The 144,179-nt window shown below is 38.8% G+C and overlaps 7 protein-coding genes across 7 annotated transcripts; 2 read left to right on the forward strand and 5 right to left on the reverse strand.

Annotated features, from left to right (window-relative positions):
* Nucleotides 1-26,634: 26,634 nt before the first annotated feature.
* Nucleotides 26,635-32,180, forward strand: LOC106349778 (glutathione S-transferase T3-like). The gene has a single exon (XM_048761674.1). It carries the CDS (start codon nucleotides 27,443-27,445, stop codon nucleotides 28,349-28,351), a length of 909 nt encoding a protein of 302 aa, XP_048617631.1. The 5' UTR covers nucleotides 26,635-27,442; the 3' UTR covers nucleotides 28,352-32,180.
* A 3,733-nt stretch (nucleotides 32,181-35,913) lies between these two features.
* LOC106346509 (LRR receptor-like serine/threonine-protein kinase IOS1) lies at nucleotides 35,914-40,157 on the forward strand. Its single transcript, XM_013785865.3, has 12 exons — nucleotides 35,914-36,361; nucleotides 36,442-36,595; nucleotides 36,687-37,067; nucleotides 37,137-37,615; nucleotides 37,690-37,831; nucleotides 37,932-38,003; nucleotides 38,106-38,177; nucleotides 38,275-38,355; nucleotides 38,457-38,877; nucleotides 38,991-39,117; nucleotides 39,199-39,454; nucleotides 39,543-40,157. The coding sequence occupies exons 1-12, from the start codon at nucleotides 36,274-36,276 to the stop codon at nucleotides 39,955-39,957; spliced, it is 2,688 nt and encodes an 895-aa protein (XP_013641319.1). The 5' UTR covers nucleotides 35,914-36,273; the 3' UTR covers nucleotides 39,958-40,157.
* Nucleotides 40,158-40,279: 122 nt separating this feature from the next.
* LOC106346510 (probable LRR receptor-like serine/threonine-protein kinase At1g51820) lies at nucleotides 40,280-44,837 on the reverse strand. The gene is made up of 13 exons (XM_013785866.3): nucleotides 44,014-44,837; nucleotides 43,391-43,934; nucleotides 42,710-43,191; nucleotides 42,472-42,616; nucleotides 42,327-42,398; nucleotides 42,171-42,242; nucleotides 41,993-42,064; nucleotides 41,735-41,919; nucleotides 41,423-41,643; nucleotides 41,199-41,325; nucleotides 41,055-41,120; nucleotides 40,780-40,969; nucleotides 40,280-40,688 (listed from the first exon to the last, which is right to left on the reverse strand). Exons 1-13 carry the CDS (start codon nucleotides 44,096-44,098, stop codon nucleotides 40,280-40,282), a joined length of 2,670 nt encoding a protein of 889 aa, XP_013641320.1. The 5' UTR covers nucleotides 44,099-44,837.
* Nucleotides 44,838-45,777: 940 nt separating this feature from the next.
* LOC106349779 lies at nucleotides 45,778-54,774 on the reverse strand. The gene is made up of 3 exons (XM_013789748.1): nucleotides 54,600-54,774; nucleotides 46,390-47,469; nucleotides 45,778-45,794 (listed from the first exon to the last, which is right to left on the reverse strand). Exons 1-3 carry the CDS (start codon nucleotides 54,772-54,774, stop codon nucleotides 45,778-45,780), a joined length of 1,272 nt encoding a protein of 423 aa, XP_013645202.1.
* A 17,706-nt stretch (nucleotides 54,775-72,480) lies between these two features.
* On the reverse strand, nucleotides 72,481-79,375 carry LOC125588812 (probable LRR receptor-like serine/threonine-protein kinase At1g51820). Its single transcript, XM_048760648.1, has 13 exons — nucleotides 78,148-79,375; nucleotides 77,519-78,044; nucleotides 76,658-77,136; nucleotides 76,428-76,572; nucleotides 76,277-76,348; nucleotides 76,106-76,177; nucleotides 75,934-76,005; nucleotides 75,672-75,853; nucleotides 75,339-75,577; nucleotides 75,117-75,243; nucleotides 74,969-75,034; nucleotides 74,683-74,872; nucleotides 72,481-74,602 (listed from the first exon to the last, which is right to left on the reverse strand). The coding sequence occupies exons 1-13, from the start codon at nucleotides 78,218-78,220 to the stop codon at nucleotides 74,194-74,196; spliced, it is 2,652 nt and encodes an 883-aa protein (XP_048616605.1). The 5' UTR covers nucleotides 78,221-79,375; the 3' UTR covers nucleotides 72,481-74,193.
* Nucleotides 79,376-93,512: 14,137 nt separating this feature from the next.
* LOC125588359 lies at nucleotides 93,513-93,971 on the reverse strand. Its single transcript, XM_048759671.1, has one exon. It carries the CDS (start codon nucleotides 93,969-93,971, stop codon nucleotides 93,513-93,515), a length of 459 nt encoding a protein of 152 aa, XP_048615628.1.
* Nucleotides 93,972-98,722: 4,751 nt separating this feature from the next.
* LOC106442613 lies at nucleotides 98,723-99,273 on the reverse strand. Its single transcript, XM_048759672.1, has 2 exons — nucleotides 99,088-99,273; nucleotides 98,723-98,998 (listed from the first exon to the last, which is right to left on the reverse strand). Exons 1-2 carry the CDS (start codon nucleotides 99,271-99,273, stop codon nucleotides 98,723-98,725), a joined length of 462 nt encoding a protein of 153 aa, XP_048615629.1.
* Nucleotides 99,274-144,179: the final 44,906 nt, after the last annotated feature.

Genomic DNA, 144,179 nt, shown 5'->3' on the forward strand with positions numbered 1-144,179 from the left:
TCTGCTCTTCAAGCATTGTACTACCTGTGGAATGTTGTCTCATGAGAAAGGATACTGCCCCTCCATCGGTGCTAGACGGGCCACTCTGGAACGAGCTGATGTGTTCACACGTATGCAGTTACCGGTGCGACACAACGGCCGTGACAATCAGAATAATGATTGCAGACATCACCAGCCTTCGCTGGAGATAAGAGAGCCCCACTCAAGCACCTATGCTGAGTATAAGCCACGGCGTGATTTCTGTATCAATCTCCGAGAGGGGAACGATCATCAGTCTCGATCATGGGATGATAATCGCCGGTTGGGGTCACAGGCAGATCGCCGCATGGGGACACATGCTGATAGAATCATCAGACGCAAAGATGACTATAAGCGGAGTGACTGATATGGTGGAGGACGCGCTCGTGCAGGTCCATATGATCGCAGAAAGGAGGTTTCATGGAGGCCAAAACAGAGGCTCCCCGAGGTAAATGGCAACGAGCAGATGGGTGATGGTTCAAATGTTTCGAAGAATGCAATTGTTCCCTATGAACACATCTCTGGGGCAGGGTCTCTTGACTCGCTAACTCATTCTAAGGATGCAGATGCTGGTACCTCTAGGAAGCTTGCAAGCGCCATTGTTACTCCATCGCGACTGGATCGTGTAATGGAGGATAACGTGACGGTACGGAGCAGGTCTGTGGGAAGCGGGGATGGAAAGGCTCTCACGTTCTCTCCCCATAAGGTTGAACATCATGATAAAGGTATACTGGATGCGGAGGATCATGATGATGATCTATTGGGAGCGGATCTAATGGAGATGGAAGGCAATGCTCGGCTTAGTGGTGAAACCATGAAGGACAAGGGGGTAAATGTTGAGAACAAACCCGTAAGACACAGGAAGCTAGGGGTCAAACGAGTTGCCTCATTGGGTAGCTCAAGTCGAAAGTTTGAGATCCTCCGTCGAGGTTCTCCAAGCAAGCGTAGTGCTCGTTCAGGATCACTTGCGCCGGAAAGAGCTGTGAAGTCGAGACGACATCAATCTGGACAGAAGAAAGATGCTGAATGTTACAAAGGTAATGGTTTGATGAGTTCCAAAAACTCATCACACCGTTATTAATGAAGACACTCAGTTGGAACTGTCGAGGGATTGGAAACGACCTCACAGTTCGACGCCTTACGGAGATGTGTCAGAAGCATCGCCCAGGACTTGTGTTTCTTTCTGAGACGAAGAATAGGCGGTGGTTGTTGCAAAACATTCAGGCCGACTTAGGATTTGATCATTTGTTTACCGTTGAGCCACTTGGTCTCAGCGGAGGTTTAGCTCTTTTGTTTATGGATGAATTTCAAGTTAATGTTTTATTTTCAAATAACAGAATGATTGACATTGAGGCAGTCATTGATGGAATAAAAGTCTTTATGACGTTTGTTTATGGGGACCCTGTTGTAGAACGTAGAGAACAGGTTTGGGAACGTCTTACGCGTTTCTCAACAACACGAAATGGACCTTGGTTCATGATTGGAGACTTTAATGAGATTACTGATCATAGCGAGAAAGAGGGAGGCAGAAAACGCCCTGATAGCTCTTTCTTGCCTTTCAAGCAGATGTTGAGTGATTGTGGAATGTTAGAATTTCCATTTACTGGGAACAAGCTGTCCTGGGTTGGAAAAAGATTGGGAGGAACAACTGTTAGATGCAGACTTGACAGAGCAGTGGGTAATGAAGATTGGCACGATAAATTCCCACATTCAGCTGTCAAGTATCTGAGGCTCTGGGGCTCGGATCATCGTCCGATCCTCGCAGATATACTCACAAAACCAACAAGGAGAAAAAAGAAATTTAAGTTTGATAAGCGTTGGTTGGATAACGAGGAGCTAAGGCAAGTTATTCTAGAGGGATGGAAGTCGAATGATCTCCCTCCTGATGCGAATATAATGGAACATATTGCTAGCTGCCGGAAAGTTTTGAGTCATTGGAGGAGGCAAAATAATGTGAACTCTGAATAGTTAGTAGAAGAGCTTAAGGAGAAGGTAGAAGGTCTTTACGAGGACGATAATGCTACTTCTGAGGAGATATCAGAGGCTCTAAAGGAATTATCCACTGCTCTTAAGGCAGAGGAACAGTTCTGGAGACAGAAAAGCAGGGTCCTATGGCTAAGGGAAGGAGATAGGAACTCGAAATTCTTTCATGCCCTAGTAAAGCAAAGAAGAGCACGTAATAGGATAACTCAGCTCCTCGATGAAAATGGAAACGTGGTGGAGGACGAGGAAGGATTAGTAGCCATTGCTACTAGCTATTTTAGGCAAATATTTGAGTCCTCTAACCCAGAGGACATAGCTGATGCGTTAACAGAGGTTTCGACGACGATTACTGGGGATGTAAATGACAAACTTACAGCCTAGGTAACTGAGTGGGAGGTCAAATTAGCTTTGTTCGCTATGCATCCAGAGAAAGCTCCAGGACCTGATGGGATGACAGCCCTCTTCTACCAAAAGTTTTGGGATATTGTCAAGGAGGATTTAACTCGTATGGTTAACCAATTTCTCTTCGAAGGGACTATGGCCCAGGGTCTGAATGACACGAATATCTGTCTGATCCCTAAGACATCAAAGCCGAATGAGATGACAAAGTTTAGACCTATTAGCCTATGCAATGTCAGCTACAAGATAATATCTAAGGTCTTATGCCAAAGATTGAAGAAGGTTCTGCCACAGAGGATATCTGAGACTCAGTCAGCTTTTGTTGCTGGTAGACATATCACAGATAATATCATGATTGCGCAAGAGATGTTTCATGCTCTGCGAACAAAACCAGGGGGAAGAGTTAAGAGAATGGCCATAAAAACAGATATGCGTAAGGCATACGATAGGATGGAATGGTCATTCATTGAAGCGGTCATGAGAAAGATGGGATTTTCGGAGATATGGATTGAATGGATTATGCGGTGTATCACTTCGGTCAAGTATAAAGTTCTCATGAATGGTGAACCTAGGGGAAACATTATCCCTGGGAGCGGTTTACGTCAAGGAGATCCTTTGTCTCCGTTCATATTTATTCTATGCACGGAAGCGCTCGTTAGCCTTCTTAATCACGCAGAGAATCAAGGGAAGATAACAGGGATGCGTGTTGCACGCGCTAGCCCCTCGGTATCTCACCTTTTCTTTGCTGATGATAGCCTTTTCTTCTGTAAGGCGGAGCCCCGTGAATGTGAAGAAGTTATGAAAGTGGTCAGGATATATGGGAAAGCATCAGGTCAATGCATCAATTTTGATAAATCCTCTTTACTCTTGGTAAAAGGATTCCAGCGAATGATCGACAGCAGATTAAAGATACACTTGGTATTCAAAACGAAGGAGGAATGGGCTCTTACTTAGGAATCCCAGAGGATATTAGTGGCTCAAAATGCCGGCTCTTCGCATTCTTAAAAGAAAAGCTACTGCACAGAGTTAATGGTTGGACTGGTAGATGGTTGTCAAAGGGAGGGAAAGAAGTCCTAATCAAGTCAATCCTACTAGCTCTTCCGACTTACGTCATGTCCAGCTTTCTGATCCCTTTGGAGATATGCGAAAATTTAGCGAGTGCCATTGCACAGTTCTGGTGGAGTTCGAATCCGCCAAAGAGAGGGATTCACTGGGCAAAATGGGAGAAAATGTGTGCGCCTAGGGAAGAGGGAGGAATTGGATTCCGTATGATCCATGAATTTAATCTAGCTCTCCTAGCCAAACAGCTCTGACGCCTTGTTCAATATCCAGATTCATTAGTGGCAAGAGTTCTTCGGGGGAAATATTACCGTCTAAGTTCGCCCTTGCGTTCTGGTGCTGTGGATTCCCCATCGTATATTTGGACGAGTATCATAGCGGCAAGGAAGCTACTACTCTTGGGCATCAGGAGTAAGGTGCACTCAGGATACGAAATTAATGTGTGGGAGGACCTCTGGATTCCTTCGACGCCGGCAACGCCAGCAAGATCAAGAGTCCCAGTTGTACATCCAAGCATGACCGTCAGCAGCCTTATTAATTTCGAGTCAAAAGAATGGGATGCCCGATTACTGGAACAATATGTGAACCAAGAAGACATTCCATTGATTAAGAGTATGGCCATAAGCCCTACTCACCGACGAGACACTTATTGTTGGAGCTATACTAAAAGTGGTCAATATACGGTAAAGTCTGGATATTGGGTTGTTATGAACGTGATGAGAACAGAGGAGGCTTTAGAAGTCCTACAACCCAATATAACTAAACTCCAAGCCTTTGCTTGGACAGTAAATGCGCCACAAAAAATATGTCATCTTATATGGCAATTAATCTCTGGACAGGTAGCAGTAACGAGGAATCTAATACGCCGAAATATGCGATGTGAGAACTACTGCCCAAGATGTTGTTGGGGTCAAAAACGGCTACGACAGAATTACCACCCGAAAATCCTCGGAGATCGTATTTCCGAAAGAGATAGTAAAAAGGAAGATGTAACTTTCGTAAAATATAACCAAACACGAAGTTTGGTTACGAAGAAGTATCCTTGAAGATTCAAACCAAACTAACCAAGCTCGACCGTTGCGTAATTACCACGCATACACGCTGTCCGGTCGCTGCGTAGCAACCAAGGCCGAGCCAAAGCTCGGTCGCTACAAAGCGACCGAGCTCGAGCCAAAGCTCGGTCACTACGTAGCGACCGAGCACTCGTCCCACTCGGTCGCTACGTAGCGACCGAGCGCTCGTCCCGCTACGTAGCGACCGAGCGCTCGTCCCGCTACGTAGCGACCGAACGCTCGTCCCGCTCGGTCGCTACGTAGCGACCGAGCGCTCGTCCCGTTCGGTCGCTACGTAGCGGCTGAGCGATCGTCCCGCTCAGTCGCTACGTAGCGACCGAGCGACCGAGCTCAAGCCAAAGCTCGGTCGCTGTGTAGCGATTGAACTTTTCCGAACATCGATACGACATCAATCCATGCATTCTCGTCAAACCTTCGAATGCTATCTCCCGAAGACCGTAGTAAGCTCAATCCATGTTTTCCGCTATTCAAATTCATTGATCAAACTTCGCGGATTAGAAACCGCGGAAAGTTCGTTCTTTATCAAAAATAATTCGTAGTAAACGTGTCGAGTCGGAAGACGGCCCAAAGGGATCTAAAACACGACTCGAGGCCCATCCTACGATTTATAAACCAAAAGCCCGTAAACCGCAGCACGTTTTACGCTTGGTCCACAAGGAAGGATAAATGTCAAATTTCCGCGGATAAATACGGAAGTTTTGAAGATAATTGGAAGATCGGGAAAAATGGAATATCTCCATTTTATGCTATGACGGCTTAAGGGCAGAAGAGTAAAAGCGTAAACCGACCTTGGAGCTAGTATATAAGGAGTCCTAGGCGAGGAGCATGGGGAGAGAACTTTTCTGAGAAAACTTAGCACTTAGAGCAATTTAGGCAATCTTCCGTTTTTTGTTATTTCGAGCTGCGACACAATTAGGTTTAGCCGTCTTAGGGTTGCTAGAACTAGGAATCTCGCCGACAGCTCTCGAGCCCAGGCTTATACCTTGTTGTAAACGCTCATACGCAGATTCGGAATAAGATCTACTTTGCTCTCTTTTTCAATTTCTTATTCTTATCGTTGTTGTTTTCGTGTTCTGATTGCTTGACGTGTGGTAATTAGCAGATATCCGGGTCCTCTGGGAAATTAGGGTTTTCCTAGTTTCCTTATTTAAACGGAAATCGACAGTGTGAATTTTGGGTCCCACAGTTTGGCGCTAGAAGGAGGGGGATACGGATCAATCTATCCCGCAAAAGCCACATCACTCTCGATCAGCGGATAACGTGCAAACTCCTCTTAACGGAGGCAGCGGCACCGATCTCCACACTCCAGTAGCGGACGTATCCGCGGCCAATGCACAAGCCAACGCCGCGACGCTCGAGGAGTTTAAAAAGATGTTCGCCACCTATGAGAAAAGGTTGGAAGAACAGGATAAGCTAGTGAATACCTTGACCCAACAGGTTGAAACCTTAACGGCAAGAACCCAAGCAATCCGCCCCCGCGGAACCACCAAAATCCGCGGGAAGAGGCTCGACTTCACTACCCCACTCGACAGATCAGGAGTCGCGCGGGAACGACCTTCAGGTCAAAACCCTAACGAGAAATCTCCCATAGAAAAGGGGAACCCTGAAAGTCTTCCGCCCCCTGCAAAGGACTCGGAGGATAACGAAGCCGAACACATTGACCTGGATCCTAGCGATGTTTCCAACGACACCGACGAGGACGCCGACAGACATCCGAGAAGGACCAGAAGCCGATCTGCTCAGGAAGGCTCCCCGTTTGAAAAACCAATGACGGAAGAGGAAAAAATCACCTATTGGAACGAACATGAGGAGCTGGCTGAAAGACAAATCGACCTCACTCGCAGTAAACGCCGACAGGCTCGGAAATCTACTGACGAGACATTGGATATCCGCGACCTTCGCGACTACATCACCAAGACTGCGGCAGAAGTGAGGGCCGTAAAGTCTCAAATCCATCATGCTACTAGTGCTGCCCCCAAAATCGATCGACTGTTGGAAGGAGCTCAGAAGACCCCTTTTACCAATCGCATTTCGGACATGAGGGTGTCCGATCCGGGAAAAATCAAAGTACCGAAGTACGATGGTACGGCCGATCCAAAAGCGCACCTTCAGGCTTTCCACATCGCGATGGGAAGAGCTAGACTGAAGGACGGCGAAAAGGATGCCGGCTACTGCCGCCTGTTCGTTGAAAACCTGGAAGGAGCAACACTTGAATGGTTTGCACGCCTTCGTCGTAACACCATCGGGAGTTTTCGACAGCTCGCATCGGAATTTCTCAAGCAATATTCTGTATTCATAGACAGAGAAACTTCTGATGTAGACCTCTGGAGTCTCTCCCAGAGGGAAGACGAAACCCTCCGCGAGTTTATCAGTCGGTTCAAGCTGATAATGTCAAGGGTCAGTGGGATAAGCGACAAAGTGGCCATCGACGCGCTGAGAAAGACGCTCTGGTACAAGTCAAAATTCAGAAAGTGGATAACTCTCGACAAACCACGAACGATCCAGGACGCCCTCCACAAAGCAACGGACTACATCATAGTAGAGGAGGAAACTAAAGTCTTATCGCAAAAACATAAGGCGGTAAGACCATCCTCGAAAGACGTGGACCCGAAAGGGAAAAAGAAGAACTCTCGTAACGGCAAGTACGTCCATCACGAGGGGGAAGATCTCCAGGGGGCGCATAACTATGCGATCAACTCGGATCAGGGTCGGACCACGGGCAACACATGGACTCGCAATCAAGGGTATGACGAAAACACCTTCTGCGAGTTCCACCAATCCCGAGGACATTCCACAACCAACTGCAAAGTCTTGGGAGCAAGACTGGCCGCGAAGCTACTCGCTGGAGAGCTCTCGGAAGTAACTAGCGTCAAGGATCTGATCCTCGATTCTGATCGCCCTCCAAAGACGGACAGAAATCCGTCCGCTGAAAAATCCCCTCAACAAAACCAGCCTGGGGATAAACGCGGCAGGAGGCCAGACGACAAAGGGAACGATAACAATCGCCGCAGAGTCAATATGATCATCGGAGGATCACAATACTGCGGCGACACTGTGTCGGCCATCAAGGCTTACCAACGGAAGGCGGAGTCGAGCGCAAATTGGTCTACATGGTCTCCTCCCCGAGATGGCCAAAATTGCTCGATCACCTTCACAAAGGAAGAGGCCGGCGGCATCGATCAACCTCACTGCGACCCGCTCGTCATAGATCTCGTTATACGAGACTTAGAAGTCGGAAGGGTACTCGTCGACACGGGAAGCACGGTCAACGTAATCTTCCGCGACACTCTCAAACGGATGAGCATCGAACTCGGAGAAGTAATTCCGACGCCAAAACCACTCACGGGTTTTTCAGGCGAAGTATCGATGACTCTTGGATCGATCCAATTGCCAGTCATGGCCAAGGAGATCACGAAAATCGTCGAGTTCGCGGTGGTCGATCATCCCGCTATCTACAACGTGATCATGGGAACCCCATGGCTCAACGCCATGCAGGCAGTTCCGTCAACCTTCCACTTGGGTCTCAAATTCCCAACCCAAGCGGAGTCGCGGCCATCTGGGGGTGCCAAAAACAGTCGCGGCTATGCTTCCTCGCAGAGCACAAGTTAAGGCAAATCACGACTTCTGCAGCTGTAAACGGCAAGCGCACGAAGATAGACCGATCTTCGGCCAAAAGCACCCCAGGAAAAGACGAATTAAAAATTCTACCAACGCAAACGCATCGGACGTCGAAGCTCGACACAAGTCTGAAGCCCACGCTACAACTCAACCGGAACATCCGGAAAATAGCGTTGACCCAGCCACGATCGACAAGGTCAAGGCGGACATCGCGACATCTACCGCCGAGTAAGAACACTCGCGGCATGAAACAGAACTACGAGATGGCTTGATCCTCGAAAGGGGTACGTAGGCAGCTCGTCAAAAGACGAGTTCAGCTATCCCCCTCTCTAAAAGGGGGGGGGGGGAGTGGGTGCGTATACTCGTATACTCCCACTTAAAAAATCGCCATTATTGTAATCGAGTTTTTAAGAAACTTCAAAAACTTTTACTACAATATACGTTGTCCTTTTTATCGGAAAAACGTTTACGCTTCAGTCAGACACAAAAAATTTTCAGGACACGGCTGGAAACATTAAGACTCTTGTCTGCAGCCTCATCCGGCACCAAAAATCGTAAAAAAAATCATCATCCTTCAAACGCACAAAGATACACGTATAATCCTCGAAACAACTGCGAGACGTCGCAAAATTAAAACTCGAAGATAATGCGAACAAATTGTCCGAACGCGACCACCAAAACCTTACACCCCGTTCGTCGATTGGCCCCGACGAACACGCCAGCCGTCTTAAACAAACGCAATTTGATCACTTTTTTGATCTTTAAAAACGTCCAGCACAAGGACAAAAGCGCGCTACAACAAAAATCCGAAATTTTGGTTTAGCACTTCCAGTTAATTCTGAGAAGATGCTCGATTCGTACCATACAAGTCATATAAGCCGAGAACATATCGCGGACTTTAAATCGGTGCGAATCAGGAAGAAATCGCAACAGGAAAAACGATAGCCGGCTAGTCACCGCATAAACCTTAACCGAAAGTAAACCTAGGTCTTGCCCTAAACCCAACGCTCTGGTCTCAAACATCTCAAGGCATGATATCTAAAAGATACGAGATCCTAAACCATGTCTCTCCGTTCGTATCTCAATGTTCTCGAAAATCGTAAAGATAAATAATTTTTACGAAAATCACGAACGAACCAACAGATTGAACGTCTCATCGGAATTAAATATGAGACGACAACTCATATTTACTTCAAACCTACTCAGGAAAACTCGAAAACGAAAACATTCATCATATAAATAACCGCGTAAAGCGGTAAGGGGATTCAAAGCCACCAACGGCCAATCCCGATAAACGATAAAAACGGCCAAAACAGGCCCGTACAAATCTCTCGGCCACAATCGGCCATAAACATGAAACAGAAAGACGAGCATCTCTCTTTCGATAACTATTCCACCTCTCATAATCCAAAGTCAAAGTCCCCGGACAACGAAGCACCGAACGCATCCGCGGGACGATCCACTTCCTCGCCATCATCGGGAAACCCAGTCGAAACCTCCTCGGTATCAGGGGAAACCGGGATGGAATCCCAGAACCCTTGAATCCGCTCGTCGATCGGAGGGATAAGCGCCTCAGCGTGGGCACGTTCATTCATCCCACTCTTCATCAAGCTCATTTCCTCCTCGAACGCATAGTCATCGGCTCGCGTCCTCCAAAGACTTCCGACCGAACCGCGGCACTCACGAAAGTCACCCACCAAGGTAAAGGCATTATTTAGGTTCCCATACTCAACCTGGAATTGAGAGGCACGAGTTTTCATCACCTTGACGATTTCCCTCTTGCCTTTCCTTTCCGCTTTGCGGATGGCCCGCGCATGATCACGAGTAAGTTGCGCCTCTCGCTCCAACATCTCGCCTTGCACACGAGCGAGATCCCGCTCCACTTTCTCCGCTTTGAAGCGGTAAACCATGGCTTCTCTATGACCCGCCTCAATGGCCGAGCCCAGCAAACTCAGGCCCTGCAAAATTGATTGACATGTTATAAATATATATATACATAGGACAATCACCAAAAAATTCTCAAAAAACTAACCCCATTAATGATGCGAGATCCTTCCGCAACGACTCTCGGCCTCGCCGATTCTTTCGTAGGAGGAGGAGCATCGAAACCCAGTGGCAGATCAGCAAAGAAATCATCGAAATCCGGAATAGGAACCTCGCTCGAACCACTCCCATCGCCGTAAACAAGGTTCGGATCCCATCCTGGAAGCATAGAGTCATCCATCGAAAATTCTATGTCGCCAAGATCGACATCTTTTCCCTTCCGAGAGCTCGACTCCGGCACAGCTGTTGGAGCTTCGACAGGATTTTGGTCATCAGATTCGGAGTCGCTTCCCGTGTCCGCAGCCAAAGCAGGACCGGGTTGCACGAATCTCAGTGCCTTCCGAACCCTCTTCGGCGTAAAAGAAGTCCAGAAGAAGGGACCGTTCCTAAGAAGATCCCTCACTGCAATGATGTCCTCAGGGAACGGAGCAAGAGGGTTGATGAAGGGACGATCATTCGGCAACCTCCGGATCAGTGGAATGCAACTCTCTTCAACGGACGCAGCGTCTATACGAACGAAGAAAAAGAACTTCTTCCACGAGTTGAAGTTCGAAATGAACTTCTTAACCACTGACATAAATTTTCGAGGGACCAACCTATGCTTATCCGTATCTGTGACAAGTTGAAGCCTCAAAAGCGCGTCGTAATGATCGACGGAAAGGGAAAGGCCATGCTCGTGGCTTAGGATCAGGATCCCAATAAGATGCTGAATGGCAAGGGGAGTCAGCTGGCTTATCGCAACTTCGAAACGGTCCAACACTCGGACGAGAATTTCGGGTATTGGGAACCATAGGCGACAATGCACTACGAACGCCTCGTAGCAAGTGAAGTAACCCTCTGGGGGGCTGTTAGCACATTCCCCACGGCGAGGAACCCGGAACTCCACAACATCCGGGATATGGTAGAACGATCGCATGATCGCAAGAAACTCGTCGGTACTCCTGCTTGCGCCCCCTTTCTCGACTCCACGATGGGTCAGGACCGGGAACGACTTCTCCTTGGGAGGGGTCAACGAGCCATAATGAGCAATCCACCATGCCTCGTTTTCGGCGGGATGTACCGAGTGAGGCACGAACTCCATCTTCGGAACAATGAGCTCTTCGTAAGCACTCGCAGATGAAGACCCTTTTTTCGCAATCTTTTTCTTGCTTGACATCTTTAAACTTCTTCTAAGAAAATAGATGAAAAGGGTGGAGAGAAAGAAAGGATATTTTTTTTAAGAAAGATCTTAGAGAAAGACAAGAAAGTGAAAAAATTATGAAACAAGTTACCTCCCTTCTTATAAGCATGAGGATTTACTATTCAAGCTCGGACTTTCGGATATTAATTCCATCCATCACGCCTAACTTGCCAAACATGCCTAACCGCACGCTAGGATCCTACGATGCATGATCCTAACGGGCTGGGGGGCTAACTGTTGGGGTCAAAAACGGTTATGACGGAATTACCACCCAAAAATCCTCGGAGATCGTATTTCCGAAAGAGATAGTAAAAAGGAAGATGTAACTTTCGTAAAATATAACCAATAACGAAGTTTTGTTACGAAGAAGTATCCTTCAAGATTCAAACCAAACTAACCACGATCGACCGTTGCGTAACTACCACGCATACACGCTCTCCGGTCGCTGCGTAGCAACCAAGTCCGAGCCAAAGCTCGGTCGCTACGTAGCGACCGAGCACTCGTCCCGCTCAGTCGCTACGTAGCGACCGAGCGCTCATCCCGCTCGGTCGCTACGTAGCGACCGAACGCTCGTCCCGCTCGGTCGCTACGTAGCGACCGAGCGCTCGTTCCGCTTGGTCGCTACGTAGCGACCGAGCTCGAGCCGAAGCTCGGTCGCTACGTAGCGAGCGAGCGAACGTCCGGCTCGGTCGCTACGTAGTGACCGAGCTCGTCCCGCTCGGTCGCTACGTAGCAACCGAGCTCGGCCAAGCTCGGTCGCTACATAGCGACCGAGCGATCGTCCCGCTCGGTCACTACGTAGCGACCGAGCTCGAGCCAAAGCTCGGTCGCTACGTAGCGACCGAGCTCAGCCAAGCTTGGTCGCTACGTAGCGACCGAGCGATCGTCCCGCTCGGTCGCTACGTAGCGACCAAGCTCAAGCCAAAGCTCGGTCGCTACGTAGCGACCGAGCGCTCGTCCTGCTCGGTCGCTACGTAGCGACCGAGCTCGAGCCAAAGCTCGGTCGCTACGTAGCGACCGAGCTCAGCCAAGCTTGGTCGCTACGTAGCGACCGAGCGATCGTCCCGCTCGGTCGCTACGTAGCGACCAAGCTCAAGCCAAAGCTCGGTCGCTACGTAGCGACCGAGCGCTCGTCCCGCTCGGTCGCTACGTAGGGACCGAGCTCGAGCCAAAGCTCGGTCCCTACGTAGCGACCGAGCTCGAGCCAAAGCTCGGTCCCTACGTAGCGACTGAGCTCAAGCCAAAGCTTGGTCGCTACGTAGCGACCGAGCGATCGTCCCGCTCGGTCGCTACGTAGCGACCGAGCTCAAGCCAAAGCTCGGTCGCTACGTAGCGACCGAGCGCTCGTCCTGCTCGGTCGCTACGTAGCGACCAAGCGATCGTCCCGCTCGGTCGCTACGTAGCGATCGTCCCGCTCGGTCGCTACGTAGCGACCGAGCTCAAGCCAAAGCTCGGTCGCTACGCAGCGACCGAGCGCTCGTCCCGCTCGGTCGCTACGTAGCGACCGAGCGATCGTCCCGCTCGGTCGCTACGTAGCGATCGTCCCGCTCGGTCGCTACGTAGCGACCGAGCTCAAGCCAAAGCTCGGTCGCTGTGTAGCGATTGAACCTTTCCGAACATCGATACGACATCAATCCATGCATTCTCGTCAAACCTTCGAATGCTATCTCCCGAAGACCGTAGTAAGCTCAATCCATGTTTTCCGCTATTCAAATTCATCGATCAAACTTCGCGGATTAGAAACCGCGGAAAGTTCGTTCTTTATCAAAAACAATTCGTAGTAAACGTGTCGAGTCGGAAGACGGCCCAAAGGGATCTAAAGCACGACTCGAGGCCCATCCTACGATTTCTTAACCAAAAGCCCGTAAATCGCAGCACGGTTTACGCTTGGTCCACAAGGAAGGATAAATGTCAAATTTCCACGGATAAATACGGAAGTTTTGAAGATAATTGGAAGATCGGGAAAAATGGAATATCTCCATTTTTATGCTATGACGGCTTAAGGGCAGAAGAGTAAAAGAGTAAACCGACCTTGGAGCTAGTTTATAAGGAGTCCTAGGCGAGGAACATGGGGAGAGAACTTTTCAGAGAAAACTTAGCACTTAGAGCAATTTAGGCAATCTTCCGTTTTTTGTTTTTTCGAGCTGCGACTCAATTAGGTTTAGCCGTCTTAGTGTTGCTAGAACTAGGAATCTCGCCGACAGCTCTCGAGCTCAGGCTTATACCTTGTTGTAAACGCTCATACGCAGATTCGGAATAAGATCTACTTTGCTCTCTTTTTCAATTTCTTATTCTTATCGTTGTTATTTTCGTGTTCTGATTGCTTGACGTGTGGTAATTAGCAGATATCCGGGTCCTCTGGGAAATTAGGGTTTTCCTAGTTTCCTTATTTAAACGGAAATCGACAGTGTGAATTTCGGTTCCCACAGATGTGGTGAGCCAGAGGAAACTGTTACTCATGCAATCTTTGAATGCCCTCCAGCATTACAAGCATGGGCCTTATCATCTACACCATCGAGCTCTCAAACCTTTCCGGTACCAAGTGTTTACGCTAATATGGATTATTTGTTCTGGAGGAAGAATAATATAATGGAGCCAGAAGATGATAGGGACCCTTATCCTTAGATAATTTGGTACATTTGGAAAGCCAGAAATGATAAGTTGTTTAGAGGCATCGATAGAGACCCATTGGAGCTCGTTAGGTATGCAGAAAGTGAGTGTCAAGCTTGGCATAATGCGAGGGAAACTATACCTGCTCCCATACTGGGACAGCCCGAAGTGGAAGAGCAAGCCGCAAGCTTGGGTGAGATATGTATGGTGGATGGCTCGTGGACCTCCACAGCTCAGTTTAGTGGAATGGGATGGGTCTGGAAGGATAGCACGGGAAAAATTCAACTTATGGGTTCCAGGAATCTAACGCGGCGCGAAACACCTTTACATTCAGAGTTGGAAGCGCTAAGATGGGCAATGGAGTGCATGATACAACATTCGACCTGCCAGAGATTTGGGACGGATTGCAAGGACCTGATCACAATGATGCAAGAACCACAAGCATGGCCCAACTTTGCAACGGAGCTGGAAATCATTCAAACCCTTCGGTTGTGTTTTTCGGAATTCAAGATCACCTACTTACCAAGGACGCAAAATGAGATTGCAGATTCACTAGCTAGGAATGCACGTTCTTTCCATAGATCTTTATGTTTTGTTGGTTGTTCTATTCCGGTCTGGCTTCCCAGACCACTTCAAGTTTGAGTAATAGAATAGCCGTTTGCTGTAAAAAAAAAATAAAAATAAAAATAAAATTCATATAATCCTCTTATCGTTTTATGATTCTTTGTCTGGCTAGTTTTCGCAAACGAAGAACATGATTCTGCTATGGCACGGATTCTGCTATGGCACGAGTCACGCCTTACTAACTGGGCCAGCATTTTTAACCAAAGGTGATGTGATGTAATTACGTGTAAATAGTTTGAGCTTTGTATAATGTAACACTAAGTGATTAACTAATTAATATTAGAAGAACTGGTCTATATAACAATCATCAGGTCTTCAAATTGCTCCTCCCAAAACTCCTCATCGAAGTTTTTGTGGGAGGGTTGTTAAAGGGTGAGGTTTTGTGTTCGAGGAACGCCAAGCGCACCAACAACCTAATTATGGAGTCAGAGACGGTGCCCTGTAAGGCTGTGAGCCTGGGGTCCTAGTGAGTGTGGGACGGGTTGTCACAGTTATATGTTTGAAAAAGGTTTTTACTTTGCGGACATGTTCTCCAAAAGCAAAGGCTATTCCTTTTATGAAAACTCCGTTTGCAAAGACGGTGTTCTACTCTTGTGCGAGATCCATTTATTTGATATCTGCGTAACTCTTAACTTATTTTCAGTAATTTAATTCCAATTGCTTTAAAAGCTCATTGTAATATATACATATAGGTAGCTTTAGGTGAAATGGTTGAACTTCAAAGAGCAGATCACTTTTATGCTAATACTAGTGGTATTCCGGCGCTACGTGCTGGGTTCGTATGTTTTGTCTCTAATGAGTTCAAAATAGTTTTTTTGATCCATTTGATATTGGTTAGTGATAGTAGTGTATTACTTTATTTTATAGTTGATTAGGTTAAATAGGAATATCATAAGTGGTTTTCATAGATTAGTGCAATATAAATAGAATAAATAGCCGATAGTTGCACCGGAATAAAAATAGTTGAATGTAAAACATAAAGTAAAGTCGATGAAAAAATGTTGAGTGATGCATGAGATATGTTTAAATCATTTATTGTTTGAATAAGTTGTTCCTACTTGTAAATAACTAATGGATAGTCAATTGATTGGCAACAATATGGTTTGACTATTGGCGTCTGTTCCCACTTTATGTTCTTTTTTTGTCTTGGAAACAGTTACGGCAGTTGTTTCTAATTGTTCTCACTGGTTCAAATAAAGCACTGTTGATTCTTCACGCCGTTCTGATCGGAGTTTCCTTGGGATTCCCCGTTAGTCAAAATGCTCTTCATCTTCTTAAACATGATTTTCCCCACCAAATGCTGCCATATGTTCTTGAGCTCCTCAATTCGAACTGATTTAAGGATATCGTTGCAGGAACCATGCTTGGCTCCTTCCATCACATACTTTGGATGTCTATGTGCAGATAACACTGCAAAAAAACAATTAAAAAGATAACAACTTTATAAAAAAAGATCAAAACATTCTCTCTAAGAAACATGAAAAGAATTAAACAGGAACATACGAATGATAGGTTAGTCCATTTCAAGACCAAGAAGCTCAAGCAGCTCGAAACCATCCATGTCTGGCATGTCAACATCGCTGATCCCAAGATTAAACTTGTTCTTGTTATCCCTCAACAACTCCAATGCGATCTGTGCCTTCTCTGTTGTTGTAACTGCACAAATAATTACCCAAAACTCTTCTTTATACAGATTACAGGGCAAGAGACTCATTCATATTAAGATGTTTTAGGTAGAACACACTTATAAATAAAATTATTTTTTATCTAAAAAATATTATTAAAACTATAAATTAAAAACTATTCAACCAATTACAAAATAGATTTATTAAATTTGATTGGTTACACAGATTTTGATAAAGTTAAAACTACTTAAAAATATGAAAACATCTTACATATTAGAACATAAAATTTCTTCTAAACATCTTACATTTCGGAACGAAAGAAGTACAAAGTAAAAGTAAGCAAGAACCAATGATTTTTTGTGATAGAGAAATTAAATCTGTAATAATAATTACCGAAAGACTGTTCTTTTTAAAACAAAGCAAGAACCAATAAGGTCAGTGGCACATGTGAAGCATATAAAAGCATGAAACATTGGATTTTTATAGGATGGAAATCTATAACTTAGTATGAAGAATCAAATTAAATCTTATTGATTCTTGAATCTCATGTTGTAAGAACATTATAAGTCTACAGAAGAAACGATTTGATGGTGAAAACAGCCAAATCCAAAAGCTAAATCAAAGTCTGGAAAATAATTTCTCAACAAATTGCAGGAAAAATCTATAGTGAAAACATGATGAAAGAGAGAGAGAGAGAGAGAGAGAGAGAGAGAGAGAGAGAGAGAGAGAGAGAGAGAGAGAGAGAGAGAGAGAGAGAGAGAGAGAGAGAGAGAGAGAGAGAGAGAGAGAGAGAGGCTTTCTTTTGGAAATCAACTTGTCGATATCTTAACTAAGCCACTTCACCCGGGTCTTTTTCTCTCCATGTTGCAGAGGCTTTCTTTATCAAGTCTTTTTTCTTCCGGTTCTGAAGCCAAAGACTTAAGGGGGGGGGGGTGTATTAGGATGGTTTAGTATATTGGTTAATTAAATTAGTTATGATTTAGACTGGTTAAGTTTTCTTTTGCTTAACCGGTTATAGATATAAAAGAACAGATTGTACAGTTGAGTTCTTTGAGCTGAATAACAAACTTTTCACCATTCTTATTCTTTGATTCCTCTCCCGCATTTCATCTTTCTCTTTCACTTCTTTTATTTCATCTTCAGCTCCAACCTTAAGCACAAGGTTTGATATGGTATTAGAGCACATACACGAATCTTCCGCTTCGATATGAGCTTTCCGGTATCTATGTTTTCGCGATTCCTGAATCTTTTGTATAACACGATTAGGGATTTCATTTTCCAGCTCGTCTTCTGTTACTTGGTGCTTCTTTTCTTGGGCTTTCATATCTGAAGTTTGATTTCTGAAGCTCGTTTGAGAATCAATTGATTCTTTCACTGGATTGTGGTTATGGCGTCTTTACCGTCGGAGCGATCATCAGTCGATCAGTACGATAATCTTTTCTTTCTTCATCATAACAATCATGCTGGACTTGTTCTTGTTTCGGATCGATTGAATACTGCATCGGAGTTTCATTCTTGGCGTCGATCGATTCGAATGGCGTTGAATGTCCGCAATAAACTCGGCTTCATCGATGGTACGGTTCCTCAACCTGCTTCTACGCACCGTGATTATGGTGCTTGGTCTCGCTGCAATGATATGGTGGCTACTTGGTTGATGAATTCTGTTTCCAAGAAGATTGGGCAGAGTTTGCTTTTCATAAACACTGCTGAAGGTATATGAACCAATCTCTTAGCTAGGTTTAAGCAAGATGATGCGCCTAGAGTCTTTGATATAGAGCAGAGAGTGAGTAAGATTGAGCAGGGTACAATGGATGTTTCAACTTATTATACTGAACTTGTGACGCTTTGGGAGGAACACAAGAATTACGTTGAACTTCCGGTTTGTACATGCGGTAAATGTGAGTGTGATGCTGCAGTTCTTTGGGAGAAGCTACATGAACGAAGTCGAGTCACCAAGTTTCTCATGGGACTTACAAAGTCTTATGAACAGACTCGTCGCCATATATTGATGCTGAAGCCTATTCCAACAATTGAGGAGGCATTCAATATTGTGGCACAAGATGAAAGACAACGTTTTATGAGACCAATGGCTCGGATTGACAATGTGGCATTTCAGAACACATCTCCAGTGCTGGCTCCTGAAGATACTCCTTATGCTGCAGCTTATAACACTACTCGTCAAGGTCAGAAACCAGTATGTACACATTGTGGGAAGATTGGTCACACGGTTCAGAAGTGTTTTAAATTGCATGGATATCCACCGGGCTATAAGACACATGGTTCTTTTAAGAATCAGACGCAGTCAAAGAATGCTCCTGTTCAACACCAAAAACAACAGATGCAGTTGACACCGGTGCATACAGCTAATGTGATTGCCAATGCTTACTCTAATGCAGGAGCCTCTGTATATTCGTCTGAACCGCTTCCTTATGTTACTACTGGTGGGACTAATGTGACATTGCAGAACTTCACACCACAACAAATTCAACATCTCATTGCTCAGTTCAATTCTCAAGTTCGGGTTTCAGAGAATCAAGTTCTTTCCTCATCGACTTTTCCAAAGGCAACAATTACAGATTATGGTATTATGGCTTCTACATCTACCTCTGGTAATATACAATTACATCAACCTTACCTTCTTTTCTACCTAGTGATGCTTGGATAATAAATAGTGGAGCTTCTAGTCATGTATGTTCGGACGTAGCTATGTTCACTGCTTTAACACCTGTTTCTAGTGTTTCAGTATCACTTCTGAATGGTACTAGGGTTCCTATCACACACACTGGTACAATACACATTAGTGATTCATTGATTTTATACAATGTCCTTATTGTTCCTGATTTTCAATTCAATTTGATTAGTGTGAGTTGTTTGGTTAATACTTTACGTTGTGCTGCTCATTTCTTTCCTCATGGTTGTTTCATTCAGGAACTTTCTCGGGGCTTGATGATTGGGAAGGGTAATTTGCATCACAATCTTTACATATTAGATACTACATCATCTCCACTCATCTCACGTTTATCATCATCATCTGTTGCTGCTTCCTTCTGTGTTTCTGTATTAGTTGACGAACATGTTTGGCATCAACGCTTAGGATATCCTTCATCAAAATCGTATTGCAGAAAATTACATCTCATCTACCATCTTTCAAGCCGTCTACATTGTCTAGTTCACATTCTTATGTTTGTCCATTGGCGAAACAGAAACGTTTAGCTTTTACTTCTAATAACAATTTGTCTACACATCCATTTGATCTTGTTCATTTGGATATGTGGGGTCCTTTTTAAGTTGAGTCTGTCGAGGGTTTCAAGTATTTTTTAACATTGGTTGATGATTGTACTTGGGTTACTTGGATTTACATGTTAAAGAATAAAAGTGATGTTTCAATTGTGTTTCCTGCATTTCTTAATCTTGTTTCTACACAATTTAATACCAAAGTTCAAGCCATTCGATCAGACAATGCTCCTGAACTTGCTTTTCCTGATATAATGGCACAAACGGGTGTGTTTCATTACTTTTCATGTCCTTATACTCCACAACAAAACTCGGTTGTTGAAAGAAAACATCAACACTTGCTTAATGTTGCTCGTTCTTTGCTTTTTCAGTCCAATGTGCCTTTTCCTTATTGGAGTGATTGTGTGCTTACTGCAGCTTTCTTGATAAATCGTCTGCCTTCTCAATTACTTGGCAATGTGTCTCCTTTGGAACATTTACAAGGTAAATGTCCTGACTATTCTCAGTTAAAGAGTTTTGGGTGTCTTTGTTATGCTTCTACGTTAGTGAAAGATAGAAATAAGTTTTCACCTAGAGCATCACCGTGTGTATTACTTGGTTATCCAATGGGTTTTAAAGGATATAAACTTTTAGACTTAGAATCTCATTCGATTTTCATTTCGTGTAATGTTATTTTCCATGAGAATGATTTTCTTTTTTAAACCACACATCTCTTATCTAATTCAGTGGATATGTTTCCAAATTCAATTTTGCCTATGCCAACTCCATTACACTTTGTTGATTCTTTGCCTTTACCTGATCTGCATCCTGACTGTAGTGTTCCTTCTCATTCTTCACATGATCATACACACACTAGTACTACAAATACATCAGATCATACTGAGACACAGACAATAGATGATACTGCAGTGAACATAGATAGGCCTAAACTTACTGCTAGAGCTCCTTCTAATCTGTCTGAGTATCATTGTTCTTTGGTTCCATTCATTACATCTTCTATACCATCCAAATCCACTGATCCTATTCCTATTTTTCCTACTCCCTATCCCATTTCCTCTGTTATCTCTTATGAGAGTTTAAGTCCATCTTATCGTTCATATGCTCTTTCTTATTCTTTGGAAAGAGAACCCAAAACCTTCAAGCAAGCTATGACTTCTGATATTTGGACTCAGTCGGTGAATGTGGAACCTTCAAGCAAGCTATGACTTCTGACATTGATCTTTGCTTGAATGCGTTTGCTGACGCTGATTGGGCGGCTTGCAAGGATACACGGCGTTCTGTTACCACTACAAGAAAACAACGGTATTCTGACGGACATTCCGACGGAAAATAAAATCCTCGGAATATCCCGAGGAATTTCCGAGGATATTCCGAGGAAACCCAAAATTTGGTTTCCTCGAAATTTCCTCGGAATATACCGACAGAATTCCGAGGAAATAACAATCCGTCGGAATATTCTTATGAAATACCGAGGAAATATGTGTTCCTCGGAAAAAACCGATGAATTCCGAGGAAATATTATAGCCGTTGGAGAGCCGTTGGGGAATTTTACAAAATTCCGAGGAAATTCCGACGATGATGACTCGGAAACAGACTACAATTGATTTTTTTTTTTAAAGAAATACCAAGAAAATTCTGAGGAACACTTGATATACTCGATCGATCAATGTGTTTTTGAACATATATCCATCGATCGATCCGTTTATAAAAAAACGTTCGAGATTTTGTTCATTCGATCTATTGGATATCCACATCGATCGATCGGATAATCTAATCGATCGATCACATTGTTACGCTTTGGTCCATCTTAGTGATCGATCGATCCATTTTGGGATCGATCGATCACTTTGTTACCCCAAACCCTGTTTCCTCGGAAAAGCCTCGGAATATTCCGAGGAAATTCCGAGGAACATTTGATATACTCGATCGATCGATGCGTTTTTGAACATATATCCATCGATCGATCCGTTTATAAAAAAAATGATGTTTTGATATACAGGAAGAAAAGGGTTTCCTCGGAATTTCCTCGGAATATTCCGAGGAAATTCCGAGGAAATAAGGTTTTTAAACCGAAAACAACGTTTTGCGGTTTGAATAACACCTCTATAACCCTTATTAAGTGTTTTACGTTCATTATGAAGTCAAAAATTTGTTCCTTACCCTATAATAAACACTTTTCCGATTGTATGAACGAAATCCCACAACATAAGAGAAACACTTATACACTTTAATGAACGGTAAAGGGAATACTTTCAATTCGTTTTGAAATTTGTTATTTCATGGTTTATGCTCATCTATACAAAGAATCCTCAATGGCATGCATTACAATTGTATAAGAAATGAAATACGGCAAAACAAATTGATGTTTTGAAACCCCAAACACTAGTTCCTCGGTATTTCCTCGGAATATTCCGAGGAAATAGGGTTTTTAAACCGAAAACAACGTTTTGCGGTTTGAATAACACCTATATAACCCTTATTAAGTGTCTTACGTTCATTATGAAGTCAAAAATTTGTTCCTTACCCTATAATAAACACTTTTCCGATTGTATGAACGAAATCCCACAACATAAGAGAAACACTTATACACTTTAATGAACGGTAAAGGGAATACTTTCAATTCGTTTTGAAATTTGTTATTTCATGGTATATGCTTATCTATACAAATAATCCTCAATGGTATGCATTACAATTGTATAAGAAATGAAATACGGCAAAAAAAATTGATGTTTTGAAACCCCAAACACTAGTTCCTCGGTATTTCCTCGGAATATTCCGAGGAAATTCCGGCGGATATTTTACTATCCGTCGGAATTTCCTCGGAATATTTTCATTTTACCGGGCAAATATTTCGCGAAAATTGAAATTAGAATTCCGACGGATAGCATCCGTCGGACCCTAGGTTTTATAACCACGAACCGCTTCTTCTTCCCCATTTCTCTCTTCTTCCTCTGCGCGACTCCTCTCTCCTCTCCGGCGATTTCCCCCTGAATTCCGACGATATCTCCGGCGATCTCCCCCTTCTCTTACACAAATCATGTAAGGACCCTATCCCACTCTCTTAGGTTCTATTTGTTAGGTTTTTTGTGTAGTTTTGATAGATTTTTGTTAGGGTGATTGGTTAGGATTGTGATTTGGTTGTATAATAGGTTTAGAATTGTAATTTGGTTGAATAATTTGTTTTGTTGAATTGATTTAGAATTTTTTTATTTTTTTTTATTTTTTTTTGTATTTATAAAATCGATTTTTGTATATAAAATCGATTTTTGTATTTTACAAAACGATTTTTGTATATAAATTCGATTTTTTGGATTTTACAAAATGTTTTTTGTATATAAATTAGATTTTTTGGATTTTACAAAACATTTTTAATATCTATAAAACTTTTTTTGTGATTAAAAATTATTATTTCGGATTTTTTTTAAAAAATATATATATATATATTTATATTATATAAATTTTTTATTTATTAAAACTATTTTTTGTTTATTAGAACTATTTTTATATATTTATTAAACATTTTTAATATCTATAAATCTTTTTAGAATGATTAAAAACTATTATTTGGGATTTTTTTATAAAAAAAAAATAATTTATATATTTCTATATTTATTAAATATATTTTTTTAATTTACAGGTCTCATGATGATCAGACCCGGCCTCGACAGCGTCGTGGTCGTGGTGGTACGGGGTCAAACATGGTAAGGATGATCGCATATCTTTGTTGGAGACCCAGATGGTGGCTCAACAGGCGGGCTATGAGGCACAGAGGAGGGCTGAACCAACAAATGATGGAGATGATGTACCCGAACGAGGTGTTCCCAGACGTGCCAGACCCGTAGTTTTTTTTTTTTTCCAAAAACTCGGAATGTTTTATTTTTATATGTGAAACTTTGAATATTAATTAATATGATTTCAATTTTAATTTTAATTTTATATTTTCGAATTTAAATTTCAAAAATTTTATTTTTTAAAAAAATTAATATTTTTTACATTCCGAGGAAATGAAATACCGAGGAAATTCCGAGGAACACTTGATATACTCGATCGATCGATGCGTTTTTGGACATATAACCATCGATCGATCCGTTTATACCGAGGGACATGTTCCTCGGAATATTCCGAACGTTTTTTTATAAACGGATCGATCGATGGATATATGTCCAAAAACGCATCGATCGACGAAGTTCCGAGGAAATATCTCGACGACGTTCTCCCTCGGTATATTCTGAGGAGCTTTCCGACGAACTAGTGGTCCTCGGAATGTCCTCGGAAATTTGTTTCCTCGGAATTCCGTCGGAAAATTCCGAGGGATTTCCGAGGAAAGAAGAAATTCCGAGGAGTTATTTCCGAGGACTTGTTTCGTCGGTATGTCGTCGGAATAACGTTATTCCGACGACATACCGACGATTTTTTCCCTCAGTATGTCGCTGTTTTCTTGTAGTGTACAGGATTTTGTGTGTATCTTGGTACTTCGTTGATCTCATGGAAGTCTAAGAAGCAAGCTGTTGTGAGTCGGAGTAGTACAGAAGCTGAGTATCGAAGTCTTGCTCTAGCTACAAGTGAACTCATTTGGTTACAGCAACTTCTCAAAGACTTTCACATCACCATGACGTCTACTCCGAAACTCTTTTGTGATACCAAGTCCGCTGTTCATATTGCTACAAATCCAGTCTTTCACGAGCGCACTAAGCACATAGAGATTGACTGTCATACAGTCCGGGATCAGATCAAAGCTGGCTATCTTATTGCGCTTCATGTTTCTTCTGGAAATTAACTAAGCCACTTCACCTGGGTTTTTTTCTCTCCATGTTGCAGAGACTTTCTTTATCAAGTCTTTTTCTTCCGGTTCTGAAGCCAAAGACTTGAGGGGGGTGTATTAGGATGGTTTAGTATATTGGTTAATTAAATTAGTTAAGTTTTAAACAGGTTAAGTTTCCTTTTGCTTAACCGGTTATAGATATAAAAGAACAGATTGTACAGTTGAGTTCTTTGAGCTGAATAACAAACTTTTCACCATTCTTCTTCTTCGATTCCTCTCTCGTATTTCATCTTTCTCTTTCACTTCTTCTATTTCATCTTCAGCTCCAACCTTAAGCTCAAGGTTTGATAAGAGAGAGAGAGAGAGAGAGAGAGAGAGAGAGAGAGAGAGAGAGAGAGAGAGAGAGAGAGAGAGAGAGAGAGGAGACCGTGGTAGTGGTAGTGGTGAAGTAAAGTCTCGAGAATACGGAGACAAGTTTGGTCATCGTCAACGGCAAGAACTTTCATCTTTACTGGCTGGAAACTGGTCCAGAGCTTCAAAATCTTGTTCAGTGTCATATTCACAGATTTTTTTTTGACAGAAACAAAACAAAAGTACGGAATTTTTTTTGCTCATTCGTGTTACTCAAATTGTTTAAAAATATATATAACATGGGTTCCTTGCTGGGGACGTAAAATGTAAAAAAGAGCCACAACTTCTTTAAAAAAAAAAAAGAAAGACAGAGCTCTACTGAGACTTATTCATCTTGAAGAAATTTTATAAAAAACATGATAGTTGAGTAGATCCGGGTGTCCAGAACATTTACTTGCAGTTTACTCAGTGCGTGCCTTCTTTTCATGTCGACATCTTGGGGCTCCTCAGATACCTCTGTTACTTCAGAGATATCACTCACTTATGTGCTGCTCATAGGAACACCACTCTTTCCACTTGCCGAGAGGAAACAGGTCCAGCTCCTGGCAGGACATAATCAGGTTTCTCATCACCACCCTACCAAGGAGTTATTGTAAACATCATGAAACCATGTAAAATGGATGAAGAGCGTTGTATTAAGTGATAGAACTTACCTAGACAACAAAATTAGGAAAGGGGTGGTCGCTGGTGAGGATAAAAAATCCGGGAGATGGTGGAAAATTGGTGCTTTTGTGTGAAGTTAAACTGAGAAAGGTTAAACTGAGAAAGCTTGAGTTGAAGATTAGAGGTGTAGATAATACTTGCAGTTATGGTAGATAAACGAAATTCTAGAAAAGTTAAAGATTAGAGGTATGAATAATGGTGAACGTAACATACCTGAAAAATATGTGTTTGTGTTAGCCAACAACATCAGTTGGTCGTCATTGTGAGACCTGAATACTTCCATCGGTATGATGTTTATGCTCTGTGCCAATTTTTGTAATTTTTCTCGGTCTGTGAAACGAATTGACATCAGCAAATCGAAAGCTTGGGTTACATAAAAAAAACAAATGGATGTTCATCTGTCCTCTCACAGATTCTGTATATGTACTCCATGAGATAGCTTGAAAACAAAGTTAAAATGCATTGAAGAGCATGTACTGGACGTCGTTGATTGAATGACATTATTGCATTATTGAATACGTTTCTGAAACCATAGATGATGTGAGTAGTGTAAACGTAACGGTGGATGCTTCGGATAAAACTATCCCAACAAATTAATGACCAAAGCACATCCAAACAAATAGCTGCAAATAAAACTTCGAACCCAATAATAGTTAAAACAATGAAGCAAACCTGTGAAGAGCATTTTTAGATGGTTCAGACCATCTCCAACGGTGGGTTAAAGGAGGGGCTCTTAAAGAAAAAATGGGAAAAATTAAATCAAAAATGGTATTAATGGACAGAACCGGTGTTTTAATAAGAGAGTTTAGAAGTGGTTAAAACCCCTTACGTGGCAGCAGGGTATTGGTTTGATCATTTTACACGAAAGGGAAAAAAACTCGTCTCTTCTCTCTCGTAGTCGGTTCGTCTCTCTCATCTTCGAAATCTCCGCTCTCTGTCTTCGTCGTCGATTGTGTCGAAATCTCCGAGGGAGATGATGTTTCATCCGTTTCGTCGTCGCCGATTATGTCTCTGTCTTGTTGGATTTTGTCCAAATCCCTTCGTCCGATCTCTCTCTTCGTCGTCGATTCTCTGGAAATCTCCAACGAAGATGATGTTTGATTCGTTTATTTCTTCGGCGATGTTCTCCTCCAGATCCGTGCATGCAAGCACCGTGAAGGTTCTGTTTCTTTTATATTTTTCTTCCCGTGAATTGAATTTGTTTAAACTCTGTCAAAAATTTTGTGTCGATGATGAGATTTGACTGTGTTTATCTCCTCTCTTTGTCTCTCTTATTACATCGATTTGCTTCGATCTTAATATTTGTATGTTCTTGTCCAGTTTACAAACCTCGTTGTAATTGAAAGAGCCGCGAGAGAAAGAGAGGTATGTATTTTTCCATGTCTCTGATTCACTATCTCGTTGATCCAATTAGTTTATTGAGTTTATGGGTTTTGTAGAAACTACATTGAGAGAGGAAGAACATAGGAGCTATGCCTCTGATACAGAAGCTTCGTTAAAGACATTCTAGCTACATTGGTTAGTCTTTTTCCTTTACTCTAATTTGGTTTCAGATAGAGATATAGCTATGGGGCGTTTGTGTTCAATGGTAGCTATTGTGTTCAATGGTAGAGATAAAGCTTCTCACATGAACTTAATCTAATTTAACAATCTTTTTAATTCTTCTTCAATTCGTATGATGATCTACTTAATCTTTGAAGGGAGTAGATATATAAATGGAGCAGCAAGAAACGGATCAAACTTCATCAAAGTGGATCAAACATCATCAAAGCATCTCTGTTTCATTTTCTTCTCTCAGAGGTTAGTAGACAATCCTTTTAATGCGTGTTAGACATAGATTAGATTGGAATTAAATGGACTTTAGTAACATGTACTTGCTAGTTGCGAGAAGGCTTTACAATAAATTTCTTGGTCGCTTTGATGAGTTTAGGTAGATTCATTGACTTTGTTGGTTGTTTTAGTTTTAGGTAGATATATTGAATGCCATTAACACATAACACCTACTAAACTCTCCTTAAATTTGGTTTTAAAACCGAGCAACTCTCTCTTTCTCATTTCATATCACCTTCTCCTTTGATATTTCCTTTCATAAAATAGAACAAGCTCTCCTTCTCCTTTTTTTAATTCCTTCTCCTGTGCTATGGATCCATTTAGTCATCCTTGTAGCTTTCAAAACCTCTTAAACAGTCAACAACCCAACACCTCCTTCTCTGTTGTCAGTCGTGAACCTTCAATAGAACTCTCTGCCTCCGATGCGTCTGTATTTGGTACACAATCGCCTGAAGATGCAAACAAAGATGCAACCTTTGTGTCTGACCGTAAAGAAAGACGGAAATGGTCACCAATTGAAGATGTTGTGCTTATAAGTGCTTGGCTTAACACGTCGAAAGATTCGGTGACAGGAAATGAGCAAAAAGCAATTGTGTTTTGGAAACGGATTACGGCTTATTTTGCATCAAGTCCTAAGCTTGCGGGTTTGCCAAAGAGAGAGCCAAGTCACTGTAAACAAAGGTGGGGGGAGATTAATGAGGGTGTATGTAAGTTTGTTGGCTGTTATGATGCGGCAATGAAACAGAAATCTAGTGGGCAGAGTGAGAATGATGTCTTGATAGTGGCTCATGAAATCTTCTTCAATGAATACAAGGTAAAATTTACACTCGAGCATGCATGGTTGGAGCTTCGCCATGATCAGAAGTGGTGTGGAGCTTCTTCAACTAGAGATAAGGTTAGCTCGAAAAGAATAAATTTAGATGATAGCTCGGCACAGTCATCAACGTTTGTGGCAGGAGAGGATAAAGCTATGGCTCGTCCTGTTGGTGTGAAAGCAGCAAATGCGAAAGGTAGAAGCAAGGCAACGGCTTTTGGAGAAGAAGTGAAGCCGCTAGTGGAGTTTCAGAGCATGTGGGAGATAAGGCAAAAGGACTTTGCCTTGAAGGAGCAGCTTAACAAGCAAAAATTGCTTGACAGCTTGATTGCCAAGACAGAGCCACTTAGTGAGCTTGAAATCGCCTTGAAAAATAAACTAATAACTGACATGTTGTCAAGTTAGAATGGCTAGTTTGGTTTGTGCTTAATGTCGAGTTGTTTGTTTGGCTTCTCGGGTCTTTATGCTTAATGTCGAGTCTAGTTTGGTTTGTGCTTAATGTCGAGTTGTTTGTTTGGCTTCTCGGGTCTTTATGCTTGTTCTTATCTTGGTCTCTTTGTTTTCTTTGTTGTCTTTGTTTCGGTTACGTTTAATGTAATGCTTAATGTAATTCTTAATGCTTAATGCTTAATGTCTTAATGTAATGCTTAATGCTTAATGTCTTGTTGCTGTTATGTGTTTCTCCTGTTGGTCTGTGGTGGTCTGATGTATCCTTTGTCTCTTTGTTTTTATTGCAGGTGGTCTGGTATGTCTTTCTCGTGATGGCCAACATGTGACAGAAGAAGACAGTATTTACAATGTAATAACTTGTTGTATTTTTTTGTTCAAGCTTTATGAGTTGTATCTCGTGTGTTGACAGTAACCTTGTGACATAAAAAGATAATATGTATCAGGTTTTATGTTTTATAGCTTGTGACATAAGAAGACAATATGTTTCATGTTTTATAGGTTCTTTATAAATTGTACCAACACGAGAGATAGCAACACTAAGCAATATCTTCTTTCTTATCAACCTCCAAATAAACAACAACAACAACTCGAGAGAGAGAGAGCAAGAGTTTCTTTCTTATTTTCCACAATCTCACATTGTTGCTTCTTTCTTATCAATCATACTTGTTTCTTATTTTTCTCCAAATAATCAAATCTTTCTTAACACTTTCTAAATGGCATCTTCTTCTTCTAATAATTTCGAGGAAATAGATGAAAAATTCGATCAAATTTTTGATCAACAATTCGAAAATCTCCTCATTCATATTGAAGATCGTCAAGAAGCATCAAGGTCAAAAAAGAAACGAGCCTACATTGAGAGACAACGAGAACAAGGACACATGCAGTTATGGAACTATTATTTTAGTGAAGATGCAACATATCCTTCTCACATGTTTCGACGCCGTTTTCGAATGAATAAGCCCTTGTTCATGCGTATTGTTGATCGAATCTCTGCTGAAATCCCATACTTTCAACAAAGAAGAGATGCTACTGGAAGGTTCGGTCACTCTGCGTTACAAAAGGCAACGGCATCAATTCGTATGATGGCATATGGTTGCCCAGCTGATGCGGTAGACGAATACCTCCGACTTGGTGAGACCACCGCACTTTTATGCTTGGAACATTTTGTTCAAGGAATCATAAATTTATTTGGAGATGAGTATCTAAGAAGACCCACGCCAGAAGATCTTCAACAACTACTCGATATTGGAGAGATACACGGATTTCCTGGGATGATAGAAAGCATTGATTATATGCATTGGGAGTGGAAGAATTATCCGACCGCATGGAAAGGTAAATATACACGTGGATCAGGAAAGCCAACCATTGTTTTAGAGGCTGTAACTTCACAAGATCTCTGGATATGGCATGCGTTTTTCGGACCTCCAGGTACATTAAACGATATCAATATTCTTGATCGATCACCGGTTTTTGATGATATATTACAAGGTCGAGCTCCAAAAGTTAATTACATTGTCAACGGACACGAGTACCATTTGGCTTACTATCTCACATATGGTATTTATCCAAAATAGGCTACTTTTGTCCAATCTATTCCACTTCCGCAAGGTCTGAAAGCATCCTTATTCGTTACACATCAAGAAGCTGTACGTAAAGATGTCGAGCGTTCTTTTGGGGTCTTGCAAGCTCGATTTGCCATAGTCAAAAATCCAGCTCTTTTGTGGGATAAAATAAAAATTGGAAATATAATGAGAGCATGTATCATTCTACATAATATGATCGTAGAAGACGAACGAGATGGGTACATTCAGTTTGATGTTTCAGTTTTCGCACAACCGGAATCAAACCAAAGTTCACAAGTGGATTTCACGTATTCTACAGATATGCCTTCAAATCTCGGCAATATGATGCGCATTCGGAATCGAGTTCGTGATAAAACAATACATCAACAATTGAAAGCTGATTTGGTTGAGAATATATAGCAAAAATTTGGAACAAATCAAGATTTCAACTAATCGGCTTTTTCTCGTTTATGATTTGTATTTGTATTTTTAATATGCTTTTATGTCATTTTTATTAAAAAAAATTGTATGCTTTTATTTTAAATCATTCTACTTAAAAAAATAAAAAAAAAATATTTAAGAACCCATACGAGGTTCTCCCATTGGAAGAGGAAAAAAATATTTGCACTAACAAAGGTTCTTAACTTCTCAAATCACCTTATTAACTACTAATTTAATCATAAGAGTCCATTGGAAGTTCTAATGGATGGACTTGCTCTAATGAGAAGTTGACAACTGTCACAAAATGATATTATCTTCTTGATGATGTGGCATGAAAAGAGAGATAACTCTCCTTTATTATTATAGACTAGGATCGGTCCGGACTACGCCGCTCTCCTTTATTATTATAGACTAGGATCGGTCCGGACTACGCCGGGGTTTTTGTTTAAATTTTAGTTTTGTATTATATATTTTATATGTTAATTTTGATATATAAATATTATAATCTATTATAAAAATATAAGTATTTAGACAATTATAAACAAGCAGGATTCAATTATTTTATATATTTTTATTTTCTTTATATTTTGTTCAATTTTGTTTCTCAAACTATTATTTTTGGAAATTTGTTTTGATCATCTATTAGCTTTTAGTTGTTGTTTTGCGTTAATACCTTGTTAATTTCACTTAACTGAAAATTATTTATTTAAAGAAAAAAAACCAATGGGATTCACTTCTTTGATATATAGTTTTTAATATTGGTTTGATAAAACATTTAAAATCAACTCAGCGATTCCGATATTTTTTGTTATTACGAATTTTCTCATGTTAATTATCTCTTTGAATTTTTTGAACAAAAAAAGCAGTGAGTAATTTTGTTATACGGCATTAGCTTCACGATTCTAATCAAATCACTGAAATTATAGATTACACACTTTATTACGAAAGAAACGGATGCATGGATAAAAATTAAGTGAATAACAAAGTTGATCTTATACGGCAATATATTGATCTCAACCATAGCACTGACACATTGAGATGCCATAGTTTCTTCTTTACCACTTTGTGTCATCCTTTTAAATCCCTGAACACAAAAAAAAACATCAACTTACAATAAGCTACATGAGCTGCAACGAAGCGCAAATAACACCATTAATTATTCCACTGAATCAAACTTAGAATTGACTCATCAAATACCAATAGAAAACTCAACTCTTTGTTTGAATCTATTGAAGAAAGTCAGAATCTTTTGGCAAAAGACGAACCTGTTATCAAGCTGGTCACCTATATCAAATTCAAGAGGAAAAAAAAAAGATTCTTTGACTACCCCTAGCTTGAGTGGAATCTAAACGAAGCTGACAAAGATGTGATCATCAATAAACTTTGAGAACGATACGTAGCTGCAAAATTCAGTGAAAGGCCAATATAGTGCTTTACTTTTCTGTGACTCGTTGATATTGTCCTAGAAAATGAACAGCAATCGAAGGGGAAGCATAAAGGAGATTATCAAAGGGAGAAGAATTAAAAAAAAACAATAAAAGAACAAACTGAAACAAAATCAACCACCAAAATCGAAATCTAAATCATCTCCCATAACGAAGCTTTTGAATTAAAAAAATTGATAATCAATACATGAATAAATTTAACAGAATCCACAAACAAAATCAAAAACGAAATCATCTCCCATAAACTAAAGCTTTTGAAAAAGTTTGATCATTATGAGTTTCAAAACCAATATATCAAGCGAAAAGAACTTATAAAATTCAGAGGATAAATTTAAACATGATGAGGTTCACCGGAAATTTTAATATCAGTGAACTTTGAGAACAATTTAGTATATGAAAGATGAGTAGTAGGAAGAAGAATAGATCGTGACTTACAGCGGAGTAATACCGAGATATTTATACCCAGAAATTACAGATCCCGCCGACGCGAAACACGCATTGAAGAACTCTTAGTGGGCGACTGTATTAATGGAATTAAACACATAGAATCCATAACACAATCCGTTTCGAGAAATCGAGGAAATTGATCGTTACCGTCGCCGCAGAACAAAGTGACACGAAGAACAAACATGTTTTTGACATTTACGGATTAGGGTTAGCGTGAAGAATGTGTGGCCGGGCCGACAGCAATTAAGCCCAACAGCATACACAAACACAATACGATCAAAAGCCTATGCGATAACAACATTTAATGAAACAGAGCGTTTTGCTCGGATGGACAGGTGTCGACTCCACAGCCTCCGAATTGATGACCTGGAATCCGACGTGGACGCACAGGAGTGAAGCAAACATGTTTATATATATATATATTGTTTCTTTGCCCTAGCTATACGTTTGTATTAATTTTTTTCGTTTATGCACAAACACTTGCAACAACAAAAAAAAACAATGCTCATATTAAGTCGAAGTTCGATATATCTATATGACATTTGAGACATTGTTATAAAATACTTTGGGATCTTTTTTATAATATTAATGCAGTACAGAGGGAATGGGAAGAAGATCACCGAACCCGAAAGAAGCTCGAACTCTGGAGGATAGTGTTGTTGTTCCACTTGGATGTCCCGTGGATCAGATGGATTATAAGGTTTTCTTTTGTTTGTTTTCATAATTATAATTCAGGTTTTGTTTTTACCTTTGCGCCAATAAAATCGTTTCATTTTGCTTACAGAGTCAATTATGGCACAACGAGTACATTCTTTATGATCTGGGACAGATTAGGATGCGTTATCTCGTCCATGTCAGAACACAACCTGGAAACTAAAAATCTCCTATCATCATCTTCTTCTCTTTTTTTTTTATCATATGATTATTCATTTACAGGAAAGACTACTATTATTAAGCAAAAAGAAAAAAAAAAGTATACTATTAATTAAAGTCAAATTGTTTTTTGGTGGTCATCATTTATAGGACAGCCATGATTATAGCTACGTATTAAAAGTTTAAAAATTAATAATGAAATTTCCTTTTATATTAGAGAATTGGTATTCCATCCGTTCCTAAATATACGACGTTTTAAGTAAAATACGGTTATTAAGAAAATTTATTTTTATCTAAAATGTATTATTAAAATTATAAATTAAAAACAATTCAATCAATTATAAAATAGAAATATTAAATTTGATTGGTTACACAGTTTTTGATAAAATTAAAGTTACCTAAAAATATAAAAATATTTTGTATATTGCAACATAAAAATTCTTCTAAACATCTTATATTTAGGAATGGGTTTAGTTGGATAAAGCTTTTTGTATAATGTCAGAATCGAAGCATGCAAATGCGCATTCTATAACCCCCTCCCAGAGTTTATTATGTTTACGTAGTTAATTAGCCTATTAAAGATAAGGAAACCGAATATAAAAATACATTTGAATAGTTAGTTTCAATTTTTTTACCAATAATATACAATCAATAGGTCTAAACAATAAATATTATTATATACTACATGCTAACCCTGAGCTAAAACTTATGTTTACGTGCCAAACTTTATACATAAATTTACAAAGATAAATATTTTGTAGTGTATTGGTTTAAATACAATTAAAAATTCATGCTTTATTCGGTCAAATATACTGGACCGGATTTGATTATTCAAATATAAAAAAATAGTTTTACCATATATATATACAAATATTACACACGAAATTAAATAGTATTATGAAAAAAAAATTTAGAGGTCTAAGTTATGAGTTATGCACAGCCTATTTATTCCGGAAAAGGAAAAAGAAAATGTCAACGGTCAAACCGTAAGAAGGTAAGGCCCCATGTCCATGTGCACTAATCGTTTTGTGTTCGTTTTCAAATCTTTGGAGAAGGATCGACATATATCAGCCGCCGATCACGTCCAAAATTATATTTTTGGCCACTTTGATTTTGGTTTTGATTCCCATTTTCTGTTCTCTAAGAAAATTGATTAACTTATAATCCGTTGTATTTTGGATTTCCATAACTATCTTGGAGTTCAGTATATTATATATCAATTTATTAATTTTTATTCCAAATTGAAAGATACGAAAAATCTGAAATTTTGATGATTTTCAAATCCGACTTCTTATAAAATATTTACTAGTTATCCCTGATTCCCTCTATACATATTATTTTATTAGACAGTAGAATGATGTCTTTACGACTTATATAAGTTATAAATGTTAAACAACTTATAAATGGAGTTCGGATACCCGTTCAGATCAGGTATTTCAGATTTTCGGGTATTTCGGCATAAGGGTATAGAAACGTTCGGGTATTTCTATAATTGGGATCGGATTCAGATATTTTTAGTTTGAATTCGGTTATTTCGGGTCGGGTTCAGATATTGAGATTTTGAAAGAAAAAAATTAAATTTTTCAGGTTTATTCTATTTAAAAGTATAGATTTTACTTAACTAATTTATTTTAATTTTTTAAAAGATTGAATGATTGATAGATTTAGAGATAACATTTCAAAAATAAATAAACATTAAATTGGCTATTGTTTTGAAATTTTGAATGTAACTTTTGTTAATACATGAAACAAAAAACTTGACATGTATTTTAGTTGAGTAACAAAACATTTTCTCCGTAATTATATGTATATTATATGATCTTAAAGTATGTGTAACACCAATATAATATTTTAAATAAAATGAGAGATGTAAACAAAAAATATAAGAGTAAATATACAAATGTTCGTTTATCTTCGGATATTCATTCGGTTCGGATATTATCCGTTCGGGTTCGGATATCCAATGTCTCCTAAATCAATATCCGTTTGGATATTTTGCTATTTTGGTTCAAATTTCGGTTCGAGTTTTTTGCGTCGGGTTCAGATACGGGTTCGGGTATCAGGTAAAATGTCCACCCCTAAATGTACATATCGCCCACTTGACTATATTGTTCGCAAATCTTGTAATAATACAGCCAAATTGATATTGACCAGATATTTTATTTTGAGTTTGTGCTCTTTTTGAAGTCGTGGTCGTATACACAGTTTTACTAGTTGATGTATTAACTCCTCACCAACCAATCTCGTTCTGACTTTCAAAATTTAATGTTTCTTTTAATTTTAGTTTTCAGAAAGAATTACAAAATTTAACATGAGAAGATAGTAAAATTTCATTAAATCAAACTATTAGTTAATTTAATTACAATTTATGTTCACTGAACTAAATATGGTTAGTCATTTAAAAAGAAAATAAAGATACTATTATTTTGTCAACATCCTCAAATTTTATTTAGATAAGTTGGAGCTTAATCACAAATTAAAAGACAACCAATCATATTTTATATAAATTCTGATATTTATTTTAGCGATAAGTTTTGAGAGATTGATTTCTTTTATATCATTTTATGTATTTTTCATTTTTCGGTGTTCATAATTCAATGGTTTTTTATTTTATGTTTTTGCTTTACAAAATATATATAATGTTTTAAAATTCTCTGGAGACAAGCTCTAAAAACTGCAATATATTCTCCATATTATTTATATATTGTAAAGATTTTCTCTAAAGATAATCTATGAGAAACTCTCACCTATTTAACTACATAAAAATCAAATCTATATGCATAAAACCAAAAGAATTGCAATTGGTTACCTCAAAAACTGATGGTGAGATTTACAAATTATCAAAAACTTCCTTCATATGTAATTATCAGCATATACGACTTTTTCATATACGTCAACGAATTAACGTAAAAAAATAGCAATTGGTTACCTCTACCAAAAGGTTTGACTTTGAGTTCTCAATAATAGTAACCAGTACCAAGTATCAACGCGGTTCAGACAAGAAAACAATCCCCACTTTCATTTCTTTAGTTGCACCCCATATATGTTCATTTGATTCCTAATTTTATAATCTGCATAATCAAAAGAAGAGAGAAACCTAAAGTGACGAATGCTAATGGCGTTTTCTGCTTGTCTTCTCTTAGTTCTTCTCCAAATCTTCTCCGCTTTTTTCCTTAGTCTTGCCCAAGATCAGTCAGGTAAAAACTAGTTATAAGTTATAACATCTTCATCAAACCGGGTACGGTTTACTAAACACTCTTCTTTTCTTCTTTTTTAGGGTTCATCAGTCTGGACTGTGGTTCGCCGAGGGGAACGACTTTTCGTGAGGGAGCAACAAACCTTACTTACATCTCAGATGCGAATTTCATCAGTACTGGTGTTGGTAGAAGCATCAAACAAGCATACCGGACCCAGTTTCAACAACAAGCCTGGTATAGATAATATTCTCAGTATCAATTAATTTTACTAGCTTGAAGCCCAAGCTATATATTCTTTACAAGTTATTTTTACTTGCTTCACAAGGAACCTAAGGAGTTTTCCACAAGGCATAAGAAACTGCTATACCCTAAACCTAACCATAGGCGATGAGTATCTGATCAGAACAAACTTCTTACACGGCGGATATGACGATAATCCCACCACGCAATTCGAGCTCCACCTCGGGCCTAACCTATGGACTACAGTTTCAACCACAAACGAGACCCAAGCATCAATCTTTGAGATGATTCATGTCTTGAAGACCGATCGTTTACAAATGTGTTTGGTCAAAACAGGAGACTCAACGCCTTTTATCTCCGCTTTAGAGCTTCGTAAACTCAAGAACACAACTTACTTGTCTCGACAAGGATCTTTGCAGCTCTTCATCAGAGCAGACGTTGGTGCAACTCTTAACCAAGGCTACAGGTATATAAGTTCATGTCAGGTCAGACAACTTAAAAAATGGTCCTAAATATGCCTTTTTTTTCGTTTTAGGTACGGAATCGATGTGTTTGATCGTGTCTGGACACCGTATAACTTTGGAAACTGGTCACAGATTAGTACCAACCAGACAGTGAATGTCAACAATGACTACCAACCACCAGAGATTGCTATGGTCACAGGCTCTGTTCCAACAGACCCGGACGCACCTATGAACATTTCCCTAGTTGGCGTGGACAGCACCGTGCAATTCTACGTTTTTATGCATTTTGCCGAGATTCAAGAGCTAAAGTCCAATGAAACAAGAGAGTTCAACATCATGTACAATGGCAAGCGTATCTACGGACCCTTCAGACCGCTTAACTTCACAACTTCTTCCATATTTACCTCTAACGAAGTTGGTGCCGATGAAAATGGAAAGTACACATTTTCGCTTCAAAGGACAGGAAACTCGACGTTGCCTCCTCTACTCAATGGCATGGAGGTTTATTTGGTTAACTTGCTTCCGGAGCAAGAAACCGATGGAAAAGAAGGTTGGTAACTAACTACTTTTGTGATCTATAGTTGATCAAGAACCAAAAATTTACATGAGAAGTTTATTTATCAGTTGAAGCAATGATGAACATCAAGTCGGGTTACGGTGCGAACAAGATTGACTGGGAAGGAGATACTTGCGCGCCACGGGCTTATAGGTGGTCTGGTATTAATTGCAGTTATATAGACAATGAGCAGCCTAAGATCATTTCTTTGTAAGTATTAATCTTGTTCTGTTTTCATAACAGAGTTTAATTATTTCTATATAATGCCTATTTTTACAAATTGTATGAAATATTTGACATATGAAAACAGAAACTTGTCTGCAAGTGGCTTGACTGGAGAGATATTGGAATTCATATCGGAGCTTACCAATTTAGAAGTTCTGTAAGTAGTTATACTCAAGTTTTGTTAGTAAATGCAGCCAAGTTGTGATTAAAAGTCATATGTTTTAATATGTGATTTCTTTTGGCTTTGATTTTCTTGCAGTGACTTGTCTAACAATACTTTAACTGGTTCGGTTCCAGAGTTTCTAGTGAGCATGGAAACCTTAAAAGTCATGTAAGTTTAAGCACAAGGTGGCTCAAATCTAAAACTTGGTCAATGAACAAAAGGAAACCAAACATGTTGTAACCTCTGTTCACTCTTTTCTGCGCAGAAACCTATCAAACAATGAGCTAAATGGTTCAATCCCTGCAACTCTCCTTGATAAAGCACGAAGAGGAACGATTTCACTAAGGTAATATATATCCCTTGCGTGTGAGCCAAGTAAAAATATCTAAATCCTTAGACCTTTCTAATCATTTTTTTTTCCTTTCAATCACATATATGAAACTCTAGTCTCGAAGGAAACACCGGGCTCTGTTCTATCATTTCATGCTCCACCACCAAGAAGAAGAAGAAAAACACGGTTATTGCACCTGTTGCAGCCTCACTTGTTTCAGTCTTCCTCATTGCAGCCGGAATCGTTACTTTCCTTGTCCTCAAGAGGAAGAAGAGAGTCAAGCTTGGTCTTAACCCCAATTCAGGCACCGGTACAACACCGTTACATTCGAGGTCTCATGGTTATGAATCTCCAGTGATAGCCAAGAACCGCAAATTGACTTACATTGATGTCGTTAAGATTACAAACAACTTTGAGAGGGTTCTTGGTAGGGGAGGTTTTGGTGTGGTTTATTACGGAGTATTGGATAACCAACCAGTTGCTGTTAAGATGCTCACTGAGTCTACTGCACTCGGTTACAAACAGTTTAAAGCAGAGGTAATAATAATTAACATACTGAATAATTATTGAACCAATCTTTCTCTAAAACATTTTTAAAAAGGTGTTTTGATTTAATTCTTGGATATGTTTCTGTTTTGTTTACTTGTTAGGTTGAGTTGCTTCTTAGAGTTCATCACAAAGATCTGACATGTCTTGTTGGATATTGCGAAGAAGGAGATAAATTGTCTCTCATCTATGAGTTCATGGCGAATGGGGACTTAAAAGAGCATTTATCAGGTCTGGTTTTGTCATACAAAATGTTCTTAACGTTTTGGGGTTTCAAGATTCTGATATTTTGTTTCAAAATATAATTTTCAGGGAAGCGTGGACCGTCGATACTAACTTGGGAAGGAAGGCTTCGTATAGCAGCCGAGTCAGCTCAAGGATTGGAGTATTTACACAATGGATGCAAACCACAAATAGTTCACCGTGACATTAAGACAACTAACATCTTATTAAACGAGAAGCTCCAAGCTAAGCTTGCTGATTTTGGGCTTTCGCGGTCTTTCCCACTTGGAACTGAGACTCATGTCTCCACCGTAGTCGCAGGAACTCCTGGATACCTTGATCCTGAGTAAGTTTTAATCTCTACTCTCAACAATGTTATTGAATTTTTTTATTTCTTGTTAAGTATTGTGTGTTTGTCTTTCTTTTATTTTCAGGTACTACAGAACAAATTGGTTGACAGAGAAAAGCGATGTGTTCAGCTTCGGTGTTGTTCTACTTGAGCTAGTAACAAACCGACCGGTGATAGACCAGAAAAGGGAAAGGTCACACATAGGTGAATGGGTTGGTTTGATGCTATCAAGAGGAGACATTAATAGCATTGTGGATCCTAAGCTTCAAGGAGACTTTGATCCGAACACGATATGGAAAGTGGTTGAGACCGCAATGACTTGTCTGAATCCGTCTTCTTCAAGGAGACCGACGATGACCCAAGTAGTTATGGAACTGAAAGAATGTCTGAACATGGAGATGGCCAGAAACATGGGAAGTCGTATGACGGATTCAACTAACGATTCTTCAATCGAGCTGTCCATGAATATCACAACAGAGCTTAATCCTGGAGCTAGATAACTCAAGTCTGTATAAACAAATCTATTGAGGCTGCAAGTTTCTTTGTACACACGTTTCTTTTGCTTTGTTTGTGATGAACAGAGTCGGCCTTAGTTGTACTCTGTTGCGCTTAATTGTTTATTTAAATATCATCGTTTTAAAAAATAAAAATGTCATCGTTTTTATATAAATGATGAAAGTAATTGTGAATTAGTTCTGACAACAAATACTGTTTTTTTTTCTTTGCAGTTGTAAGATCAAATTGGTTACTTCAGACAAACGTTTCTGAATTATTTTATCTAAACACAATGAAAATGCAGCAAAAGATGTTCTTTAAGCAAGCCTAGCGAGCCGTGGGGTTCACTTCAGTTCCAAATGTCATGGTCACTTCTCTTGAACCCCTGGATTCCATGTCACAACTCGTTCCGCCTCTTGAGTTTTCAAGTGTTAAACATTCAATTAGCTCAATAACAACTTGAGACATGGTCGGTCTACTCGCTGAAGAAAAATTGACACAAGCCATTGCTAGCTCAACAAATTTCCAAACAGAATCAGAGTGGTAATCGTCTTTAAGTCTTGGATCTATAATGCTTTTAATATCTCCTTTGGTGACCATTAATCCCACCCATTCTGCTATGTATGGTGTTTCACGACGCTGGTCAATCAATGGCAAATTTGTTATAATCTCCAATAAAACGACCCCAAAACTATATACATCACTTTTTTCAGTCAACCAATTTGTGTTGTAGTATCTGCAAGCCAGAAAGTAAAGACATTGTCAGGATTTTTAATGATTTGAAGTAAAAGTAGAACACACATGTTTTCAAAACGATAGTTAAGTACTCTGGATCAAGGTAACCAAGAGTTCCTGCAACGACTGTGGATACATGGCTTTCTCCATCGTTTGGGAATGATTTAGAAAGCCCAAAATCGGCAATTTTGGCTTGGAAGTGTTCGTCCAGCAATATATTTGCTGTTTTTACATCTCTATGAACAATTGGTGGTCTGCATCCTTTATACAAATACTCCAACCCTAGTGCAACAAATTCATTTTTGTTGAAGATTATCATATAAAACTAAAGTTATTGAGAGGAAAATGATCATTAGGCTTCACTAACCTTGTGCAGCATCTACCGCTATTTTTAGTCTGGTTCCCCACCTTAAAACAGAGGAGTGATGCTTTCCTATGTTTTTTTCACTAAGGCATTAGTTTATGTTCAAGAGGGACATGTTATCATTGGATCCGCATGTGATTGGCTTACCGGACAAAACCTCTTTCAAGTCTCCATTGGACATGTATTCGTATACGAGAACCAAGTCCTTCCCTTTTTCGCAATATCCAACCAGGCCTACCAAATTCTTGTGATGAACTCTCAGAAGAAGATCAACCTAATAAACCAACACGAAAGAAAAAAAATACAAATAACTGAAATAAGTGGTTCATATCCAACAAAACGTGGTAAAAAATTGTGTGTTTTACGAGTACCTCTGCCTTGAATTGTTTGTGCCCCTGATCTGATCCCTGAGAGACTACTTTAACAGCAACTTGTTCTGTACCATTAACATATCCATGATAAACCATGCCGAATCCTCCTCTCCCAAGAATCCTTTCAAAGTTATTTGTCATTTCAGTAACCTCTGCGTAACTAAATCTTTTCTTTTTCGTTATTTTCGGTGGCTCCGGTCTCGGTGTTCGTCTACCCTTTTCTGCAGCACAAAATATTAATATGATTTTTTTTTTGTTTGATATGTAGTGTTACACTGTATACATGAAAATTAATAAATTTGTTATGAATACCTCTATTGTTTGATGTTTTTTTCCTTTTGAGAACAAAGAATGTAACCAATGCACTTCCAATAATAACCATTGAAGCAACTGATGCAACAACTGGTACAATTATACTCTTTTTGGGATGCCCACTTTCTCTAGGTTTATTTACACATGAACTTTCTGTGCAATTAAGGTTAGGGTTGCCTTCAAAACTGAATTATAAATGCTATTCAGTATAAAGTGTATGGTATTCAACAAATGAAGATAATATGAGAAGTTTCCTACTTCAGCTTCAGTCCTTTCTTTTGTAGAAGCTTTTGAGGAACTTGGCCACTAAGATTGTTTCCACTTAAGTTTCTGTTATGGTAGAAAATAAAACATAAAAGAGAAGTAGGAAATTTATAAGATTGCTTCCTAAAAGACCATTTTTTGCTTCATCTATACAGTCTTATAAAGTACTTACATGATAAAAAGAGATTTCATGTCAGCTAGAAATTCAGGCACATCACCGTTCAAGCTGTTGTTTGATAAGTCTCTAGCATTTGATGAATACAAAATATCCATCACAGTAGAAAAACCAAAACATTGTGAATATTATTCATTTATGTTTGACACTTACAGTTCTTGTAGATTGGTTAGATTCTGAATGGCAGGCATAATTATATCGGTCAATCCACTTGAAGATAAGTTTCTAGTAATACATATATACTAAATTTAGAACAAAGAAATGACTTGACCATGATGCAAATATTGTAAGACCTTACAAGGAAGTGATTGTTGGTGGAGTGGAAGTATCTGTGTTGTTACAGTTTAGACCAGCCCACAAGAACTCTCTGGGGACACATGGATCTCCTTGCCAGCTAACTCTACTCAATCCGTAAGCACTTTGGATCTTATTGATAGCAACCACTGGAGGCATTACATAGTTCATGATATTTAAGAACTGAAAATATGTCAGATCTCCAATTCATGTGTATCACAAATGTAAAATTTTGTACACACCTTCATCTTGGTTTGTTTCTGGCTGAGGAAGTTCAACAACAGTAAAAATCTCCATAGCATTGAGGAGAGGAGGAAGAGTTGACTTTGTTGTTTTCACCAGCTGCAAAAGGCAAGCCCCACTTTCGCATCTCAATGTCGATTCGGGTTGAGTTATCATAGTTACAATGCCTAACATTTTAGGACTAAAAGGTTTAGAAAATTCATTTCCATTCAGCAAAACGCTGAATTCTCTGGTCTCATTGGCTAACAGAGTTTGAATCTCTGCAAAGTGAAGGTAAATGTGAAACCGTGTTGTAGAATCCTCCATGTTCCAAGGAATATCCCACGTCCCATTATCATTTACATAGGTTGCAGCTGAGGCCATTGCACCTTGAGGCGGATCAAAACCATTAGAAGTGTTTACATTGAGTGTTGTAGTTATTAAATTCCAATCCTTCTTCACCAATGGGAACCACCTACGGTCATAGACATCATCAGGGTACCTGCCACAAATCTTGCATTGAAGATATAACAAAACCTCATGTGGTACTAGTAATGTAAGTATCAAAAACAGATTCATTGTTTCGATTTTTCTTTTTCTTGTTTTATGACATTTCTCTATCTAGCTTTTTTTTTTTTAGAAAATAAACTGTATGAAAATCCAAGATAAAGAATCCTTGTCACAAATCAAAGCTTAATTACCGTAAAATGCTACCAGAACCTTTAAGATAAGTTCTTGATAAGAACTGCAAGGAGCTCCCAGTGTCACTAATGTAGATATCACTTCTCAGTGGCCGTAGCTCCAAGGTTGATATCATCGGCGTAGTTGTTCCAGTCTTAACAAGGCAGATCTGCAAAGAGCTTAACTTGGACATGTGAATAATCTCCCTATACTGACCACCTGGTACAGTAGCATTCAAATTCACAGTTGTCCACTTATTAGGGCCAAGAAACAGATCAAAGTTTGGGAGAGTTTGAAGACCGTCATAATTTCCATAAAAAAAAGAAGCTCTAATAAGATATTTCGTTCCTTGCGTGGTCTCCACGTTATAACAATTCCGTTGTCCTTCTGGAAAGTATCTCAGCGTTACAAAGGCCTTTTCGAAGTTTCTCTCAGAATCCTTATCAACTCGACCGTTCTTTCCACTCTCGACGAAACTAGCATCTGAGGTGAATGTTAATCCAGTAGATGGATCGGTGTACGGAGACCCATCAGGTGACAAGCCACAATCCAAAGTGATGAATCCTAACAAGATCAGAGGAAGGAATAGTCTTAATCAATCTGAGGCTTTGAAAGCAGAATACAAGATTTACAATACTTATACCTTTTTGATCCTGCGTTTGCACAAAATGTATAAGAGAAAATGTGATAATGAAGACATACAAAACTCCATGAAGATGCCTCTCCATTTTCTCAAATTCTTTGAGGAGTTTGATACCAACATCGTGTCAAGTTCCTGAAATATTAATATGTTTTCAGATAATCAAGTGGACGTTGAAAAGTATTCTTGCTTAGAATAAACTAAACTCACAAAGTGTCAACTGCTAAATTAAAATAACTGTTATAAAAAGAATCAGAATTTTATTGTATAGCAGAAATTTAAATAAGGGCAAAATTTTATACCCGTAGAAAGAAATAACACTCATATAGAGAGAGAATTTTTTATTAGAGAGAAGAGAAGTGTTTGAGGTGTGTATTATAAACGATCGAATCGATCGTTTATATAGAAGTTAAAAAGTAGGATTTCACTGTACAAATAGTGCAGCGGGCTCCACATCTTTTTATATTTTCAACGAAAGCGGCTGCTTTCATAACACTCCCCCTTGGGGACCGGTGTCACTATCCATTCTCGCTTAACGTCTTTGTTGCCTCGTTAAAAACCTTTCCAGGAAAACCCAATGGGAAAAACCATAGTAAGGTAAAAAGAGTACAACTACGTAAGCTCCCCCTCGAATGAGCAGTCATAGATTCTTTTGATGGCGCATTCCAATGTTGTGGACATGTTTTCTGAATACCGAGGTAGGTAGTGATTTTGTGAAGAGGTCAGCTGCATTGTCGCATGATCGAACATATCTTACTTCAATCTCCTTATTCTTCTCGAGCTCTTGCGTGTACGAGAAAAACTTCGGAGGTATATGTTTGGTTCTATCGCTTTTGATATATCCTTCCTTCGTTTGAGCAACACATGCCGCGTTATCTTCATATAGAATAGTTGGCTCCGTATTTTCGCCAATCCCGCTGCTTGAACAGATGTGTCGGCTCATTGATCTCAGCCATACACATTCTCTACTTGCTTCATGGAGTGCAATGATCTCAGCATGATTTGAAGAAGTAGCCACGAGCGTTTGTTTCTGGGAACGCCAAGATATAGCAGTGCCTCCGATCGTGAAAACGTATCCTGTTTGCGATCGGGCTTTGTGTGGATCTGAAAGATATCCTGCATCTGCAAAACCAACCATTTGACCTTTTGAACTTTTAGGATAAAACAAGCCTAAATCAATGGTCCCTTGGAGGTAACGAAAAACATGTTTAATCTCATTCCAATGTCTTCGAGTTGGAGATGAGCTGAATCTTGCCAAAAGATTCACAGCAAATGATACATCAGGCCGTGTACAATTTGCAAGGTACATCAGCGCTCCAATTGCACTTAGATATGGCACTTCCGGACCAAGTATCTCTTCTTTCTCCTCAGGTGGTCTAAATGGGTCACTTTCAATATTAAGTGACCTAACGACCATCGGGGTACTAAGAGGAGTTAATTTATCCATGTTAAATCGTTTCAACACTCTTTTAGTGTATGTGGATTGATGCACAAATATACCATTTTGTAAATGTTCTATTTGTAGGCCAAGACAATACTGTGTCTGTCCAAGATCTTTCATCTCAAATTCTCCTTTGAGATAGTCTGATGCCTTTTGTATTTCTTTTTGAGTTCCGATAATGTTAAGATCATCAACATATACCGCGATTATTACAAATCCGGATATTGTTTTCTTGATGAAAACACATGGGCATATAGGATCATTCACATATCCTTCTTTTATTAAATGATCACTGAGACGATTATACCACATACGTCCAGATTGCTTTAACCCCTATAGGGATCTGTGCAATTTTATTGCACATAACTCTTTAGGTTTGGAACTTAATGCTTCTGGCATTTTAAATCCATCAGGAACTTTCATGTAGATATCAGTATCTAATGATCCATATAGATAAGTTGTAACAACATCCATGAGACGCATCTCTAGATTTTTATCAGCTGCTAGACTCATCAGGAATCTAAATGTAATGGCATCCATAACTGGAGAATACGTTTCTTCATAATCGATTCCAGGTCTTTGAGAAAAACCTTGAGCTACTAGACGAGCTTTGTATCTCGTAACCTCATTTTTCTCATTTCGTTTTCGAACGAAAACCCATTTGTACCCAACTGGTCTCACATCTGCAGGTGTGAGCACAATAGATCCAAATACTTCTCGTTTATTAAGTGAATCAAATTCGGCTTGTATTGCATCTTTCCATTGTTCCCAATCATGTCTCTTTTGACATTCATAGACAGATTTTGGTTTTGGATCATCGACTTCTTCATTTATTTCACTTGACACAATATATGAGAAAGCATCATCAAGTTCATTTTGTTCATTTCTATTCCATATCCTTTTATTATGGATGTAGTTGATAGAAATTTCATGATTACTTTCCGACTCATGATGCTCAACTTTCTCAGTATCCTCATTATTTGTTTCTTCTAAAATACTTTCTGCTATTTTGGATGTGTCATTTATCTTGACATCTTTTTGTTTTCTAAGATTTTTATTCTTAGAACCAGCAGGTCTGCCACGCTGCAGGCGTGTTTTAGACTCTCGTGTATCGTCCGCTTTTTCTTTCCCTTTGACGGACTCCTTGTATAGAGCGCAAAGGTGTGCAGGGGTACGACATAAATGAGACCAGTGTCCCTTAGTACCGCATCTGAAACAAGCTTCTTCTCGCTTCTGGGAGGTATTTCCTTGGTGTTCTTTTCCCTTAGGGGTTTGTTCAGAGCGGACCCACTGGAATGACTTCCTATCTTTTGGATTGTACTTTCGTCGTCGTCCACGGTAGTTTTGACGACCGCGACCGCGAGCCCGAAAGGTATTATTTTCCTTTAGTGGTTTCTTCGCATCAAATGCGTTTGCTTCAGGAAACGGTTTAGAACCAGTTGGACGGGTCATGTGATTCTTGATCAGAAGCTCGTTGTTCTTTTCTGCTATGAGAAGAGCTACAATCAATTCCGAAAATTTGGTATATCCCCGCAACCTGTACTGTTGTTGCAGGGTGATGTGGCTCTTGTGGAATGTGGTGTATGTCTTCTCAAGCATTTGAGATTCGGTGATCGTTTCACCACAGTATCTCAATTTGGCCACAATTCCTAACACAGCAGAATTGTAATTCATCACTTTGTCGAAATCTTGGAATCTCAGACTCTGCCATTCATCCAGAGCAAGTGGAAGTGTTATGTCTTTCTGATGATCAAAACGATCTTTCAGAGACTTCCATAGCTCTTTAGGGTCTCTCATGTTGGCATAGTCATAAATAATACTTTCATCAAGGTGTCTTCTAAGGAAGATCACCGATTTAGCCTTTTCTTGAGGCGTCGAAGTATTATTCTCTTTAACGGTCTGGGATAGACCAAGAGATTCAAGATGAAGTTCAACATTTGTAACCCATGAAATGTAGTTGGTACTAGTGATGTCTAAAGCTGGAAATTGGAGCTTCTCCACGTTTTCTATTTGTATTTCTAAAACACAAAATAAAAATTATTAGAATATTATTAATATTAAAAAGAACCGTTTACATTAATCATGCAAGCAATTACAAGGAGAAGCAACACATAGAAAAGTAAACAGACATTAAGCATAAATTTTCCAGGAGCAAATTCTCCAACAAAAAGACCATACATAGAAGCAAAAATAAAAATTGCACATAAGACTAAAAATCCGCGAATCATCTTTCTTGAATTGAAAAAAATCGGAGGAAAGCGATTTGAAATATTTTGAGAGAAGATGAAATGTTTTGGATGATAAAATGGAGTGAAAATGAGTTGTATTTATAGATGAAAATCACTGTTCATGACCGTTTGAGAAAGGGAAAATTTTTGAAAAATTTTCTTTGTGACCGTTGGTGTTAAATCGAGTGCACCAAAAATCGGTCTGAAAATATTGTATTAAACTGTCAATCAAATCTATAAAATTTCATAAAAATTAATAAAAGTAAAGAATTATGGCAATGAAATATTTATGTTATGACAGTAAATCATGCGACGGCTCAGCCGGTCAATACAGAGTAATAAATAAATTATACGGCGGCTCGGCCGGCTCGGCCCACCAATTAATAATAAACAGAATATAAGGCGGCTCGGCCGACCAATAAATAATAAACAGAATATAAGGCGGCTCGGCCGACCAATAAATAATAAACAGAATATAAGGCGGCTCGGCCGACCAATAAATTAATTAAATTACTAATAAATAATATAGGCGGTATTCCGGCCATTATAACGTGATATAAATAATAGTAGAGGCGTTATACCGACCATTATAGCAGGGTATAAATGATACAAATAAATTTTACCAAATTGAAGAACGATCGTGCTGATAACGTGTTATAAAAAGAATCAGAATTTTATTGTATCGCAGAAATTTAAATAAGGGAAAAATTTTATACCCGTAGAAAGAAATAACACTCATACAGAGAGAGAATTTCTTATTAGAGAGAAGAGAAGTGTTTGAGGTGTGTATTATAAACGATCGAATCGATATTTATATAGAAGTTAAAAAAGTAGGATTTCAATGTTTAAATAGTGCAGCGGGTCCCACATCTTTTTATATTTTCAACGAAAGCGTCTGCTTTCATAACAATAATAAAATTTTAGATTTGTTTAAGTTTTTCTTAGTGGAGATGATTATATTATATAATCCGTATTAGCTTTGTATTTCTGATATGGTTATATAATACAATTATGTAAAAGCTTTTTTTTTTTGTAAAAAAGAAAAACTTGTTTAGTTTACATGAATGTAATTCCACATTTATGAAAATAAAAATATTTGAACCAATAAATTTAATATGTTTCATATCAAATACAAACATCTTCTATATATTAATAGAGAAACATTTAAAAAGTTATAATATGTAGTTTGTATTAATTAAAAAAGTGTCATGCTGAGTTGTCACGTAATTAAAATGATAATTTTGCTTACGTGGCGGCTTGAGAATCAATTGAGCATTTTATTAGTCTAAAATTAAATTACTAGGGAATTCTATATTATATAGTATGTCCTGGACCATTTATTTATCAAATTGAATTCTTTCCTTAAATAAAACCTACTGAATTACCTAATGTGATTAAGATATATCAATTAATGACTTTAAATAATAAAGATTTGCTAACAATCTGTATACTTTCTATTATTTTAGTTTAATTATTTATTATTAAAATAAATTACACAATTACATTAATCATATAATAAAAATTTAGATTTTTTTGTATATGTTGTATTTTGATTTATTCAAAACGAGTATAAATTATTAAAACTGTTAAAAGTCTCACATAAATTTTTGTGATCAAGGTTTAAATTGTTTTCTATAATTAGATACAATGATTATAAAATCATATGAATAAATAATTTTATTTTATGAGGTGTTTATGTTAATATATATATATATATATATTTCATATCGTTTAAATTAAACTATATACATCATATGAAAATACTTATATTTTGATATCTACGTTGAACATATATTGAAAAGTTAATATTTTAATTTTGAAATTTTTATTTTTTTAAATGATTATAAATTATTGAAACCACTAAACATTCAACATTAAAAAAAAATCGTTGGTGTAAAATTTTGTTACACAAATATGCAAATAATCATAAAATCATATGAGTAGAAACCTCATTTAATAAATATCCAGATTAAAAGTATACTATATATCTATGTTAATATCATTTAAATTTAATTATATATCATATACGATAGATAAGATTGATTTTTTAGATTTATTTACATTAAAATGATTGCGAATAAACAAGAGCGGTCGTTTGATTTATAGACGCACGTTAATTTATTACATAATAGTAACTGATTTTTTAGTTATTTAATATATAATTATTATTTTATCATTCCATAATATGCAGAAAAACATAAAATAAGTAATAAATATAAAATATTTATTCTGTTCAAAGCACGGATCTTAACCTAAGTATGTATCTCTTTAATAATTTTAAATCTTAAACATTTTCTAAATCTCAGGCCAAAACAAAATAACGAAATTAGAATAAACTCAAAATCAATATTTATATCGAGCAATAACCAAAATGAAAAAAAACACAAAATGAGAAAAATATGAAAGATATTTAGGATTGGCACGTGAACGTATACGTCTCATAACTATAATTAAATTTTAAATGGCTAAGTCATGATATAAAATCGAGCTCTCATAGTTTCATTGTAACCAAATAGTAGGTCTGAGATTTTCGGCCTAAACGTTAGGTTCTTATGCGATATATGCTTTTTTGACCGAAAATATTTTTAAAATGGGATCAGCTCATCAGTAAACAAATTATATAATTAACAAAAAAAATTTAAAAACATTATTTAAGGGCCAAAAATATTTTTTCGATCAAGAATATAAATTTTATTTTTCCATACGATATTTCTTAAATATTTTTCATATAAATTCGCCATGCGCAAGGCGCATGTCTTATTCTAGTTTTACAAATAAGAAGAAAAATTCTTTAGTTTTTCTTTCCTTTCCAATTCATGTTCCGAATATAGATCAACATGTTCTTAAATAAGACTTTTAAGAAATATCACTATTGTTAATGCAAAAGAATAAATAATATTTAAAGATATAAGAGTGTAGGAACCTTATTTTACTACTATAAGATAATTGGAATTTGTAAAAATAATAATAACACAAATTTAAAAAATAATACCGAAATAAACTGATAAAAAAGAATTGGAGAGTTGAGATGATAAATTTATTTTCTTAAATTTTTAAACGTCCCGTATTGTGACTAGCGTTCAGATTCCAAGGATAGAACTATATTTTCCAACACCAAAGATGAAATCTATTGAACCTTTTTACGTGTTATACTGTAAGATACAAAAAAACTAAAAGAATAATATAATATGGAAGATTTGGTAAGAGTTGATCCTTAGAATGAAAGGAGGGTGGCTCTTTTATAACCCACTAGGATAAAACATGCGTTTTGCGCAGGGTGAGCATATGATAAGTTCTTATGATAAATATTTTTAAAATATAGTATTGTAAAATTAAAATTTTATATTTGATTAATATATTTTGGCACCGATTCAAGTTTTTTTTAAGTATATTACTTTTTCCAATGGGCCGACCCAATTTAAAAATATTGTGGAACAACCCAAGCCATTATCTTGCTTTTAGTCTTACATATTAAAAGAAGACTCGTATTTTTATAGGATAGCTAATACAATATTTGCGACGTTATATATATATGGTCATATATAGGTTAAAGAAGATAATTGGAATATTTAGCAATATTATACATAGAAACCATATATTTTCATTGTAATACTTATTTATGTAAATTTTCAATAACTACCACAAACATATTTGGCAACTTCATTTCTATTGAAGAAATCATAAACTTGGTGCCAAGTAATTTATTGTCTTAAATTCAACTTACCATATCGATTATCCGAAAAAGTCAATAAATTTAGTGAAAAAGTTTCTAATTTATTTAAGCAGCCAGTGATATAAACTTACTACCATATGAGCATCTATATTACTAAAACTCAAGTACAAAATTGGAGTGTTTGGAGACTTGAATAGAACTATTAAAACAATTTGACGTGTTTGGAAACATGGATTGTATTCTTTTTAAAAAAAAATTAATTTTGTTTGGAAACAAGGATAGTAGTATTAAGAAAAAAAGTAATTGACATATGTTATTAAGAAAAATTGAAAGTCCATCATATTATAAGAAACTATCTATCTCGGTCAGTTTTAAAATATACGAAAATAGGTCAATCTAATTGCCTAAAACTTTTTTTTTCTAAACTAACCATGAAACAAAATTTAAACTTTATATACATATTTCAAATCAAAATAATAATTCAAAGTTGATTTATATCAAAAATTGATTCAAAAATATACATATATTCAAAAATGGATTTTTACTAAACTATTTTTCAATAACCATTATAAAAAAATATTGTCAATATATATAAGAAAAATACAATACAAAGCCCAATTTGAAATACCAACTCAAATTATGGTTTTTGTATTTCATATTAAGTTTTAAAAAATATAATATATGTAATTATTTATATGACGATACGTATAAAATGCTATTAATTATATGATTACTTATATGATGGTACATATAAAATACGATTAATTATATGATGACAATATACGATATATAATAATAACTAGGGATGGGCTTTCGGGTACCCATACGGGTTTGGTTCTGATCGGTTTGCGTTTCGGGTTTTCGGGGTCAAAGGTTTCAGCCCTATTAGGATGTTTCTAAATTTTGGTTTGAGTTTGATTCGGATCTTTGCGGGTTTGGTTCGGGTTTGGATAACCCATTTAAATTATTTTAAAAGTTTTAAATCATTATATATTTTAAATTTCTCAAAATCTATAAATAAAATAATATATTACCTATAAATTTGAATAACATATGTCAGAATACCTAAGCTTAACATATCAATTGGCTTGATTTAAAATTTTGGATACGAAATCAATAATTATTTTAAGTATTTTTGGTGATTTGAGTATACTTTAACTATTTCAGATATTTACTTTTGACTATCTATATATATTTTCAAGTATTTAAATTAATTTAAAAGTATCATTCTTGATGTTTTATATACGTTAAATCTAAAAATAATTAATATATATAAGTATACAAATCTGTTTTTAGATAAATTCGGGTACCCGAATACTTCGGTTCGGATCAGATTCGGTTCTCTAAATAACAAAATTTTGAATAATTTGAATATTTAATTAATTTATGTTCGGGTTTGGTACTATATTTTCGGATCGGTATCGGTTCTGTTCCTCGGATTTATTTTGCCAAACCCTAATAATTACATGAAAAAGAAATATCAACATATTTTTCAAATGCGCGGGTCAAAGTCTAGTGATTCTTAAATCGTATATCACGAAAGTTTTGTTAAAGTTTGATTATTCTTATTGTTTTATAACCGGTAGTAAAAAATTGATTCTCCTTCGGTTCAGCTGAAATTAAATACACTATTAACCGACTAGAAATGTAGACAAACGTTGGTAAGTGGTGGTATTATACTGATATAGTTAACACTATCGAGTAGGCCTGGGTGTTCGGGTCTTCAGGTCGGGTTCTGACCGGTTTCTTTCAGGTTTGGGTCTTACGGATTCTAAACATTTGGACCCAATAGGTACTTGTAAATTTTGGGTTCGGATTCGGGTCGGTTCTTCTCGGGTCTGGGTCGGTTCGGGTCTATAATTAAATTCCTATAAAATATCCGTAATTTTCGGATCCATATCGAGTCAGGATCCGATTCGGGTATTTAGCATCTGAAAAAGACACAACATACCCAAACTCCATCAAATTTAGTCGATAATTTTCATATATATCTAAAATTAAAAAATAACTTAAATGAAACTATTAATAATTAAAATAAAACATTTTTAAACTCTAAATTTTACATTTTTAAGTTTCATATTACTTAAAAATGTTACAAAATAATAACAAATATGGTTAACAAAAAATATTTCAACTAAATCATAAAATAATATCTATATATAATAGAACACAAAAAACCATAGTTTTGGATATGCATGTTTTTAAGTCAGGTACAATTCGGTTCTTATCGGGTCAGATCTATTCGGGTCGGTTCTTTCCGGGTCCAGGTCTATTCGGATTGGTTCCTTTCGGTTCTGGTTCTTTCGGGTAAAAGAAACTTGGACTCAGAAGGTACTTATAAATTTTCGGTTCAGTTTCAGGTCAGGTATTTTCGAATCGGTTTCGGTTCGTGTTTTTGGGTCCAGGTTAAAATGCCCAAGCCTACTATCGAGTATAGATTATAATAATAGGCTATGTATCTTCCAATAAAAACACCATTTTTTCACACTTGATAGTATCATAAGCACTTGATAGTATAATAGACTTGGCAATCATACTGTTGTCTGCAGCTATAGAGAATTACTATTACTCAAATGATTGCTCAATTGATAACTCGTATTATGTCATGAGCCTTAGTCGTGGAACTACTAACAATAAACAGTTGAAATGTTGTGGACCTACTAGCAATCATACACGGTGCAATGTTACTTTGTTTTTTTATGGCGATGAATATAGTACTAATTTCTGCGTTATGAGAAGTGCAATTTTTGTTTACTACTCGGTTTAGAGATGGCAATTGGGTTGTACCGACCCGCTTTGTCCCGCCCCGCCGCGGTACACTGTCAATGCGGGTCTTGGCGGTACATGCCCGCGCGGGATGCGGTTCCTAGAAGTGCTGCCCAATCCCGACCCGCGACAAGCCTTGGCGGTACAGGCCCGCGGGACTCTGATCTTCAGATGCGCTACTGATGGCTATCCTCTGCCAAGTCTTCACACGTCTCATCCACTATATGAACATTACTCTCCTTCTTTAAAGACATTGTGGCTCTTAAAGACACAACTGATTTCTTTGGTTGTTGAGCTTCAGATCCACCATTAGTCTTTTATCTATTCACAGTACTGCGACGAAGAGCCATGGCTGCTGTTTATGTAACAGACTTAAGCTTCAAAGCAGTGACACGCTTTTTATGCTAAACCATCTCCAACTCTCTTCTCCTTGACACACCAACCGTTTTGAAAGTGTGTGAAACGGTCTTCTTTGTCTTACCCGAACCAAGAGAAGGATTCAACGCCGATTTGGTTAATGCCTTCTTCTTCTTCCTCAATGGTGAATCATAGCTTAGAGTTCCAGAGAAGCTTCTGTTAACCCTTTTGAGAGGTGAAACTGTAGTAGGCTTGTCTTTAGGTTCATGTTTGCATGTCAGTTCACGTGAACATTGCATACCAAAGACCAACATAAAAATAATGCATATTAGTATATGGAATCAATGTTTTACAGAAGAGACAGAACATTATTTTCATGTTCTTTCTTCGGAGGCATAGTATGTTGGAACAAGAAATGCTCTGATACCACTTTCTTACGATTTTGTACTCTGTTCTTGTAAACAATGAATTCAGAAAAGAGATATATTGTATTTATTGATAAAACCGTTACACTTAGAGAATCAACATGATTCTCTCTCTCACGTGAACATGATTGACCCTCTGTTCTCACGATCGTGATCTTTATATACAAGCATTCACACTTCACACCTTTCCTACATGACCCCAACATTTCATATGTGTCATGTGTCTAATCGTACATGTTACATGAGTGAATGATGGCAAATCCAAATAATCAAATCCAAGTAATGTAAATGAACACCAAAACAATATCCAAGTAATGTAATGTGGCCTCGGTAAAAACCTTATCGGGAAAACCCATTGGGACAAAACCCGACAAGGGAAAAAGAGCGCCACGAAATCCATAATGTAAATAAAATAAAAACACCAGATCAAAACTTCTCTTTCATCGGTATCACCATAATATCAAACTTCTCTTTCATCGGTATCACCATAAGTTTTGATCTGGTGTTTGATATTATGGTGACTTCTTCCCAATACTTATCAAACTTCTCTTTCATCGGTATCACCATGTCTCGGATAATCTCATCATCGCTTTCCTCATTTATCTGCAGCCAATTATGGATCTTCCATACCTGATAGAAATACAAGTTCGATGTTGGGTATTTTGAACCTGACATCAAACTAGTAATCTTAGCAAAACACATATTTTCTCAGCTCTGCTCCATTCTGTAGCTGTAGGCAAAAACTTATAGTTTCTCCTATCATATATCTCCAACTTAACAAACGCTTCACGGTACGGAAGGGCTCTTTCAAGCATATAGAATGTCGAATTCCATCTTCTCTGCACATCCATTATCAAACCAGCATTCTCCTTTATACCAGCAGCATCCACACATTTTGCAAACGTCATCTCACACGTCTTTGACGCTGTTACATACTTAACACTCTCTCTAACTTTTTGCAAAGATTCTTTAATAACCTTCAAAACATCTTGCACAATGAGGTTAAGTATGTGAGCTGCACATCTGACGTGAAAAAACTCACCTCCACACAACAAATCATTGCTCAAAAGCACCTGAGTTTTCACTGTATCTTGCATCGAATCATTACTTGTAGCATTGTCTAATGTGAGAGAGAACATTTTTTTCTCTAGTCCCCACTCTTCCACAGATTCAAGAAGCTTCAGTGCAACATTCATACCTGTGTGAGGCGGTGGGAGAGCACAAAAAGTCAGTATTTTACTGTTCAGCCTCCAATTCCGGTCAATGTAATGTGCTTTCAGACACATATAACCCTCTCGTTTCAATGATGACCACAAATCAGAAGTGAAGCTTACTCTTCCAGGAAGACTAGCCAGCTCCCTCTTCAATGTCTCTCTCTCGTTTTCATAAAAACGATCGACCTCTGCTTTAGCTGTGTTCCGACAAATGAATTTGACATCAGGATTCAAGTGCTTCCAAGTTTCTCTGACTTGCTCATACTCAACATAAGAGTAAGGTAGGTCATGCTGAATTATAGTCTTGGTTACTAGCTGCTTGAACACAACATGATCATACTTGCCACTTACTAATTTGGCTTCAGCATCGAGCTTTTTGGTTCGGAGATTCCTTGGAAAAAGTTTGCATCTATCACGATGCCTTCTCAAACCACTTGTTCCATGCCCGTGGGAACTCCATGCACAGTCATTCTTGCAATAATTGCATTTAGCTTTCTCCTCACCATTGGATTTTCGAATCTTAGTAAAATGGGGCTATACATCAGACCATTGCCTACCCTCCTTCTCGTTCTCCATCTCGTTCTCCATCTCGTCCTCTTCAAATTCACCTTCCGAATCAAGCTGCTCCTCTTGAATCTTCTTCTTACCATTGTCTTTTTTCGGCCTGGAACTCTTTCTTCCACCACGGATGGTAAAATGAATAGATTTGGTTTTGGTTTCCCTTTTACTCGCCTTAGAAGATGATCCAATGCCACCGTCTAGAGTAGACTGTAACATTGGTTTTTTTTTATTTCAAGGCTTGCCCGGTTCCGCAGGTGGATTGTTTGGGCAAAGTAGTAGCTTGGGTTGGTGTAGGACTGATTTCAACATCATTATCATCTTCATCAGCAACTTCAATAAGCCTTCTTTTTTTTCTGTGCTTCTTTTTTGTTCCATCAGATGAACCATCATCAGCCTCCTCAGCTGCCAAAAGAACTCCAATGAGTCGCTGACTCTCTAAATCCATCGTATTCAACGGCGTAAAATTTGGATCGAAACTTGAACCATCATCTGTCATCTCTTTCTCTCTTCTTCGTTAGGTTTAGGTTTCTGTTCGTTTCTTTTTGGCTTAGGTCGTGAAAGCCGTAAAGCGTACGTTTAGGTAATATTGTTTTAGGGTTCTGTTTGTATTTTTATGTAATTTTAAAAATTATACCAATTATTTACTTATTTCCCATTGGTCTGAGACTCAAGCATTATAAGAAATTTTTATTATCTAATTATCAGACTAAAAGATCGACCTTGCGCTCATCTTGGCTAATCAAGGTACAAACCTCCATCGGTCTGTCAGATTCTATCTTATATTTTGTTGGTAAACGTTCTGAAATACTGAAATACATAATGTATGTTTTTTGCTCATCGTAGACATTGTTTGTTGCAGCCACACAAGGTTTGGTGACACCCACTCTTCTCCTTCTGTTTGTTGTTATCAGAATGCCTCCGAAAATAGCTCTCTTGAACTAGCTTCCATGAACAACAAAAGGTGGACGAAGAAGTCAAAAAGCTGGCTGAATATCAGAAGGTTTGGTGTCTTTCATCTTCTTATTCTCCCTTAACAAAGCCTTTTGTTGTTCATTAGTGCTTGTGTGATGACCTCTCAGACGCAAAAGGAGGAGCTCCATGAGAAAATCATGACTAGAAAGACAAAGAGATCAGAAACAAGCGATCGAGCTAGAGATCGAGCAGTTGAAAGGAGAGCTACCTGGACCTGTCACCTGCAAGAAGAAGAGACGAACATTAGTCATACTGTTAAACATAATGATGCTCAGACGCTCTTAGAACTGATCCTGAATCGATTTGGTTTAAGATGATCAGAATTTTAAAACATGAGTTATATAATAATTCATTATCTATTGCAATATTTCCAAGTAATGGAGGTAACTAATTTATAAAGAAAGATTATTTATCAGCTGAATAAGACACTAACTTTCAAATCCATCAAGTTACAAGCATTGGTCACGGTTGTTACAAGCATTGGTCACGTCTGTTACAAGCATTAGTTAATAGCATAAGACGTTTGTGTACATTATCAAGTTGGTCTCATCAGCATTCAAGTTACAAACATTAGTTGATCGAAAGTGTAGTTACCAATATTTAATGATTGGTATGTTTCAGTGACCGAATGATTGGAGGTACAACAGTGTGAAAACTTACAGCAAATGCAACAGAGAGGAACGAAGTATATACCTTTGCGAAGATGAAGACTCGTTGACGGAAACTCAAAAGCCAAGAAGAAGCTGTGCTGTGGTCGAAATGTTAAAGAAGAAGAGAAGTGGTGAAGAAGTTTCTGTGACTGTGAATATAAGAGATGAAGAGATCGAAAGAGAACCAGAAGAGACACGACCGAAGTGAATGAGTTCTGGTCACCGATCAGAGAAGATGAGAAGCATAGACAAGAAACCGCCATTGTTGGTGTCACCGAAGAAACGAAACGAGAAAAGTCAACCGGGCCACCCAATTATCCCGCATCCCGCTTAGGCCCAACCTGCTTCGGCCCAATACCGTCGCGGTCATGCCTGCGAGGCCCGCCAACGAACGGGCCGTAAAATCTGTGCCCAATCCCACCCCGCAATGGGTCTTTTCAGGCCAGGCCCGCGGGCAAGCCTCCACTTTGCCATCTCTAACTCGGTTTGTGAAATGTTTCTTTGTTTGCTCTTTACAATATTGTTATTTTTCCAACTAAGGTTCTTATGAAATGCTCTGTTATTGATGCTCTCGTTTTCTATTTGGTGCAGGTGATTTTTACTCAGATTAGCTTTAGTAGCTAACATATGTTCACGTGGCTGTTGTAATGGTTAAGAACCTTTGATTAACAGTCGGAAGCATAAAAAAAAACTGGTTTTTTGAATGTATGTCGGAGTACGTATGATACTCTAATCATAATGTACGTTATACTAACTTTATAACATTGTATCTACAATAACGTGTACGGTTTTAAAGTAACGTTAATGAAATGCTTTTGGGAAATAAAAATCTATATTATAATAGTTGAGTTTTTACTCACTCAGCGCGCCACATCAGTGTTTTGTGGGTCCTACTTTAAAAAGTGTGAAAAAGTGTCACGCCATGGCTCAAGCCCGGGTTATTGAGATATAAATACCAACATTTATACCACTAAGCTAAATGATATTTTGTATATTGTTGGCCGAACCTAATATATATTTATGAAGGTCGGAAGCTCTTGATTCTTCGGCTTCTTCTGAGCAGATCAGGCCTACAAGTGTATTATGGATTTCATTTTTAAATGAGATTCATCACGTTATATGAAAAAAACTCAAGTTTGCAATAATTATAGTTTTTCCATATTGTAAACTATTGTCGTTTAACATAAGTTTGAGTTCTTTTCATCATTGTCTCAAACAAGTTTGAGTTACAGAGTTGCGCTGTGTGTCTGTTCGTAATCTATTTTTTCATCGGTGAACTCTTCATGTCCCCATCTTAAATCGCTTGATCATAAATGTTCCTGATTTGTAGCCCCTCTGTAAACCATATATATATGATTCTCATCTTTCATGAACCCAATCTGCATCTCCACAAAACTCATTGATTCTTCTTAGCTTTAACCATCTTCTAGAAAATATTTCTCTCTGCCTCTCCAGTTCTTCAAACCGACGTCACGGCGTCCGTCACTCAACCTTCGAGTCTCTCCGTCTTGGTCGTAGTAGTCAGAGCATAGCCATTGGCTTCCTCCGCTTCTGGGATTCCCTGAACTTCAAGAAAAATAGGGAGTTTGTGGGAATCACGGTTCTTTTCCTTGATGAAAAGGTAAGTTAATCTTCGATCTATCACACTTATTTAACATAAATTTTTAATTGATTTCCTGATTCTTTGTTGAATAATATTAGTTGCAGATTCCGTGATTCATGGGTTTACTCCCGTCGGACGTGCTAATCATTACATGCCATCTTTGAAAGCAGATTCCATTGTGAAAGTCGATCGTTTTGAGGTTGCTAGGTGCTCAAGCATGTACAAGATAACTGATCATCCATTCCTCATTCGTTTCATCTCACTAACCATTATTGATGAAGTCATCACAGATGCTCCTGAGATCAATCTCCAGTCAAGATTAGACTGTTCGACAATCTCCAAGTGACTGCGAACACAAACCCATAACTCCCAGGTATATTATCACATTGCATCTGGGTTTATATTATGTTTCGATATCATAACTGATATTTAAACACGCAGATGTAGTTGGGAAAATCCGTATGTCCAAGGATCTGAACTCACCAAAGAAGCAACTCGAGTCGTTATCCGTCTCCTCATTGATCCGTAAGAAACAATCAACACATAATTCCCTTTATATTACTTACTGTCTATATTGTGCTAACATCAATAATCAAAAATATTTTCTACCCAAGATTTGTGGTCGTCTATTTATATCCCTTACTTATCAATCTAATTTTACACAAATCTTTATTTTACAGCTTAAAAGAAACCACAATAACCCAAACAATCAGAACACCAAAAACTAGAATCCCAAAAAAAGACCAATCATTAATGATCACCTCTCTTTTTGTCTAATCTTACAAATAAACTTTAAAATAAATATACCAAACCAATCAACTCAACTAAAACTCAACGACACATACATTGAGACATCTAAACAAATACAAACTATACGGCCAGCTATTTAACAATTTACAAACTTACTTTCGCAGATGCTTACGAAGAAGACGAAGACGACAACCAAGATCAGTGAAATTACCTAAACAAAAAAGCAGAGTAAGTTACAAACTCTGATAAATACAACTAACAATGATTTTGTTTACAAATAAAAGAGAAACAAACACAGCCATACCAGGAGATACAAGAGACAATCCCAACATACACAAAGGCGGAAACAACATCTCCACCTGCTCACTCCTCTTGTCTTATGAAAATAGTTTGCATGCTCAATGTCAACATGCCAATGCTATTGTCTTCTTATTAGAAATACATATATTCGTTTAAAACCCATTAAGGCTCAAATACTAATTGTCACTCATTTTTATAGTTATTTTTACAAGTCTTCATATATTTGTTTTAAAGATCCGGTAAAAGCAACAAGTCTAAAAATAAAAAAACATATAACCAACATAATAAGAATAAAAAAAATTATTACTTAATACACAAAACTAAACCGGAGAAAAAATATCCAGAAACAAAAGGTACTCTCAACAATCTTAACATAATTTATGTAATCTCAACAGTACAAGTAATAAATTAAAAAGATAAACAAACAATAAGTCTTAGTGACATAACAAACAACACCACAAACTATATCAATAACATTACTAACACAGTTTAGTCCTTCATGAGTGGAGAACAATGCATACACAGTTCATTATCACAACTCTAACCCTATAACAATAAAAACTTGAGAAACAATGATCAACCCAAAACGCACAATTCACAGCTACAATAACCCTAACAAATATTGAGATGAAACAAGAACTCTGTCCACAACCCTGCGCTTGCGTGGGGGCAATGCCCCTAATTAGACTAATGTTTGTCTAGACTCTTTCTAAGAGTGACACGTCAGCAGTAAGAAAAAGAGGGAGTGACACCTAAACAAGTTTATTTTGTAATTAATACAAAATTGAGATTACAACTTTTTAAGAGATCCTCAAATCTTTATATATAAAGTTGGCTTTTTCCATTCTTATGACATGTGGAAGGGGGGTTTGTTGACATGTGTCATCATGTTTTTTTTTTGTATTTAAATTCTTTTTCTTTTAAATTATTGCAATTTTCTCCATCAATTTCTAATTGTGTATTATCTAATCCTTCTCACACTTATTGGTCTCTAAAATTCAAGAAATAAATAAAATAATATAAATATATTTTAAATATTTAATTTATTCATACCTAAAAATAGCAAGACTTTTCATCATTTTATTATTTTTACTAATTTTTATTATTTCATTTACAAATTATATTTATTTCAATATTAGTATCATAAGATAATCAAATTAAGAATAAGAAACTAGACAACCAACACATAAACTAAAAAAGTGGGCCAAAGGGAGAATAATAATCTAAAGGCCAAAGCCACCAAAAAGCAGGAAAATATATGCCTAAAACACCGGAATCACAACCAGTAGCTAAAAAGAAAGAAACACCTCACAGACTAAAAAAGAACATACAATACGGCATGCAACTGAAAAACCACAAATCTCTGGATAGAAGGGACCAAAGCTCCAAGAGACTAACTCCGCACACCTATACCAAGGAAAACATGGAAAGAAAAGAAACAATTTGAGAGAGGGAGAATGGAAGACAACCACCAAAAAATCAGAGACTAAACTTGAGACCAGAAATAACCTTCCAAGCCCACATAGCATACACGAACGAAAACATTATCCAAATCTCGACTGGCAAACATGGTGAAAGGGAGAGCCACCAGAGATGCGATGAAAGCTGCAAAGAGATGCGAGAATAGAGAGGGAAAGGGAGACGGAGCGAAATCAGAAAACTATGGAGCCTTCCTCGAGCTATATATGAAAGAGAGCATAGAAGTCAGAACACCAAAAACTGGATCTTGAAAACCAAAACGAGCAGAGACTATTGACGGTAAGCCAACGACGAGGAATACAAAATCAAAGACGAATAAACTCTGACCCAACTAAGGAGATGCAGTTCCTAACATCAGCTGAAATCTAAGGAAGAAGAGGAGCAATCAATATTGACTGGCACAGCCTACAATGCTGTGGGAAGCAACCGAACAACTGAAAACTCATAAACCCGATCTGCAACAAATACCATATAATCTCATAGGTGAAGAAGGCAAGAAGAACAAGAGAAAAATGTGAGTCTTTTTCCGGTGATGGTGAGAAGCACCGCACACCAGATTTGTAACGAAATATATAGACGGTGAGGGCTCAAGTTTAAAATATGGGGAGAGGGCAAAAAACATCTTAAAAATTATAATTTTCAAAAATATGAAAAAAATATAATACAATTTTAACGATGAAACCGTTAATCTTAGAATCAACAAATGCGTAGATGCAAAGTTAATGAAATTCAATATTAGTTTACGTTAGAGACTCATTTGACTACTAACAAGTAATATACACACAACAACACATTATTAAAAAAAAAACAAATGCAAAATATATTAACTTATCACCTACTACATAACAAACTAAAAACATCAAATAATGATCTTAACAAATAAAAACGATAACATAATTACATTATCCAAAAAAAAATCATGCTCATAGCAATAATAAAACAATATTCCACGCGAAGCGCAGACACCCCCTAGTATTATATAAAGGATATGGTCAACAAGAACCATAAAGTGGAGATTTGAGAATTGATTCTCACATTATGTTACAAAGAAATTATAACTGAGTTTTTTGTATGCTTAATTGTGCATAATAATGATATTAATATCAAAAGTTAAGATAAATATTCCTTTTTACTTTGTCAACAAAATTCAAATTAGAATTTATAAAAAATAATAATCTTATGATCCGTAGGCCTATTAACCATCCCGAAACCTGAAACTAGGGTACGGTCCGATATCTCTTTTTATACTACAATGTGGACATTTAACAAATATTATTTTAACCTTTACAAGTAATCCATTTTGAACCAACATTTCTCATTGATACATTAAAACTGAACATTTTCTACTGTCAAGTTAACAGTGGTAATTGTAGTATTTAGAGGACTAGTCTATACTTTATTCTTATGAGTTTCAACTTAGCTAAAACTAAAAGTGGGGTTTGAATTAAATGGTGACGTGCAGGTATAGTAAATGATTGCAAAGAGTAAATTCAATATTAAAGAGAAGCCAATCTAGGGTTTCTCATCGGGTGTTGATGCTAAACCAAACATGTATTCAAGCGCAATGTAGCAAAATCTAGAACACGTATCACTCAAGTAGAACAGCCCACTGTCGTGGTGCTGCTCCCTTTGCGGTTCGACCTTGACACCTAAACTCTCGTTTGGATCAAGGATCGACTACAAGCAATAGAGATCAAGTCCGATAGGTTCACCGAGCACCCTAATATCTACTTTCGCTGACTAGGGATGCTCGGCTCATTCACTCAATATCAAGCTATCGACTACATGGTTAATGAGCAGTAAGTGATCAGGTTAAAGCTAGCTTTAAGAACAGAGATGAACAAAGACACAATATGCTCGCTTATTTATGTTTAGCTTTTACGATCAACACCCTAGAACCCTAGACAAGCTAGCCGACTACTCAGGATGATCTTCTTGGTGAGAAGAGGAGCCGTCTCCCTTACAATAGCAAAATCCAATTATGAGTCTTAGTCCTCTTGCAAAATATAGCGTAAAAAGACAATAAAGATAGGGATGGCTTTTTATATGGAGGCGCCATCGACTTCAGAGGAGGGTATAAATGATTAGGGCAAATCTTTGAAAGATATGGAAATTTCCATAAATGTCGGGAACAATCGCCTGGCTGCTCCTTGTGGGATCAACCGTCAGACTGCTCCACATGATTGTTCCTCGGGGAAAGACTCCAATTCTTGCTCCTTTCTTCACGCTTCTTCCTTCAACTCTTTAGCCTACTCCAGACTTGAAATGACTCTAAAAGGACTGGACTAACTCGATAAAACATTGAAAACAAGTTAGAAAGCATATGCACAATGGTGCCAAAAACACCATATATCACTCATTCAAACCAACTCCGGTTTTGACATGTGATTACACTACTTTATAGTATCTAACATTCGGTTATTCCGACGAACGTCTTCGCTCGGAAACTAACCGAGTAATGGTCTTAAACCATTTTGTCAAAAATAAGTTCCAACAATCCCCCATATAAATCGAAATGATTTTAGACACTAGATGACTTGATACACTTGACTTCCTAAACAAGACTCCACTAAAGGACTATCGAGAGTACAAGCGAAAAATCCACTGCATGATGAGTTGGTAGAAATTTTTCAGCCTTGAACCAATCATTGTTAATATCCATCGGATTTACTCGGCCAGGTAGTGAACAAGATGTCTTAAACCACCCGGGCTTTGATGTAAACTTAGACAATAACTATAACACATCTTCATTCTCTCATAGAACTAGGTTTTCTGTTGTGTTCATTTTGGCTGTGAATTAACATGCCTGGTTATTCATGAGTAAACTTGGAGAATATAACATTTCCTTCATTCTCCTAGAAACGGCTCCATTTCAGACTCACAAGGTGATTTGCCATTAGCTTTGTTTAAAGGAGCATCATTACCTACTCCACTTGTTTCCTCTATTTCTTACATGTAGTACTATTTAATCATCATAGGAATTGGTTATAGACCGATGTCTGACAGTGCTTTGGACATGTTTAGTTTGTCTCAATTGTCTCCTTGAACTTATTTCTTGAGATCTCCAGTTATTTAGGTATAGTTACCGCCAAACCTCATCTTAATTCATAGGCTTTACTCTTGATGATATAAAATTTTGATTTCATGAAACACCTTTAATAAATGGATCCTAGGTTGTCAGCATAATGAACATAATCTCTTGAGATTGGTCCAACTTAGATCAATTGTCTATTGATTTTGTCATTTTTTTTTCAAGATACAATTAACCATTGTACACAAAACTCAATGCATGAAACTAGTTTGTTTTTAAAACATATACTCACTAAGTCCATGTGGCTTCATGCGAGCGATTTTATGTAGTAATCAATGATTCTTCTACATTTCTTGAGATAACTCAAAATATGCATATTTTGTATTCAATATCTCTTAAGACTAAAAAAATTGATTAACAACTCTTTTAGATTTAAATGAATAAATGCAATTTTGAAAAATATTACGATTTCTAAAAAATGTATTTCTATCTCAGAAATTCACATTTGTATCACGTATAACCATTTTCATAATTCTCTCTTGTTGGATTGATTTTGTGAATCCAACTTGTATGTTTTAGATTCTTCGAAACACAATTTTTTGTTTATAGAAAATATATATATCATTATTCATTACAATATATTATTTGTGCCATCAAAACATTATTCTATATGGTTATTCTCAACCATATTGACCTAATAAACTACTATACACATGTCAATTTTTGTACCACTGGTCTAAAAATTAAAATTAAGCATTGATGGAATATGAATGTTTTGATCAATATCAACAAAAGAGTGGCAAACAATTTCATATGTGGAAAACTTCTCCTATACTTATGACTCACAAAATCCATTTCTAATTTTCTATCCATACCATTTGGTCCCTTGAGAATCAAAGTGTTGTTTATAACTATGGTATCAGCATACTTGAAACTTGAATCTTTTTTCCTTTTCATGGTTGAACATGTACTTGATAATTAAATTAACTAGGGATCGTTACCCGCGCCAAGGCGCGGGGTTTTTGCATTTTAATCTATTTTTGTCTCTTGCTTACTAATTTAGCAGTCAGTTTTTCAATGCATTTTATCTTTACCATCTCCTCTTGTCTTGTTTACATTTGTTTTCACGTTCTATCGTTTGATTTGTCTTATTTTTGGCTTGTGTAATAACTTAACCCTGCTCATTCTTCTTTCATTCTTTATTGATTGATATTTTTATCTCGCTTAGCTCTGTGTTGCCACTAATTTGCTCGAATCATTTTTCATCATCTGCTTCGTATTCTTTTCATATTCATTAACTATTGTCTCCAATCTATTTAAATCCTAAAAATCCTACATGTTCTTTTGTTTATTAAATCACATATTAAATATTGTTGAAACTGTTTATTTATTCTAATAAATCTTTACGATTATAACTAAGATGATATGGATAAAAGGCTGATTATAATTTAGTTGAAATTAAAGTCTAAAGTAGAAGTTATTAAATTTGCAATCCTTCTTTTTGTCATCCAAGATAGCTTTAGTCAAATCAATTATATCGATTTAGAAAACCCATAAGCTATTTCAATCCCAAACAACCAAAAAACATGCACATTTGTTATTGACGCTGCGGCGGGTTTCCTTTACTATAAACATAATTGCTTGTCACAACTGTTAATAAACCCCAATGTGTTTACAAAATCTACCCATATAAGAGTTTCATACTCATTTTTCTTTCTCTAGTCATCTCCTATGTTAGTAGCTATCATAATACAATCATCAAACAAAGGACATATCTCTTGGTTCCATATAGAATATGCAAAATGACTGTTTTCTGCAGACTCCATGATCACTGAGTATTATAAATATCAAACTCTGTCTATGGTCTATTTATATGTTGAGGAAATGCCTCGAAATGTAGCTTCCAAATAATGATTTCCAGGTCAACACATTGCATGTTAACCTCCACAATGGGATCAGGGGATCTGCAGATACCGCTACATGTCGAGTCGAACGCAGCTACACATATGTTCCATGCTTGTGCCTTTCATTCACAATCTGCAATTCTCTCAAGAACCAGAATCAATGTTAAATGAGGTAAAAGTTTTAGAGTCACAACAGACTTTGTATAGCCAAGCCAAATAAACCAAGCACCCAACGTAACATCCCCACTTGCCTATTTGTGCAGAAAATGACTTGATTGAATATACACTCCGACCTTCATAAATATATATTTTTTTCAGTCATCAATGTACAAAGAATCCTTTAGCTCAGTGGTATAAATGTTGTTGTTCAAATCACAGACTTGACACTTTTTCACACTTTTTAAAAGTGAAACCCACAAATCGCTGACGTGTCGCATCAGGAATGATGCAACTGCCCTATTATAACGTAGATTTATTCCAAAAAAAAAAATCTGAAACAAGAAATCAAAACGTTACGTCGGTCATGATAACTAAAGCAAATAATTATCTTTAAGTAACCAAGTCAAAGCATTAGCACATTTTTGACTAATTTTATAACAAAAGTCAAGATACCAAGGCGAAATCTTTAAAGTCTAAACCATTAAAGAAATTAACATTGCAAAAAGATCAAAGCATCAAACAAAGATGTTCTTCCAATAATCTGCTAAATAATTATGCAAAGAATTGAACGATAACAATACTTGCTAAATTATATAACGCCTCTAATTTAAATCCGATTAAATTCTGAAATTAAAAATAATTAACAATTTAACACAAAAATCTATGCAAGCTAAAGAGGAAAAAGCTAAATGCGAGGATTAAATAATAAACTGAAACCGAAAAAAAAGAATATTAATTCACTGCAGATTAAACAATCAGATAAAAATAAAAATAAAACCAAGAATTTTTTTATTTTTTCTTTCCGGATCGATTAGAGGAATAATGAACACTTTCATTATAATGACTTTTCCAATTCATTCTGAATATAGATCAACATGTTCTTAAAAAAAACTTTTAACAAATATCAGTATTGTTAATGCAAAAATATAAATATTTAAAGATTTTATTAATGTAAAACTTTATTTTTCTATTTCAGTACAACTGATATTTGCAAAAATTTAAGAACATAAATTCAAAACTACCACACCGAAATAAACTAATAAAGAAGAATTGTAGAATTGAGATGATAAATCTGTTTCCTTAAATTTTTAAACGTTTCGTAGTGCGACGGTTTCGTAGTACTCAGATTCCCATGATACAACTACAGTGTTTTTATCTTCCAACACCGAAGATAGAATCTACATAACCCTTTTATGTGTTGTATAGAATCTAGATAACCCTTTTATGTGTTGTACTCTAAGACACAACAAGAAACTAAAAGAATAAAATCATATGGAAGATTTGGTATGAGTTGATTAATTAGTGTCCTTAGAATGAAAGGAAAGTGGCTCTTTTATAGCTCATATGGTCAACATGAACCATAAATTGGAGATTTGAGAATTGATTCTCACATTAATCATTTTGAAAAATATTAAGACTTATGCTACAAAGAAATCATAACAGATTTTTTTGTATGCTTAATTGTTCATAATAATGATACTAATATCATAAATTAAAATAAATATTTTTTTTTACTTTGTCAACAAAATACAAAGTAGAATTTGTAACAAAAATAATAATTTTTTGACCCATAAGCCATTAACCAAATCCCGAAAGCTAAAACTCGGGTGTTCAGTCCAATATCTCGTTTTTACAAATGTCATTTTAACCTTTACATTCAACCCACTTTGAACTTTCATTTCTCATTCAAACCAATTTCGGTTTTGACATATGGTTACACTACTCTAACATTCGGTTATTGCTTTCTGAAAAATGGTCATTTTGTAAAAAATGAGTTCCAACAGCAAATTAGTCCTGCTATAGTCTCCTCACGTTTATTCTTAATGACTATACGTTGTAATGACTTTAGAGATTGAAAGTTAAACCAAATCACATTAGTATAACATATAATTTTGCATATATACTATTAAAAGAAAGTCACTTTAAAGTTTTACTGTAAAAATATTGTTGGACCCACGTATAAATATTTATTGTATTTTTATTCTATCATTAATTATTTATACTATACAATATTTTAATATTTTACATGAATCCTATTATTACACCTCATTTTATGTAATATACTTTTTCACTAAAAATATTTTATCACCCAACGGTATGGTTGTTGTACAATAACATTATACACCATATCTTACACTTTATGATGAACCTACAATATTTAGACACCGGTTATTAAAATGAGTTAGCATATATAATACAACATATTATACCATGTCATCATACATTATATAGTTCCAAATATTTATAAAATAAAATTTGATAAAAAAAAACACTTTAGAAAACCATTGGTTAAAAAAATTATATATTACGTTAAATTAAATTTTATAAAAGTATTTATAATAAAAAATTGGTGTTTAATATAAATTTGAAATATATTAAAATCCCTATAAATCTATACTATTAAAATAATTAAAAATATGGCAAGTAAATCTTAAGTCTCACCAACTGAACAAATATAACACTTATAAAATATACACAAAATATAACAAGAGAGTAGGTCTAGGCATTTGGGTCTTTGAATCGGCTACAAATAGGTTTTTTCGGGTATGGCTCCTAGAAATATGGACCTAACTAGGTATTTGAAAATTTCTGGTTCGGTTCAGTTACTTTCGGGTCCAGGTGGGTTCGGGTTCATAATTCAAATACCTATAAAAACCTATCATTTTTGGATACGTAACGAGTCTAGATCGGTTCAAGTATTTAGGACCCAAAAAAACCTGAAATACCCAAAAACCCAAATGCACAAAAAATATTCAAATACCCAAAAAGACCCAAATTGTTTTCCGAAATATGATCCAAGGAACCGATAAATACCCAAAATATATTTTTAAAATTTAAAATTTTATCCTAAACCCGATACTATAACCATAAACCTGAACTCGAAACTTAAAAAATATTGGTAATGCCACAAATATATGAAGTACCCTATTATACCTAATGTACACAAAATATTTAGGTATTTTGGGCACCTATCGGGTCTGTAGGACTCAAACTTGAGCAGAGACCTGAGGGTCCAAAAAATACTCAATAGGCACTTTACGCTTGACCCGGATCCGAACAGAACCGGTATTTTCAGGTCAGTTTTGGTTTAGTTTTTCGGGCCCGGGTAAAATGTCTAGTCTTAAGAGAGAGTTACATAAGAGTGTACGTACAAAATGTCAATAAACTAATTCATATCTTATATAGTCTTTTTCAAAATATTCTTTTTGGTATAATATGACTTGTAACATAATTATGCACAGCCATCCGAGAACACTAATTTATATCAAAATTTGTTTAAAATAAACAATATTTTTTTAATCGCAGATCAAAATCTAGTAGGTTAATAAAACTAATGCATACTTATTAAATTTTCGTTTACAAGGTTTCTCAAAGACAATTTACCACTCGATTGGTTTCAAACTAAGTTGATGTGTTTACATTTCAAAACATGAGAAAACAAATAACAAAAAAAATCCATTTTTGAAATATGTAAATAACTTATAAAGAATATAAACACCAAATTCAAACCAAAAGTTTTTTTTCGAGTTTTCTCTTACAGTTAAATGAGTTTTTCCAAAGAAACTAGAACTAATGAACTCCCTTGTCAGAGTACCATGGTTGGTGTAAAAATTACTCCAAGTTTCTTTTTTGAACATAATTTCTACAAATTTTTAACCAAACTTTCCATTTGATACAGTTTTATTTACTGAAAAATATGATAGCATTTTTTTCCACCGGAATTCCAATATAATCAGTCCATGCGGTTAAACCACCAGGCTACCACGTCGGGCGGAGGAAAAAAAAACAATTACATAAGATTTTTTTTTGTATGATCAAAGTAAACTATCAAAAGGTTTTTGTTTCAGTTATGTTTTGGATTAGATTGAGTTCACATAGTTTATATTTTATTGTGGCCAACATGATGACTTAATGATGATATGTTTATGTTTTAAAACATGACATTAAACTAAGATGAACCCGATTAAACCGAACCGAAATACAAACCGATCCGAATACAAACCAAACGAAACTAATTGTGGTTTACTTCATTTGAGAAATTTTTAGAACTGAATTAACCATGACAAACTAAATCCAAACCGAACCGATAAAATACTTGAAGTGTCCATCCCCTATGTAATGAGTTTTTCACACCCCAAACTAAACCGTACCTAAGCCACACTTGATTATTATTAAATTAAATATCAACTCCTACTTGGATAACATAAATACACTGAGCGTTTATCTCAAGTTAAGCAATTGGCAATTAGGCAGATAATAAATGTTGAGACATAAAGTTGAACATAGAGTAATAGAAGACGTGAACACTTGCCTTTTTTTTGCTCTAAAGTCTCTCAAAGGAGGATCTCTATAATATTATTTGAAAAGTCAGTTTCCTATATGCCGTCGCGCTCTCGTTGATTATATTGATATTCTTAATGAATTTAAATTATTATTTAATTGACTTTACCAATATTTCTAGATTTTATTAACCTTGTGTTTTATTTTCTGCAAAAAAAAGAGGAAAATATCTATAAATCTTTATAAATCTATTTGAAATATTTATTTTTTCTGATATTTTTGTCATTATATTTTTTTTAAATTTCCTTTTTATACTGGTTTCTGAATCAAATATATATAAAAAGTAAATATTTATAAAATTTTAAAACGTGGATATATCTTATAAATAATTTGATTTCACAAAAAGTAAATTAACTATAAGATTGATATTTTTAAAACAATAACTTTCCTTTTAAACATTATATCAAACCACAAAATAAATATTCCTTTTGATGACTTTTTGTCACTTAAGTTTTTTAATTAACCTTCTTTTTATTTATTCTGGTTTCAAAATAAAAAAATATATAAAATAAATATTATAAAAATTAATATATATATATATATATGTATATATATTTATATTCATTTCATAATAAAGCAAAATCCACAAAAGAAGTTTGATATTTAAAAATAAATAATTTCCCCTTCGATGACAAAAAATAAAAAATAAAAATTTCCCCCTCAAAATATAACTCAAACAACATAATAGATATTAAAAGACTGAATGTATGTTCTCTATCAATACCTTTTATCAGATTATCACAAAAACAAAAACAAAAATAATTAACATAAACCAATATTCTTAATAAGCTAAAACTTTATTATACTTACCATAATTAAGAATTTTTTTATTTCTTTTTTTGCATAACTGAACTAGATGCAATTTTCCTAAGTCCTAACTAACCCGGTTTTATTATATATTTCATCAAATATAAATGTGATTAATATACTCAAAATTAGTGGTCTAAGTAATACTGTTAACCGGACCAATATAAATTCTTATACTTAAAATCAATGGTCTAACTAATATATCAACATATTATTATGTATAGTAATATTTTATTTATTTTATAAACAGAATTCTGAAATGACTAAAAACGTATAAATAAATAAAAATATTATTAACCAATTATTTTAATTGAGATTCGTTTTATAGAATTTATATATGTCAGTGAGTTTTCAACAGATTATTGTTATGCTCATATTTTTATGTAACTCTGAATTGATCCCACTTTAATTAGTTTCTCAAAAAACATATATAAAATACTGTTATTTTCATTAAAACAATTTACAAATACAAGTTAATAAACCAAAATAAATTTAACTAACAAAATTAATCAAAACTCTAAATCTTTTTTGAGCCATAAAATATTGTTTAACTTGGAAAATTATATATAATCTAATATAATCAAATGAATACTGAACCAACGAAATATTCAGTACACAAAATCACATATCTATTTAGAAGAAAAATATAATACTATTTAAAATAATCATATATAAATAAAATACAAAACTGTAAAAAAAACTACAAAATAATTTTAAATTGAAATATGACATAAAGCAATTACTATGATTTGATCACTTTGTAAATATTAATACATGTGCATGAAGAAAATCATCTAGTACATCATATGTGTATATGTGTATGCACCATCATAACGAAGACCTTATATGATGAGCTAAAGGAAAAAAAAAAACCTTAGATGATGGAACTAGGCGTTGACCTTCACTTTGTTAGCGCTCTCTTGTTTGGTGTTTTATATGTTCACATCAAATTTAAGAACTTTGACAGTGGCTCATAATTTATAATATAACTGGTGGTTCTGGTTGTCGTTTGAATCTTTGAAACCGGAACATGTCATCTACTAATAAACCAACAATTGGAAGACTTTTACGGATGACTTTCGGTGGTCTATTTGTGTGGGTCAGTCGATTTTTTTCGACTAAATCAGCATCTGATGTATATGCTTAACTGGTTTGTGCTTTGTAAGGAGAGTCACGAGAGGGTAAATCGCATTCCCCATTGATGAATCCTAAGTACTCGTTTCCTCTATTTTCTCTGTTTATGTCTTGATAATATATGTTTACTTTGCCACTCTGTTGAGACCTTCTCCATTCTACTTTTTTTGTGAATTTTTGTATGGCTCTTTAACCTTGATCTCCTTACATAACATTTAACTTCTTCTTCAAGAACAAGAGTAACACTCTATTTGTCAAACAACACATAACACATGAACTTAAAGCGACTCTAAACTTTTAAGTCGCAAAGTATCGATAACAGAAGTTAAATAAAGGAGACATCCGACACAGAAATATGAAGATAGTTCCGTAGTAAAAAACATATAATCTACCTAGCCCTTGGGCTCACTTCAGTACCAAAAGTCAAGCTCACTTCTATAGAACTCTTCGAGTCCATGTCCCTACTGGCACCTCCCCTTGAATTTTCAGCTGCAAGACATTCATTCAATCCGATAACAACTTGCGACATCGTAGGTCTTCTCGCTGAAGAAGGATTTAGACAAGACATTGCTAGTTCAACAGCTTTCCACACAGAACCAGAATCATAATCTCCATTTAGAGTGGGATCCATAATGCTTATGATGTCTCCTTTTGTAAGCATTAACCCCACCCATTCTGCTATATGTGGCTTTTCACGGCTTTGGTCTATCACAGGTTGGTTTGTGATGATCTCCAACAATACTATCCCAAAACTATAAACATCACTCTTTTCTGTCAGCCAATTTGTTCTATAGTATCTGCAAAACAAGATATACAATAAATTTTTCATATTTTTTCATACGAAAGAGAATAGAATTTCTTAGTCGATAGTACTTACTCAGGATCAAGATATCCAGGAGTTCCAGCAACAACTGTCGACACATGAGTTTCACCTTCGATTGGGAATGATCTTGAAAGACCAAAATCAGCAAGCTTGGCCTCAAAGTGTTCATTCAACAATATATTTGTGGTTTTGACATCTCTATGAACCATTGGTGGTTTGCATCCATTATGTAAGTACTCAAGTCCTAAGCCACAACAATCATTTTTAATTAGGCTCTCAAAAGGATATCAAGTAAACATGAATTAGAAAAAAACTTAAGGTGGGTAATGTTTAAACTAACCTTGTCCCGATTCAGAAACTATTTTAAGTCGAGTTCCCCAATTCAAAATAAAACGGTTACGTGTTCCTGTATTTGAAATAACAGATTGATATCAAAGTCTTATGTTACACGCATAGAACTAAAACAAGACATTTAGTTATTATTTTACCTGACATATGTTCCTTTAAATCTCCATTGGACATGTATTCATAGATAAGAGCCATGTTCTCTCCTTCGTCGCAATACCCAACAAGATTGACCAAGTTCTTGTGATGAACTCTAAGAAGAAGTTCGACCTAAACACCAAGCCATGATTCACAAGCTCAAGTTTAAAATATTGTTGAATCATTAAATGTTTTCGTACGAGATACTGATGACTGTGAAAATTTACCTCAGCTTTGAACTGTTTATACCCTTGAGATGATGAATGGGAAAGTATCTTAACTGCTACTTGTTTTGTATCATTCACAAAACCATAATATACAATTCCAAACCCTCCTTTCCCAAGGATTCTTTGGAAGTTATTTGTCATTGTCATAACTTCTGAGTAACTAAACCTTTTATTTTCTGTCATAATTGCCGGTTCTGATGATCTACCATCTGACGCTTGAATATATGAGGGTTGTGGCCCTTAAGGTTGCAAGGAAAAAAATTTAGTCAAGACTTAGTGAAACTTGAGATGTATGTTTGTTATGATATTATTCTTGACTTTATTTATTAGTACCTTCAAATTTTGATGCTTTTTTCTTTCTGAGAACAAGGAACATGACGAATGCACCAATAATAACAGCTACTGAAGCAATTGATGCAACCACTGGTACAATGATACTCTTTTTCTTATGTCCATCCTTTCTTTTGTTCACACATGAACCAGCTGTGCAAAGAAGATGAGGGTTTCCTTCAACACTACCAAATATAAGTGTTATTAAGATACCAAATAGTATATTAACGGGCTGATAAGTATCGGAAACAAAAAAAAAACTTACTTTAACTTCATTCCTTTCTTCTGAAGAAGTGAGCGAGGGACCGATCCAGTTAAGTTATTACCACTTAAGTCTCTGTTGGAAAAGATTATGCGTCAAAACAAAAGCAATCATGTTTAGGAGAAAGCTTAGCCAAAAAAACGTCAAAACAATAGTGTCTCTATGAGAAACTTACATGGCCAAGAGTGATTTTATGTCAGCTAGAAATCCAGGTATTTCTCCAGTCAAATTGTTATTTGACAAGTCCCTACAGTTAACAATTGAGACATATTAACCCATCCAATATGATCCATTTCCAAAGGCTAAGTAATTTTTTAGGCTTGGACAGCCATGCATATATACATACAATTTTTCAAGGTGGGTAAGATTTTGAATGGCTTGTGTGATGATCCCGGTTAATCCACTTGTAGATAAATCTCTGGAGAAATTAAATGTGAGATTTCTAATTCGATAATTACATGATTAAGAAATTAACGTAAAGTAAATGATTATCTTACAAGGAAGTGATTATTGGTGGAGTCGAAATATCTGAGTTATTGCAGTTTAGACCATCCCACAAAAATTGTTTGGGTACACATGGATCTCCTTGCCAACTGATTCTATTTAATCCATAAATATCTTGAACATTCTTGATACCAGCAACTACGATTGTAAAGCTTGATGGTTTCATAAATCAAAACAAAACACAAATATTTGTCCATAATATCAGGAATGTAAATGGACATACCGTCATCTTCATTTGTCTCCATTTGCGGGAAATCAATCACGGTGAAAGCCTCGATAGCATTCAGGAGAGGTGGAAGAGTTGATTTGGACGTCTTCAGAAGCTGCAAAAGGCATGCCCCTCCATCGCATTGCTCTGGTGTTATGTCGAATATGGTTTGGGTCTTTAGCGGCTTAGGACTATATGGTCCATATGAAATTTTCCCATTCATTGTTATATTGAATTCTCTTGTATCGTTGGCCCTTAGGGTCTGAAGCTCGGCAAAGTGCATGTAGGAATAAAACTTCGTAGTAGATGGCTCTATAGTCCATGTAATGTTTAATGTCGCGTTAGGGTTTAGGGGCGTTACTCCCGTTGACATTACACCTTTTGGCAGTTCATAAAGATTACTAGAATTTACATTCAAATTTGTAGTTACTTGTGTCCAGGAGTTCGCCACGAACATCGGGTACCATTTACGATCATATATATCATCCGGGTACCTGGCACAATATTGAATTGCAATACATTATAAACTAACCGAAGGTTTTCAATCATTCAAGTGAAAAAATATTGACATGTGAAACTGAAATATTTTTCTTTATCAAAAAATAAAAATTTTCGTTATTAAATTTTGAGATTATAAATGGAAAACGAAAAATGCAAACGATGTTTTTGCTTTTTAAGAATGGCTTTCGCGTGTGCTAAGTTTTTAACTAAAAGAGTAAATATTGTGGGTTTATTTGAAAAAAAGTACATACACTATTTAAACATTTAAACATAAATATGCAAAAAAAATTAAAAAAGTTGAAAATGTTATAAGCAATCACAAACACCAATCAAGGCCTATGTTTATGTTATATGAGAGTTTTAACTTGTTCTTACCGTATATTACGATCTGAGTTGCTAAGATACCTCCTGAATTCGTATTTAAGTGAGCCGCTTTGAGTAACGTACATACCTTTCTTCAATGGTCGTAGCTCCAAGACATTTATAAAGGGTATACTAATTCCTGTCTTAACAAGACATACCTGTAAAGAGTCGGTTTGCGTCACATGGATGATCTCCTCTATAGTATCATTACTGCTCATTGTTGTCCATAAGTTCGGACCCAAGTAAAGGTCAAAGTTTGGATCGACATTAAGACCATCATAATTTCCATATACGAATGTGGCCTTAATCAGATACTTGGTGTCCCGGGTAACATTTAGATTGTAGCAGTTTCGTAATCCGTCTGGAAAATATCTTAGTTTCAAAATCGGCTTAGTGTAGTCCGGTTCAAACTCCTTGGCGATTCTACTAGTTTTTCCACTCTTAACTAAATCGGCATCTGATGTATATGCTAAACCGGTTGGGAGTGAGTTGTAAGGAGACTCACGAAGGGGTAAACCGCAATCCACATTAATGAATCCTAATGAGATAATAGATGAAAAAATATCTTATAATCCAAAAAGAACCGTTGACGAAAACACAAATATATCATATACATTAAAATACAACAATTCTGTACGTACCGGTGGGATCTTGAGCTTGAACAAGCTGAACTATCAGCACAAAACTGGAAATGAACATACAACGTCTCTCCATTTTTCTCCTTAATGTCCAAAGGAGAGATCCTTTTATTTTTATATATCAAGATATGCATTTGAGCTTATGATTATATAAGCGACTTCTTAAAAGTCCTAAGTCAACTAAGATTAATGATGTGGGTCAAATAATAATATGTTTTCACGGTTCTTTTTTTTTAACACCATATGTTTTCGCGGTGCAAAATGATTTTATAAGTCAAGTACTTGAGAAAAGGAGACGTAATCGTTTACCCGGTGTTTCATTTACCCGGTGTTTCAAAAAAAAAAAAAAGTCAAGTACTTGAGAAAGAAATTACAAGAGGTTTAGAGCATGTTTAGAAACCCAAATGGGTTTATTAGATTTTCTTTGTTAAAAAAAAAATAAAAATAAAAAAGCAAACCAATCGCGGATCGCCACGAGTCAGTGTGGCTCGCGAACAGTGTAAGAAACTCACTAAAATCGGTTCTTAATTAGTAGTTTTTATAACCGATTCTTAAAGGTTTTGTAGGGGTCCACGCACTAAGAACCTCACTAAGGACCCCGGATAAACATGCTCGCCTGAGCCTTAGATTCTAAGAAAAAAAATATTAAAAAATCAGTAGGCTCCACACCATTTTTAAAACTTGTTTCTTCCTCCTCCTACGTAAGAGGCGAGTTTTGGAGAGGTTTTGGCTTGTTCGTGGGCCCCACCACACGTGACAGCCCATGGTTCTCTATTTTTTTTTTTTAGACAAAAAAAGATCCTAACAACCTAATTTAAATAGCTTGAGCGTTGATGATGCTCACAAACCCGTTGACTGACTCAATTCAAAAGAACACGCTGTAATCTTAGTTGACGTGGAAAAACGAGGAATAATTAAAGGAGACGTGTGTTCAAAAAAAAAAAAAAAAAAAAAAAAAGAGGAGACGTGCATCAAACTACAACCTTCTTACTTTCTCGTTGACTTTGACTTTTGTATAGCTGCACTTAATTGGTTGATCTGTCTCTTTGGTCTTTATCGTTCACTAATTAAAACTGCACCTTCAAATGTCAATGCTCACAAATAATTGAGTTAATGTATTAAATTATATATTCATTTTTGCATGCCAATTGTCAAAGTAACAACTTCCAATGATTTTTGTTGGCCGTAGTTTTTTAATCTGTACCCCAAATTGAGCTGTTAGTTGCTTGATATTAAAACTTCATATTGAGCTCTTTGTTTTTTCTATGAATATCTCTAAATAATTATATGGAACTAGGAGTTTCCGTTCGCCATGCGGAGAATAATAATTTTAAATATAATGTTTTTTAGTTTTAAAATATTAGTTTACATTTTGACATTATTAATTTTATATTTTAACTTCATTGATTTGAAAAAAAAACTATAAAGATATTTTTGTAACCATGTTTCTTTTTATTTAGTATAACTATTTATGTATAATTTAATTTTAATTTTTTATAAATTTAGGATTCCATTTTTATAAAATCATTTTAATTATTATTTATTTAAATATATCTGTTCTTCCTTATTTTTATATATGTCTTTATTCAAATACATAAATTGTAATAATTTGTGGATTTTTGTTGGTTTTAGTTAAATAAGTTAAAATGGTAAAAATCAATATGTTAATTAACCCAATAAACTGATAAACTTAAATAAAATTTATTCATTTAACTATCAGCAAATTTTTTATTTTATTAGGATTGCTTTATTTTTTGTATTTGTTAATGTACACTTAAAATTACTTTTGATTATATATATACACAAAATGTGATATATAAGTTAATGTAAAAAATATTTGTACTCATATTTAGTTTATTTTTATTAATTTGGTATATATATATATATTTTATTTTAATGGTAATATATGAGTTATTAGTTATTAATATATTTCAAAAGTTTTGCCAAAAATAAATATTTATGAAGAAAGTTTACTTTAATGATGAAGTAAGATTTATTAGTTGTTTCTATATTTAGAAAACTTTTCAGGGAAATATAAATCTTTATAAAGAAAATTATATATGTCATAATGGCATGTCATATTTTTTAAAAGCCATGTCATCTCTTTTTTGTTGATAATGACTGTGGTGATGACACATATACAAATCAATTCGCAAATAATTTATATTCGATTTTCCTCAGAATTATTTAGACAAGTTGTATTTTCAAGAAATTTCTTTTAAAAAATTGCTTAAGAAAAATTGTTTCTCCTATAACTATTTGGGGAATAAGCTACTTCTAAAAATGTTAAAACAACTTTAATAAAACACCAAAACATTAATTTTGATGTGATTTATCTCCAATGAGACATTAAAAATGACACCATCCCATCAAATTTAGTAATTTTTGAATAACACCAAAATCATCATACCAATTATTAAAATAATCTATTTTATTATTTTACATTTAATTATATATTAGCACTTTTGTTTCTTGTATTTTTGTTTTCACATTATTAAATTAAAATATTTTTATTTATATTTCAACAAATAATATAACTAATTGAGTATTATCATTTTTACCACTTTCTTGGTACTATTATTCATGTTTACCACCGGTAAAGATACATATTCAAAAATACATTTTTCATTAAGTGACAAAAGACTCTTATACCCTTGTTCTCTATATAATAATAAATAATTATTTAAATAAAAAGTTTTTTTGATGTATTCGAATTATACTTTCTCAAATTCGAACTTTTTTTATAAATTTCTATTTTTTTATTTTTTTCGAATTTTTTTTCATAATTTCTTTTTGAAAAAAAAAAATTATTTTTGAAGCTATTTTTTGAGTATTTATTTATTTATTAGAATCATAAATTTCACATTCCAAAAACCCTACCCCACCCGCAACTCTAAATGATAAGTCTAGATTAGTTAACCCTAGGTTATAAATGTATTTTTCCCTTTTTAAAAATGAGGATAAAAGTGGTTAGTGTAAATATGAAAAGTGTTATTATGAATGTGGTTTTTTTGAAAATTTCACTATTATCAGTTGCACCAAACTGTAACAAATAAAAGTTCATTTATGGAAAATTTTCATGTTTACCTATTTTTTGGTACTATTATTCATTTTTACCATCACTAAAGAAGTATTTTCAAAAATATCTTCTTCATTAAGTGACAAAGACTTTTATACCCTTGTTCTATATACATAATAAATAATTATTAAATAAATAAAAATAATAATTTTTTATGTTTTCAAATTATACTTTTCCAAATTTGAACTTCTTTATAATTTTCTTCTTTTTTTGAAATTTTTTTTTGAAATTTGTTTTTCAGAATTTCCTTTTGAAAATCGAAAATTATTTTTTGACACTATTTTTAATTTTTTTAAGTACTTATTTATATATTTATTAGAATCCTAAATTTCATATTCCAAAAATTATATTTCATCCCTCAACTCTAAACCCTAAGTCTAGATTAGTTAATCCTAGAGTTATAAATATTTGTTACCCTTCATTAAAAGTGAGAGTAAAAGTGGTTAGTGTAAACATGAAAAGTAGTACTATAAATATGGTATTTTGGCAATTTCCCTTCATTTATTATGTACTTCTAAAATATATAAATTTTATTTTTAGCTAATATTTTACATAAAATAACTAAATATAATTTGCTATAAATAATTTACATTTCTACATAAACAATGTAACATAAAATTACAAAACTTTGACATAGAAATATAATAAAATGATAATTAGTCAATAAAAAATAATAAAATATTAAAAATATTAAAAGTAAATTTAATTATATATATACGATAATGTTTTGGTGTAGAATCTGGTGTTATAGTTAGAATTGAAAGACTAGAGTTGAACACCAAAACACCAAATTTAATTTAATTTTAATATTATATTTGATGTTATGATTGGAGTTAGCCAAATCTCATATATATTAATTATCCTAGAGCATTACAACATCTTTTTGTAACCACGTGTCATCACTAGGATGATTTTTAAAATCTTGAAAAAATAAGTAGGTCCATATAGATATATATTATATTTTTATTAAATTAATTATCAAATTGATTAGTAATGTACAAAAGAATATTCTCAATTTTTTTCTTAAATAAAAGGTACAAAATAACCTAATGTGATTAAAATATATATGATAATTAATGGTTATGAATAATACATATTTGGTAATAATTTTTGTATCGTCTCTCTTTTTTGTTTAATTTTAAAAGAAATATAATAAAAAATTATATTTTAAATTTTTTAAAACGACTATACATTATTGAAAATGGTAAAAGTCGCATAGTGAATATTTTGTGATCAATGGTTTAAATGTTTTTGTTTAAGCAAGACAAAAATGATCATAAATCGTATGAATATGAAGTTTTATTAATAAATATTCATATATATATATTAATATCATTTAAATTAAATTATATACTATATAAAAATATAAAAATATGTTAGTTTCAAAATTTGCATTGAAAAAGTAATGAGATCTTAATATTTTAATTTTTGAAATTTTTATTGAAAAATATGACATTAATATTTATGTGATTAATGGTTTAAATTTTTGTTACAACAAATATATAAATGTTAATAAAATCATATGAGTAGGAAGTGTCAATAATAAAATTTTATATTAGAATATTATATATATATATATATATATATATCAAAATCACTAAATATACCTATAAATTAAATAAAATTATTTTTTTGATATATTTACCAAAAACATGATTGTAAATAAACAAAAGATGTTGGTTTTGATTTACATGCTTACTCTAATGTATATATTTTTTATGTATACAAATTATTTTTTAAATAGGTAGTTTCTAATATGTTATTTGATCATGAAAATTCCGGAAATACACTTCTTCAAATCGAAGTGATTTTTAATATTGGAAGCACTATATATATATATGTTTTTTCTTTCAGGTTAAATAGTTTAGTCTTGGTTTCTATTTCTAAAAAATTATTAATGAAATATCATGATAAGATTTCAATCACCTCCTTTTGAGTTTTTTTCTAGAACTAGATGATTTTGTTGTTCTAGAACTAGATGATTTTTTAGACCAAATTGGTGAATATATACTACAAAGACATTTACATTTCGAGTCTGCATTATATCCTATAACAGCTTGATATATATGATTTGAACACTAACCTATGAATAGAGTTTGTCGGTGATTTTCTTCAAATTTTTTATTCTTAGATATGTATATAGAGTGCAACTAATTTTTACAGATGTCCATCTTTTTATACTGACACTTATGTAATTCACCGAATTCACAGAACAAGTTAAAAAAGAAAGAAAACTCATATCATTGAAACAAAAACGAAAACGAAAACACAACTTCATAGAGGTAGAAAATGAAATCATTTATGGAGAGTCAATAGTAAATAAATCGAGAGTAGAAAACTTAATCCCCATTCATCATTTTACAATTGATGTTGCCTATCTTGTTTTGCTGATTTGTGTCAGCCGCAAAACTTAATTTTCTTTTGTGCATATAAAGTCTTAAAAATAATTAAAATAAGCTATAATATGTTAACTTTTCAACAACGATGATATATTTAAAAGACCAACATTTGTATTCGACATTTTTACAATCGATAAAGATTGTAATGTTGCAAAATGTTAAAACCATTTAATGAACAAACATTAGTATAAAAAACGCACTATGTGCAATGGTGCTGGCTATCATCAATATAACTTAGTAATAAAACAGAACAAAGTATCATAATAGAGCATCGTGGTCTTAATCATTGGTTCTTCCATTGTACGCTTGTATATATATATATATATATTTATGGGGTTGAGCAGGGAGAGTGAGAGAGAGAAGCCAAATGTTTCTTGCCATGTGGGTGTGGCTCTTTCAAGCAGAACATTTAACATACATCTGAACTAATGTTTCTAAATGTTCGAAAAAAGGTAGAAACTCCTTTAGTCTAGTGGTTTAACTAAATGTTTATTAATATTTTTACATTAGTAGGTCTAAGATTCAAAACCCAGAACATTGATCTCATATAGCGGTCCAGAGTGCCGTAACCATGCATATAATATTTCTCATCGTTAGGGCAGTTCAGAGTGGCACAGTCAGACGTATAATATTTCTCATCGTTAGGATGGCTCAGAGTGGAATAGTCAGACGTAATATTTATCATTAATAACATAATTAAACAGACGTTTAAAAAAGAAATTCTAAATTTTATTGAATCTTTACGGACTACATCAAATTATGGATAATGGTTCATTGCATATATATATATGAACCATCATGTTTACAATAGTTCTAAGAAAAGTTGGTCCATACTGAACAATAATTCACACTCTTTAACTAGATACTAGATTTTGATCTGTGCACCCGCACGGGTTTTTCATTTTTAATACAATAACCTTTATAAATGATCGAAGTTTTTAATGTGTAAACATGTGTTTGTCATTCATATTGTCTTCAGACGTTAAACCAATTTAAGTGATATATTTTTCTTGACAAATTTTTAATTTTCTTGATCTAAATTTTTTAAATAATTTGTATGTTTTAACTATTGAACCTAAAATTATTTTTAATAAATTTATTTTTCTTCATTTTGGTTCCATTTATAAATTATTTATTTGTAGATATAAATTTTGAGATGTGATATCAATTTTATTTTTTATTTTAATGTATTATATAGCTTTCTTAGTTTTATGTTATTTTAAATGTTTTTTCTTTTTTTTTTAATTTTTATAGAAATACATATTTATCGAATTCAAAATTTGAAATGAGTTAATGTTTCTTCTGGTGTAGATGATAACAATATATAATTTACATTAGTGTTTTATTAATTTATACTATGATTATATAATATAATTCGATCTTAATATATATAAATTTTCCATATATTGTAATATTAATTTTATATATTACCTTATATCAATTTTATATTAGTCTTAATGAATAAGATTTTATATTTAGGGTTGGCTTGACACAAAGTTTGATGAGTAGTTTGATAGTACTAAACTAATGTTAATATTATATGTAAATGTGTCATGTTTTAGTATAGTAAACTTCGGTTAGTCAATGAGAACGCGTGCGTAAATGACATGCTTACATGGCCGGTTAATATATGTGAAACATATAAACAATGTCAAAATCCAGCTAATATCATCCTTATTCTTTGGTAAACGGATTAATGCAATTAGTAGACAAGAGATTAAAGATGCACTTGGAATACAGAATGAAAGAGGAATGGGAACTTACCTAGGCATCTCCAAAGACATAAGTGGATCTAAATGCAAACTTTTTGCTTTTCTAAAGGACAAGTTGATGCATAGAGTGAATGGATGGACAGGTAGATGGTTCTCAAAAGGTGGAAAGGAAGTACTGATTAAGTCCATTTTGCTCGCTCTTCCGACATACGTTATGTCTACTTTCCTGCTCCCTTTGGAGATATGTGAAAACCTAGCCAGTGTCATCGCCCAATTCTGGTGGAGTTCTAATCCACCAAAGAGAGGGATACATTGGGCGAAATGGGAAAAAGTATGCTTACCAAGAGAGGAGGGTGGAATTGGTTTCCGTATGATCCATGAGTTTAATCTGGCACTATTGGCAAAACAACTACAGAGACTAGTACAATTTCCTGATTCTTTGGTGGGCCGAGTCTTACAGGGAAGATATTATAGATTGAGCTCTCCACTAAGAGTAAACACTGCTATCAGCACATCCTATGTGTGGACTAGCATTTCTGCTGCAAGGAAACTGCTACTACTGGGAATCAGACAGAAGATACATTCTGGTTATGAAGTTAAGGTGTGGGAGGATCTGTGGATTCCAACAACCCATGCGCGACCAGCTGCCCCCATAGCACCAGTTATGCATCCTAATATGAGAGTCAGTGACCTCATTAATCAGGGATCGAAGGATTGGGATGTTGGTCTATTGGAAAACTATGTTAATCCTGAGGACATACCACTCATAAGGAGTTTGGCCATAAGCTCAACTCATCGTCGTGATACATTCTGCTGGAACTACACAAGGAATGGCCAATACACGATCAAATCTGGATATTGGGTGGCTCAGAATTTATTAAAGATCGCGGACGAAAAGGAAGTTTTGGAGCCAAGTATTACAAAGCTCCAAGCTTTTGCGTGGAACTTAAAGGCGCCTACGAAAATATGTCATCTTATATGGCAATTGTTAACTGGTCATGTGGCTGTAACGAGGAACTTAACAAGGCGCAATATGAGGTGTGAAAACTACTGCCCAAGATGTGGAGAAATAGAAGAGACTGTAACCCATGCCATTTTTGAATGTCCACCAGCTATCCAAGTTTGGTCTCTATCATTAACTCCAGCAAGCACAGATATTTTTCCGGTATCAAGCGTCTACACAAATATGGACTATCTATTCTGGAGGAAAAACAACATTATTGTGCCAGAGCAAGATAGAGATCCTTATCCCTGGATAATATGGTATATTTGGAAGGCTAGGAATGAAAAACTTTTCCGGGGAATAGATAGAGATCCTTTGGATTTAGTTCGACATGCAGAAAGTGAATGTCAAGCCTGGTTTGATGCCAATGAAGCGGTACAACCAGTGGTACAAGAAAATAATCCTGAGGAATCCCAAGCCATAAGCTTGGGTAATATTTGCTTGCTAGATGGATCTTGGACATCACCGGCTCACTTTAGTGGATGTGGATGGGTATGGATGGACAGTGCTGGGAACTTTCAACTTATGGGGACAAAAAATATTCCGCGACGCAAATCAGCTTTGCATTCGGAAGTAGAAGCACTGCGATGGGCGATGGAGAACATGCTTCAACATTCAACATGTCAGAGGTTCGGGACAGACTGTAAGGAACTGATTGCAATGATAAAGGACCCACAAGCTTGGCCAAACTTTGCGACGAAATTGGAGAGGATAGAAACGTTACAGATATGCTTTCCCGACTTCAAAATCACTCATGTTCCACGGACGCGCAATCAGACTTCTGATTTTTTAGCTAAGACTGCTAGATCTTTCCATAGGGAGTTGCATTTTATTGGTGGTTCTATTCCGGTTTGGTTACCCAGACCACCTCAAGTTTGATTAATAGAATGGCCTTTTGACGTAAAAAAAAAAGTGTATATTACACATAATCTATGGATAAGGTATGTTCGTAATGTTTTATGCTATTTTAAATGACAAAAAATAATTAATGTTAAAATATATAAGTAGTTATTATCTCAATGGCATAAATTGTAAATATTAACATAAATTAAGGGTTAATTCCAATTTGTACTTCAGTTTTAATAGATTAGATATATTATTTATATCAATTTTATGTTAATCTTAATGAATAAGATTTTATATTTAGGGTTGGCTTGACACAAAGTTTGATGAGTAGTGTGATAGTACTAAACTACTGTTAATATTATATGTGAATGTGTCATGATATAGTATAGTAAACTTCGGTTAGTCAATACGAAAGCATGTGTAAATGACATGTTTATATGGCTGGTTAATATATGTGAAACATATAATCAATGTCAAAATCCAATTAATATATGTGTATATTTCACAAAATCAACTACCAACCAGCTCAAGGGTCGATCCTAAACCCGAATCAAGTCATACGAATCCGAGGTTCCATTCCCCTACACCATTCTATCTAGATCTAAGCAACATTATTAGATCATACCTTTGACACATCCACGGAGCTTGTTAGCTCTTTGTCCCAGCTGAATTAGCTAGCTCATCCAGCTCCATGAGCTCACTCACTTAAGCTAGCTAAGACCGAGCTATGGCCAGCTGCCCCAGCTTGTTAGCTAGCTCATCCAGCTAGCTGAGCTTAACCACTTCACTTGAGGTTCCGTCTAGTCTCTTCCAGCTGATCGAGCTTCGAGATAGCTTTGCCCAGCTCCCCGTCTACTCGTCCAGCTCTTTTATACTTGCATAAACCATTCTCTTGGGTACTTAGTCATTCAACCAACCATCCCCACAGACCAAGTAACCTTTGGGAAGTCTTAAATAGTAATTGATATGCATCTGGCTCATCTCAGCCCATGCATCAACCAATATCCTTACGCTTTTTAGGATATAATACCAAGTCCTCCCATGGATTAATAATATCAAGTCCTCTCATGGACTAATAATGCCAAGTCCTCTCATGGACTAATAGTTTGGACTAATAGTGCCAAGTCCTCTCATGAACTAATAATGCCCATCAGATCCTAAGTCAATCAACCAACCACCCCACATGACTCAGAACTGATGAGTCTTCACACTTGCCTAACCGGCCATGGAACCATGTCCCAATGGAGCCGATCAATCTTGCTCTTACAACTGGTGCATCCTTTGATCAATCAGATCAGACACCTTGATCCATCACCTATGGATCAGGTCATCCATCCTTGCCCAAGATCAGATAACACACGGCCTTACTTGAATAATCATACCTAGGCTCAATACTTATGGCCCGCGCCACATAGTACTAGCCATACTCTTCTTCATGCCTGGCTGCTGGTTCCAAATGAATTGGACCTCACACTCCACATAGTTCCTCTTATCCTAGGACTCCTATGTGGATCCTCCATGATCCGGATCAATGGTTCACACCATGATCAAACCCAACATCAATCCATGATCAACAATGGATCACTATCCAGTGAGTAGCATCTAACTATCATCCCACATGGATGAATTAGATCAACTATGATCCACCCCTTTCCTCAAGTTATTGGATCCTTAGTTTACATCACAATATATAGTCTTCAAGGGGCGTGCCATACTTGGCCTTGATCGCACGACAAGAGACATAAACATAAACCGGAAAGTAATCATAAATCGGTTACCTTATACTTGATCATACTAGATCTTGTGCCTCCTCTTATTATGTTCGGCCATGCTCCTCCAGTGCATGACTTATCATATACTTCCAGTATTGATAAGATCTCTCCATAGATCGCACCAATATCCCTTCCATGGAACTCCCATGTAACCGCTTCTACACTGCATTCACCTTTGAAGTTGTCTTGGCTATGGAGAGTGAAGTCAGGCCTTCTCCCTTCTCTCCTGGATATTTTCGTGTGTTCCCAAGACATGGAGGAAGCCTAGGACATGATCATCCATGATCAACCACCATCCCAGGATCGTTCCCAACTCCCATGAAACTGCCTTCCCACACACATCTCCCCTTATGACTATCTTGGCCATAGGAAGTGGAATCCGGCCATCCCTCTTCTTCCCTGACCATTTGCGTGTGTTCTTAGGCCCTGTAGGATTCTCTGGGTGATATTAACACGAATCAAAACCCATAAAAGGGTCGTTCATAATTTCCCCTTTGATCTCTCTCAAAACTGCCTCTTTATGGCCTTCAAACCACTCTTGGTCTTGGATCATGCAATCCGACCATCTCTTTCTTTTTCTTTGTTTTTGTTTGTGTTTCAGGGTGTAGGGGGAAGACCTGGCGTGCCTGCAAACCCACAGACTTGCCCTCCTTTTATAGAAGAAGGGGTGGTTACTTCTTAACCATTGCATCCCTTCGGTTTGAATTCTGGCCATTGATTTAATCAATGGACCAGATCACACCCATCCGCCTAAGGCAGTTACCAGACGTCCTGGGCCTGCTTATCCATTCCTAGAAATGTCAAACTGAAGCCCACACAGATTGCCCATGCCCATGGCCTGACCAGAAGAGCCCACCGGTCCATAGCCATCTTTGGCCAACCAACCGGCTCGGTAACCGCCCAAACCTGAGCCACTGGTCTGAGACCTGAACACTCAGTCCAGCTGAGTTGAGCTGATCCTCAGCTAATCCAGCTGAGTGAACTAGTCCATACAGCTCAGGGAGCTGACACACTCTACTTGAGCTCCAACCAAGCTTCGTCTAGCTGGTTGAGCTTCTTGCTTGCATCGCCTAGCTGCTAGACACTTCGTCCAGCCTTCTCTCTTCATCTTATTCAATCCTTCTAAGTCTCTTGGTCTAATCCCAGACCTAGACTAAGTTTTCCCATGATCTATGCTGACTTACACTTGGTGAGCTACCTCCGAGCTTCCATGAGCTGACTGAGCTTCACCATTGCATCGTCTAACTACCGTAACACTCGACCAGCCCCTTTGAACTTGTTTCCGCCTTGTCTTGGTTAAGTCTCAGCTATCTGATGCCCTTAACCATGCTAATGGACCATGATACACTTGTATTTAGGTCATGTGACCTGACTGGTGCGTCTCCTCGCACCAAGGTCTGTCCGGACGATCCTATCTAGGATCGGGAACGACAAAATGGCTCCCGTTTCCCGGATGAATCACCATATTTCGAAACCAAGATCCAAAAGTTATGAAAATTGGCCAGCAACCATCGAATGAAACCCAAATACATGTTAGATACCATTAATCGAAACAAAAATCCATAGATCCCAAAAACCTATCGCAAATAATCATGGAAATTTTGGTTTTCGAAGAAATTGCTATCGCCATCACCGGGAGTAATTTTGCCCTGTTGAATTAAAAACATTTTTGGCAAATATAGTATTTAATAAAAAAACATATGTTTAAAATAATCAGTGGCATAGATCTGTAAATATTGTTAAAAAAGAAGGACACTTCAAAAAATGACTTTCTGTTTTAATAGTATAGACTAGAGATTGATCCGCGCATCCGCGCGGGTATTGGTTCTTATATTTTTATACATAGATAATATTTTTTCATAATTAGTGTTATATATATTTTAGATACGTTGTAATATTTGTAATCAAAAGACTTGAACCAAATTGAGTAATACGGTTATTTTTGGTAGAAATATCCGAACTTGGTTCATATACATCAGAACCAAACTCATCTAGACCCAGAAAGACCCAACTCAAAACCCACACATAAATTTAAAATATTCAAGCGGGCCTAATTTCATTTAAAAAAAACGATACCCGAAAATAACAACTCGTACCTAAATGGATAGCCGATGTTCATGCCTAACTGATTTTATAAACTAATGAAAAATATTATTTTTATGTGTTTGGCTAAATTAAGTGAAATAAAAGGAATCTTTTATTTAGTAAAATAACTATATAGAGCAAAAAATATAAGTGAAATAAATGTAATATATTTTTATTATTTTGATTTAAGTTATTATTTTATTTAAAAAACATGTATTTGAATCATGTTTTTGGCTACGTAATTTTCCACCGATTGAACTTAAAAAAAATATTTTAGTAAAATAAATAAACCGAACATTTAACCATATGCAAAACCCAGTTATTTTACATTTTTGATTTTATAATTGGCAAAATTTAATGTTTATGAACTGTCAAAAAAAAATGTTGATGAACTAATAAATAAAAATCTGCACTATTATTATGGTAATATAATTAATGACTAGGTGATTTTCTCTTGCTCATGCACGGGTATATATTTCTAAAGTAAATATACTATAATACTTGGTTGCTATTTACTTTTAATTTTAAATCAATTTTTAATTTGTATGCATCATTTATATTAATAATACTATACTACTTTAATTATACATATGATTTTATATATGTTATATCTAATCAGTTTTGTTGTTTTAACAGTAGATTTAGTTATCATTTGAGTAAATTAGATTGCATCTCTGAATTCAACTGTAATATTTTTTATTTTATATATTAAAATTTTAATTAATTTCTAATTTGTATTTAGGTGGTTGTTGTCTTAGATATGTAAATATATTTTATAAAAATTATGTATAACTTAAGATATATTGTGCTTAGAATGAAATAAAAAATAAACTAAAGTGTCGGATTACAAATTACATAAATTAAAACAACGATAATATACTGAAATCTCATGCATATATATAAATCTTACAAAAGAAATAAATTGTAACAATTGGTTAATATTTTATTTTTATTTTTCATATGTTTTGAGCTGTCCTATGATTTATATTTACAAAATAAATTATTATTCTTATAAAATTATATATTCTTATCGTAGTTAAATTTATAATTTTAGATTTAAGTTGGATCAGTCGAGTCAGTCATGTTGTGTGTATATTGAGATATATATATTCTTTCAAATTCAAAATGAAGTATATTTTTTTTTATTATTATTAAGTCAAGTCAAATCAACTCAATTTTATTTATCGTTTAAATGTGTATGTATTTTCATGATATTTATCAAATTATACGTTGATGTTTTTTTTAAAAATATTAGAAAATAAAACGATGATCAGTAGGAAGTTACATACATAAATACCTGATACATTTTTGGAAGCTCATGAATACATATCAATATTTACAATAATTTAAATATTTTTTAAATTCTAAATAACTTTATGTCTTTGATTTATTGAATGGAAACTGAAATTTATTTTAAATAATCTTAAAAATGAATTCAGATTTGCTTTGGTATTTTGATTATGGTTCTATTAAGTTCAACAAACATAAAAACATAAAATCTAAAGAAAATTTAATATTAAGAAAATAGATAACTTTAATAATGATAAAAGATAATATATCTACCTCTTTAAACTATTTTGTAACTATTTGATCAAACGATCTTTATTTTTAAAATTTACTTTTAGTTTTTTTTATCTCTTAAAAATAAGCAGTAAAAAAAATTGTGATTGTATTTGAAAATAATATTATATAACTAAAATATAATTTATCGATATTTTTTCTGTAATCGAAAGATATTATAGTCAACTAAATATATGAAAAATAAATAAAACATTTCAATAATACTAATTATAAACTATTTTTAGTCAATTTAACATATATCAGTTTATGTTGCTTAATTATTTAATGTAATTATCTAAGAAAATAGATAGATATATAAAAAACTTTTATTACTTTGCATTTTTGTATGGTTTAAAATTATGTGTTAATAGAAATAATATTGTTTTTTCTAATATCAAGATTATCTGTGTAAATTGTTTTTAATGAAATCATGTTAGTCTGATATATTGTTGGCGAGATAAAGATAATGGTTCAAGATGTTTTTTTAAATCAAAATTATTTAGTTTTAAAACTCATTTTCAGTGTATTCAGATTCTGAACTGTTATTCACTTTTAAAATTTCAAAGTTTTGTTCGTAGGAACCAATTAACAACAATTATAATGCTTGTTCATGATGATGATGATTGTCGCACAATTCCAATTGGTTTCTGAAATCGTCTTGTTTTTTCACATATAGAATTTTGACAACATGCTTTGTCACAAAAAAAACAACAACACTTTCTTATGTTTTTAACGGAAGCTTCAGGGATTAAACGTTCTTAACAGTCAAGCCTAACTATACTAACAGACTTAAGTTAAGGAGTTATTTCATTATCAAAATACTTAAGGGTTAAAAAATGGATGGGCCGAGAGTTAAGGGTTCGTTTCATTAAAATCCCATATATAAATATCTTGAACTAATCAGTGGTGACTTCAAAGCAAGGAATCAGCAACAACGTTTCCCAATCGGGGAACAAAAGAAAAGGTGATAGAATCAAGCCTACAACTCAATACTCTAATATCAAACAAGACACTCTGAAGTAGGGCTGTCGAGGCAGAGGAGTTGAGGAGGTTGACAAGAGACTTCGAATCAGATAAGATGTTAATCTGAGAGAAATCATTAGAGACTGCATCAATGAGAGCAGCCTTTACCGCTAGTGCTTCCGCCACAATAGGCGCAGCCACGTGAAGGCGGTTACAAGATTGGTGCCTGATAGTAGCACCGGTGGAATCAATAAAAGCCCAGCCTTGTCCACTGTGACCAGAGACAGGGTCCCATGCTCCATCCGTATAGCATCTAAGGCCAGTTAGCGGGGGGGGAATGAGAAGGACATGCGCGGGGAGGGCAGGTGCGCTTTTCCGTCTGAGTAGCCTCCTCCCAATTGCGCGCATCTTTCAGGGCTTTAAGAACCAGTTCCTGTTCGGTACAAGACTTATCTTTGAAAGCAATACTGTTCCAATTTTTCCATAGATGCCAATAAAGCCAAGGAAAAATAGGAGCACGGCCAAGTCCGGTAGGTGGCAAATTGATCATCCGGGAGTTGTTGATGAGCAGTTCTCTCATTGTAAAGTCCGTGTCTACCGAAGGCTTGTGCATGGCAGGGACCGTTTCCCAGACTCGGGCAGCAAAAGGGCACTTGAGAAATAGATGAACCGGTGTTTCAATTTCGCCGCATCTCTTGCATTTTGCTTCAGCATGAAGTCCTCTAATACGCAGGGTATGTCCCACTGGTAAGGCTCCATTGATTGCGCGCCATAGAAATGATTGGATCTTCGGTGGAGTGTGTAAGTTCCAGATGCATTTCCTCCAAGGGAAGGTGGGATCCATCATGTTCTGTTGTGACTTCCTAGCAATGGCATACCCGGATTTGGCAGTGTACTCTCCCGAGGCTTCCGGGAGCCAGACTAGTTCATCTTGTTTGTTGAAGGAGATAGGGATCAGTTGGAGAATACTATCCGCATACAGAGGCAAATGATGTCTGATAACCTCCATTCGTTTGAGTCCGGGAGGATAAGATCAGAGACCATAAGTCTTTTACTCTCGAGAGAAGGAGGAGGTCCAATAGGTGTAATTGGCTCCGACAGGGAAATCCAAGGATCGGACCAAACCTCTATCTGAGCTCCATTGCCTACACTCCATCCCAAGCCTCGTTTCAGCAGATCACGACCCCAAATAATCCCCCTCCATCCATGAGACGCAGAGGAAGGACAATGGCAGTCGAGGAAAGGCGCATTGATGCAGTATTTCCTTAATAAAATTTGGCCCAAAAGAGAATGCGGTTCTTTTATCAGGCGCCATGCTATCTTGGCCAAGAGGGCTTGGTTAAAACATCCGATGTCCCGGGAACCCAGACCTCCAAGATTCTTTGGTAAAGTAAGCTTTGACCAAGCCACCCAACACATCCTCCTAACATTAGGCTTCAAATCCCACCAAAACCTTGTGAGAATAGATTGAATCTGTTTGCATAAAGAGGTGGGTAGCATGAAGCAAGACATGGCATAGGCGGGGATAGCAGTGAGAACAGACTTGAGAAGAACTTGTTTCCCACCCCCTGATAGGAATCTCGAAGACCAGCTCAACACCCTTTGGCGTATGCGGTCGATGATGATGTTGAAAATATCCCGTTTCCGTCTACCGAAGTGCTCGGGGAGTCCAAGATATTTCCCAATACCTCCCTCTTTATCAATGGCCAGAGAAAGTTTAACTCTATTTTTGGCAAGTTGAGGGGTCTTAGAAGAGAAGGTAATGGCTGATTTACCGGGACTAATTCACTGCCCCGAAGCTCGCTCGTATTTTGCCAATAGGGCAGTGAGAGCGGAGCTGCTCGCTTGATCTGATCTCGTGAAGAACATAGTGTCGTCCGCAAAAAGGAGGTGATTGATAGGAGGACTGTTCCGAGCCACTTTGATTCCGGGGAGAGAGCCTGACGCTTGAGCCTTGCTACACAGACCCGAAAGTACCTCCGTACATAGAATAAACAGGTATGGAGACAGCGGGTCGCCTTGTCGGATCCCGCGCGACGGCTTAACCTTACCCTGCAGAGCTCCATTAACAAGGAAAGAATATGACACCGAGGTCACACAGACCATGATCCAGGAGATCCAACGCTCGTGGAAGCCTAATCTCCGTAAAACTGCTTCCAAGAAAGTCCACTCGATCCTATCATAAGCCTTGCTCATGTCCGTCTTAACGACCATGGAGCATCTGATTTTGGCCTTAGAGGTACGTAAGTAGTGTAAAATCTCGTGGGTGATGAGAACATTGTCTCCAATGGCCCGTTTGGGAACGAAAGCCAACTGATGTGGGGATATAATCCGCGGCAGCAGAGGTTGTAAGCGTTTGGTGAGGATCTTAGCTATGATTTTGTAGTGGGTAGAGCAGAGACCTTCCTTGGGCATGAGATCTTTGAAACTAAGCGGACGTGCGTTTCATTTTGGCGGGGATGGAGATAGCCTGTTTCAAAAAACTCCAGAACATCGCGGTATACATCCTCACCAATAGTACTCCAAAAGGAATGGTAGAAACCTGCGGAAAAACCATCCGGACCAGGTGCTTTATCAGCAGGAATCGCATGGACTGCATTGAAAACCTCGGTCCTATCCGGGATGGCCGTCAGAAGAACATTGTCGTCATGCGAGATACACGAAGAGAGAGCCTCGTTAACTGTCTCTATACAGTCGGAATCAGATGAGGTAAAGATATTCTGAAAGTAGTGGGAGATGGTGGCCACGATTCCTTCCTCAGTATCCGATATTTTGCCATCATCATCTTCTAATATCGAGAAGGAGTTAACCTGACGCCTGCCTCGGGTGATGGCATGAAAGAAGCCCGAGTTGCGATCGCCACACTGTAGCCATAATATGCGGCTCCTTTGTTTCCAGTACTCCTCTTCCTCTTGGTAGGCCTTTTCAAGCTTTGCCGTGGTAGAGGTAATTAGATTAACGTCAGGAACGGGAGCAGAGAGGGCGGATTCTAGTGTTTGTTGCGCTTCTTTGATCGCCTCACAGCTTTTGAGGTTTTGTTCTTTTGACCATTGGATAATTTTCCTTCTAATCCTGTCGATTTTAAATAGAACCGCTTCTCTTTCATTTTCGGGCTGAGGCCAGTGCTCTTGGACCAACTGGTGAATAGCAGGGTTTTTTCTCAATCGCCTATCAAAGCGAAAGGTTCCCTTCTTCGATGTATTTGTCTGATCAAATAGGGTGAGCAGTGGCCGGTGGTCGGATCCTTCGAAGCGAAGGTAGATGCTCCGCCCAGCAGGGAAGCGTTCTGACCAAGAGCAGTTGCTCATAGCTCGGTCCAATCGAGATTGTACAAAGTGATCGTGTCGCATTCCCCTCCAGGAGAGATGATTTCCGGCATGTGGGAGATCCCACAGACCCGATTGGGAAACGAAGCTGCGAAACGCCACAAACGATCCTTCCCACCGCGGTGGACCTCCCACTTTTTCGGAGTTGTCTAGCAAATCATTAAAGTCACCGGTTAGGAACCAGGCATCATCACGGGACTTGCCCAACTCCTCGATTTTACTCTAAAATTCAGAACGGTCTTCTCGCTTCGGTGTACCGTAAATAAATGATGCGAAGAACGAAGTCTTTTTAGTGCAAATGAAGGTGTCAATGATATTGCAAGAGGAGTATAAAACATCTATTTTGATATCATCTTTCCAGGACAACATAAGTCCTCCGCTCAAACCAGTAGGAGGTACAGAGAAATGTTGTTTATAAGAAGAGTTCTGGAAGTGACGGAGAACTTTTTCATCGCTATTTTTAGTCTCCATTAGAAACAAAATATCAGGAGAAATACGAGACCGTATCTCCTTGAGACGCTGGACTGTTAGGGTGCTTCCAATCCCTTGACAATTCCAGCTCAAACACGCTAAGGAAGCGGATTTTGCGGTGGCCGAAAATCCGCCACCTTCTTATTGCTCGCCGGAAACTCCTTTGTAGGTGGAGCCACTCGTGAAGTCGACGCACCAGCCTTTGAGCCATCAGTAGATAGAACTAGCTTTCTTTTGGGCGAGCCCTGAATTTTTGTGATCCTTCGTCTCTTAATGCTTGTTCCCTGGACGGGGCTGGTGTCGACTCGTTTCTTTGGTGTTTGAGTAGGGGGTTTTCGCTTTCCCAGGACTTTAGCTGCGATTCTGCCAGATCGTTTAGGAGGAGGGCCCATAGGGAGAGTGATAGTAGCCTCTGGTTCAGCAGGAACAGGTCCTAGGCGCATGGAGACGTGAAGTCTGTCTTCACTAAGGGAACAGATAGGGGACAATTCCGTGTGGGAGAGCTTTGAATCCGAGGCTCCCATCTTATCATTAAACGGCCTGTCACCCTGCATTTCATCAAAATAATGCCCTTCCACTTCATGGGGGGGGGGGGGGGGGAGCAGGGTTTGTGGCAACATCCTCATAAAGAGGCAAGGGTTCCCTATTAGGGGGCAAAGAAATACCCTCCATTGCAGGACGTCTTTCAGAGGATACATTGACACTTACTACAGGAGAGATTCTCTCTAGAGCAGGTCGTCGATCCTTAGAGTTAGTACGCGCTGAGCCAGTACCTGGGGGAGTTCGTATTGGCTCTCTTTGGTGACGGGGAGGCGGGGTGTGAGATGTGTGAGAGGCAGAGTGTTGTCGGGCTGTTCTAACAGATAGTCTTCCCGATCCCCGGGGATCAGAGGCAGCTGCAGAGTCCGAGGAATGATCCTTGTGTGGCACCCAAACCTCACGATTAGCAGTCTCCGTTATGCGCGGAGGAGACACAGGGGGGCGTCGACGATAATCCGCATAGACGGCTCTGCGATCATTTCTGAAGTCCCGATCAACTGAGGGTTTGAAATGTCTGATACGCCGATCATCATTTACATGGTAAGGGTGACGCGGGCCTGGGAGCGCATCATGTTTGTCAGCTCTTTCGGGTCTAGCCTCAGACCTCACTGATCAATCTGCTCCTCTCCTTCTTTCGGCAGGCCTGTCTAGGGTCCTTTCTTGGTTGATACTCCTAGGGGCTTGAGAAGAAGAGGTCCTAGTGGGACAGTGGTCTTGGTCATGAGAGAGTGATTGGCAGGAGAAGCAGTGTTTCTCAAGTTTTTCATATTCTAATTCCACCTCTTTGATTTCGCCTGATGGCAAGCTTATCTCAAGGTGTCTCTAAAGAGGAAGGAGTCCGTTGATGGTGATTCGAACTCTTCCATTGTGAACATCTTTTGACTCAACGCGGCCCAGTTCAGAGCCAATGGCTTCTAGCGCTTCTTCCGTCCAGTAGTGGAGCGGGATACCGTGGATTCTGATCCAAAACGAGATGATAGAGGGGAAGCTGTCCGAAACTACAGGTTCCCAACGTTGAAGCATAATCATCCATCTCTTAAAGTGGTAAGGAGCTTTGAGAAGAATGCTCTGAAGGTCCTTTTCCGACTCAAAGGTAAACTGAAACAGGTGTGGACCCAGATTGGAGTGGATTTTACGTTATTTATCATTGAACCGGAGACGTGCCAGTGATGTAGAAAGAAATCTACCAGTGCGTGAGTGTTTTGGGCCGCCGGGTTAGTAACCCTGCCAATGAGAGATAACTTGTTTTGTTCGATGAGAACAGAGTTATTGGTCGCAGGGATAGGAATGGGGGCTCTACGCACTGGAGCAGATGGAACAGATGGAGCAGCGGTCCATTTACCTTTCTCAGCAGTGGAGAATCGGCTAGCCATTGAATCAGGGGTTGAGAGCTCCGAGACTTGATGATGAAGATGACGGATTAGGGGGTAACGCAAGTAAAACGGTCCCAAGGTGGGCAAGAACTAGAATAAGCTAGTACTCCTGAAACTCTAATCCCCACAGGTCGAGTGTGAGAGTTGAAGCTGTTCAAGTTCCGTAAGTAAGAACTGAGCAAGCTCTGTTTTCACCAGCGAGCGTGAGATTAGCCTTCATGATGTGGTCTTCAGGCAGCAGCGGCGGACCCTCCGACGTTGTCGTGGGCTGAACCCGGCGAGGGTTTAACCAGAGAGGCGGAGGAAAATAGATGTGGTTTTCCCGATTTGAAAATTTGCCAAAAGAGGAGGTAAAACCAGGTAGATGAGCAAAGTCAGAGTCTGCAGGTCAACCTCTGTAACCGAAAAAGGAAACAAACCAGGTAGAGTGAAACCGTGGGGAGCTCAAAACCAGTTAGTCAATCCTGTCTACGGAATCAGACCTAAGAGAAAAACCATGGTTAGGTTTTTGAATATATGCTTCTTATACATTTTTGAGAAACATTATTTAATGAAAAGTGAAAACAAAACAAAAATTGTGTATTTCATGTTTCTTCCATAACACAGAAGATTGTGTATTTCATGTTCTAACAATATAGTTTATCACAAGGGAACTTTCGTAGGAATCTTATTAATTCAACACAAAAGAACAAAATAACAATTGGATTCTTTCCAAGAACACTGAACTGGAAACTTCAGAAGGAAAGATAAATGCCAAAAAACAAACAAAATAGTGTTTTGGCATAGAATCGAATGGGACATATTTTCAAGTTATCTGGCTCCCGGGGCAAACTCTGAAGCAGAAGTGAGACTAATGTCACAACTGAACCCATTGAGTACATCTCTTGGCTACCCTGTCTCCTTGCAATTTCCAAGGCGACACACTCGTTCAGCTCCATCACAACCTGTACCATTGTTGGTCTCTGGTTTGAAGACGGGTTCACACAACCAGAGGAGAAGCCAGACTTTTTTTTCCATGGGTGCATACAATAATACAAGTTAAAATAACTAATAAATATAGTGATGTACAAGGGTATCAAACTCAGGTTCTTTGGAAGATGAGGGTGCACTTTAACCAAATAGGCTATATGAACCTTAATGTCCAATGTAAAGTTTTGCAAAATAAAAATAATAGGGGGCGCACGTGCACCCTTACTCTTCCACCTAGCTTCGTGATGCGCCCCAGTCTATGGATCAGCACATGGAATCGGCATTGGATGATGATCAGGACGATCAGATTATTTCGACTGAGGTTCATCCATCCGTTCGTACCAGACTGACTGACCGAGCAGTGTACCGGATCAATCTGCGTATGTCCGGCAAAAAGCTTAGGCTGGATCCACGTCCCGCGGTCCGAACTGACCGTACTGAAGCCCGTCCTTCCCGACCAATTCGTCAAGCTAGGACTGATGATCGAGCCAGAATCAACTTCGAACGCACCGATTCCGATTCAGACCGTAGTTTCTCATTTCTCGTTAGGCTGGGCCGTACCGCATGTACTGATGGACGTACTGATGGACTGACCGACTACTTTGATCCAATCTTCGAGTTTGGTCATCAGGAATTCTCTAAGGCAACGATACTGAAGCTCTCAGATGATCTCGGTCACATTTGGTCCAGTTCAGTTCGTGAGAAACTCCATTCAGGACGAACGGACTGTCCGGCTCATGTACTGGCCCTTACCGCGGGTTGTGCCGCCGAATACATTGAATCTGGACAGAAGTAGGCAAAGAGACCATTGACCAGTCTTCTTGTTCTTTTCCGTGTTTGACTAGATCTGGTCAAGCTTATGTTTTCTATGCATTGTTTTTACACATTTCTCATCAATTCTCTTTGACTAAGAATTCTATAAGTATGTAACTCAACTTCAGATTTTGGATCGATTTTCCTTTTATAAAACTTGAGTTTTTTACTCTCTTTGTTCTTCTTCAAGAACTTGTCTTGATTGCTTGGTGTGGTTAGCTCCAAACAATTCGCTCTTTCTCGTTGGACCGGTGAGTCACATCCGACAACAGATTGAAAAACGTCTCCTTCTCGGACCTGTGAGTCATATCAGACGACAATTAGACAGGGGAATATCGAAGGCCGTTCCGCACCCTTCGTGAGACCCAACGATCCATCCGTTCTCCCTTCAGAGTTCTTATCAAAACCGTACCGGCTGAGTGTTCCGTTCTTAGGGCGTATCACTTCGCCCCTGCACACAACCTAGAGCCAGCTTATCAACAATGCTCCTTATGTCTCCTTTGGTGAGCATGAACCCAACCCATTCATTGATATGAGGTCTTTCTCGGGTTTTATCAATCACCGGCTGGTTTGTTACTATCTCTAATAGAACTACTCTGAAGCTGTAGACATCACTCTTCTCGCTTAGCCAATTTGTTCTGTAGTACCTGAGATAGTATATATAGAAAGGTTTCACAAACATTCTTCATTGTTCATTTGAGAAAGGCAGACTCTTGATTACTCATTCAATCAACTCACTCGGGGTCTAGGTAACCAGGTGTGCCCGCAACCACTGTCGAGACATGACATTCACCATCGATTGAAAAAGATCTTGACAGCCCAAAGTCAGCTAGTTTTGCTCCAGACCGGTCATTCAATAAAATGTTGGTCGTTTTCACATCTCTATGAACCATAGGAGGCCTACATCCATTGTGCAGATACTCCAATCCTGTTACAAATGGTTATTGCTTATGCCAGTCTTTGCTTTCAGACCTCATAACCAGAATAGGCAACATTTTCTTGTCATGAATCAGACAAAGATAGAGAGAATAATTCATAGTTTTATTCACCTTGTGCTGCCTCTACAGCTATTTGCATTCTGTTTTCCCAGGTTAGTACATTGCCTCCGCGTTTTCCTGTAACGGGCTTTGAATGTTTTGAACTGTAGCGTTTTCGACTAAATTATAGTCTCTTTAGCCAAAACGTTTACCTGACATATTCTCCCTCAGGTCTCCGTTTGCCATGTATTCATAGATCAGAGCCAAGTTATCTCCATCATCACAATACCCCACAAGTCCCACCAAATGTCTATGGTGAACTCTTAAGAGAAGCTCCACCTGATAAGATTTATAAAGTTAGATTTTGATGATTATTAGAGAAACTTATCATTACTTAAAAACAAGGATTAACCGTAAGGACATATTTTTTAGCATACCTCTGCCTTGAATTCTTTATAGCCTTGAGCTGATGAATGAGAGAGCATTTTCACAGCTACTTGGGCATCATCCAAGTTTCCATGATACACTGTTCCAAAGCCTCCTTTGCCAAGAACCCTCTGGAAGTTATTAGTCATCCTCAGTACCTCGGGATAAGTGTGTTAGGAAATATGCGGTCAAATTTTGCGGAAAACCAGAATTTGCGGAATTTATGGGAGCGGGAAAACACACACAAAATTGTTAACGGAGTTCGGCCAACTTTTGCCTACGTCTCCGGACCTGCTACAGATCTTTTATTATCAACCCGGGAAATTTTTACAAGCTCTCAACTCACACCCGACCCCAAATACACTCAAGAAATTACACTTAATTTCTTATAGAGAAAGATTTTCTCACAAGAAAGATTTTTTTTTTTTTTTTTTTTTTTTTTTTTTTTTTTTCACTCTCTTCTTCTCTTGTTTTCTCTTTGTTTTGGGATGGATTTCTTCTTCTCCTTGTGTGGTTATTTATAGGAGATTATGGGGAGTTGGTGAAACTTCTTGTTGCACCTACCAAAAACACAAAAGAAATGTGTTGTTGAATTAATCAACAAACATGTTCTTGATACAACTTCTTGTTGTACCTACCAAAAAAAAACATGTTCTTTACAATCTCCCACTTGAAGACTGATTTTAATCTGTCTTCACACCTTGATCAATGTAGCAGGTCTTCCCAGCTTGTTACTCCAACAAGCCAACTGAGGTTGCACACAACCTCAGCTTGTCATACGGCACGACCTTCGTCAACATGTCTGCCGGATTCTTGCTTCCTGGGATCTTCTCAAGCACCAACATTTCATCTTCTAACGCTGATCTGATGAAATGATATCGACGATGTATGTGCTTCGTCCGAGCATGGTAAACCGGATTCTTTGCCAAATCGATAGCACTTTTACTGTCACAGTACAACACACCTTTCCCTTGGTCATGGCCTAGCTCTTCTAGAAAAGACTGTAGCCATATCATCTCTTTTGTTGCCTCCGTTACAGCAACATACTCAGCTTCACAGCTTGATAGAGATACAATTTTCTGCAACTTCGAAACCCAACAAATTGCAGTACCACCAAAGGTGTAGACATACCCGGTTGTGCTCTTCGTGCTGTCAATGTCACCTCCATTGTCAGCATCAACATATCCCTGCAATCCCGTCTTAGACTTCGTGAAACATAGCGATAAACTTGGATTTCCTTTTAGATATCTGAAAATCCACTTAACGGCTTCCCAATGTTCCTTTCCTGGATTGCTCATAAATCTGCTAACGACTCCCACTGCATGTGCAATGTCTGGCCTTGTACATATCATCGCGTACATCAAGCTTCCTATAGCAGAAGCATATGGAACTTTATCCATACATGCCATCTCGTCTTCCGTCTTTGGAGACTGTTCTCTGGATAACCGAAAGTGACTTGCCAGGGGAGTACTAACTGGCTTCGCGTCATCCATGTTAAACCTCTTGAGGACTTTCTTCACATACTCCTCTTGTGATAACTTAAGACCTTCCTTGCTTCTACTGATTCTCATCCCTAGAATCTGTCTTGCTTCTCCAAGGTCTTTCATCGCAAACTCTTCTGAGAGTTTCGTCTTCAAGCTATTGATCTCGTGCAAGTCTGCTCCTACTATCAGCATGTCATCGACATATAGGAGCAATATCAAGTAGGACTCTTCAAGCGTCTTGAAGTAACAACAGTGGTCAGCTTCACACCTCAAGAAACCAACGCCTTTAATAAAGTTGTCGAACCGTTTATACCACTGTCTTGGAGCTTGTTTTAAGCCGTACAAACTCCTTTTCAGCTTGCAAACAAGGCTTTCCTTCCCTTTGATCTCAAAGCCTTCGGGTTGCTTCATATAAATTTCCTCATCCAAATCACCGTGAAGAAATGCCGTCTTCACATCCATCTGTTGAAGATGCAGATCTTCTTGTGCTACCAGCCCAAGAACCGTTCTAATGGTCACCATCTTGACTACAGGAGAGAAGATTTCGGTGTAGTCAACGCCTTCTTTTTGTTGGAATCCCTTCACAACAAGCCTCGCTTTATAGCGCTTACTCCCATCAGGTTCTTCTTTTATTCGGTAGACCCACTTGTTATGCAATGCCTTTTTCTCCTTAGGCAAATCTGCTAACTCCCACGTGTGATTGGATAACAACGAGTCCATCTCGTCGTTCATTGCAAGCTCCCACTTGATCGACTCATCAACTTGCATAGCTTCCTCATAACATTCAGGCTCGCCTCTGTCTGTGAGCAGAATGTAGTTGAGCGATGGAGAGAATCTTACTGGCTTTCTGATGATTCTGCTTGACCGTCGTAACTCCGTGACTGGTGTATATGGGACCACTTCAGAATCATCACTTTCTTCAGCCTCACCACTCTCGTCTTGAGAGATTTCTTCTTCTGCTGTTGCGGTATCCTGTGGCAACTCCGGTGTCAGGATATCTTCTAAGTCAACAGCTCCAGGCTCTTTCCTCTCCGAGCCTTCTCTTAGCTTATCCTTGTACAACGCTTCTTCGTTGAACACAACATTTTTGCTGCGGATGATCTTCCGATTTTCGTCATCCCAAAACCGGTAACCAAACTCCGTGTCACCATAACCGATGAAGTAACACTTTTTAGACTTCGAGTCAAGTTTACTTCTTGCAGCATCGTCAATGTGAACATAAGCTAAGCAACCAAACACCTTTAGATAAGAAAGGTTTACTTTCTTTCCGCTCCAAACTTCTTCAGGGATCTTAAATCCCAATGGTACAGACGGTCCTCTGTTTATTAAGAAGGCTGCGGTATTGATTGCATCTGCCCAAAACGTCTTTGGTAATCCACAGTGCAATCTCATGCTCCTTGCACGCTCATTCAAGGTTCGGTTCATCCTTTCCGCTATTCCATTCTGTTGAGGCGTTCCAGGAATAGTCTTCTCCATCTTGATCCCATTATCAGCGCAATATCTCTTGAACTCGCCGCTGATGTACTCACCACCATTATCAGACCTTAGACACTTCAACTTGAGATTCGTCTCAATCTCAACCATGGCTTTCCAAATTTTGAAAACCGAAAACACTTCATGCTTGTTCTTCATGAAGTAAACCCACACTTTTCTTGTGGAGTCATCAATAAAGGTCACATAGTAGTACGAACCTCCCAGCGATGCAACAGGAGCGGGTCCCCACACGTCAGTGTGCACCAGCTCTAACTTCTCAGATTTTGGCTCTCTTCCTCCTTTAGAGAAACTAACTCGTTTCTGTTTCCCAAGGATGCAGCTTTCACACATCTGATGATCCACCGTCTTCAGATCCGAAAGAGCGCCATTTTCCACCATGAGTTTCATCCCTTTCTCACTCATGTGTCCCAACCTACAATGCCACAACTTGGTCTGTTTGGCATTCTCGACAACAGCAACAGTGTCTTGATAACTCGTCGTCATATAAAGAGTGCCTCTTTTATGACCTCTAGCCACCACCATGGAACCTTTCTTGACTCTCCAGGCTCCACCACCAAAATTAACATCGTGCCCCATATCATCAAGTTGACCTACTGAAATCAGATTTCGCATCAACTTTGGCACATGTCTGACCTTGGTAATCTTCCACACACGTCCGTCTGACATCTTCAGGTTGATATCTCCAATACCAACTATGTCCAAAGGTAATCCATCAGCAAGATATACCTTTCCGTAATTTCCCGCAACATAATTTTCCATGATGTTATGGTGCGGTGTGGTGTGGAACGACGCTCCTGAGTCAAGCACCCATGAATCAACTGGGCTATCGACATAGGAGATTGACGCTTTGGTGGTATTTGCAGTTGCATCACGAGCTTCAATTTTCCTCGGGGAATCAACAGACACTACCAATGCATCAGCGATTTCACGTGTCACTACATTGGCTCCGCCTCTAGTGTTGTCTTCCTTCTTCGGTGGTGCTCGGCAATTCTTCTTGATGTGACCTGTCTTTCCACAATTCCAGCACTCTGCAGGCTGTCTGAATTTGGACTGGCCCCATCCATTCCTTGACTTCGATCTGCCATTACTCCGGTTATTTCTATCTGGGTTTCTCCCTCTGTTTTCCACGTTGAAAGCAGAGCTCGTTGATGCCTCCCCAGAGTCTATCCTTCGAACTTCCTCACCAAGGATACGATCTCTAACATCATTGAATTTGAGCTTTTGAGTACCCACAGAATTACTAACCGCTGCCCTCATCGGCTCCCAACTATTTGGCAGAGATGCCAACAAAATCAGTGCTCGCACTTCATCATCAAACTCGATTTCAACCGATGACAGTTGGTTGACAATCGTGTTGAACTCGTTCACATGTGCGGCAACCAGGCCACCTTCTTCCATCTTCAAATGAAAGAGTTTCTTCATGAGAAATACCTTATTGTTTGCCGAAGGTTTCTCATACATATCAGAGAGAACTTTCATGAGCCCTTCCGTGGTCTTCTCCTTCGCAACGTTGTGAGCAACGTTTTTCGACAGTGTTAACCTTATAACACCCAGAACTTGTCTGTCAAGGAGCTCCCACTCATCCTGATCCATCTTCTCAGGCTTCTTGCTCAGCGGTTGATGAAGCTTCTTTCCGTACAGATAATCTTCAATTTGCATTCTCCAAAATGCATAATCTGTACCGTCAAATTTCCCGATACTATGCGCCAAACCGTCTTCGCCTCCCATCGTTTCTGGAACCACCGTGTATTAGAACACCTTCGTCGACAAACCGATGTTACTGACAAAATTCACTATTCACGAAGTACTGTTCACGTGAATAGTAACCCCACAAAAAAATTGACCGATCACCGTAACTCAGGCTCTGATACCAGTTGTTAGGAAATATGCGGTCAAATTTTGCGGAAAACCAGAATTTGCGGAATTTATGGGAGCGGGAAAACACACACAAAATTGTTAACGGAGTTCGGCCAACTTTTGCCTACGTCTTCGGACCTGCTACAGATCTTTTATTATCAACCCGGGAAATTTTTACAAGCTCTCAACTCACACCCGACCCCAAATACACTAAAAAAATTACACTTAATTTCTTATAGAGAAAGATTTTCTCACAAGAAAGATTTTTTTTTTTTTTTTTTTTTTTTTTTTTTTTTTTTCTTGCTCACTCTCTTCTTCTCTTGTTTTCTCTTTGTTTTGGGATGGATTTCTTCTTCTCCTTGTGTGGTTATTTATAGGAGATTATGGGGAGTTGGTGAAACTTCTTGTTGCACCTACCAAAAACACAAAAGAAATGTGTTTGTTGAATTAATCAACAAACATGTTCTTGATACAACTTCTTGTTGTACCTACAAAAAAAAAACATGTTCTTTACAAAGTGATCCTGCGGTCCTTTGTTATGATTGATGGATTGGATGGTCTTGTCTCACTTTTAACTAAACTTGTAGTGACTGATGGAGGTCTTGGAGCTGCAAAAGCTTACAAATATATGATATCATTTCTTTAATCTCAATAACTTGGCCTGGTGATTAAAACATGCCTGCATTGCTTCTTGGTCTTTTCTTTCTAACGATGAAAAAGATGGCCAAGATAACTACCAGAGCGAACACCCCAACCACTGGCACTGCGATAGCAAGCACTGGAACCTTTTTACTTTTTTCCTCCAAGAGTCTTGGGATTTAGGGGATCGCCCAGACTGTAACCATTAAAAAGTTATGATAGATTTAGTGTGGCAATACATATACATTAGTGTTAAATATTTGCTGTTTACCCTTTCCTGAAGGGATTCTGGAACTGTGAGATTAAGCTTCGGATTTCCGCTTAAGTTTCTTTGAATGAGAAGAAAAACGCTGAATGTTTCAGAACAGAACAGAAAGAGCAGCGAGCAAATGAGAAAAGGTTGTGAAAAGAAGCTTACATGAGTTTCAACAACTTCATGTCAGCAAAAAAAGCTGGAATTTCTCCAGATAAATCATTACTTGATAAATCTCTGTCCATTAAATAGAGAAAAATCAGACTTATTCCCTTTTCCCACAAAAAAAATCATGCATATGTAATACTAAGTTTCTTGGTGTTACTATTCAAATGCGTACAGCTCTTTCAACTGTGTTAGCTTGGATATGTCAGATGTTATGGTACCGGTCAATCCGCTTGCATTCAAGTTCCTATTGTTTGAGAAAAAAAACAAAAAGAAAGTACCCATAATAGTTACAAATTTTTTTTTAAAGCCATATTAGAGAACCTTGTGATGAAGAATAAAGAACATACATGGATATGATCAGCGATGGCTCGGAGTCAGGATAACTGCAAATCACACATTCCCACCGATACAACTGAGGAGCACATGGATCTCTGATAGACTTTCAGCTATCGAAACTTGTACAAACTCGATCACAAATCGATAAGAATCAAAGAATGAATGAAATTGCACTTTGTATTAAGAATCAATTGAGAATCGCTGGCTTAACCCAGACGAATTCTCCTCAAATCTCGTGACTCAATCCAAAATACAAAGCTAGATTACAATGAACACAAAGCATCTTATTTAAAGCTTCCAACGGACTCTAACAGAAAACCCTCTTTCTTGTCTAGTCTTTCTCGTGCTTCCCTTCTTTAAGATCCGCTGGATGACGCAGAGTCTTCCTTCAAACTCCCCTTTTCTCCTTTCTCCCATGTTCCTCCTTCTTCCATCTTTCTCTTCCTCCTCACGTAACGATATTGTAGCTTATCAATACCCCCTTTTCGAAATTAAGCTTGTCCTCGAGCTTGAACTGGGGATATTGGTCACAAAGCTCCCTGTAAAGGACCCATGTATTCTCCGACGAAGGAAGGGAACGCCACTGCACCAACAACTCCAAAGCTCCTTTGTCGTTGTAGCGAGTATCCAAAATAGCTTCCGGAATTATCATCAAATCGTCCAAACCCGAAGGAAGTGCATGAAGAGGAAGGACCTTATGCTGAACTCCCAAGACAGCCTTGAGCTGAGAAACATGAAAGACATGATGAATCTTTGTCTCAGGAGGTAAAGCCAGGCGATAAGCTGCCTTTCCAATCCGTTCTTGCACTGCGTAGGGGACAAAGTATTTCGCCGAAAGTTTCTGACATACGCGACGAGCCAGTGACTGCTGGCGGTAAGGTCTAAGCTTTAAGTAAACCATATCTCCCACTTTAAAATCCACATCCCGCCTATGTTTGTCGGAATTTTTCTTCATCAACTGCTGCGCGTGAATGAGGTGTTGTTTGATATCGACCAACATAGCATTGCACTCCACCAACAAAGTCGCAAAATCAGCATTGGTCGTAGAACCAGACTCAAATCTCAACAAGGCAGGAGGATCTTGACCACACACAACCCAAAAACGTGATGTCTTACGAGGTATTGTACCATGTGGGAACCGAAATTCACACAGTCGATTTCCGTAATCGAAGGAGAGTCAGGAAACCCTAACTTTCCCTGAGGTCCTAGATTCTCTGCGAGAGCCAACGACAAGTGATCAAATAAATGCGGAAAATTTGAAATGATAACAAAACAAATTTATAGAAAAGATAGATCTTATTTCGAATCCACGTAAGAGCGTTGTGATCATTACAAGAGATTATAAAAGCTTCGGCCGCAAGAGCTGTCAGCGAATTACCTAGTTCTAGCAACCTAAAACCTTAAACCTAGTTCAGTCTCAGCTCGATAACAGAAGACGGAAAAGATATGAAAATGGTTTTGATTGATTTCGGACTGAACCTTATGAAAGGCTGCCTACGTACCCCTTTCGAGGATTAAGCCAAACGTAGTTCAAGAGTGAACCAAGAGATCGAACTGCTTGTGCGCGTTCGTCTGGTAATCGGGTGCCAGTCATAGAAACAGAGCATGTCGAGAATAATGCCTCAAAGTTTCTAAGTGCCGAGCGTTCTCCTTTTTTGTGCCTCTCGCCTAGGACTCCTTATATACTCCTCCAAGGTCGGTTTTAGCTTTTCCCTTCCTGCCCTTAAGCCGTCTTAAGTGAAAAATGGAGATATTCCATTTTTTTCGATCTTCATGTTTATCCGCGGAAACTTAACATTTTTTCTGCGGAAACTTATCTTTATATTTGTTTTTATAAAATAAAAACATAAACCGCCATAGTATCTATGAGCTCATTCTTAAAGAATCGTAAGTGGGCTTGTAGTCGCGTTTTAGACCTCGTTGGGCCGTCTTTCGACATGAAACGTTTGTTACGATTTTCTTTTTGACAAAACCAAGTTCTTGCGGTTTTTATCGTAAAGTTTCAACGGTAACTTTGATTGGAATGATGTGAGAAATGATATGGCTGCGGTACATGGGAGCTAGCATTGAGGAACAGACGAGAATGCACAGATTTGGGTTGTACCCATTGATCGATGTCCGAGACAGTTCGGTCGCTACGTAGCGACCTGGTCCGCACTGGTTCGGTCGCTACGTAGCGACATAACGAAAGATTTGGTCGGTCGGTACGTAGCGACCGACTCGTTCGCGGGTCAGTCGCTACGTAGCGACCGACCGAGTGGCTTGGTCGGTCGCTACGTAGCGACCGGGACTCGTTCGCGGGTCAGTCGCTACGTAGCGACCGACCGAATGGCTTGGCCGGTCTCTACGTAGCGACCGACTCATTCTCGGGTCGGTCGCTACGTATGGAGTTGGTCGCTACGTAGCGACTGGCTCGTTCGCAGACCCGTCGCTACGTAGCGACCGACCAAGCCATTCGGTCGGTCGCTACGTAGCGACTGACTCGCTATGTAGCGACCGACTCGCTATGTAGCGACCGACCCGCGAATGAGTCGGTCGCTACGTAGCAATCAACCCACGAATGAGTCCCGATCGCTACGTAGCCATTGGTCGGTCGTTCGCGGACCGGTCGCTACGAGCCGGTCGCTACGTGGCGACCTTTGTTTGGATCCTTTTCTGACGTTTTATGAACGTTTTCTTGGACTATGGGTGTTTAGTTTTGATGAATCAACCGAGATTAGTGCAAGATTTCACCGCAAATTTATTCGTAAAGATTTCTTTACGAAGATTACCTATCGTAAAAACTTTCATGCTGATTTTTATTTGGATGTTAACTTCGCCGTGTCCATTTTTGACCCCAACAATATTAATAACTCATCGTATAATTTTTTCAATAAAAATTATACGAAATTCACAAATCGAGAAATATTTTTCGGGGAGTTTTAGACATTGATTCCGTCGTGACCGATTTTGATCCCAACAGTTAGCCCCCCCCCCCCCCCCCAGCTCGTTAGAATTGTTAGGAGAGTTAGGCGGAATTAATGGTTGAAAAGGTCCGTCATAAGTGGTCTTCTCGTTCTTCTGAGGGTGGAATGCGATAAGATTGGGGCTGCGCCTTGTGAAGGCTGCCTACGTACCCTTGTTGAAGGGATCAAGCCTTTCTTAGTTTGCCCTGGAGTTGAGATTCTTAAGACATGTTTTCGAGTGAGACCTTTACGGTCAAGTTTATATGTCGTGTAGAGGTTATCAGACATGTTGCTTTCGATGGCATTTTATATTGGTGTAGAGGGAAGACTACGAGTTGTCATCTTGTAATCTAACTCTGTGTGAACTGCTATATTCGTGATCTGTTTCGAGAGTTTTCCGCAGTGCATAAACTTGAGGGATTTTTGAAGATGCTCGAATATTAGCCAAGAGACAAATTTTTGGGATCTCGTACCTGGGTGTTTGATACTATGCCTAGAGATGTTAGAGACCAGTGTGCTGGGTTTAGGGCAAGACCTAGGTCTAATCACGGCTTTAGGGGGTGCGATGACTACTTCGGCTTATGTTTCCCGTATTGTTTTCAACCTGATTCCATCCTGCTTTAAAGTCATCGATATGTTCTCGGCTTACGTGACTTGTATGGTAGGAATCGAGCATCTCTTCGAGGACAATTTTTAAGTCTCCCGAAAGTGCTGACCAAAATTTCAGATTTTTTTATATAGTGCTATTACCCTTGTGTCGGGGGTACGAGAGCTATCTCTACGAGATGGCTAAGTCTGTTTAGGACGTTAAGAGTTTGTTGTGATCAGCAACAAACTTATCGGTAGATATTACCATTTTTGAGTCTTCGCGAAGAATACGTGTTTGAAAAGATGTTAGTATGTATGACTGTTTGGTCTTCCAAGAAGGTGCCTTTATCGAGGAAGGTAATTTTGTCGAAAAATGGTTCTTCAGGCGTCTGCGACGTCTCGCAATGCTGAAGATTGATTTTTATTTCGTATGCCGCGTTTCGTGTTGGAAATGTTCGCGGGCTTGAAGATGTTTCGCGATATTGCAAGGTTTCAGTCTTAACCCTACGTTTGAGAAACATTCAGGTTTGTCTACAGATGTTCGCAGCCAAAATTGTTGTTCCTGTTCAGATGCTAATAATTTGATTTGCGATCGAGGAATTAGGACCGAGGGGTCCCGTAAATTTGTCCCTGGGAAGAAGCGTTTTCCTTCGTAGTGCTTTGTGCGGTGTTGGCTTTCCGAGATATATTTCTTGTACACTTGAGGATGTTTTGTATAGCTCTAGGAGCTCTGTTACGAGTTTTCCTTACATGCCGCATTTTACGGGTAAAACATGGCGGGCTATAAAGTTATCGGTGGAACATATTGAACTTGGTCGATTGTCGACAAGTGTAGGTTTTCTGTTAACCGTTTGATTGTTAGGACTGAGTTTTGTTACGAAGAATTTATCATATGATTTCCGACTATGGGTTATACAATAATTATTTTCTTGATAGTCACATGACTTTTTTAGACAAATTGCGGATAGTCGTTTAGCCGTTAAGTGATGGAGCGATGGTTTCTCAAATACTTTGGCTTGGCGTAAAGGATGTGTTCACTCAAATAGCCAAGGTCGTTGTAGGTCATGCATCAGACCGTTGTACTTTCGTGTTAACATTAAGGTCATGTTAGTTTACGATTGTCTTTAAAGGGGATGCCGAATTCTGGTTCGGATTTTTACTGGAAGGCGTTATTGACTGAGGGCCAAAGAGCGCTTGTCGATATTGATAAGCCATGTTTGCCGGGTTATTCGTGTTAATATGGCCGAAAGTCATAGAAAACGATTCTCCGCTCTAGGTTTCAGTTATACGACGAATATTTCGTATAATGTGACCTATAGTCTTATGAAAATTGAGTCGTTTTTCTCTGAGGAAAGCCGAAGCCCAAGAGGTTTACTACATAACCAGTGTGGAGTCAGCGGCGGGATGACTGCCTTCTTGGATGTGACCGAGGGAAAATAAAGGCAGAAGTCAGCGAGCCGCAGGGCTAAAAAATGAAATCTATTAGATCGTAATGCGAAGAGATAAAGTTTAGATTGATCATTGAAAATCAGATCTTACAGGTTTATGTTTGCTATACAAAACATACTTCTTCATAAAACATGTTATGTTAACTTTCGAAAGTTTCTTCGTAAGACTTGGTCTGATTGTACGAAAGATTTTTCGCGTAAGTAATGGGGACCAGTTTTACGAAGGTTGTAAATCGGTGATATGTATACATATGTCAAAGTAGTGTTGTTTCAGCGGGTTTTACGAGAAATGTTTCTGCTGTGATTTCGATCTTAGGTGAAAGTTGCTTGGAGGTACTCATGGAGTGTTACCGAAGTTTATTTCATTACGATCTAGTCATAGAACGTTTTTCATAGGTTTTTTGAGAGGATTCTCATGACACATTCGTTTCTAGAACGAATTGTTCAACCAGAGGTAGATCTAGCCACCGATCGGGAATAAAGTGTTCCTTTTAATGTGCACGATGCTACATCTATTCTTCAGTTTTCTTCGTCGCAAATGTTTTCAATGCTTTTCCGTGAATCACTTGGTACAACGGAAACTGAAAGAAATGCTTTGGTGCTTGAAGATTTCTCGTAGAATTTTTAAACGAAACCGGCTTTATAAAGCCGGAAAGGGCTTCAAGGCTTTGGCTAATCGTCGAGTTTCAGTTTGATATTGGTACAGGTTTTCTATACGCATGATTACGACAAGAAATGATGTATAGTCTTTGTGATTATGTTCATGATCGTCTGGATATGTTGCTAGCGTTTAGACAAATTTTAGATTGTCGTTTTCCTACTTGGGACGATTTGCTTTGACGAAAGCGTTTTCTTGACGATTTGCAAAAGTTTTTGAAGTTTGGGAGTATACAAGTATAGTATACGTACCTACTCCCCTTTTTTTTACGAAAGAAAACGGTTGAACCGATACTTTGAGGGGTTTTGTACGTTTCTTCTTCCAAGGTTTGGAATGATCGATAATCCGGGACGATTTAAAGACGACGCTGGGACTGTGATTTGGTTGTTTCCAGGTTGACGACTTGGAATATGTCGGTTTTAAGAAAATCGCTAGAAACGAATCGGTTTTAAGACGACGTTCGTGTCTATAGTTTTTTCTCTCTTTAGGAAGCGAGCTGGATATGCGTGGCGATCGTTTCTCAATTTTCAGAGAGTTTAGATCAGTTTGCAAGATCTGGCTGAACAGTTATGGAACGATATATCGAGACAGGAAAAATTGCCTAAGACTTAGTTCGCTATACTATCCGCCTAGGTTTTACGTTCCCTAAAGTTCTATAGCAGTCTCAAAGGTGTTTTTATTTCTTAGTAATTTCCTACGAAAATTCGGGTTAGCCTCTTCTCCGTTTTGCTTGCTCATTTGCCCTTCTCTTTTTGTGTCTGTCTGCCCACTTCGAATAGCAAGAATATTAATTCTTCCTGGACCTCTCTGCTTTCCTGGCCACGTTTTGGCCGCTGCCAATATTGCGGTTTTCATGATCCATGTTTCAATCTTAGTATCATTGAATTTACGAAAATGAATAAGCATCTCGTCGAAAAAAATTTAGCGTTTAGGAATTGCTAGGGAAGATCGAGAGATGCCAAGGATGATCAGGAAGACTCGCCAGGTGATGAGGTTTTGGCCACAGATCAAGGCGCGAGAGGAAGGATGGTGAGACCATGGAGACAGGCGGTTGGGCAAATTTTGATTTTCGGATTTCGCTCCATTTCTTTCCTTATCCGAGACTCTTTTTCGACGATCGTTGTTAGATTTTCGAAGGTTGTCATATGTTGCCCATTTTAGTTTTAGTTTTTCCGAAAAAATAATATCGAGTTTAATTTTACGACAGTTATTCCGCAAAATGTTTTCGATTTTAATTTTACGAAAGTTGTTTAGTAAAATGTTGTCGATCTTAATTTTTGAGAAGGTTATTTCGCAAGATGTTGTCGAGCATAATTTTTACGAGATTTGTTCCGTAAAGAGGTTTTTAAGTTTTGGATGTACGAGAGCCATGGCAAATTATTGCAACCAAACTTAGTCAGAAGTTTTTCTCTTATCCGTGGGATTGATCCGTGGAAATTTTGAGTAGGTTTTTCCGAAGTAAGATTTTGGTGACAAACATCGACAACTCGCAGAGTTTGTTACTATGAAAGTGATATTTGAATTCTTACGAAATCTTAGGCTTCAGAAAACTTTTTAGCGGTGGGGATACGATCTCCCGTTTTGCTTTATTTAGTCTTTGTCAACTTCGTTTCTCTGAATGTTATTTGGAAGCAGTACAGCCGCGGGGGTTTCGTAACCGATTTGCTGCGCTTCCTTTTTATACGATTAATCTAAGGTTTTTCCGAAAGATATTCGGAAGAAGCAAAGCGGTGAGTTATGTACCCGATTTGCTGTGCTTCCTTTTTCCGCGATTATGATAGACCATGGATTTTACCCACTTTTAGCCATGGTTTATAAGTGTTTTAATATATATTTACTACTATATAGAGTCTATTTAGAGTGTTTACAGGTTCATGTACGTTCTGGAGAAATATGGTGATTTTGGAGCCTTTTGAGTGCAAATCTGCATAGACGCATCAGATGTTTAGCTATATATGGAGACCTTCCCACAGTTATATTGAGTCCATATTTTGACAAAAGATAGAGCTTTGAGTTAGATTTCCAATGCCACCGGTTTGAGGTCAATCAGCATCGTGTAGCAGAAGTTATGCTCGTTTTACTGAAGAGTGGTCAGTCTGACTCGCGAGAGGAAGCTGTCGAGGATATGAAGGACTGTCGATCGATGAATGTCATTGGTGTCGGTCGACAGTGATTCCAGAAAACACGCCAAGGCTGTTTCTTGACCAATTTAGGCCCAGAAGTCACCACATATTGCCAATATACCCCTGGACGACCTGAAACCTATTTTACTGTTTCTAAGCCATTGTTGACGGCTATGCTTGATACTATTCTAGAGAGAGAGAGAGAGAGAGAGAGAGAGAGAGAGAGAGAGAGAGAGAGAGAGAGAGAGAGAGAGTAGGATTGGAGAGAGAGATCTTTACACCTTGAGAGAGGGAAGATCTTGAACTCCCTTTGTTTCTTTACTCTGTTCTGTTTATTTATCTATTGCAATATTATTCAGACCATCATAACCATGTCTTTTATGAATATGTATGAGTAATCTCACTGTTAGATTTAGGATTCTCATAAGGTTGATATATGTATTGCTATTTTAAATTGTTGTTAGGATGATTTAATTAGTTCTTCATCAAGATGTTCTTACTACTAAGCTTAGGGTTGATAAACCATGAATCTTATATCTTAGGATTAATTGAGATCAAGCCATTGCTTGACTCAATACCTGAAAATAAACTAGTATGATCTAACTGACTAGGTACATGTGGGAACCGAAATTCGCACTGTCGATTTCCGTTTAAATAAGGAAACTAGGAAAACCCTAATTTCCCAGAGGTCCCGGATATCTGCTAATACCATACGCCAAGCAAATCAGAACACAATAATGACAACGAAGAAGTATAAAAATCGTAAGAAGAGAGCAAAGAGAAGTCTTATTCCGAATTTGCATATGTGCGTTTACAACAAGTTATAAGCCTGGGCTCGAGAGCTGTCGGCGAGATTCCTAGTTCTAGCAACCCTAAGACGGCTAAACCTAATTGAGTCGCAGCTCGAAATAACAAAAACGGAAAGTTGCCTAATTGCTTTAAGTGCTAAGTTTTCTCTCAAAAAGTTCCTCTCATGCCTCTCGCCTAGGATCCCTTATATACTGGCTCCAAGGTTGGTTTACGCTTTTCCTCTTCTGCCCTTAAGCCGCCATAGCATAAAAATGGAGATATTCCATTTTTTCCGATCTTCGTAATTATCTTCAAAATTTCATATTTATCCGCGGAAACTTGACATTTATCTTCCCTTGCGAACCAAGCGTAAACCGACATGCGGTTTACGGGTTGTTGGTTAAGAAATCGTAAGTTGGGCCTCGAGTCATGTCTTAGGTCCCTTTGGGCCGTCTTCCGACTCGAAACGTTTATTACGGCTTCTTTCGATAAAGAACGAACTTTCCGCGGTTTTTACGGTAAAGTTTGATTGATAACTTAGAAATGGCGGGGAATGTGAGATGGGTTCGCTACGGTATTCGGGAGATAACATCGAAGGGTAGACGAGAATGCATGAACTGATGTCGTATCGACGTTTCGGAAGAGCTCGGTCGCTACGTAGCGACCGAGCGGAATGGACGTTTGGTCGCTACGTAGCGACTGAGCTTTGGATCGAACTCGGTCGCTAGGAGCACGTGTTTGGTCACTGCGTAGGGATCCTTCTCGAGCTCTTGTCCGATGATTCGCGTTTCTTCTGCAAAGCTTTTCGTAAAGAAGAATCTATTTCGAAAAAGTATTTGTCGAAGAATTTTTCTTCTTCGGAGATTTGGACGTTAACTTCGTCGTAATCGTTTTTGACCCCAACAGTTAGCCCCCCAGCTCGTTAGAGTCGAGACTCTTGCGGGCGGTTTGACGATTTTGGCGAAGTTAGGCGTATTGAGCGAAGTTTACTTCAAACTCCGCGGAAGAGAATTCTTGAGAAAATGTTTATTTAAAAAATATAAAATCTCGAGCCCATACTTCTATAAGTACTGAGCTCTTGTCATTCATTTGCTTCACACCTTTCCTTCTTCAAACCTTCAAAAACTCTCCAGCTCCAAATCTCTTGTTTTTAACATGTCTTCTTCCCATGGTAACAAGCGAAGTTCCGATGTGGAGATGGGCGAGGCTACATCTCCGGCGCCGATTCCGACTTCTCCGGTCGAAGCGCCGGCTTGCGTTGCCGATCATCTCTCCTTTCGAGAGAAATTAATTCGTCGCCAAGCTGAGAAAGAAAAGGTTCGAGCCGGCGCCGAGTTACCGTCCTCTTCTGCATTGGCCGTTGCTCCAGGTCATGGGACCGAGGGCATGACTCCACGAGATACAGGAACTCTCGCAGGCTCGGTTGTTCTGGATACTTCGGCTTTACCTGCTGGATCGTCCACGACTCCGATTCTCGTCGAAGATAAGGGGAGGGCCGCTGACTCTATGCCGCCTCCTCCGGCCAGGAAGGAGATCGTTCTAGCGCTGCACGCTCCTAGTGTTGTTCCGGTTACTCAGCCTAAGGGCCGGAAGAGGAAGTTTACCAAGGGCGGTGACGGGGAATCTTCGCAGCAAGGAGGCTCGAGCATAGCGTCGGGGCTTCGCGGAAAGGTATGTCGCTCACTCACTTTCTTGATCGTTGTATATTTTTCTAAAAGACAAAAAATATCTAACTTTCTTCTCGTTTCGTAGTTCGTGTAGTTGATCGACGGGATGATCAGCGAGTGCGGTTCTGAGACCAGTCGTCTTGCCGGGGAGTTGTTGGAACTTCAGGGTAGATGGTCCGAAACCGAGGCCATGCTGACGGCTGTCAAGGGTTCTCACTCCGTGAAAGTGTCGAAACTTGAGATCGCGATAGGGGAGCTCGAGAGGGACCTCAGGAAGACGGCGAGTTCATTGCTCAAGGAGAAGAAAGCCAGGAAGGCCAAATCTTCGGAGGTTCGTCGTCTTCAGTGTCAGATTGAGAATGATGCAGGATTAGTGAGCCGTGGGATTCGAGAGGCCAAGGACGCTCTTAGTTCTGAGTTCCAAGCTCGCTTAGTGAAGATCTCCGCCTTTCTGGGCTCTCTCGAGTGCATTCGGAACAGGGATTTAGCCTTGGCGACGATCGAGGGCGGGATGGCCGTGGTTCAGTCGTTCCAAAGTGAGACTCCTCCGACCTTAGAGGCCGAAGAGGCCCGACTGTCCGGCTTGAAGGAAGACTTGGCAGTCGTGGATGGAGATTTCGATCTCATCCTAGCTGACCTGAAATCTGCGTGCCTCCTTCCGACGTGTTCAGAAGGCCCTGAGGGGAAGGATCCGGTACTCGGGGGTGACCCGGCTCCAGGGTTAGATGAAGCGACGGGTGAAGAGGGAGCGTGAGCTCTGAGGATGACTTTGGTTAGATCTCTTGCGGGAGATTTTTTTTATGTTTGATGTTTCGGCCTTAAATGGCTTTATTTCGTGTTTCGGGACTGGCCGTGTGTGGCTTTGAATCCCCGCCGCTCTGCGGCTTTTATGACAAGATGGTCTGGTTGAATTTTTCATAAGCTTACGTATGGAGTGGAAGAAGGGTGATGAGTTGTCGTCTCATATCCTTTTTCGATGTGAAATGTTTTGTTCGAGATCTGTTTTGAGAGTTTTTCCGCGAGGTATCGACTTCGCGGGATATCTGAAGATGTCGAACATAAACATAGAGGCATGGTTTTGGGATCTCGTATCTTTTGGATAGCATGCCTTGAGATGTTAGAGACCAGTGCGCTGGGTTTAGGGCAAGACCTAGGTTTACTTTCGGTTTAAGATTTTGTGCGGTGACTAGCCGGCTATCGATTTATCTGTTGCGATTTTAACCTGATTCGTACCGATTTAAAGTCCGCGATAGGTTCTCGGCTTATATGAGTTGTTAGATACGAATCGAGCATCTCTCCGGAGACAATTTTTAAGCCAACGGAAGTGCTGGACCAAAATTTCGGGTTTCTTTTATAGCGCTATTATCCTTGTGTCGGATGTACGAGAGTCATCTTCGTAAGATGGCTATGTCTGTTTAGGACGTTCGAGAGTTCGATGTGATCAGCACCGAACTTGGGCAAATGCCGTTGTTTAGAGTTTTTGCGCAAGATATGTGTTAAAATGTTCATCATTTTTTGACGGAGTGTCCGTTTTCGTCGTTCAGAAGAAGTAATCCTTGAAGCATCTCTCGCGACGTCTCGCGATGCCAATGGCTGCTTCTTCCTAACAGCTGATTTATTTTCGAAATTCGAAAATGTTTCGCGGATAAAAGATAATTTGCTTGGTTGAGATATGTCGGAAACATCGAAGGCGTGATCGGATGTTTTCGAGTTTGAGAGTATATGAGTATACGTATCCACTCCCCCCCCCTTTTTGATGAGGGGGGACAGCTGAATTTGCCTTTTGACAAACTGCCTACGTACTCCTTATGGAGATCAAGCCGTCTCGTAGTTCGGTGATTGCGAGTTGGTCAGTGATAGTATTTTTTGAGATGCATCGCGTTCCAGGTCCTTGGAATTTTTATGCCTTGCATGTTGGCTATTTCGTAGGAGCCTGGTCGGATGATTTTTTCGATTTTATAGGGTCCTTCCCAGTTTGCTCCGAGTTTTCCCGCGTTTCGTTCAGCTGTGTTTTGGAAGACTTTGCGGAGGACTAAATCTCCCTGATTAAATCTGTGATTCCGTACGTTGGAATTGTAGTACTCCGCGGCTGCGTGTTGGTAATTTTTGATTCGGATGACCGCTCGATCCCGGTGCTCGTTAATGAGATCGAGGTCGTCGAGGAGCATTGCGTTGTTGAGCTCCTCTCATTCGGGAAGTAATCTTCTTCGAACACCGGGGAATTCTACTTCTGCGAGAATCATGCATTTCGTTCTGTGCACCAGAGCGAAAGAAGTTTCTCCTGTTGCTCGCCACGGGGTGTTACGGTGGGACCAGAGGACTCCCTCGAGTTCGTCGGCCCACCTGCCTTTTTTGGCCTCTAAGCGTTTCTTCAGTCCGTCGAGAATGGTTTTATTAATCATTTCAGCTTGTCCGTTACACTGCGGATATCTGGGCGTTGATTTGTTAAGCCGTATCTTCCATTTTTCGCAGAACGCCTCGAACCGGGTGGAGATAAATTGAGATTCGTTATCGGTTACGATTTCGTAAGGAACTCCATGCCTACAGATGATGTTTTTCCATACGAAACTTTCGACTTGGACATCTTTTATACTTGCGTACGAATCTGCCTCTACCCATTTTGAAAAGAAATCGGTGAGGACTAAAAGGAAACGCTTTTGCTTTGAATTATGAAGGGGACCGACAATGTCCATGGCCCAGCGCATAAAAGGATAGGGCGATGTGATGGAGGAGAGGACTTCGGCTGGTTGTCCGATGGTTGGAGCATGCCTCTGGTATTTTTCGCATTTTCGTGCGAACTTCTTGCAATCTCCGATCATCGTTGGCAGTAGTATTCATGGCGTTTGATTTTCACTGCCAGCGATCTTCCGCCGGAATGATTGCCGCAGGACCCAGAATGTACTTCTTCCATCACTTTTTTCGCTTGTTCCCCTTCCAGGCACGTCATGAGTGGTCCGGAGAATCTCCATTTGTAAATTTTGCCATCTACTGTTACGTAGCGCGCGGCCTGTATTTGGACTTTGCGGGCTGCCCATTTCTCGGTGGGCAGGCGTCCGTCGATAATGTAGTCTTCAATTTTCTGCAGCCACGGGGTATCGCAGCCGTAATCAGATTGCTCTGATTGCGGTTGTATTGCAACTTCTTCTTCTTCGTCATCTTGACCTTCTATGAGGTTGACGACGATTGGTGGTCCGATGCTCGGGTGTTCGATGAACTCGACCGAAATTACCCTTTTAAGTCCTGGATCAGAACTTGATGCCAAGGCCGCGAGAGCATCTGCCTGGATGTTTTCGGAACAGGGAATTCGCGTGAGGGCAAAACAGTCAAACTTTTGAGCTAGTTTTCGGACCAGTTTGAGGTACGCATCCATCCGTTCGTCCCTAGCTTCATACTCTCCGCTCTACTGACTTGCCACTAAATGGGAATCGCAGTAAGCGTGGATGTTTCGTATCTTCAAGCTGTGAGCCAAACGCAGTCCTGCGACGAGTGCTTCGTATTCGGCTTCGTTGTTTGAGGCGTGGAATTCCAGCCTAAATGATTGCTCTAAGATCTCGTTCGTTGGAGATGTGAGGCGAATTCCGACGCCTGATCCCTGCTTGGACGAGGATCCGTCGACTTGAAGGAGCCAAGTGGAATTTGGTTCCTCGTTGGTTCTGGTCTCTGTCGGTAATTCGACCAAGAAGTCCGCAAGCACTTGTGACTTTGCGCTTGTTCTCGGTCGGTACTCGATATCGTATTCGCTCAGTTCTACCGCCCATTTGGCTAATCGGCCCGATTGACTCGGGCTATGCAGGATCGTTCGTAGGGGAAAAATCGTGAGGACGACGATCGTGTGGGATTGGGAATATGGTCTTAGTTTTCGGGCAGATGTTACGACCGCGCATGCTAATTTTTCCATTAGCGGGTATCTAGATTCAGCATCCAGCAAGGTTTTGCTGATATAGAAAATAGGTTTCTGTTCGCCGCGTTCTTCCCTGATTAGCACGCCGCTCACGGCTGTTGCTGATACAGCGATGTACAAGAACAAAGGTTCCCCCTCCACTGGTTTTGCGAGGACTAGGGGGGGGTGCCAAATATCGCTTCAGCTATTGGAAAGCGTTTTCGCATTCTTCCGACCATTCAAATTTTTTATTTCCCCGTAAGACATCATAGAAAGGCAGGCACTTGTCTGTTGATCGCGAAATAAAACGGTTAAGTGCCGCGACTCTACCGGTCAACCTCTGGACTTCCCGCTTATTCTTCGGCGAAGCCATCTCGATCAGTGCGTTGATCTGTTCTGGATTAGCCTCGATGCCACGGAATGTGACTAGGTAGCCAACGAATTCCCCTGATGCCATGGCGAATCTGCATTTTGTCGGGTTGAGCTTCATGTTATGGGAACTTAACTGCGCGAAACATTCCTCGAGATGTGATACGTGATCCTTTGCTTGGAGGGATTTGACGAGCATGTCGTCGATATAAACCTCCATCGTTTTACCGAGTTGTTGAGAGAACATACGGTTCACGAGTCGTTGGTAAGTTGCGCCAGCGTTTTTGAGGCCGAAGGGCATTACCCTGTAGCAATAGGTTCCGCGATCGGTAATGAACGTAGTCTTTTCGCGATCGTCCGGGTTCATCATGATTTGGTTGTAACCTGAGAAGGCGTCCATGAAAGACAGAAGTTCGTTTCCTGCCGTTGCTTCTACCAATCGATCAATGTGTGGCAGGGGGAACCTATCTTTTGGACAGGCCTTGTTTAGGTCGGTAAAATCCACGCAAACTCGCCATTTTCCGTTTTTCTTTTTGACCACTACGGGGTTGGCGAGCCAGTCTGGATACCTCACTTCTGTTATTGACCCGACTTTAAGCAATTTTTCGACCTCGTCGTTGACCGCAATAGCTCGTTCAGGTCCTAGCTTCCGCCTTTTTTGTTTAACGGGCTTAAAAGTCGGATCGATATTTAATTTGTTACACGTTTTATCAATGTCAATCCCTGGCATATCTTTCGCGGCCCATGCGAAAGTATTGAGGTTCTTTTTTAGACAGGTTACGAGCTCTGTCCTCAAAGGCTCGCGGAGATTGGCTCCGATTTCGACGCATTGTTCCGGAGATGCTTCGTCGAGACAGACTGTGACCACAGGCTCGCAAGTTGGTTCGCGTTTTTCTTCTAGGGCCGCGATGTTACGAGACTGCCAGTAGAGTTCAGCCGAATCTGGACTTCGCGAACCTTGGTCGGAGACCTTCTTCTCCGTTTTTCTAGGAACGGTCTCGAGGTCTGGTCTTTTTCATTTTTGTTCTGCGGCGTAACACACCTGTGATACTCTTGGGTTTCCCCATATTACCTCGATTCCGTTAGGGGTTGGAAACTTGAGGCAAAGATGGTACGTGGATGGGATGGCACGCATGGCGTTCAACCATGGCGTTCCCATGATAACGTTGTAATATGCAGGACGGTCAACAACTAGAAACTCTGTGACTCTTGTCACGGTTCCGGCTTTGACTGCGAGATTAATCGATCCGTAGGCCATGGTCGTTTCTCCCGAAAGTCCCAAAGTGGGCTAGGGTATTTCACGATTTCGAATTGATCGATGCCCATTTTCTCGAGAGTATCTTTGAAGATGATATCGGCCGAACTTCCGGGGTCGATTAGCACCCTTGCGACGTCGATATCTCGGATCGTCAGTTCGATAACAAGGAGATCGTTTCGAGGTTTGGCTCGATAGACCGTTGCTCCCCCCCTTGAACGAGATGACGTTCGCGCACGTTGAGTATTGCATATCGTTCCTGATCGTTGAGTGGTTTTTGCGGGTTAGATTGATCCGTCTCCCCCTCCTTGCGCCAAATTGTGGGAACCGAAATTCGCACTGTCGATTTCCATTTAAATAAGGAAACTAGGAAAACCCTAATTTCCCAGAGGTCCCGGATATCTGCTAATACCACACGCCAAGCAAATCAGAACACAATAATGACAACGAAGAAGTATAAAAATCGTAAGAAGAGAGCAAAGAGAAGTCTTATTCCGAATTTGCGTATGAGCGTTTACAACAAGTTATAAGCCTGGGCTCGAGAGCTGTCGGCGAAATTTCGTAGTTCTAGCAACCCTAAGACGGCTAAACCTAATTGAGTCGCAGCTCGAAATAACAAAAACGGAAAGTTGCCTAATTGCTCTAACTGCTAAGTTTCTCTCAAAAAGTTTCTCTCATGCCTCTCGCCTAGGATCCCTTAAATACTGGCTCCAAGGTCGGTTTACGCTTTTCCTCTTCTGCCCTTAAGCCGCCATAGCATAAAAATGGAGATATTCCATTTTTTCCGATCTTCGTAATTATCTTCAAAATTTCGTATTTATCCGCGGAAACTCCACATTTATCTTCCCTTGCGAACCAAGTGTAAACCGACATGCGGTTTACGGGCTGTTGGTTAAGAAATCATAAGTTGGGCCTCGAGTCATGTCTTAGGTCCCTTTGGGCCATCTTCCGACTCAAAGCGTTTATTACGGCTTCTTTCGATAAAGAACGAACTTTCTGCGGTTTTTACGGTTAAGTTTGATTGATAACTTAGAAATGGCGGGGAACGTGAGATGGGTTCGCTATGGTATTCGGGAGATAGCATCAAAGGGTAGACGAGAATGCATGAACTGATGTCGTATCGATGTTTCGGAAGAGCTCAGTTACTACGTAGCGACTGAGCTTCGGCTCGAGCGACCGAGCAAACGCTCGGTCGCTACGTAGCGACCGAGCGGAATGGACGTTTAGTCGCTACGTAGCGATTGAGCTTTGGATGGAACTCGGTCGCTACGTAGCGACCGAGCGGAGCACGTGTTTGGTCGCTGCGTAGCGATCCTTCTCGAGCTCTTGTCCGATGATTCGCGTTTCTTCCGCAAAGCTTTTCGTAAAGAAGAATCTATTTCGAAAAAGTATTTGTCGAAGAATTTTTCTTCTTCGGAGATTTGGACGTTAACTTCGTCGTAACCGTTTTCGACCCCAACAGTACAGACGAGAGTTAATCTAGTGAGTTAGAGAATATAAATCAAACATGTCCGTAAAGCTTTTTGGAAGAAGTATCGATCGACTCAGGGACAGCCCTGTCGATCGATATTTTGAAAGGTGTATCGATAGATATTCTTAACGAATAATCGATCGACACTTTCTCGTGATTAACATACGAGAGTTGAAATTTGAGATCTAGATTAGATAATCTAATTGATTATATCTGAGTTTCAATTCAAGAACAATTAATATAAATAAACCCCTAAAGACCCAAATTAAGTTATTTTCTTATCATACCTAAGAATATACCTAAATCTAGCTATTCTCTCAACTGTTAACAACCTCAAAACAAACCAATCGAACAATAACCTTGCTCACTAATTCATTTACTGCTTTAAAAACTATAAACCAATTAATCTAGCATATTTCAAAGACCATAATCTATTGTGTAATCCTAGAGTCTCGGTGGATTATATCCCTAAGTACTACATCTGAACCTCTTATTTGAGAGAGTAATTCACTCCTTATGGTAATTTGAGTGATATCAAATTTGGCGCCGTTGCCGGGGACTCTTTCTTATTACCATTAGATTAAGTTTAGAATATAGTCTAGATTTTCTTACTGAATCTGCTTAAGTTTTTCTTCTTTCCCTGCTGCCACATGTACTTAAGATGGAAGACATGAATTTCGGCCCAAAATCGATCGACGCTCAGACAACAACATCGAGCGACGGGCGACACAAAAAATGATCGACGCTCAGACAACATCGAGCGATGGGTCGACCGAAAAGTCGATCGACACTCCACTACCAATATCGATCGACGCCATCCTGCTAGAAGCAAGTAAGTATTTTCTTACCTGTTTCAATAATGAAAAAGTAGTTCTAGGAGATGAAAAAGGTCGAGTATGCAAAGCATCAAACCAAATTAATTATAGACATAAGGCTCCAATTCCTATTGGTGTAGCTGTTGTTTTGAATGCTGGACCGGAGCATCACCAAACGCTTGGAGATTGCAACAGACCTGATCAGTTCTACACTAACAGGTCTGCAATCAATCCTCCAGCAATTCAAAGAAAAGACTTTGAACTGAAACCCAAATATTTTTCTCTAGTAAGTCGGCACCCCTTTCATGGTCTTCCTCATGAAAACCCCATAGACCATATCGAAGCACTTGAGGACTTTGTGTCTAACATCAAGGTGCATGGAGTCTCTGAAGACTACCTATTTTGTAAAATCTTCCCGCACTCCCTTGCTGGAGATGCGAGGCACTGGCTGAAACAATTGCAGCCAGGATCTTTGACTTGCTGGAGTGATATCAAAAACGTCTTCCTCAACAACTTCTTCGATGATGCCCGAACCGAGGAATTTAGGAATAAGATCTATAATGTTTCTCAAGGCACCACTGAAGCTTTTAAGGCTTCTTGGTTGAGATTCAGAGCCTACCAGCGAGACTGCCCACACCATGGTTTTCCCGAAATCCAGCTACTTAATATTTTCTTCAGAGGTCTCGACTAGACATACCAAGCGACTTTCGACGCTGCGAGTCAAGGGAACTTCAAAACCAATGTGGGAACTGAAATTCGCACTGTCGATTTACATTTAAATTAGGAAAGTAGGAGAACCCTAGTTTCCCAGAGGTCCCGAATATCTGCTAATACCACACGCTAAGCAATCAGAACACGAGATAACAACGACAAATTATATGAAATCATAAAAAGAGAGCAAAGAGAAGTTTTATTCCGAATTTGCGTATGAGCATTTACAACAAGGTATAAGCCTGGACTCGAGAGCTGTCGGCGAGATTCCTAGTTCTAACCACCCTAAGACGACAAAACCTAATTGAGTCGCAGCTCGAATAACAAAAACGGAAAGTTACCTAATTGCCCTAAGTGCTAAGTTTGCTCTGAGAAAAGTCCTCCCCCCATGCCTCTTGCCTAGGACTCCTTATATACTGGTTCCTAGGTCGGTTTATGCTTTTCCTCTTCTGCCCTTAAGCCGTCATAGCATAAAATGGAGATATTCCATTTTTCTGATCTTCATAATTATCTTCAAAATTTCGTATTTATCCGCGGAAACTTGACATTTATCTTTCCTTGCGAACCAAGCGTAAACCGTCATGCGGCTTACGGGCTGTTGGTTAAGAAATCGTAAGTTGGGCCTCGAGTCATGTCTTAGGTCCCTTTGGGCCGTCTTCTGACTCGAAGCTTGGCTCGGTCGCTACGTAGCGACCGAGCGGAACGGACTCTACGTAGCGACCGAGCGGAACACACGTTCGGTCTTTGCGTAACAACCTTTTTTGAGCTCTTGTCTGATGTCTCGTGTTTCTTCCGCAGAGCTCTTCGTAAGAATAAATCTTTTTCGAAGATTTATTTTTCGTAAAAACGTTCATGCCGATTTTTACGGACTTTCAGACATTGATTCCGTCGTGACCGATTTTGACCCCAACAGTTAGCCCTCCAGCTCGTTAGAACCATGTGCTTATAGCGTGAGGTTCTAGCGAGTGGCTTGGCAAGTTAGGCAAGTTAGGTGAGTTAGGCGGAATTAATGGTCGAAAAAGTCTGTGGTAAGTTGTCTTCTCGCTCTAAAAGTAGAAAAAGATAAGATTGGGGCTGCGCCTTATGACGGCTGCCTACGTACCCTTATTGAAGGGATCAATCCTTTCGTAGTTCGTCTTGGAGTTAAGGTTTTTATGACTTATTTTCCAGCGAGACCTTTACGGTCTAGTTTTTATGTAGAGGTTATCAGGCGTGTTGCTGCCGATGGCATTTTATATGGGTGTAGAAGGAAGACTACGAGTTGTCATCTCGTAATCTAACTCTGTGTGAACTGCTATATCCGTGATCTGTTTCGAGAGTTTTCTGCAGTATGTAAACTTGCGGGATTTCTGAAGACGATCGAATATTGGCAAAGAGACAAATTTTGGGATCTCATAATAAGGTTTTTGATACTATGCCTAGAGATTTTAGAGACAAGTGCGCTGGGTTTAGGGCAAGACCTAGGTTTACTCCTGGTTTTAGAGGGTGCGATGACTAATTCAACTTACGTATCCCGTTTCAGTTTCATCGTGATTCCATACCGATTTAAAGTCCGCGATAGGTTCTCGGCTTATACGACTTGTATGGTTGGAACCGAGCATCTCTCCAAGGACAATTTTTAAGTCTCCTGGAAGTGCTGACCAAAAATTTTGGGTTTCTTTTATAGCGCTATTATCCTTGTGTCGGATGTACGAGAGTCATCTCCACGAGATGGCTAAGTCTGTTTAGGACGTTAAGAGTTTGTTGTGATCAGCAACAAACTTAATGGTAAAAATACCGTTTCGAGTCTTCACGAAGGATATGTTTTGAGAAGATGTTAGTGCGTATGACTGTCTGGTCTTCCAAGAAAGTGTTTTTATCGGGAAAGGAAATTTCGTCGAAGAACGAATCTTCAGGCGTCTGCGACGTCTCGCGAGGCTGAAGATTTGTTATTCTTTCGTATGCTGCGTTTCGTGCTTGAAATGTTCGCGGGCTTGAAGATGTTTCGCGATGTTGCAAGGGTTTAGTCTTAGCCCTGCGTTTGAGAAATGTTCTTGTTTGACTACGGATGTTCGCAGCCACAATTGTTGTTCCTGTTTGGTTTCTAATAATTTGATTTGCGATCGAGGAATTAGGACTGAGGTGTCACGAAAATTTATCCATGGGAAGAAGCGTTTTCCTTCCGAGATCTATTTCGTGCATTTTTAGGATGTTTCGTATAGCTCTAGAAGCTTTGTTACGAATTTTTCCTTACATGCCGCGTAATATGGGTAAAACTTTGCGGGCTTAAAGTGAATTGTGGAGCGTATTGAACTCGGTCAATTTTCGAAAAGTTTAGATTTTCCTTTAACCATTTGGTTGTTAGGACTGAGTTTCGTTACGAAGAATTTATCATATGACTTCCGACTGTGGGCTATACGATAATTATTCTCTTAATAGTCACACGACGTTTTTAGACAAATCGTAGATTGTCGTTTAGCCGTTAAGTGATGGAGCGATGGTTTCTCAAATAGTTTGGCTTGGTGTGAGAGATGTGTTCACTCAGATAGCCAAGGATGTTGTAGGTCAAGGATTAGACCATGGTACTTTAAAATTTAAGGTCATGTTAGTTTACGATCGTCCTTAAAGGGGATGACAAATATTGGTTTGGACCTTTAGTGGAAGGCGTAATTGACCGAGGGCCAAAGAGCGCTTGTCAAGATTGATAGGCCAACTTTGCCGTGGTTATCCATGCTAATATTGCCGATAATCGTAGAAAACGATTCCCCGCTCTAGGTTTCAGTTATACGATGAATATTTCGTATAATGTGACCTATAGTCTTATGAAAATCAAACCTTTTTTGCCTGAGGAAGACGAAGCCCAAGAGATTTGCTACATAACCAGTGTGGAGTCAGTGGCAGGACGACTGCCTTCTCGGATGTGACCGAGGGAAAAGAAAAGCAGAAGCCAGCGAGCCGCAGGGTTCTTCATAAAGCTTGTTATGTTAGCTTTAGAAAGTTTCTACGTAAGACTTGGTCTGATTGTACGAAGGATTTTTCGCGTAAGTAACGGGGAGCGGTTTTACGAAGGTTGTAGATCGGTGATATGTATACATATGATAAAGTAGCGTTGTTTCTGTGGGTTTCACGAGAAACGTTTCTGCTGTGATTTCGATCCAAGGTGAAAGTTGCTTGGAGTTACTCATGGAGTGTTACCGAAGTTTTTTTTCATTACGATCTAGTCGCATAACGTTTTTCATAGGTTTTATGAAAGGATTCTCATGACACATTCGTTTCTGGAACGAATTGGTCAACCAGAGGTGGATCTAGCCACCATCGGGAGGAAAGTGTCTCTTTGTGCACGATGCTACATCTATTCTCGAGTTTTCTTCGTCACAAATGTTTTCGATGCTTTTTCGTGACTCACTTGGTATAACGGAAACTGAAAGAAATGCTTTGGTGATTGAAGATTTCTCGTAGAAATTTTTAAACGAAACTGGCTTTCTAAAACCGGAAAGGTCTTCAATACTTTGGCTAATCGTCGAGTTTCAGTTTGATATTGGTACATGTTTTCTGTACGAATGATTGCGACAAGAAATGATGTATAGTCTTTGAGATGATGTTCATGATCGTCTGGATATGTTGCTAGCGTTTAGACGAATTTTAGATTGTCGTTTGCCTATTTGAGACGATTTGCTTTGACAAAATCGTTTTCTTGACAATTTGTAAAAGTTCTTGAAGTTTGGGAGTATACGAGTATAGTATACATACCTACTCCCCTTTTTTTTAACGAAAGAAAACAGTTGAACCGATACTTTTAAGGGTTGTGTATGTTTCTTCTTCTGAGGTTTGGAATGATCAATAATCCTGGACGATTTAAAGACGATGCTTGGACTGTGATTTGGTTTGTTTCCACTTTGACGACTTGGAATATGTCGGTTCCGAGAAAATTGCTAGAAACGAATCGGTTTTAAGACGACGTTCATGTCTATAGTTTTTTTCTCTCTTTAGGAACCGAGCTTGATATGTGTGGCGATTGTTTCTCGATTTTCGGAGAGTTTAGATCGGTTTGCAAGACCTGGCTGAACAGTTATGGAACGATATATCGAGACAAGAAAAATCGCCTAAGACTTAGTTCGCTAGACTATCCACCTAGGTTTTATGTTCCCTAAAGTTCTATGGCAGACTCAAAGGCGTTTTTTATTTCTTAGTAATTTTATACGAAAATTCCAAGTCTGATTTCAAAAATTTCAAGTCGGAAATACCTTAGTTCTCTCGAAGACGCAGTTTTGTCTCTTCTCAGTTTTGCTTGCTCTTTTCCCCTTCCTCTTCTCGTGTATGTTCGCCATTTCCGATATTGGTGTTTATCCTTTGAAACTTGACATTTAACTTCCGAACTTGACTGTTATCTTCTCCTTAGATACGACGTCAAATTTTATAAAAAATTTCAATGTAATCGTATAGTTGAGGCGGCTAAGGTGTTAAGTTAACCGTTGCCGTTTTATACGATTAATCTGAATCCATGCGAGAAAACAATTCTTTGCGGTTTTTCTTTTTTATCGTAAAGTTTCAATGGTAACTCCAATCAAGACGAAACAAGAGACATTTCGATCGAGATTTGAAGGAGAACACAAAGATGGAGGTAAGGGCGAGTAGGAGCAAGCGAAGGAGTTTAGACGAGTCTTACTTGTTTTCGTCGTAAAATCTCAACGGAAACTCCGATTGAGACGAAAAGTGTTTCGATGAGGATTCAAAAGAGAACCTAAAGGAGGACCTTTCTGAGGGCCGATAGGTCACTATGTAGCGAGTGAAGGTGTGACAGGTCGCTACGTAGCGAGTGGAAGCAAGCCAAGAAGAGTCCTACTTGTTTTCGTCGTAAAATCTCAACGGAAACTCCGATTGATACGAAACGAAAAGCGTTTCGATGAGGATTCAAAAGAGAACCTAAAGGAGGACCTTTCTGAGGCCTGAAAGGTCGCTATGTAGAAAGTGAAGGTCTGACAGGTCGCTACGTAGCGAGTGGAAGCAAACCAAGAAGAGTCCTACTTGTTTTCGTCGTAAAATCACAACGGAAATTCCGATTGAGACGAAACGAAAAGCGTTTCGATGAGGATTCTAAGGAGAACCCAAAGGAGGACCTTTCTGAGTCCTGACAGGTCGCTATGTAGCGAGTGAAGGTCTGACAGGTCGCTACGTAGCGAGTGGAAGCAAGCAAAGAAGAGTCCTACTTGTTTTCGTCGTAAAATCTCAACGGAAACTCCGATTGAGACGAAACGAAAAGCGTTTCGATGAGGATTCAAAAGAGAACCCAAAGTAGGACCTTTCTGAGGCCTGACAGGTCGCTATGAAGCGAGTGGAAGCAAGCCAAGAAGAGTCTTACTTGTTTTCGTCGTAAAATATCAACGGAAACTCCGATTGAGACGAAACGAAAAACATTTCGATGAGGATTCAAATGAGAACGCAAAGGAGGACCTTTCTAAGGCCTTACAGGTCGCTACGTAGCGAGTGGAGAGTTGGCTTGAGCTCGGTCGCCTGTGTGAGTGCTCGGTCGCCTGTGTGAGTGCTCGGTCGCTACGTAGCGACCGAGCTGTGTGCGTGCTCGGTCGCTACGTAGCGACCGAGCTGTGTGCGTTCTCGGTCGCTACGTAGCATTCGAGCTGTGTGCGTGCTCGGTCGCTACGTAGCAACCGAGCTATGTGCGTGCTCGGTCGCTACGTAGCGACCGAGCTGTGTGCGTGCTCGGTCGCTATGTAGCGACCGAGCAGTGTGCGTTCTCGGTCGGTACTTAGCGACCGAGCTGTGTTCGTACTCGGTCGCTGCGTAGCGACCGAGATGTGTGCGTACTCGGTCGCTGCGTAGCGACCGAGATGTGTGCGTACTCGGTCGCTGCGTAGCGACCGAGATGTGTGCGTCATAGCATAAAATTGAGATATTCTATTTTTTCCGATCTTCGTAATTATCTTCAAAATTTCGTATTTATCCGCGGAAACTTGACATTTATCTTTCCTTGCGAACCAAGCGTAAACCGTCATGCGGCTTACGGACTGTTGGTTAAGAAATCGTAAGTTGGGCCTCGAGTCATGTCTTAGGTCCCTTTGGGCCGTCTTCTGACTCGAAGTGTTTATTACGGCTTCTTTCGATAAAGAACGAACTTTCCGCGGTTTTTACCGTAAAGTTTGATCGATGACTTAGAATTGCGGGAAACATAAAATGGGTTTGCTACGGTCTTCGGGAGATAGCATCGAATGGTAGACAAGAATGCAGTGACTAGTGTCGTATCGACGTTTCACAAGAGCTCGGTCGCTACGTAGCGACCGAACAGAACGCACGCTCGGTCGCTACGTAGCGCCCGAGCTTGGCTCGAGCTCGGTCGCTACGTAGCGACCGAGCGGAACGGACGCTCAGTCGCTACGTAGCGACCGAACGGGACGGACGCTACGTAGCGACCAAACGGGACGGACGCTACGTAGCGACCGAGCGTCTGTCCCGCTCGGTCGTTATGTAGCGACCGAGCGGAACACGCGTTCGGTCGTTGCGTAGCGAACTTTTTCAAGCTCTTGTCCGATGTCTCGTGTTTCTTCCGCAGAACTCTTCGTAAGAATAAATCTTTTTCGAAGATTTATTTTTCGTAAAAACTTTCATGCCGATTTTTTTGGACTTTCAGACATTGTTTCCGTCATGACCAATTTTGACCCCAACAACCAAGACCCCTGAAGAAGCTACGAGGCTCATTGAAAATGTGGCATGTAGCACTAGTGCCAAGAACACTGATCTCGAGAGGAGGAAGATGGCCAATAATTCGAATGAAGATCGGATATCTGAGGTGAAAGAAACGTCAGACTCAGTTCATGCTTTTGTGATTGGAGATAAGCAAATTCGGTTTACCGATGAGAGTCAGACCTTTCTACGTGAAGGAGATGAAGAAGAGCATGTACACCTCATCGATGAAACTGGCTTTCGCAAACAAAGACTTGTCGGTCCGCAGCAAAACATGAGCTTCACAAAGACTTACAAGGCAGAACAGACTCATAAGAGCAAGCTGGAATCTATGATGGAACAAGTCCTAAAAGGCCAGCAGAAAATGAGTGCGGTTCTTGATGAAAGATTGGATTCCGTATATGCTGATTTACATGATAAGTTTGAAACTTTGAGTGACCATGTTAAGAAAATGGATAGCCAAGTTGCGCATAACGCTGGGTTTGTCAGAAGAGATGAAGGATTCCTTCCTGGAAAAACTGACACCAACCCGAGACGCCAAGTTTGTGCTGTGTTACTAAGAAGCGGAAAACGCCTTTCCCCGAGCGCTGTAGAAATCACTTCTGCAGAAAAACCCCCCGAAGCTGAAAAGGAAGCGATTAACCTCGATGAAGAAGAGGAGGAGTTGGAAGAAAATCTGGAAATCGATCGACAAGAAGGGAATAATGTCGATCGACCGACTATGATAAATATTGATTGACAGAATGAAAAACATGTCAATCGACGCTCGACTCCTTCCAAGCCGGCAGTAGAGAGAGTGTATAGGACTTTGCCACCCTTTCCTCCTAAAAAGACGCAAACTAAGCGAGAATTAGGTAAAGCGATCTGCAAGAAAGCATTCGAAAAAATCACGTTGGAAATGCCACTAAGTGATGCCATAAAAGTAGCACCTTCGATTAAGAAATATGTAAAAGACATGGTATCCAACAGCTTCCCAGCTGCTGAACACAGCGTCATGATGGTTTCAGAGGAAGTAAGTGCAATAATCCAAGGCGAAACCCCGATAAAGAGACCTGATCCGGGCAGTTTTGTTCTAGATTGCAAAATACGAGACAAGAGTTTTCCTCGATCCCTTTGTGATCTAGAATCCAGCGTGAATCTCATGCCACACTCTGTCGCGATATCCCTGGGATACAACGAGTTCAAACCCACCAAACTAACTTTGGTTCTTGCTGATAGATCCGTTAGAATACCTGAGGGAGTACTAGATGACGTGCCGGTAAGAATTAACGACTGTCACGTACCAACGGATTTCGTTGTATTGAAATACCAGAATGAACCAAAAGATCGCCTCATCTTAGGTAGACCATTTCTAGCTACCTCTGGTGCAATCATCGACGTCAAGGAAGGTCGGATATGTTTAAACATTGGAAACATTCCAATAACCTTCGATATGGAAAACTGATAAAACGACCCTTAATCGATAAACAAGCCTCTTACGTGGACGATATCTCTGAGTTGGCTGAAGAATCCTTCATAGACCAATGCTCAGATGATCCCCTTAAAAAGTGCTCACATCTACCGAAGAGGAAACATTTAGCATTGACATCAGAGCTGATGAATACGGGCGATTAGACGCAAGTGTAGGAATAGCAAATGTCGATGATGTGGAGGATGACGATTCGGAAATCAAGATCGATCGAAATTTAAGGTCCGCTGTCAATCGACAACCATCCCCTCTAGAGAATTGAATCCCTAAAAAGCACCAAAAATTAAGTTAAAGCAATTGCTTGCCGGACTAAAGTATGCTTTTCTCTACAGTAATTCTTATCACGTAATCGTAAATGCCAACCTAACCGACGAAGAACTTGCGTTGTTATTAAATAAAATGCGCAAGTATAGGAAAGCCCTCGGATACTCTCTCTAGGATATTCCTGGTATCTCTCCAGATCTGTGCATGCACCGGATTCACTTAGAAGACGATTCCAAATCATCAGTGGAACATCAAAGAAGGCTAAACCCGAACTTGAAAGAAGTTGTTAAGAAGGAAATAATCAAACTTCTAGATGCTGGAATCATCTACCCAATTTCGTATACCAACTGGGTGAGCTCCGTGTGTTGGGGTCAAAATAGGTCATGACGGAATCAATGTCTGAAAGTCCGTTGTTGGGGTCGAAAACGGTTACGACGAAGTTAACATCCAAATCTCCGCAAAATACAAGTATGAGTGCCTTTCCGCGACAAATTGTACTTGGTCAAAAGAATGTCGCGGCATACGTCCTCGAAATAAAACCTTGTTCAAACTCCGTTTGGATCAAACACAAGCTGTCCCAAGGCAACGGAAACGTATCTGAGCCAGCCGCGGATAGGTTCGAATTTGACGGTCGGAACACAAATAGACCAAGCTCAGTCACTACGTAACTACTGCACACGCACACTGCCCGGTCGCTACGTAGCGACCGAGCATCCGTTACGCTCGGTCGCTACGTAGCGACCGAGCTCTTTCGAAACTTCGATAAGACATTAGTCCATGCATTCTCGTCTACCCTTCGATGCTATCTCCCGAAGACCGTAGCGAACCCATTTCATGTTTCCCGCCATTCTAAGTCATCGATCAAACTTTACGGTAAAACCGCGGAAAGTTCATTCTTTATCGAAAGAAGCCGTAATAAACGCTTCGAATCAGAAGACGGCCCAAAGGGACCTAAGACATGACTCGAGGCCCAACTTATGATTTCTTAACCAACAGCCCGTAAGCCGCATGACGGTTTACGCTTGGTTCGCAAGGATAGATAAATGTCAAGTTTCCGCGGATAAATACGAAATTTTGAAGATAATTACGAAGATCGGAAAAAATGGAATATCTCCATTTTTATGCTATGATGGCTTAAGGGCAGAAGAGGAAAAGCGTAAACCGACCTAGGAGCCAGTATATAAGGAGTCCTAGGCGAGAGGCATGGGGAGGAACTTTGGGAGAGAAAACTTAGCACTTAGAGCAATTAGGCAACTTTCCGTTTTTGTTATTTCGAGCTGCGACTCAATTAGGATTGGCCGTCTTAGGGTTGCTTGAACTAGGAATCTTGCCGATAGCTCTCGAGCCCAGGCTTATACCTTGTTGTAACGCTCAAACACGGATTCGGAATAAGATCTGTTTTGCTCTCTTTTTACGATTTTTGTACTTTGTCGTTGATATCTCGTGTTCTGATTTCTTAGTGTGTGGTATTAACAGATCACCGGGACCTCTGGGAAATTAGGGTTTTCCTAGTTTCCTAATTTAAACGGAAATCGACAGGACGAATTTCGGTTCCCACACCGTGCATGTTGTACCTAAGAAAGGAGGAATTACAGTGGTTAGGAATGATAAAAACAAACTCATTCCCATGCGAACTGTCACTGGACATCGAATGTGTATTGTTATATGAAGCTAAACGCTGCCACCAGAAAAGATCACTTTCCCTTACCCTTCATTGATCAAATGTTGGAAAGATTGGCAAATCACCAATACTACTGTTTTCTTGACGGATACTCTGGATTTTTCCAAATCCCTATACATCCTGACGATCAAGAAAAGACCACCTTTACATGCCCTTACGGAACATTTGCATACCGCAGAATGCCATTCGGTCTTTGTAATGCCCCTGCCACTTTCCAACGATGCATGATGTCAATCTTTACAGATATGATAGAAGATTTCATGGAAGTCTTTATTGACGATTTTTGTCGCATCCCCGTCCCGGGATCTTGACATAGGACCTAGACGTTTCGACAGAAACCAGACTGCATTTGTTCAGATCAAGAGAATTGATCGTGAACAAGGTAGGATGAGTGAAATGATCAGAATGGATCATGGGTCTATGTCAATAAATGGATCAAAGGACTTAGACGTATTGAATAGGATGAAGAGAACAAGTTGGGAGAGTTGTACAATAGCTGGACGATGTAGACAAGTAGCTCGATCAGCTGAACAAAGCTCGATCCAGTGCAGTCTAGCTCGGTCCAAGTTATGTCAGCTCAACTAGCTGAGCTACTAGCTCACTCAGCTGGGTCAGCTGGGAGTCAGCTCCACTCAGCTGGACTGAGTGTTCGGGTCGTAGGCAGTTGGGCCAGGTCCGGACTATGGTCGGGCCATATGGTCGACCCAAGGTGGCTACGGGCCGGTGGGCTCTTGTGGTCGGGCCATGGGCTTGGGATATCAGTTTGGGCTTGGGTTTGACATGCCTAGATGTTGTTGGACGTGCCTAGATGTATCTGGAAACCTCCAAGATCCAACAGGTGCAATCTGGACCGTTGATTGTAATCGATGGCCAAGATCTGTTCCGAAAGGATGCTTGGAAGGGATGTGTTCCTTCGCACATGCCCTTTGGTTTTCTATATAAAGGGAGGACGTCCAGGGATAAATTCATTCAGTCTTATTCAGTCTCATTCTGTCTGAGACAAAGGACACACGTCCTAAACAAAGGGATCCCCCAATGAGAACCGAGGATCCAAGCCGGAAGGGCAGGATCCGGGATCCAAGCCGTAAGGGCACGATCCGGTTCATGGTGAGTATGGCTTTAGCCATATGAGGCCGTGGCTTTTATAAGTCACTGAGGCCAAGAGGAAGACCTATTCCTGGAGGGATATAGGCGCAAAGGACCAAGGGTCCAAGGGCGGTTAGCCGAGAGATGAACTGACCGATCGGTAAGGGCTATAGCAGTTGTGAGTGGTTCTATCTCTGTTTCTTTATATTATTATGTCTATATGATATATATATATATATATGGAACGTGATAGTTAACCATGTTACCACGTCATAGACCCTAGTGTCATGGTTGGTTACGTTGATCGCTAACCATAGCCGAGAGGTTGGATCAAAAGGGTACTAGTCTCCAAAGGTTGCGTGTTGCCAAGGGTCATGAGTTACCAAAGGTTGTGAGATACCAAAGGATGCAAGTAACCAAAAGGTACGAGATACCAAGGGTTACAAGTATCAAAGGGTACGAGGACCAAAGGGTACCAATGACCAAAGGGTGCATCGTGATCCTAAGGTTACAATGTATCGTGATCCAAGATTTGCGAACGTGTCGTGTTCCAAGAGGTACGAACGTGTCGTGATCCAAGAGGTACGAACGTGTTGTGATCCAAGAGGTACGAACGTATCATGATCCATGGGATGTGAACGGGTCGTGACCGGAAGGGTACGAACGGGTCGGGACTGAAAGGGTACGAACGGATCAGGACCGAAAAGGGTACGAGTGATTCGATGGTTAAATGGACACCACATGCATTATGTTGGGCATGGACCACATGATGGCAATGGGTTGTCAGTTAGGTCAATACATGAGTGTAGGGAAATAGCGAAGGCCTTAAGGGCTAGTGCAATCCGTACAACATGATTGATGTATGAACCATAATCCATAGTTAATGGATGGTTCTAGCCGCAAAGGCTAAGTGGGATATCTTACAATCAACTTCGGGTTGGTGATTGGGATAGGCGCCATATGCCTTATGTAGGGTGTAGACCCACATGATGGCAATGGAAGGCCGGTTATGTCAATACCTGCTAAGTAGACGATGGCTTATCAAGTCTAGTGGTCGGATCATGTTTCATGACGATGTTTCGATGGCCGAGCACTAGTATGGATAGTCACGTTGCTGGAGTAAGAGTATTGATGTGATGCTTCTAGATATCAACCTTGGTGTTGATAACTTCGAGATTGGCTAAGAGTCATGACGAAGTATATGGCTAGTACTATGTGTCGTAGACCATAAGTATTGAGTCTAAGTATGATTGTTCAAGGAAGACCGTGTAAGATCTGATCATGGTTGAGTATGGACGACCTGACCTCTGGATGATGGTTTAAGGTGTCGGAACTAATCTGATTAATGAATGCATCGGTTGGTATGAACAAATCATATTTGTTGTCTGGTTAAGTCCCAAGGCCGGTCAGGCCAGATGATGACTCATCAGTTCCAAGTCATGTGAGGATGGTTGGTTGATTGACTTAGGATCTAATGAGCTTTGTCAGTCCAGAAGATGGACTTGGTACTATTGCCTATAAGGCAAAAGGATTTCGGAATGTGCATGAGCCAAGAAAGGCCAAATGTATATCCTTATCCTTTCAAAGACTTCTCAAAGGTTACTTATGTCTGTGGGGATGGTTGGTTGAATGACTAAGTACCTAGGGGAGCTGTTTGGTGCAGGAGTGAAGATAAGGACCTTAAGTAAGATCATTGAGTGATCGTGGTCCAGCTGTCAAGCAAGAGCAATTCGAGTCAATGGAGGACCGATGAGCTAATAAGCTCCGTAGATGTGGCAAAGGTATGATCTAGCATTTACTTATGTAGATCTAGATAGAATGGTTTAGGGGAATGGAACCTCAGAATCGTATGACTTGGTTTGGGTTTAGGATTGACCTTTAAGCTAATTGGTAGTTGAGTAAACTTACCAAGGCTAAGGTGATTCGACCAGACAAGTGTTAGATTGGTTTTAGACCAATGGTTAATTAGAGAATAATCCGCTGCGTATCTGTTGAAAGGATCTAGGCTATAAAGGACTAGGAAAGTCTTTAGCTAAGATCTAAGTTAGCCCTCGCCTTTAGGCGATATTATAATTAAAGGGCGAAGATTAAGAGGTTCGGCCAGGAAGTGGACCGAGCGACGTAAGGCTTCGACCGCGGCCTAGTCGGCCGGATCGGGGTGTTACAAGTTGGTATCAGAGCATGCTTGATCCTGTTTAGGACAGCGCTCAAAGATGTTGAGTTCCAAACCGAAATTATTTCTGAAAACTATGATGACTATGAAACCTTAGTTGGGATGAGCCAAGAGGGAACTGAGGTAAGGGGTATCATGCTTCTGAACGGAGTAGTTCCAAGATGAGCCAGCTTAGCCAAGATGAACTCTCAAAGGGCAAAATCCTAAGAACAGAAAGGTTGGTTGATCTAGTTATTTAGAAGTAATAGACGGGTTGGAAGGGATGGAAGCAATGCAAGACTCATTTATGGATGACTTGAATAAGGGAAGTAACATGGACCAGAGAGTGGCTTAGGTTGAAATAAACGTGCAGCACTCTACTGAAGTTAAATGTTATCCCTTGATGGCCGTTCATAATAAATAAAGCATATGCAATATTAAAATCTGACTCAAGGGAAGCACTACATGACCAGTACACGAGTGGACTTGTAATCAGATGGATCAGCTAGGACTCGGTACAAGTCAAGGTTGGTGTCCTTAAATCTAGTTGGATGGAATGAACCAATTCCAATCTGAATCCGTCCAAGGAAAGAATGAGGAAACTCAAGATGTTCGTTTCAATCAATGAAAGAACATGATGTTAAGTATCTTAGTATGATTGGGATTGAGGTATATTATAATTGCTCTTGTGAATGGTGTCAGCATTCGCAAAAGTAATACGCTTTGGAGAATGGTATGGGACGTTTTCCAAATGTATGATCAAACCGAAATCTTACTCATCTAGGTACCCACTAGAAGTGGAACGGGTGGCTTTGTTGGAGTCTAACTTGGCTGAAGAAGCTAAGCTTAAGGCTAAGCCACAGTCTGGCCCATCGGGCAAGACAAAGGATAAAAAGAGAAAATGGGACCAGGTGGACGGAGGTGAGACCTCTGGTTGCCAACCTGCGTGTTCCAAATATGGACGGAACCATACCGGTGAGTGCTGGAAGGCCAAGGGGGCTTGTGTTCGTTGTGGCAGCATGGACCATGGGGTTCAGAACTGTCCTCGACCGAACCAGACTGGTAGACGCGGCCAGATGACCTGTTTCCATTGTGGCCAGCAAGGACATTTCCAATCGGATTGTCCCAAGCTGAAAGGAAGTCAGGGGAAGGGCCGTGGAGATTCAGGAAAGGCGTCCCAAGGCAAACCAACCACAACACCGAGGGTGTATGGACTGTCACGAGACGACGGAGTTTCCGGATCTTTTGATTCGATCTCTGGCAATCTCTAAATTTATCTTTTTACATTCAAGTAGTAATGCTTGGTCTGGAACCTAGAATGTCTAGGGGATTCTGATGGGGGTCTCTGATAGGAACCCTCATGATTGGTGGTGTAAAAACCCACGTACTTTCCGACACAGGGGCTACACATAGGTTTTGTGAGTCCGGGAACTGGTCGGAAAGGGTCTGTTCTGTCTGGACGCTGAAGATAATTTTGGGATAGTGAGGGCAGCCGGAGGGCAAGCCATGAACTCACTAGGTCTCGTGTCAAATATCCCAGTGTCAATTCAGGGAAAGGTATTCCCTGTGAATCTGTCTGTGTCCACCTAAAGAATCACGAAGTGATCCTAGGTATGGACTGGTTGGGAAAGTATCGGGCCACTCTCGATTGCCATAAAGGTCGTGGCAATTGGAGACTGGGCTTCATCCGATCCAGTACCAATGTCTGTGTCCGGCTCAAGAGAAAGTAGTGGTTTCAGCAGTTCGAGCGATTCGGATGCTGGAACAGGGTTGTCAGTCCTTTTTGGCTACAATTACAACTACAGAGCCGGGCAGTTCTGTCTGTCTGAAAGACCTTTCAGAGGATTCGTTGGTGTCGAAGTTCCCAGATGTGTTCCAGTCGCTACAGGGTGTCCCCCCTGATAGGTCAGATCCATTTATGATTGAACTAGAGCCAGGGACAGCTCCGCTGTCCTAGAGTCCGTTTCTGTCGGCTCCCGCCGAGATGGCAGAGCCGAAGTTGACCGTGTCCGAGAGAGGACCATGGTCGCAGTACAACCAAGTCGGAGTTTGACCTAAGGTTGAGAATGATCAAGTCCAGTAAAGGACAAGGATCAGGCCACGACCTATTCGGAGATGGACCTATGGTCGGGGTGAAACGGTCGAGTCCCTGAGTGGACCAGGACCGGAATACGATCACGTCCGTAAATGGACCAGGATCGAATTATGACAAAGTCCAGTGAAGGACAGAAGTCAAGTCTGAGGCGTTTTTAGTCTGAAGGGACTAAGATCGCAATGTGGCCAAGCCTGAAAAGGTTGTGGCTGACTAAGGGGATGATCCAATACGTTGTGGCTGAGGTCATGAGCCTTATTGTCCATGAAGGACAAAAGAATCATAACAATCTGGTAGGACTCATTGTAGGACGAGCAGACTAAAGATTGGAACGAGTTCTTGAGGACTTGACTGGTACATCAATGGTCAAAGAGATTCGATCATTGGAGAGTTCATTTGGTTCTTAAAGAATCAAGTTGTTATGTTCAAAACAAGACTAAGTTCAGTTGGGACATTTTGTCATGAGACAAGGTATAACCACCACTAGATTCGAGGACGAATCCATCTCAAGTGGGGGAGACTTGTCGCATCCCCGTCCCGGGATCTTGACATAGGACCTAGACGTTTCGACAGAAACCAGACTGCATTTGTTCAGATCAAGAGAATTGATCGTGAACAAGGTAGGATGAGTGAAATGATCAGAATGGATCATGGGTCTATGTCAATAAATGGATCAAAGGACTTAGACGGATTGAATAGGATGAAGAGAACAAGTTGGGAGAGTTGTACAATAGCTGGACGATGTAGACAAGTAGCTCGATCAGCTGAACAAAGCTCGATCCAGTGCAGTCTAGCTCGGTCCAAGTTATGTCAGCTCAACTAGCTGAGCTACTAGCTCACTCAGCTGGGTCAGCTGGGAGTCAGCTCCACTCAGCTGGACTGAGTGTTCGGGTCGTAGGCAGTTGGGCCAGGTCCGGACTATGGTCGGGCCATATGGTCGACCCAAGGTGGCTACGGGCCGGTGGGCTCTTGTGGTCGGGCCATGGGCTTGGGATATCAGTTTGGGCTTGGGTTTGACATGCCTAGATGTTGTTGGACGTGCCTAGATGTATCTGGAAACCTCCAAGATCCAACAGGTGCAATCTGGACCGTTGATTGTAATCGATGGCCAAGATCTGTTCCGAAAGGATGCTTGGAAGGGATGTGTTCCTTCGCACATGCCCTTTGGTTTTCTATATAAAGGGAGGACGTCCAGGGATAAATTCATTCAGTCTTATTCAGTCTCATTCTGTCTGAGACAAAGGACACACGTCCTAAACAAAGGGATCCCCCAATGAGAACCGAGGATCCAAGCCGGAAGGGCAGGATCCGGGATCCAAGCCGTAAGGGCACGATCCGGTTCATGGTGAGTAT

This window comes from Brassica napus, chromosome C6 (assembly GCF_020379485.1).
Source record: "Brassica napus cultivar Da-Ae chromosome C6, Da-Ae, whole genome shotgun sequence".
NCBI lineage: Eukaryota > Viridiplantae > Streptophyta > Magnoliopsida > Brassicales > Brassicaceae > Brassica > Brassica napus.

Coding starts and splice junctions, on each gene's coding strand:
- LOC125588359 (XM_048759671.1), bottom strand. CDS start 93,971: ATGCGCGCAATTGGGAGGAGGCTACTCAGACGGAAAAGCGCACCTGCC.
- LOC125588812 (XM_048760648.1), bottom strand. CDS start 78,220: ATGGAGAGACGTTGTATGTTCATTTCCAGTTTTGTGCTGATAGTTCAG. Junction 76,573..76,657: donor GGAGACAAATGAAGATGACG/GTATGTCCATTT, acceptor TTACAATCGTAG/TTGCTGGTATCAAGAATGTT. Junction 76,349..76,427: donor CCACCAATAATCACTTCCTT/GTAAGATAATCA, acceptor TAATTTCTCCAG/AGATTTATCTACAAGTGGAT.
- LOC106346509 (XM_013785865.3), top strand. CDS start 36,274: ATGCTAATGGCGTTTTCTGCTTGTCTTCTCTTAGTTCTTCTCCAAATC. Junction 37,832..37,931: donor CAGCCTAAGATCATTTCTTT/GTAAGTATTAAT, acceptor ATATGAAAACAG/AAACTTGTCTGCAAGTGGCT. Junction 38,004..38,105: donor CTTACCAATTTAGAAGTTCT/GTAAGTAGTTAT, acceptor ATTTTCTTGCAG/TGACTTGTCTAACAATACTT.
- LOC106349778 (XM_048761674.1), top strand. CDS start 27,443: ATGGATCCATTTAGTCATCCTTGTAGCTTTCAAAACCTCTTAAACAGT.
- LOC106346510 (XM_013785866.3), bottom strand. CDS start 44,098: ATGGAGAGGCATCTTCATGGAGTTTTGTATGTCTTCATTATCACATTT. Junction 42,399..42,471: donor CCACCAACAATCACTTCCTT/GTAAGGTCTTAC, acceptor ATGTATTACTAG/AAACTTATCTTCAAGTGGAT. Junction 40,689..40,779: donor CTTGGTTACCTTGATCCAGA/GTACTTAACTAT, acceptor TCTGGCTTGCAG/ATACTACAACACAAATTGGT.
- LOC106442613 (XM_048759672.1), bottom strand. CDS start 99,273: ATGGCTAGCCGATTCTCCACTGCTGAGAAAGGTAAATGGACCGCTGCT. Junction 98,999..99,087: donor CCCAAAACACTCACGCACTG/GTAGATTTCTTT, acceptor CACCTGTTTCAG/TTTACCTTTGAGTCGGAAAA.
- LOC106349779 (XM_013789748.1), bottom strand. CDS start 54,774: ATGCAATGTTCACGTGAACTGACATGCAAACATGAACCTAAAGACAAG. Junction 47,470..54,599: donor GAATCCTTCTCTTGGTTCGG/GTAAGACAAAGA, acceptor TTTGTGTTTTAG/AAATACAAATAGAAAACGTG.